The following is a 112576-nucleotide window of genomic DNA, read 5'->3' on the forward strand; positions in this document are numbered from 1 at the left end:
AACAAGGAGGTGGTTTTAATGTTATGGCTGATCTGTGTATGATTGTTAGCAATATTTGTGGCTAAAACACAAACTCGATTACAAAGGGTGTCCGTATACTTTTGGTTCAGCTATAAAAAGTTCTCAAGCCTATTTCCGATCATACAGAAGTAGAACAACATGGAAGGCAGCACCATTATAACTGTGATAAGAGGATTTGTGCACAGGTCTGAAAATAAAGATAGTAAGGAACACTGTGAGCAAATCCTGACTGTAAAAGAAGAGACACACAACAATTATGAAAAAAAAACTATCTTTATTTAGAAAAAGGCATACACTTGATGACTTGAGGGCATTAAAAACTCCAAAAGTAGCTCTCAAAGTGACGAACACCTTCCAATTTATGTACTCGGCTTATTTATTTTAGGAAGAAATCCAGCCTGCTTCTTTAAAAACGTGATCAAACACACGAGCAATTTCTTTGAGTCCCGTCCGAAATAAAAGTTAACAGGAAATAATGAATTACAAGTAGCAGTTTTTATTTAATGTATACATAATATACAAATATCGTGTGTACGGCTCTAAACACCAACGCCTGAACATCGCATACGGATTAAAAAGAGCAGAAAAATAAATAACCTGTGAATGAAACTGAGGTCGACGCTTTTGTTTGGGGAAACAACAAAAAATACTGGGAGAAAAAATAAACATAAAAAAAACAGTTTAACAGGTTATAAAAATGCAAGCGAATTTGAGAGCTACATAATTCGGAGCCCGATTCTATCAGTGACGTACAGCAGCACATTGTGCTAAAATTGTTACAGAAACCAACTTTCAGTCGCAGCACTGAAATCATTAGGATAAAAAATGGCAGGTTAAAATACAAGCTACGACGTTTCTAGCAAAGTTTCTCTACGCAGGCCAGACATGACATGAGTGCACACGGACGCTTCGCTCGGACAGTGGTGGGAGGGGAAAGTTTGGAGATCCTGACGCGGCTGACGGAGGTCCTCGGACTCGTCACAGCTCACAGCAGGAACATCTGGAAAAATAAAAAACTAGACGTCAAACGTTTTCACACCGCAAACCTGCACATGCTATCGGCTGCTGCTCCGACTACGCAAAACGTCACAGATCACGTGTTTCTACAGGTTGGTGGTGTGGCTTGTTGAACATCTAATTTCAAAAATATTGCCACTCTAACAGCCTCCACTCTTTTAGAAGGTCTTTCCACAGGATTTGGGAGTGAGTTCATGCCAATTCAGCCTTTGTGAGGTCATGAACTGAAACTGGACAAAAAGGTCAGGCTCCAGTGCACCAATTCAGAAAGATAGAAAGGCAGATAGATGGATACAGACAGACAGAGACAGATAGATAGACAGAAAGATAGAAAGACAGATATAGACAGACAGATAAAAGACATATAGACAGATAGACAGAAAGATAGACAGACAGACAGACAAAGACAGATATATCCACACAGATATAAACAGACATATAGATATAGACAGACAAATAAATGGATAGACAGACAGACAGACAGACACACAGACAGACAGATAGACACAGACAGATAGACGGGTAAACACAGACAGATAGACAGATATAAACAGACAGACAGAAAGATAGACAGATATAGAAAGACAGATATAGACAGACAGACAGAAGGACAAATATAAACAGACAGACAGATAGATGGATATAGACAGACAGAAAGACATACATATATAAACAGACAGACAGCCAGACAGACAGAGAAATGTAAATGGATATAGACAGAAAGATAGACACAGATATAGACAGACATTCAGATAGGTAGACGAAAATAGATAGACAGACAGACAGATATAGACAGACAGACAGATATAGACAAGACAGACAGATGGATATAGACAGACAGACAGATGGATATAGACAGACAGATGGATGGATGGATAAAGAACAGACAGATATAGACAGACAGACAAAAAGATAGAATAATATAGAAACGACCGACAGACAAAAACAAACATACAGACAAATTGATATACACAGACAGACAGACAGATAGATGGAAAAAGACAGACAGATAGACAGACAGATACAGACAGACACAGTGGGCCCAACAGTGGCAATCTTCAAACTGATGGTCCAAAGCCCTATATTACATCACCACTGTACTAACGGCTCAGTTTAAGAGATCAGACGTGATCATATCCAACACCCGTAGCTTTGTTGCTATTTTAAAGCCCTAAAGTTTGGCATAACGCTTCCACCGATCCCTGAATATCCTGCTCACCTTGGAAACTAAAGTTAAAAGCATTTTCCACCCTGAATCCCACACAGATCACTACACACAGCTTTAGGTTTCTCACTGATCACACAGCGAGCACGTCTTACCTCCACCGTGTCCGCGTACATTATCTGTGCTTCTCCGATGATTTATGGGTGAAACACATTAAGGAAAGAGGCTCGAGACAGAATCCACAATCTGTACACGTCAGCAGTACAGCAGCCCCCCCAAAAAAAACAACCGCTCATCAGAAGAGCACCGCATCATTTACAGTGACGGGCCGCGAACCCTTCCTAACTCGTTAAAAGGAAAAGCTTGTAATTCAATTACACAAACAGAACCAGAATCATACTAATGGCTGAGCGTGAAAGGATATTGTTTCTTCTCTTCTTTGGCGCCGGTGCTGTCTCGCTTCTTTTCCGACTTCTCTTTGTCGTGTCTGGATTCCTACAGTAAAAAGAAATCGGGCATCGTGAGGCGGCGGCTTTCAAACCAGCGCAGGTTCGCTAATTAGCGGATCGTAACAAAACTCGGTCCCTCGTGTCGCTGTACGGAACAAAGAGGGTTTGGATAATGAGCGCGGTTTATCAACAACGTCCTCGTATTTTAACGAGAAGTAAAAACTAAACTGAGCCTGATTTAAATTAGTGTGTTTAACAGCTATCAAAACAGCAAATATTTATATGAAAATATATAAAAAAAAGGGGTTCATTCTAATTGCAGAAACGCTGCAACAGGACAAACTTATGTGATGATACCAGAGAGAAAATGACTGGACCAGTCCGCCAAATCGGTGCCATTTCTGTCCCCAGGACAATATATGTATAAATGTATATGAGAATTAACTTTAAAATGCATAAAAACCCCCATAACACTAAAATAATAGTATTTTTTCATGCCCTTCCTCTAACACGACACTTTACTATGTTTTCCTGCATCGTTTGGTGACTCCAGATCCCGTCTATGTTTTTAATATTTATTTTCCACAACAGATTTATAATAATGTGGTTAAATCCATGTTTTAGTCACGTCCCCAGATTTTCTCTCAGTCCCGTTACCATCACATTCGTCCTTCTGATCTGAAAATGTGGATTATCTGCATCTACTGAAGACCACGAGAAGAGCATTAGTACGTTCTCCCAGGGTTCAAATCTCTCCGTGTGCCGTGTACAGCAGCATCCCTGCTCAATATTTTTCCGACTCTGTTCAACACCCGCTCGCCCTCGACGTCTCCCCTTCAGGCGTTCACTGTCATTATCTTAAGCACACATCCATTTCTCCATCAGCTCCGAGTGAAGTTTGTTAGATGAGCTACTGGAGACCGGAGGGATTAAGTCAACCACTGTATATTTTAGGAGCTGAACTCGCCCAGAAGGCATCTGAAGCAATCTGAAGCAATTTCATTTCGAGACCGCAAAACACGGCAGATTTGACGTGTTTACTAGAGCAAGTATAAGCAAATAAATATTTATCTAACGCTAACCCGAGTTTATATCCAACTATTTATTCATTCATTCCTATCACACACACACACACACACACATAACCATATATTCACACACATCTATACATACCCACACATATACACAAACACATGCTCTCTCTCTCACACACACACTCACAGAAACACACACACAAATATATATACACATACAAATAAACATATATTCACACACACATATTTACACATCTATACATACACACACAAACATTCACATATCTACAGATACACAAACACATTCACAAATACACATATTTAAATATCTATACATACATACATACACTTTTACAATCTATACATACACACACAAAAACACATTCACATATCTACAGATACACAAACACATTCGCACACACACACATCATACATACACATTAAAATATCTATCTATACATACAAACACTTTGACATATCTATACATACACACACATACAGTACACAAACACATTCTCTCTCTCTCCCACACACACACACATATACAGTGTATCACAAAAGTGAGTACACCCCTCACATTTCTGCAAATATTTCATTATATCTTTTCATGGGACAACACTATAGACATGAAACTTGGATATAACTTAGAGTAGTCAGTGTACAGCTTGTATAGCAGTGTAGATTTACTGTCTTCTGAAAATAACTCAACACACAGCCATTAATGTCTAAATAGCTGGCAACATAAGTGAGTACACCCCACAGTGAACATGTCCAAATTGTGCCCAAATGTGTCGTTGTCCCTCCCTGGTGTCATGTGTCAAGGTCCCAGGTGTAAATGGGGAGCAGGGCTGTTAAATTTGGTGTTTTGGGTACAATTCTCTCATACTGGCCACTGGATATTCAACATGGCACCTCATGGCAAAGAACTCCCTGAGGATGTGAGAAATAGAATTGTTGCTCTCCACAAAGATGGCCTGGGCTATAAGAAGATTGCTAACACCCTGAAACTGAGCTACAGCATGGTGGCCAAGGTCATACAGCGGTTTTCCAGGACAGGTTCCACTCGGAACAGGCTTCGCCAGGGTCGACCAAAGAAGTTGAGTCCACGTGTTCGGTGTCATATCCAGAGGTTGGCTTTAAAAAATAGACACATGAGTGCTGCCAGCATTGCTGCAGAGGTTGAAGATGTGGGAGGTCAGCCTGTCAGTGCTCAGACCATACGCCGCACACTGCATCAACTCGGTCTGCATGGTCGTCATCCCAGAAGGAAGCTGACGCACAAGAAAGCCCGCAAACAGTTTGCTGAAGACAAGCAGTCCAAGAACATGGATTACTGGAATGCCCTGTGGTCTGACGAGACCAAGATAAACTTGTTTGGCTCAGATGGTGTCCAGCATGTGTGGCGGCGCCCTGGTGAGAAGTACCAAGACAACTGTATCTTGCCTACAGTCAAGCATGGTGGTGGTAGCATCATGGTCTTGGGCTGCATGAGTGTTGCTGGCACTGGGGAGCTGCAGTTCATTGAGGGAAACATGAATTCCAACATGTACTGTGACATTCTGAAACAGAGCATGATCCCCTCCCTTCGAAAACTGGGCCTCATGGCAGTTTTCCAACAGGATAACGACCCCAAACACAACCTCCAAGATGACAACTGCCTTGCTGAGGAAGCTGAAGGTAAAGGTGATGGACTAAACCCAATTGAGCACCTGTGGCGCATCCTCAAGTGGAAGGTGGAGGAGTTCAAGGTGTCTAACATCCACCAGCTCCGTGATGTCATCATGGAGGAGTGGAAGAGGATTCCAGTAGCAACCTGTGCAGCTCTGGTGAATTCCATGCCCAGGAGGGTTAAGGCAGTGCTGGATAATAATGGTGGTCACACAAAATATTGACACTTTGGGCACAATTTGGACATGTTCACTGTGGGGTGTACTCACTTATGTTGCAGCTATTTAGACATTAATGGCTGTGTGTTGAGTTATTTTCAGAAGACAGTAAATCTACACTGCTATACAAGCTGTACACTGACTACTCTAAGTTATATCCAAGTTTTATTTCTATAGTGTTGTCCCATGAAAAGATATAATGAAATATTTGCAGAAATGTGAGGGGTGTACTCACTTTTGTGATACACTGTATATATCTATACATACACAAACATTCACACACACACACACATTTACATATCTACAGATACACACATTCTCACACACAAATACACATTTTACATATCTATACACACACATACACAAACACACATCTACGTTCCCACACATACACAAACACATTCTCTCACACACACATTTACAAACACTCACAGAATCATACACATATACAAATAAACATATATTCACACACACACACACACACTTACATATCTATACATACCCACACAAAAACACAAACACACGTGTGTGTGTATTTACACACATTTACATATCGATACACATATACACAAGCACATTCACACACACACACTTGTATCTATACATACACAGACATTTGCATGTCTATACACACACTCACACAAATACATTCACACACAATTACATATCTATACATACACACACATACACACAAACACATTCTCTCTCTTACACACACACACACATATATATATAGCGAGAGAGATAGATAGATACATAGATTCTCTCTCTCACACACACACACACACACACACACACACACACACACACACACACACACACACACACACACACACACACACACACACACACAAAGGGATATATGGTTTAAGTGGGTTCTTCTAGGAGCCACAATGAAATGCATCGTGTCTGCAAATATTTTCCACATTAAAAATACGTCATTTATTATAAAACATTAAAGTTTTAATGTGACGTGTGTTTATGTTGTTTATGTTGTTCATGTTGTGATGTGAACAGATACAGTGGGTGGGAGGGGGTGGGGTGTAGGCCACACATTAAGGCTCATGGTTTCTAAATGATTTGGAACAGAATGTACTAAAAGCTCACGGTCGAGTGTCCAGATACTTTTGAACACACAGTGTCAGTCAGCATGGTTCTTGTAGTTCCGTCACTAAGCGAACAAACCTTTTTGCCTCCGGAGGTCTTGTCAGGTTTGGTCACTTCGCTCTTGTCTTTGCTGGTGGATTTGGAGCGCTTGCCGCTGTCCTTGTCGTTGGAGCGGGGAGAGTCTGATGGACTCACGCTCCGACTGTGCTTTGAGGAGCCTGTGAAGAACACGGGGGGTGATGTGGGGGTGAAAAAATAGAACACACACACGAGTGCAAAACAAAAATGTGTCTGCGACTCACTTGTACCATTCTCATCTTTGCGCCGCTTGGCTTCCTGGCTCATCTCTCGGTCGCTGTTGGAGAAGTCCTGGAAAAAAAATTACAGACAGAAAAATAAGTCAAAATTGCAAACAACTCTCACCCCCCTCGATGCCATTTTCCCCTCACAGTGGGAGCTAAATATCGGCTGTTTGCACAATGCACACGCCTCATTAGAAGCAGGCCGGTATGAAGCCCGGTATTACCCCAGCGCCACACCAACACACCGGTACTGTCGTCATTTAAAACAGAAAGGTCGCTCACTCGTTTGCGTTCCTTCCTGTCCTCCTTCTTGTCCCTTTCTTTGGAGCGGCCCCTGGACTTCTCGCCTTCTTTCTTGTCGGCGTCGCTCTTGGCTGGGACTGCGCTGTGGTTGGCGTGATGCTAGAGGATTATGGGATATGGATAAAAAGAGGGGTTGTTAGTATGGCCCACTGGAGCTTGGCTGGGTACCGTCTGTGTGAAATTACACCTGGGCACTGAGAGACTGATACAGGCTCAAACTGCCACTGCTAACGTAGATGAACACCACAATTCATTCTGCATTCGTAATATATACAATCGTATATTTTATAATTTATATATCATTTATAATTAATCAGGCATAACATTATGACCACCTTACTAATATTGTGTTGGTCCCCCTTTCGCAGCCCCATACACAACAAACTGTGATGCTCTGTGTATTCTGACACCTTTCTATCAGAACCAGCATGAACTTCATCAGCAGTTTGAGCTACAGGAGCTCGTCTGTCGCTCCCCACGTGCATCACTGAGCCTTGGCCGTCCAGGAGTCTGTCGCCGGTTTACCGCTGTTCCTTCCTAAGTCCTCTTTTGATACATACTGACCACTGCAGACCGGGAACACTCCACAAGAGGTGCAGTTTTGGAGATGCTCTGACCCAGTCGTCTAGCCGTCACAATTTGGCCCTCGTCAGACTCGCTCAGATCCTCACGCTCGCCCATTTTTCCTGCTTCTAACATCAACTTTAAGGATAAAATGTTCACTTGCTGCCTAATATATCCCCCCACTAACAGGTGCCATGATGAAGAGATAATCAGTGGTCATAATGTTATGCCTAGTCATATGTATGTAGTCTTTGTCTTATGGTACAGATAACCAAAAATATTCATATTTATTTATAATAACTTCTCCACAAAGGAAATGTATACAAAAGGTCGTATGGGCTCAGAGGCATAAACAAATGCATGGACCATCTATGTCAAGGTTGTTTAAACTGCCCAGGGCGACACGCTGCACAAAATGAGCTGCCGTCTCCAATGGCACAAACACAATGTGAATATGGCACATTATGATTCCTTAACCACCTCTTCACTCTTCTGCCATCAGGCAAACGCTTTAGAAGCATTAAGGCCAGAACAACAAGACTGACCAACAGTTTCTACCCACAGGCAGTCAGGCTTGTGCACAAACATGGACTATCACACACACTACCTACCTCATGAACATTAAAATGAAACTGTATATCCAATGACTGCTGCTATGCATATTTGCACCTTAAAACAACGTAAGCAACTTAAAAATAACTTAAAATAACTTAATGCTGCTATATTCTTAAACACTGCACAATTTTTTCTGCACCTTAAACAACTGCTACTATGTGCCTTTTTTTTTTACTACCTCAGTTTACTTTTATTTCTATTTTTACTCATTGTACGAAAAAGTTTTTATAGTTTAAGTTTATATTTAATAAGTTTTTATACTAAGTTTTTATTCTGTTAGTTTAATTTTGTTTTATGTATAATACTTATTGACGTTTGGAGGACGAACGAAGTAAGAATTTCATTGTACAGTGTAACTGCTGTTTTTTCTGTGCTCATGACAATAAAACTCTTGAATCTTGAATCTTTACAGTCAAACTGGCAGAACTGGCATGTTAAAGAGTTAACTTTTAGTACTCTTTATTAGTATCACTACAAATAATTCTCTCTTTAAAGGCCATGCGGACTTCTTTATGCATAGTTATAAATACAAAGAAAAGAAATGCACTTAAAAACGTACGTTATTTTCAATAATCAAAAGGAATAGGTAACTACATTAATCACGATGTTGTAGCTGGGGTTTGCTTTGCTCAATAAGAAATGCTTCCATGGGTCTGACGAGTCCAAAATAGCAAGTAGCTGGGAAAGGACTAGACTCTACAAAAAGAGTGAAAATCCAGAAAAAAGAAAGAAGTGCTTCAGACTGAATGGGCACACATTCCCACAGACATACTTCAAAGTCTTGTGAGCAGCCTTCTCAGAGGAGGGGCTGTTATAGCCAAAAAGATTTACATTTACGATATTTGGCAGCCACCCTTATCCAAAGCGACTTACATTACAGTTACAGTATAGACTAGACACAGCAGCAACCTGGTAGTGGTGGGGTTTGAACCAGCGACCTTCTGATTACTAGTCAAGTACCTTAACCACTAGGCTACGACTTGCCTTGATCACAAAAAGATCACATACAGGTCTGAAAAAAAAGACTAAGACTAAATTTATATTCTGTCCCCAAAAATGACTTGGTCTTGCTCACAAAGATCTCAAATTCACCAAGCTGTGCTGAGTCTGGACATAAAGCAGTTAGTTCATAATAGTTAAAGCACTAACTACAGCTACAAAGACTACTACAAACCTACCAAGCCTAAATCTAGATCATTAAAGGAAGCTCTGATATAATATATATATATATATATATATATATACAGTGTATCACAAAAGTGAGTACATCCCTCACATTTCTGCAAATATTTCATTATATCTTTTCATGGGACAACACTATAGACATGAAACTTGGATATAACTTAGAGTAGTCAGTGTACAGCTTGTATAGCAGTGTAGATTTACTGTCTTCTGAAAATAACTCAACACACAGCCATTAATGTCTAAATAGCTGGCAACATAAGTGAGTACACCCCACAGTGAACATGTCCAAATTGTGCCCAAATGTGTCGTTGTCCCTCCCTGGTGTCATGTGTCAAGGTCCCAGGTGTGAATGAGGAGCAGGGCTGTTAAATTTGGTGTTTTGGGTACAATTCTCTCATACTGGCCACTGGATATTCAACATGGCACCTCATGGCAAAGAACCCTCTGAGGATGTGAGAAATAGAATTGTTGCTCTCCACAAAGATGGCCTGGGCTATGAGAAGATTGCTAACACCCTGAAACTGAGCTACAGCATGGTGGCCAAGGTCATACAGCGGTTTTCCAGGACAGGTTCCACTCGGAACAGGCTTCGCCAGGGTCGACCAAAGCAGTTGAGTCCACGTGTTCGGCATCATATCCAGAGGTTGGCTTTAAAAAATAGACACATGAGTGCTGCCAGCATTGCTGCAGAGGTTGAAGACGTGGGAGGTCAGCCTGTCAGTGCTCAGACCATACGCCGCACACTGCATCAACTCGGTCTGCATGGTCGTCATCCCAGAAGGAAGCTGACGCACAAGAAAGCCCGCAAACAGTTTGCTGAAGACAAGCAGTCCAAGAACATGGATTACTGGAATGCCCTGTGGTCTGACGAGACCAAGATAAACTTGTTTGGCTCAGATGGTGTCCAGCATGTGTGGCGGCGCCCTGGTGAGAAGTACCAAGACAACTGTATCTTGCCTACAGTCAAGCATGGTGGTGGTAGCATCATGGTCTTGGGCTGCATGAGTGTTGCTGGCACTGGGGAGCTGCAGTTCATTGAGGGAAACATGAATTCCAACATGTACTGTGACATTCTGAAACAGAGCATGATCCCCTCCCTTCGAAAACTGGGCCTCATGGCAGTTTTCCAACACGATAACGACCCCAAACACAACCTCCAAGATGACAACTGCCTTGCTGAGGAAGCTGAAGGTAAAGGTGATGGACTAAACCCAATTGAGCACCTGTGGCGCATCCTCAAGTGGAAGGTGAAGGAGTTCAAGGTGTCTAACATCCACCAGCTCCGTGATGTCATCATGGAGGAGTGGAAGAGGATTCCAGTAGCAACCTGTGCCGCTCTGGTGAATTCCATGCCCAGGAGGGTTAAGGCAGTGCTGGATAATAATGGTGGTCACACAAAATATTGACACTTTGGGCACAATTTGGACATGTTCACTGTGGGGTGTACTCACTTATGTTGCCAGCCATTTAGACATTAATGGCTGTGTGTTGAGTTATTTTCAGAAGACAGTAAATCTACACTGCTATACAAGTTGTACACTGACTACTCTAAGTTATATCCAAGTTTTATTTCTATAGTGTTGTCCCATGAAAAGATATAATAAAATATTTGCAGAAATGTGAGGGGTGTACTCACTTTTGTGATACACTGTATATATATATATATATATAAAGAATTGCATAAAAGTGTGCAAAAGCAGCCAGAGGATCGTTAAAGATGTGGATTTCTGATGTGATATTTGGCAACCTGGTAATTTACCATCACCTGTCTGATCTGTTCGACTATCTAACACGGGAACAGAAAAGCCAGAGAAAGTGAGAAGTTAGAAAAGCTCGTTAGCACAGCGGGAGCTGAACTGTAATGCCAGGCGTACATGAGGTGGTATTTCTGGCACCTAATTAGGACCCGTTACACGTTCCTCTCACTGCCGGGGTGGCTCGGATCATTTAGCTTTTACAGTACGCAGGTCAGACCTTTCTAAAACATCCTAAAAAAAAAATCCCTTACTTACCCTGATAAAATACAATCAGAGCTTCCACCAGCAAAACCATTAATCCCAGTTTTCACTACTCGGTTCTGAACTCGGGTTTCTTCTCTTTTCCCAGTCGCTCAAATATAATTCTCATTTTGTTCATGAAAGCTTAAAATCAAACAGACTTTATTAAAAAACACAATATAAAATTAATTAGATATACACTACATGGACAAAAGTACTGGGACAACCCTTTGTAATTTTTGCTTCCAACTTTACTGCAACCGTCTAGGGAAGGACCTTTCCTGTTCCTGTTCACTGTGCGCAAAGCTCTATAAATTTACATTTACATTTTAAGCCTTTAGCAGACGCTTTAATGCGAAGTGACATACAGTATTGTGACAGTATATTGTCTAAGCAACTGATGGTTAAAAGCCTTGCTCAAGGGTCCAACTGTGACAACCTGGCAGTGGTGGGGCTTGAACCACAGACCTTTTAATTACTAGTCCATTATCTTAACCGCTAGGCTACAACTGCCCTATAAAGACATGAAGAATAGCTCGGTTTAAAGAAACTCCAGTGTCCTGCACAGAGCCGTGACCTCAGCCCCACTCAACAGCTCTGGGATGAACCGGAACATCGACTGAGGCTGTCCTGTCCAACATCGGTGTCCAGCCATACAAACTGAGCAAGTGATGGCTTAAGTCCTGCAAAGGACTGGCTCCCTGTCAAGGATATTTTTGCCCTGCGACCAGTGTTCCCCAGTGGTGATACATAGACCAGGATAAACTCCTCCAAAGTCTGAGAGCCGCTGTTGCTCTAGCTGAAAAAATCATATATAGATCACTACTTTTTGTTTTCGAAATAGTGTCCAACAAGGACACGGTCAGCTCATGGTCATGATGAAGTCTGGACATCTGATTCCAAAAACCATGGGCATTAATAAAGTGATGCTGTATCTGCTTCCAATGCTTTCAGGAACAAACTGTACTCCCACCCCCACACACAGCTTAATTTAGAAAAACCTGGAGGCATCAAGTGTATACAGAGCACAAGCAAACACTAGCTTTAACTGCTAGATGATGTCATTAAGAACGAGTCCAGCTAAAATTTCTGCCTTTTTCACATCATCAGACCCAAGATTTGTATGATTTGTGAGGTGGATGGAGCTCAGTGCTTGACATGGAGCTATTTTAGCTAAAAATGTGTTAACTGACACGACAGACGATGATTCGAGTGTTGGAAAGCTCTTCAATCGGCATTTTTTAAGACTGAGCTTAATGCTGCCAACCAGTGACTGGACCAGATACGACCTCTATACCTTAGTTCACACTACACGATTTTTGCCCTGATTTTCGCTCGGCGCTAGATTTGCCGGCTCGGGATCAACTCGGCGTTCGCTCGGCGATCGAAACTCGGCTCTCAATCGCTGTGTGTGAACTACTCAACAACTAGTTGATGGTTTATATCAGAATACAGTGTATCACAAAAGTGAGTACACCCCTCACATTTCTGCAGATATTTAAGTATATCTTTTCATGGTACAACACTGACAAAATGACACTTTGACACAATGAAAAGTAGTCTGTGTGCAGCTTATATAACAGTGTAAATTTATTCTTCCCTCAAAATAACTCAATATACAGCCATTAATGTCTAAACCACCGGCAACAAAAGTGAGTACACCCCTAAGAGACTACACCCCTAAATGTCCAAATTGAGCACTGCTTGTCATTTTCCCTCCAAAATGTCATGTGATTTGTTAGTGTTACTAGGTCTCAGGTGTGCATAGGGAGCAGGTGTGTTCAATTTAGTAGTACAGCTCTCACACTCTCTCATACTGGTCACTGAAAGTTCCAACATGGCACCTCATGGCAAAGAACTCTCTGAGGATCTTAAAAGACGAATTGTTGCGCTACATGAAGATGGCCAAGGCTACAAGAAGATTGCCAACACCCTGAAACTGAGCTGCAGCACAGTGGCCAAGATCATCCAGCGTTTTAAAAGAGCAGGGTCCACTCAGAACAGACCTCACGTTGGTCGTCCAAAGAAGCTGAGTGCACGTGCTCAGCGTCACATCCAACTGCTGTCTTTGAAAGCTAGGCGCAGGAGTGCTGTCAGCATTGCTGCAGAGATTGAAAAGGTGGGGGGTCAGCCTGTCAGTGCTCAGACCATACACCGCACACTACATCAAATTGGTCTGCATGGCTGTCACCCCAGAAGGAAGCCTCTTCTGAAGTCTCTACACAAGAAAGCCCGCAAACAGTTTGCTGAAGACATGTCAACAAAGGACATGGATTACTGGAACCATGTCCTATGGTCTGATGAGACCAAGATTAATTAGTTTGGTTCAGATGGTCTCAAGCATGTGTGGCGGCAATCAGGTGAGGAGTACAAAGATAAGTGTGTCATGCCTACAGTCAAGCATGGTGGTGGGAATGCCATGGTCTGGGGCTGCATGAGTGCAGCAGGTGTTCGGGAGTTACATTTCATTGAGGGACACATGAACTCCAATATGTACTGTGAAATACTGAAGCAGAGCATGATCCCCTCCCTCCGGAAACTGGGTCGCAGGGCAGTGTTCCAGCATGGTAATGACCCCAAACACACCTCTAAGACGACCACTGCTGTATTGAAGAGGCTGAGGGTAAAGGTGATGGACTGGCCAAGCATGTCTCCAGACCTAAACCCAATAGAACATCTTTGGGGCATCCTCAAGCGGAAGGTGGAGGAGCGCAAAGTCTCGAATATCCGCCAGCTCCGTGATGTCGTCATGGAGGAGTGGAAAAGCATTCCAGTGGCAACCTGTGAAGCTCTGGTAAACTCCATGCCCAGGAGAGTTAAGGCAGTTCTGGGAAATAATGGTGGCCACACAAAATATTGACACTTCAGGAACTTTCACTTAGGGGTGTACTCACTTTTGTTGCCGGTGGTTTAGACATTAATGGCTGTATATTGAGTTATTTTGAGGGAAAAATAAATTTACACTGTTATATAAGCTGCACACAGACTACTTTTCATTGTGTCAAAGTGTCATTTTGTCAGTGTTGTCCCATGAAAAGATATACTTAAATATCTGCAGAAATGTGAGGGGTGTACTCACTTTTGTGATACACTGTACATCAGCACACACACAAGTTTTACAGTATTTCTGACCTTATCGTTCTCTACAAAACACCCACGCTGCATTGCAAAAAATATTAATTAACCTCCAACTCACTATAGAACAATCCATGCCGTTCATGTAGCCAAATCCACTCAGATTCATTTATTTTCCAGTTTGATTTTACGCTGCACATCAGCGCACAAACTCTGATCTCTCGCTACTTGCTGACGTGCATTTTTGGACGTGGCATCATTAAACCCCTCGTCACTTCTCGCGTTTGTTTTCGTGACGGAACGTAGTTCGGGAGAGCAGTCGGTGATAGATGGTGTAGTGCGTGACCCCCTATCGCAGATCAGTCGTGTGGTGTGAAAGCCACACCGACTTGAAAGACTCCCGATTACAAGAGATCCAGTCGTGTAGTGTGAACCGTACAGCGACCATGACCACTTGGAAAGTCGTGTTAGTGTGACCTTGGCATCAGGTCATGCACGCAGCAAGTAGTGCTGAGGGAATCATATGAACGCTCATACGAATGGAGACGTAGAAATTAAACGGATCATTTATAAACATATTTTACTTCAAATATTGAATGCGTCGACGTCATCGACTAGCAAGGTAGGTTAGAACTGTTCTTGTTCACTGATGTTTATAAATCGTATAAAAAAAACACGCACAAAATTGACACGTGGCTTTAAAACTCGGCGTGATCTCGCTATCGAGCACGGCGCACCGACATCAGCATATTTTCAAATATCCTGCGGCTGCATTCAGTGACGGGCCCGACAGAAAGACTTATCTCTGCGCCGGAGGAAAAGAGCTGCTCGAACCAACGAGTACAGATTATTAGGACGAGCAGAGAGTCCGGTCGGATTCAAAAAAAAAAAGAAGCCAGTGCAGCTCGGGAGAGGACGGCCGTGCGGGGAGGATATTGTGGAGCAGAAACGAAGGTTTGTGCTAATAGATAAACACAGAAATGAGATACAAGCTCATTTCCTTTCGGAAGGACACATTTTGGGCTAATAAAGGACGTCTCTGGTTTACAGTGTGCAGCCTGGGCACAATCATGTTCGAGAAAGGTGCAGAAGCTCATCGTGATGTAGGATGTTGGTCTACCACCTTATAAAATATGGGCCTGCGTACCCCGTTTACACACTCATGGCCTGCTGGGTGATAAAATATGACGCCTAGGAAGCTCTCGTGTAGAAATACAACAACATATTAATATTCATGAGCGTGCGAAAGAAAAACAGCCTCACATCGTGATGACATTTCAACAAGTTTAACATTTAAGGTTGTCTGCGCTGTGCTAAATAATGTCAAGCGCTGCGCTACTGGGATTCTGGGGTGGCACGACGGCCTCTTTCAACGGCCCTCTTATAAGTATTTTAGACCACTGTGGGACGGGTTGCGTTCCAGTTTGTATAAAGCTAAATTTGAACTGTTTAGGGGATTCTCACCATAAATAAATGGTTCCAAACCAGGTTCATAAGTGTGACACGTTGTAGAAACGATGCTAAAATGATTGCAGAAATAAAATTAGATTCAGATTGCAATACAAGAAACACCTGATACTGAGGGTATATTTCACCTGAACATAAATCAAAACCAGATATCGGCTCTTTTCTGATCCTTAGGTTCCAACTAGCACTGTAACAGACACAGAAGTATATAAGGGAACTAATTATCGAGTTTATCCTTATTGCCACTACAGCAGTGACTCCTGTTACTGTGGAATATCAGGTCAGTCAGGTCACATGCAAGGCCAATAAGCATGATGTCCTGTTTTGTCTCCTTTAAGGTCCACCCTATATGAACATTTGACCTATACGGCACCTTTAAGTGCTGCGATGACCAGTGACGAGTGTCCACGGATAGGTATACATCTGATGGACACGTAAGTTAAACCAGTACGATTCTTAGATTAGGAAACTAGCTAGCAGCTCATGATTTGTAGGACATGACATGTCAAATGTTGACAAGATCCTGAATCCGCCTGACTTATATTCGTGCCAGAAGACATAAGACATACAGCGACTCTACACCGATCAGGCATAACATTATGACCACCCCATACGCAACGAACTGTGCTGCTCTGTGTATTCTGACACCTTTCTATCAGAACCAGCATGAACTTCTTCAGCAATCTGAGCTCCAGTAGCTCGTCTGTTGGCTCGTCATCGGTGCCCATGACCCCGTCGTTCCTCCCTTAGACCAATTTGATACATACTGACCCCTGCAGACCGGGAACACCCCACAAGAGCTGCAGTTTTGGAGATGCTCTGACCCAGTCGTCTAGCCACCACAACTTGACCCTCGTCAAGCTCGCTCAGATCCTCACACTTGATCATTTTTCCTGCTTCTAACATCAACTTTGAGGATAAAATGTTAAATCACACCCGCTAACAGGTGCCGTGATGAAGAGACAATCAGCTATCTTTGAGAATCCACCGCTGGCTGGAGTAAAGAAAAAAAGTGTGTCTTAGGGGGCAGGTCCTAGACTTTAACTCCTCCCTGCCAACATGAGGACATAATAAGGGAGGAACGGTGGAGATGTAGGCACCATGATAAAATGTGATAAGTCCTACAAGCCTTATGAACCAAAACCAAACAAGTACCTTTAAAACTGGCTAACTGTCTTCTAACACAAAACGTCAATGTAAAAGTTGCCCTTGCACACTAAATAGAAAGAAGAGATGCCAGGATGTTTAGAAAGTACCCACCTTGGAGGCTGAGTCCTTCAAATCATTGAGATTGTCCTGTAGGAATGAACGGAGATGACAGATGAGCTGAAGTAGTTGGCACACAGCAGGAGAAAGGGGTTGTGGGGGGGGGAGGCTGGCCGGCATTCAACACATCCCCACAGAGACCTTCAAAGACTAGAACTTTCACATGGTTAGTGGTGGAAGCAACTGAAGTAGCCTAAGCTGGAGTGATCTGAGCCAGCGTGTTCCTAAATTATGTGTGGTGATGGTACGTTACATGATATCAGTGAGCTAACGTTCTGAGGTGTGTGCGCTGGATAAAATTCTAGTGTACAAATATATAAAATAAGATCTTGATTGTAGTGGTGCGTGTAGAATTAAAGGTGCATATAGAATTACAACAAGCTCCCTGGTTGCAGATAAGCAGCTCCGTCGGGGAGGGTTTGCCCGCGCTTTCGCTTTCCTTTGGTGGCCTCTCGCTAGGCGCTCGCTGCTGGTGATGCATCGTAGGGATGGTTCGCTCCTGGAAGGCTGCACGGCGATCGGGCGGTCCGACGGAGCCGAGGACATAAAAATACTTCCCGCCGTCACAGAAAAACAAAAAAAAAATATGCAGGAATATGCAGGAGAGCTGAAAACGGGGGGAAATTACACCCTGAGAGAGGGACGGCTCTCTTCAGGATGAGCTAAAGAGGCAGGAGATCAGACATTCCATCCACTCTGGACGTCAGGGTGATTCTATATTCGAGAGATCTTCGTTTCTTCTTGTTTAGGGGAGAAAAAACTGAGCGGGGTCGTCTTGGTAGCTCACAAATATTCAAAAAATTCAAAAACAGCAGGGTAACTTACAAAAATATAACATCTATATTTACAAAAAGCAAAATTTGGGAATAAAAGGTGACCGGAGGCACTTCTTGGTGGTCATTTTCACCACATACAAAAACGTTAGCAAAAACTCCACATCACTTTCCAAGTCCACGATATTCTATAATAAAAATACGTATTAAAAATAAAATCTCCAAAATACAAAAAAATAGTCCATGTGATTGACGTGCAACTTCTCCCCCTACTGCTCTCCTGTGAAGGGTTCCAGAGGCCTCCCCTGGTTTCTGGCGTGTGGAGGGAGGGGACAAGAGGAAACGAGGACACGGCCCTCCTCAGGCCATACTAACCTTAACCGCGGAGGAGTGCGATGGCGAAGAGTGCGTGTCCAGCTTTCGTCTTTTTTGTTCTAGAGGACGAAAAGGGAAGAGAAAACGTTCAGTACGGTAGCGAGAGCTTAAAAGACGTACGGTATGATCGTATTAAAATACACAGTAAAATCGTACATAAACTGCATCTCCCACAATGCATTTCGATTTTGTGACCTGCATCCCACCACTAGATGGCAGTGTTTCCACATCAGCGTTTAACTGAGACGGTTTTCCAACAAGCGATGCTGAGAAATATTTACAAATGATCCCGAAATGTATAAGAAGAGAAAACTGGTAGCCGCTCAGGTGGCGCAGCGGTAAAGTACGCTAGTGCACCAGAGTTGGGTTTCTAGATGCATCGTATCGAAACCCAGCTCTACCTTTCCGACTGGGTTGGGCGGCAGTATGAACAACGTTTGGCTGTTGTTCATGGGCTTAGCGGGTAGAGTCGGAGCATAGGTCCTCATAACTGGTACGACTGCGGCCCCTGCTGGTTGGCTGATGGCGCCTGCACAGGGCTGAGGAATAACATCGAGGGGAGTGGGACCCTCCGTGCGCGGTGTCTCTCGGTGTATGAACTCGGCTCGTGCGGGTGTAAAATGCAAGTCTGTACCGATCGCGTGCCGGAGGGGGCGCAATTCGGTCGAGTGGCGTCCTCAGTCAGCGGCAAGGGTACCAGTATAGAGTACATAATCAGGGTAATTGGATATGACTAGAATGGGGATAAAAATTGGGGGGAAAAAGTGGGAAAAAATATAAATTAAAATAAAAAAAAAAAAAAAATTTAAAAAAAAAAAAAAAGAAGAGAAAACTGAAGCAGAAGGAGGAAATTTAATGAATAATGTGAAAGTGAAAACAAGTTTGTGCTTTAATAAGAGAAACCGGTACGTCTCATGTTATGAGGCGTGTCTGTGGTAAAGGAGGACAATATAAATGTAGATATATGTTATAAATATACAGGATAAATTTAGCCTCCAAGAAAAACAACAAATTGTTGTTTAATTAAAAGGCCGACTGCAATCACAGCAGGATACGTTACAATCGACCCTGAGGGCCACCATAATGCACATGTGGCCCTCGGTGACACCCCTGATTTAGTATGTGGTCTTTTCGGAGTGACAGCAATCAACTAGGTGTTGGTCATCATCTCTGGGTCATTAAGAGGTCAGCAGTAGGACGTACAAAGCCTTAAATTCTTATCTATAACATTATCTATGTCAGACATGCTTTGTGTTCAAACTAAAGTCAAAACCTCTACCGACAACATTTTCTAATAAAATAAAAAAATCAAAGAACGACTGATAGAAAGTAAAATATATTTAAATATTTTATCTATAATAGGCAGAGATTTATTTATTTATTAGGATTTTAACGTCATGTTTTACACACTTTGGTTACATTCATGACAGGACACGTAGTTACTCGTCACAAGATTCATCAGTTCACAAGTTTAATGTCAAACACAGTCATGGACCATTTTGTACCTCTAATTCACCTCACTTGCATGTTTTTGGACTGTGGGAGGAAACCGGAGCTCCCGGAGGAAACACACACGGACACGGGGAGAACATGCAAACTGGGGATCGAACCTGGGGATTCTTGCTGTGAGGCGACAGTGCTACCCACTTAGCCACCGTGCCACCCTTATAGGAAGATCATACAGTAGAGGCCAAAAGTCTAAAACCACTAGTTTTATTTAGGTTTTTTATTTGTTATTTTTTAAAGTAAATCTGATCCAAAGGTGAAATACGATCAGGTAACTGGATATGAATAGACTGGGAGAAAAATTTGTAAAAACTTGTTGTTTGTTTGGATTTTAAAGTCATGTTTAACACATCTGTGTCATTTTAGGGCAAGATCAGTATTTAGTCCGAGTCTGCATATTGTATTCTGTCTTTATATGGTGGGTCCACTTCATATTTATTTATTTATATGTATGTATGGCTGCTGGAATGTAACATATATGTAAAATGATCATCTATGATTCCACACTGGCATCATAGGGAGAGATAAAATCATCTAATAAATGGACGGTTTCATCACATCATACAGTGGAGGCCAAAAGTCTAAAACCACTATTATTATTATTTAGCTTTTGTTTTTTAAATGACAAGCTTACGAGGTTCGAATTTCGGCTTTTCTACGTAACGATTGGCTGACGACTGAGAAAAATGAGGGGAAAGGCATTAAAAAAAGAGGACCGAGGACTGAATGGGTACACTAGACTAAAATAAAGGTTAGTGTCTATTCTTAGCGACACATAGATCATACTGTCCTAACTGCCCGTATTAGCCACACCTTTGTGGTCTTAGTTTCTGGGTCAGAAGCTGAGGAATAAATAGTGAAAGTGAGAGATGTAATAAAGCAGTTTAAACCAGTGAAGTTCCTTTACCCCGTTCAGACTCTAATCCTTCAGATCTGGGAACCGGAGACTTTAGGGATCCAGCGGTTTTCTCGCCCTTGCTGCTTTCCTTTATCTTGCCCTCTTTGGTCACCTCTCGCTCCTTGGACGACTCTTTTTCAGCGGCCTTGGCCTCGCTCTTGGTCTTCTCGTCCTTCTTGTCGTCCTTTCTCTTGTCCTTCTCGGCCTTGGGTGTTTTTTCCTTGGCCTCGCCCGTCTTCTCGTCCTTCTGCTTCTCCTTCCCTCCTGCCTTGGCCTCTGGAGTGCTGGCAACTATCTTCTCCTTCTTTTCCTTTTTCTCCTTTCCACTCTTCTTCTCCTCCTCTTTCTCTTTACTTCCCTTAGTGCTGGGTGAGGAAAACAAATAAATAAATGGTGGAATTGATAGAGCGTGTTTAAAATACACACATATATTCAAAGGTTTGTAATCATATAGCAGCATGTTCTCCAGACTACTATATTTCATGTATTTACTAAGTCTAGGTTAAAAACTCAGTCCTGTTACTTATATACGACCATCTTCCCACTTAAAAACCATGTAAAAATGAAACAAAGATGCCCGAGATTTGACCAAAACACATTCTGAGTAGTGTTAGGTGTGTCATATTAGATTCAGAGTTGAACAAAGATAAAAAATGAAGTTTAATTTCATCCAGTTGCTACAGGAAAACGGCCCAGATGTTCCTCAAACGTAGATTCTGCGTTATTGCTGTGCTGCTCCTTTAGTCTCTGAGGAGTCTGTGGTTTGATGAAGACGTCCTGAACTCTGGATTACGACTCTCGGTGGTAGACCTTCCCAGTGTTGTAAATTAAAATCCCAGTGACTGCAGTGGATGATGATGATGGCACGATCTCTGACCCCCAGTAGAACACACCAGAGATCATAAGAACCGTTACGAACTCATTACGTTCCCACCGGTCCTGAATGGACCTTAATAGAGATCGTCCGTGCCACCTCGTAGCGAGAATTTTTTTTTTATCTTCTTTTTAAAACGATGTTTCGTACGACCAATTCGAGGAGCATTTCTCAATCGTCCGGACGTCGTAATGACCGTGACGCACAGAAACGTCTCTTCCGCGACGGGTTCTCCGAGCGATTTAATAGAACGCTAAGTGGATCCATGCCTCAAACAGTGCTCAAATTGGATTACGCAGTTCATAGAGAAGGTAGACTTTGAAAGAGGACTGATTTATTTGCAGAGCAGATTGAAATAATAAGCCGGCACTAAACTCCCTTGCCTGTGGGACCGACCTTTTAATAACATTATCCGTGTGATGAGAGCCGTACATCATCCTGCCGTGCCCGGGTTGTGCTCAGGGTGAGAGAGTGTGTGCACCGTGGTGTGTGTGTGTGTGTGTGTGTGTGTGTGTGTGTGTGTGTGTGTGTGTGTAAGCCTGAGGGCTACCTGTTGGGTGTGCTGCTGCCGTTGCTGCTGCTCACTTTGTTCGCCGTGGTCAGGTTCTTGCTGGATGCTTTGGAAGCCGCCAGAGACTTGTCCTTAGATTTATCTACAAAATATTAAACACGCAGTTCATGCAGCCAGACTCGACACGACAGGTTTCATGCAGTCTTCAAGAAATGAGAAAAGAAACACAAATAAACCTAAATAAATGAATGATTCCTTTGGGCTGAACCCGTTAGGGCAGTAGTGGGTCACGGAGTGGTCATTTATTACCGGGCCGCACAGAAAGAATAAATAATATATTTTTATTCTGTTTTATTGACGATCACATTCTGAAAGACGTTTTATTATTTTTTTAAAAACACCCGTCCGTTCCTCTTGACGCCTATTTCAGGCACCAAAAAATTAAGCCCACAAAGCTCAGGGTTCCTACTGATTGTCCATCAGTGGTGAGTAGTATTCTTATGCACTTTGTGTGTTTATTATACTTGTCGTATAATTTTATAATCTTATATGAAACTGATCCATAGTGCAAAAAAGGTCGGGGGCCACTGGGGATCATTTGTCCACATATTTAATTTTTTTTTTTTTTTTTTACACCAAACACCCCCTGCTTGACACTGAAACTCTCCTATTTATCTGTACTTGGGACCAGCACAAAGAGTGCACTGATGTTTCCCCTAATGGCTAGGTATACGTAACACCAAGCACCTTCTGTATTTATATGCCCAGCCCAGGATTCAAACCCCCAGAAATGTTCCCAGCATATACATAATATTTGCTCAAAGTTGATGTGTTAGAAGCAGGACGACCGGGTCAGAGCATCTCCAAAACTGCAGTGGTCAGTATCTATCAAAAGTGGTCCAAGGAAGGAACGGTGGTAAACCGGCGACAGGGTCATGGGCGGGGCCAAGACTCATTGATCCACGCGTGGAGCTACTGTAGCTCAAACTGCTAAAGAAGTGATGATTATTTCTGTATTATCCTGTATGAAAGTTTCTTTAAATGTATTTTTAATTTGTTTTATGGTGATTAGTATGCGACAGTCTTTGCAAAGTGTAGTTCTGTCATCGCTGACATAATAAAAAGCACTAAAATAAAAATAGTTATGCAATTTATCACGTAAATGCAGAGTTTTAGTCACCCCATAAAACATGGACATTTCCTACATGCCTCTTTTCTCAGTGTTTGATCTTATTGTCCATATTGGGACAGTGGCAGCCTAGTGGGTGGAGCTTTGGGCTATCGATCGAAAGGTTAAGAGTTCAAATCCCAGCTCTGCCATTGAGCAAGGCCCTTAACCCTGTCTGCTCCAGGGATGATGTATAATGGCTGACCCTGTGTTCTGACCCCAGCTTCCAATCTAGCTGGGATGTGAGGAAAAAGAATTTAATTGTGCTGTACACGTGTATCTGTAGATATGACACATAAGGGGGTTCTATACCATATCGCACTGTCAGTCTCGATATATGGTAAGTCATATTAACATCCAATCCCTATGCATATAACCCATATAAATAAGTGAGAGAGACCTTCCTAATTTTGACATTAAACGTACCCGAATCGTCCGCACCTCCCTCGTCGCTCTTCCCACCGCTAGCCGAAGCAGGGTTGGCAGCGCCCGTCTTGGCAGAGCTGCCTGGGCCGTTCTGCAAGGAACCGTGGTTGGCGCTGATCACCAGCTCCTTGTAGTGGAACTCGTTCTCGGGCACCATGTGCACTTTCCTGCTTTTCAATTGGCCTGAGTAACTGCAAGTCACATAAACGGTTAAATCACAGAACAGGTGAAATAAGAAAAAAAAAAAAAACTACATAGCACTATGTCCACCAGGAAAACGGCGAGATCAGCGCTTAGCTGAAACGTACGTCGCATAGTGTTGGGGAAATATTATGAGTCAGATTTGAACTTAAGTACTGATGTGTGGAGAATTCCTACTGGGTTTGCACATCTACCTGAGGACTACTGGTTCAACTAGTCAGATAAGACGCTACTAATAATAACTGCTGGTTCACTGTCTGAGCTCTGAACAAAGAGTCAGAGAACACATTAACATCTTTTTATTTATCTTTTTATGCATTTTATCCCCTTTTTCTCCCAATTTAGTGGAGCCAATACGCTACTGGGGACCCCAACGGCGCCCACGGAGGGGTGTATATATCGCCTGACACACACTCCCTCCCATAAGTGCGCAGTCCACCAATCCCTTCCTATTTACCCATACTGCAGTGGATGTGTGTGTGAGGTCGACTTCAGGTACAGAGAGCCACGCCCCGATCTCTGCGCTCATCCACTTTCTGATAACCCCACCCCTTAGTCCAGTCTTTTCCCACCAAACAGACTGGAAGCCAATTGTGTCTGCAAGAAGGCGCCCAGCCGACCGGTAGCAGAGCCGAGATTCGGAGCCTGGAGCTCAGAAGCTCCACGCTGGTGTGCTAGTGGATTATCCCACTGTGCCACCTGGGCACCCAACACACACGACTTACAATTGAGGCTGAATACATTGCAGGCTATTAAGAATTAAGGACCTCACTCAGGGGCCCAAGAATGGCAACTTAGTGAAGTGGCTTAAACCAGAAGCCTACTGATGACCAGTTCAGTTCAGACTATTGCTTAATTGGACCAGTGTTGATGGATCATCCACTGCTAACATCATCTCCACAATGTTCATTAAATCAGCCACAGTTTAAACGCCACTTATAGTCATAATGACATAATTTAAAGCTTTATGTGTACTGGTACGGCTTTATTGTACTTTCTTAAAATGATGAAGCTAGGGTAAAACACATAAGCCCACCAGTGCTGCGATCTCAAGCTCTCGAGTTCTAATCTCAGCACTGCTATCAGCCGGCCATGTGCTGACTCCGATACAGGTAGAGGATTGGCTGTGTGTCTGTATAGGGGCGGGACAATGGTTGAACAGGGCTTCCTTATAATTGCCGCAGTTATAAGACGAGGGATAATAGAGATCTGGGTGTGACTCTCTGTGCGCCATACAGATCTCCGTATAAACCCGCCTCACGCAGGTGAAAAGAAGCGGTCGGCTACTGCACATGTCGAAGGGGGACAGAATTGGATATCTGCAGCAGAACAGTAAGCAAAACACGATCGGGTAATTGGGTGCGGCTGGATTGGGAGAAATATTGAGGGGGAAAATGCATAAAACTAAAAAAATAAACGATCTGGAGAGATTTAAGGCCCCCGAGAACCAGTCAGGGCTCAAAATCATGAGCGTAATCTACAAGTATCTGAATAAATGAGAGGCAATTGAAGAGGATGAAGGGAAAATGATACAGCAGGGGTCTCACAAACGCATCAGGCATGACGTATACACATCATAAACGATACGAGATACGATTAGGTAATTTAACAGCCATCAATACACCCGAGTGCAAAGTGTTTTCCTTAAAGGACAGCGGATCTGATTGCTCTCACCTCCCGCTTAAATCCTCACCGCTGAAATATGCGTGTTTGCCAAACAGCCCGAGTAAACGCGAGCGTCATTTCTATTTCTATTTACACTGCACTTACTGCGCAGATCACCGAGCGGAGAAGATCACAAGCCGCTCCGGACTCTCTCTTCCATCTATAAAACGCTCGGGCGTACGCTGGAAGTAACGAGCTCACCAGACTCGCAGGGTAATGCGGCCGAGCCTCGGCGTGGGAACCTATAAACGGTGAACGTCTAGCCGAGACGATTGATCTGCTCATTTCATCGGCGTGGACGGATCGCTCGGCGTGAAATAAAGCAATATCGCATTACGCAGCACCTGCCCGGGTTTATCAGCCCTTTTATTTTACCTCCAGCACAACAAACCCTAAAAGAAACGTCACGTGAACTAAGCTCTGGTGCGCACTACATTTCCCTAAAACCTAACACACACCACCACCCCCAAAATAACGGTACAGGCCGTTCAGAATGTACGATACCCCATAGCTAATGCATAGAGATCGGGCCTCTTCTCCTTTTCCTCCTGGCAGATCTTGTGCACCCGGCACTCCAGGGCCTGGCCCAGGTTCAGCACTTTGGGGTAGAAGGGGATGATCTTGGTCAGCACGATCAGGATGTTGCGAATGTGGGTGTACTCGCCCGTCTCCAGGCAGTGCACCGAGGCCTAGAAAGGAACACAAGCATTATGGCAAGTAGTGTTGCTATATGGCCAAAAGTATGTGGACATTAAACAGCTGAGATCTTTACCCCAAAGAAGGAAACCTCTACAGCAGGTCAGTTTATTGGCCATCTGCTCTGCTCAGTTTGGTTACATTTAGTATTTTCTATGCATTTTATCCCAATCCACTGCTGGATGTATATTTCCCCGACACACACACGCCCTCAGACGTGTGCACAGTCCACCAATCCCTTCTTATTCACCCCTACTTCGGAGGATTTGTGCGAGAGGAGAGCCACGCCCAGATCTCTGCACTCCTCCCTGTGCAACCACAGCGTTGATAACCACACCCCTTATCACATCGGGTCTTACCCACCCTGCAGACTGGACGCCAATTTTAACTGCTGCAGGCATTAACCAACCGTGCCTCCTATCCTACAGGGCGCCCAGCCGACCGAGAGCAGAGCCGAGAACCGAGCTCAGAGTCACGGCGCTGGTGTGCTAGTGGATTATCCCAGCTGCGCCACCCGGGCGCCCACAGTTTTGTTACATTTAGGTGCAGATTAGCTCTTCATTTAGGCCATTTCAACATTAAAATATGATCAGATGTTTATGTCCAAGCAGGCACACACCAGTTTAGGATCAATGCTTAATGCTACACTTTGGACAAAGGGGCGTAAAGCAAACAAAAACAAGGAATGAAGTTACAAAATCGAACCCAGGACCCACCGTGGCACCCTGAAGTTTAATAAAGGCGTACAGTTTTTATAATAATGATGTTATTCGCTCTTTCCTTTATTATTTACATTGTAAGGTGCCCTTGGGTATGTGAAAGGCACTATATAAATTTATATATTATTATAAATCAGAGTTCCCACGTCCTTTTGGCCTTGTATCTTAACAGCATTGAATTTTAAATGGACATCAAACAATTGGGGTATCGTGCACAGTGACTTGTACATTAACCCACCGGGGACTGGAACAGGAACCGGGAACAATTCTAAACATGTTTATTGGGCTATACACCGACCAGGCATAACATTATGACCACTGACAGGTGAATGATGACACTGATTATCTCTTCATCAATTTTATCCTCAAAGTTGATGTTAGAAGCAGGAAAAAAGGGCGAGCGTGAGGATCTGAGCGAGCTTGACGAGGGCCAGATTGTGACGGCTAGACGACAGGGTCAGAGCATCTCCAAAACTGCAGCTCTTGTGGGGTGTGTCCCGGTCTGCAGTGGTCAGCATCTATCAGTGGTAAACCGGCGACAGGGTCATGGGCGGCCAAGGCTCACTGATGCACGTGTGGTCGGATCCAACAGAAATGTAACATCTTGGTGCCAGATACCAGAGCACACCTTCAGGGGTCTAGTGGAGTCCATGCCTTGACGGGTCATGGCTGATTTGGCAGCAAAAGTGGGACCAACACAATATCAGGAAGGTGGTCATAACGTTACGGCCTGATCGGTGTATCTTAACATGATTGCTTACTTTAGTCAGCTTGTAATGCCACTTATGAACGACGTGTCGGAAGTTCTCGTAGTCGAGTTGGTCGGCTTTATTGCCCCCGTCAAACCCGCTGGCTCTGAAGATGGTGAGGAACCCCGGGTAATTGCCGCACTCCTGCCGAGGGAAGCACAATCGGTACACGTTAATCGAAGCCGGCGGCGCCGCCGTAAAAATAGAAGTTTCGACCTCCCAGCTGGGTGTGAGGATGGAATATAAGGCCGTGTACCTTCTCATAGATGGCTTTATCGCTGTGCCATCTCGTTACGGTTTCCAACATACAGCAGAGGAAGCGACCGTAGCGCCGGGATTCGTTTTCTGTACAGCTCGCAACTGTGTAAATAATGTCTGAGAAAACCTGCGATATGAGAGAGAGAGGAAATAAGTGAGAGACTGACCATACGGTTTCCGTGACTATCCTGCGAGAGATATTATCTCCAGCACCACTATGAACAGGCTTTTCTACACGCCGCTGCTTTAATGCACATAATCAAACACTAGGCACAATCAGGCCCAGCAGGAGAGCCTCGTTTAGACAAACAAGCGAGCAACACAATGCAGTGCGAGCCTGCGAGTTCTGGCTCTCGTCTCGATAGACCCGACTAAAGCTGCTCGTTTTAACTCACGCGGTCGTAACAGAGCAGCGTGCAGAAGTTGGGAGTCTTCTGCTGATGCACCAGCTCCACGAAGCGGGCGCAGTAGACGGCGTCGATGGCGGAGAAGACGCAGCGCGGGAACAGGCAGAGCTGCAGGAACTTTGTGATGGTCTCGTTCTTGGTGGATTCTGTGAAAAATAAATAATAATAAATAAATAATAGACAAGAAGAATGAGCGGGCGAGCGCTGATAATAGGTTTTATGATGTACTGCGACAGTCAGCACAGACTGTATTGTTATCTGGGTTAGACAGAAGAATGAAGGCTGAGTAGGCAGCACTTTCGGGCTTGGAAATTTCCACTGCTTTATCCTGGTCAGGGTCGCGGCGGGTCCACTAAACACTAGGCGCAAAGCAGGAATACCCTGGACAGTGAGTCACAAAAACCCCACCAAAGGAACGCAGGCAAAGGGGGCAACCTATATTAACGCTTTTGGCTGTTTATTAGGGTTTTAACGTCATGTTTTATCAGTTCAAGTTTAATGTCAAACAGTCATGGATTATTTTGTATCTCCAGTTCACCTCACTTGCATGTATTTGGACTGTAGGAGGAAACCGGAGCTCCCGGAGGAAACCCACGGATGAGACTCGGAAGTGAACCCAGGACCTTCTTGCTGTGAGGCGACGGTGCTACCCACCGAGCCACCGTGCCGCCCGTGAGGTCAGGTGATAACGTAGCCGATCGTGTAGCTCGGCTGGCCGATAGCACCTCTTGAGATACGAACCCTGGATCCTCCGTCACCTCACAGCAAGAAGGGTCTGGGTTCGATTCCTTCTGTTCGAAGTTTGCATTTTATTACTCTGTCCTTGTCCAAGATCCAAGGGGAGAACATGCAAACCTCACACAGAAAGGACCCGGATCGATCCACCTAGGAATCGAACCCAGGTCCTTATTGCTGTGAGGAGACGGTGCTACCCACCGAGCCGCCCACTTTTGCCTATATAGTGTAGAGACTGGGTAAACACCATTCAAAGTTCAGTATTGTTTTTGGACCAGAGATCATCACTACTGGTGTGAAACGTAGAAAAACAAGCAATAATCCTCACTGGCGAGTAACCAGTTATCCTTCTCCAGTTTGAGACGGTTCAGCACCCTCTGCACGTGCTCCAGCTGCTTCTTCTCCTCCTCCAGCAGCTTATCCTGCAGCGCCGTACATCTTTCCTTCTCCTTCTTCTTTTTGTTCATGGGCTGTGGGAGCAGAAATAATCTCTCAGCACATAGGAGGAGAAGTTCGGGAACTTTTAAAGGCTTCATACTAATCCTGCTCTATTCAGTACATGGAAATACAAGATCCACTAACTTTCTAGTCTCATTCATTACTAAATTACTTACTGACTAAAATAAAAGTATGACTATTGAAGTAGATAAATAAATAAATCCTTTTAATATCAAATAAATCCTTTTAATTGGCCACAAATATAAACAATTAAAATCCTGGTTCAGGTTATATCCTGTAAAAATACATAATACAATTATGACTGAACACATTTTTTGAGCAATTGAGGGTTAAGGGCCTTGCACAGGGGCCCAACAGTGGCAACTTGGCGGTTGTGAGGCTTGAACCGGCAACCTTTTGATTACTAGTCTAGTACCTTAACCACTGAGCCATCACTGTCCCAACAAACTGTCTGCAAATCGAGGCTTAACCATCCTCAGACCACGTCAGCCAGGAAGAAGATGCTGTTACTATAACAACGGGTGCTGACTGATCGATGCTGCCTCCACAATGATACGCCGGATAATGGGGATCAGGGCGCGACTCTCCGTACACGATACGGATCCCCATATAAACCCGAAGGGGGCGTAGAATGGTTGGCTGAAATTGGATAAATGAATTGGGTAATTGGATATGTCTAAACCAGTAGAAAATTTAGGGGGAAAATATATAAATAAAATAGAAAAAAAACTTTTAAATATTAAATCTAAAAGATAAAGAGTTTATAAATAATATTATAATATTAAATCTAAAAGATAGTTTGTAACTATAAACTTGTAATATTTATTGTTAAAAATACAATTTCAAGTTTTAATAGCATTAACAAATTTAAAATTAAATCTGGTTTTAATAGCAGTATATTTTAATCAAATCATCAGTCTTATAAAATCTATTTTTGATAATATTACATTAAATAAATCACTTATTGTCGCGTCAGAGCACGCAGAAGTTCTCCTACCATCTCTGCGTTGTCGTCGATGGCTTTCATCTGCATCTTGAGCTTGTTGACCTCGCGCCCGTAGGCGGCGTGAGGCACGGCCAGGTCGTACATGGTGAGCGACCAGAAGGTGGCGTAGAACTGTGGCCGCAGGTCGTCCCAGACCCGGGGCAGATGCAGCGAGACGACGGCCTCGTGCACGGGCGCCATCACCTGCTCGCACGCGGAGATGTACTTCTGGACCTTCTGCTGCTGCCGGTTTCCCTTGTCGGCTTTTTTCAGCTCGTCGTACTTGGCCTGGGCGGGAAAGCGTAATGATTAGCCTATTCAGGGGCGAAACAAGAAACGGATGGAGCGACGGGCATGTCGGCGGGATGAAACGAGAGCGGGCACGGCTCCCGGACCGGGGCGAGAGACTGAGCTCCGCTTGGCACGGAGCTGGCATAAATCAGTGGCGCTAAGTAGCTCTGCGCTTCACAGCTGGAGTCGGGGAATTAAAACTGCGGCACTTTTGACTAAAAAAAAACCTGCAGGAGTGACGGTGAAATATGGAGTTAAAAATGTGCTGCAAAGTAGATACGGGAAACGCTGCAGGCGAATCTTATTAGAGACAGAGGGAACTTCTTTTCGGGGTGGGGGTTTATTGTAGCTGGGTAGTACCGAATTTGCATAAAAATGAAGATTTAATTCATCTGTATGTTTGTTGCCTGTTAATGATATAGAGAGTTTCCCTCTTTCAGCTGCTCCCGTATATTTATGTATATATTTATCAGCTCTTGAGGCCACAACAGGCTCGAAATACAGGGGGCTGGCAAAATTCAACCAATAAGAAGGCATGCTTGTGTGTTTCGGGTGTGGTTTTGGCAGGACCAAGACTCAGTAAAGGCAGTAAAGACCCAGTGCCACCGGGTATATATTTACATTACATCTACAATTACTGACTGTAGTCCTACATGCTTTGTTAGCCCACAGCACCACCACAGAGCAGGTATTATTTAGGTGGTGGATCATTCTCAGCACTGCAGTGACACTGACATGGTGGTGGTGTGTTAGTGTGTGTTGTGCTGGTATGAGTGGATCAGACACAGCAGCGCTGCTGGAGTTTTTAAACGCCTCACTGTCACTGCTGGACTGAGAATAGTCCACCAACCAAAAACATCCAGCCAACAGCGCCCCGTGGGCAGCGTCCTGTGACCGCTGATGAAGGTCTAGAAGATGAGCGACTCAAACAGCAGCAATAGATGAGCGATCGTCTCTGACTTTACATCTACAAGGTGGACCGACAAGGTAGGAGTGTCTAATAGAGTGGACAGTGAGTGGACACAGTGTTTAAAGCGCTGCTGTGTCCGGTCCACTCATACCAGCACAACACACACTAACACACCAGCACCATGTCAGTGTCACTGCAGTGCTAAGAATGATCCACCACCTAAATAATACCTGCTCTGTGGGGGTCCTGTGGGGGTCCTGACCATTGAAGAACAGCATGAAAGGGGGCTAACAAAGCATGTAGAGAAACAGATGGACTACAGTCAGTAATTGTAGAACTACAAAGTGCTTCTATATGGTAAGTGGAGCTGATAAAATGGACAGTGAGTGTAGAAACTGTATACTGTCTAAGCAATTGAAGGTTAAGAGCCTTGCTCAAGGGTCCAACCGTTGGATGCATCCTGTGTGTTTTAATTATTGATTTCTGAGACGTGTCCAGGTTTTAATTAGAGTCCGTCTGTTGCAATCTGAACGAATATGATGTAGTTTGGAAATTAGGTCCTGACAATGCGGTGTAAATTGTGGGTTAGGAACCAAACCGTGAAGTCCAATTGCAAGGCCAGGGCAAATTTGCTAAATATAAACCCTATTTCCAAAAAAAGTTGGGACATTTTGCAAAATTCAATAAAACAGAAAGCTTTATTTAGCCGAGTTTTAAATTTAGCACATATAAACACTTTTTCTTTCATTTAATGCCTGCAAAACACTCCAAAAAAGTTGGGACAGAAGCAAAACAAGTGAAAAGTTTATCAAATGTTTATAAAAAGTTTAAAACATTCCACAATAAGCAAGTAAACCAGTAACAAGCGAGCGACCCACATTATGTCCATATTTTTTAACGCGACCCAGGCAACACAAACGATGCTGGTCCCACTGTGGTTACAAGATGCAACTTAAAGCCTCCACAAGGGGGCGATCGCATACGTTTCTTTATTTATTTATTAGGATTAGGAAACCGGAGCATACAAACTCCACACAGAAACGACCAGGGCCGCTCCACCTGGGAATCGACCCCAGGACCTTCTTGCTGTGAGGCCACAGTGCTACCCACTGAGCCATCCCATAAACAATTAGTACCCCTCCCATAGAAAAATATACTGACAGCCCTCCTTTATGGCATTTTAGCCACACCCGTTCCTTACAGGTATACAAAATGTGTACGATAATATTTAAAACCTTTAACTTCATAAGAACGGTTTGGGGCAAGGCTCTGTACATTCTGGTCCCACTGTGGTTTACAAAATGTAACAAAGCCTCCACAAGGGGGCGATGGAATACAAGATATTTTCCTGTTTCTCTTTTTTTTTTTGGCTTGAGACCCAGCTATGGGTCATGACCCTGGGTTTGAAAACCCCTGATCTCAGCAGCCCTCCAAAAAAAAACGGATGCCACTATTGACCAAAAGGCATAAAACAGCCCCGCTCGGCGTGTGTGGAGTGTGCCACGCGTCATAAAAAGGGCTCTGGCAACATTATGGATGAGGAAGTGTACTAAAAATCTATTTAAAATCGAACCCACAGCATAATAAAGTCTCAATACTTGAATGAATCCACTGTACGGTGGCACGACTTACAACTTAACGACTTACCAGTATCTGATGGGCGTACATAGGGCGGGACAGGAAGAAGGCAGCATCGTGGGGAGTGTGAAACTGGTTACACAGGACGTCTATGGAAGGAACCCGCTTGATGTAATCCTCCGTGCTCAGATTGGACGCCAAAAAGCCACCGAACTGCACCAGCGTGTCGTGACACTAAAGGAATAAAGAAAAGAAAACGAAGCGTCCATCATTAACGCGGGCTCTCCTGACGCTTCCTGGCCCGAATGCAGATGCTCTTAATAAATCTTTGGGTTGCTTATTTATTTGGGTGGGGGGGGGCGACTGCACCTTGTTTTATTAAAGCCATTCATCACCGGGAGCCCACCCCCTCGGGAAATCGATGCAATGCCCAGTAAAGCAATTTAGAAAGAGAGAAAGCTGGGAAAGGCTTTTCAGGTGTCAGTGGCGGAGAGGAGAGTTGGAGAGCGGTGAAGCGAAGCCTCAGACCTGGCTCAGCCATTACTGAAAACTTGTACTGCGGCAGGAACACTTTCAGAATATCAATGTTACATTTGATCTCAGGCTGTTTTAATTTAGGCGCCCGTCCTAACAAGCACGGACGTTTAAAACCGACATTTACGTTTAGATTTGAGGATCTTAGCAGACATTGTTATTTACTAGGACTAAATACAACTGAGGGATAAGGGCCCTGCTCAGGGGACCAACAGTGGAAACTTTGTGGGGTTTAAACTAGGGCTGCAACTATCGATTATTTTTGTAATCGAGTATTCTATCGATTATTCCAGCGATTAATCGAGTAATCGGATAAGAAATACTTTTGCTTTAACAAAGAGCAAAAACAAATACATATTAGATTAAATAAGACGTGTTTCTTAAACCAAACTGTACATTTGTATTCCTTGCATACAGGACAGTTTTACATTTTTTAAATGCAAAAATAAATAAATCAAAAATAAATAAATTTACTTTTAAAATGTAAACAGGCAACCTGAAACATCAGGTCATCAAGTCATAAATAATAATAAACAAAAATACGTGAACATAAGCCTGTAATTTGTGCAACTTTCAAAACTCAAAGTTTCAGCTACAGCTCACGCAGAACATAAAGCTTTAATATTTTGTTGGGAGGTTTTGTGGTGTTTGTAGGGGGATAAAAATCTGTCAGGATTGTGTCTCTAGATGAGGTAGATCTGGTGTGTGTGTGTGTGTGTGTGTGTGTGTGTGTGTGTGTGTGTTTGCCTAAATCTTCATAAAAGCCTGTGGTGGTTGAAAGGAAGTAAAGTCAGTAAACATGAGTAAAGTAAACACGACGCTCTGATGGTGTGGATGTTCTACTGAGTTTTAGTTTTATCAGCTTAAAATGATCTCAAACTTTCTGTGGTTTTCTCTGTCCAGTCTCCTCCTGTTCGCTATTTTCTCTCTATATCTCGCAGTCCGCGCTATCAAATCTCGGCTGCGTCCTAAACCGATACGTTCAGTTCGCAGGAGCGGCGGACGTGTCCAGATACGTAGCGTTCATCAAACTGTCCGCAAAAAGAACTCGGATCAAGTCCTGTTAAGTCCTGTTCATGTTTAAGATATTTGGGACGCAGCCCTCAGATTCTTCACGTCACCTGCACACGGCGTTAAACACGCTGCGCAAAAGTGAAAGTCGTCCGTGTAAAACACCGTGAGCTGTATATGGTTGTGCGGATTAAACGATTCCTCGATGCAAAAAATTTGAATCGATGATTTTTAGTAATCGATTTACTCGAGTTACTCGAGGAATCGTTTCAGCCCTAGTTTAAACTTCTGATTACTGGTCAGGTAATTAGGGCTGCTGGGTGAAAGAATTTCCCCTTTGGGGATTTAGCGTGGCTCAACACCGTGGAATGCGGTATTACCGCCATTTTTTGTTTTGTTTTTGAAAATTACTTAATTTATCTGGAATTTAGAGCTATATAAACAAGCTTTATTGTTAGGCTATAATTCGGTATATTAGATGAGACAGCTTTAAGACAAATCAAATTAGTGCTGGGCGATTTTCACGATTAATTCGAGTGACCGTTTTCACCCGATGTTAGAAATGTGACAATCGCGATTGTTTACATACTTTATATTTTAATTGAAATACTAACATGTCACGAGGCAGAAACTGAGCAGACGCTCGCGGAATATAAATCAAGGAAAGTTTAACATCAAAAATGCAAAAACAGTGTACAAAATCAGCGAAAACTAATACAGTAAACGGAAGACAACACGTGTCATATACACGGTAACGGTTAGATTCAGTAATGAGGAGCGTAAACACGATCGGCAAAACGAGACACACGAACAGAAGAGTTGAATTAAGATTCCACCGAATCGAACACGGCTGAAATGAATCAAAACTCCGGAGCCGATGAGCGCGATCAGGATTGGCTGACCGGGGACATGTGATAGTCACGTGACAGTCCGTGGGAGCATGGGAATTGTAGTCTATATATTGTTAGAAGCAGATCTTAAGACCTCCATCCACCCCCAAGTCACAAGAGGACAAAATACAGACTCACTCAGTGGTGGAAACAGCACAGTACAGGCTCGTGTTCCTTTTAAGAAACCTGTAAAGAACTTATGTGGTTTTGCACTTTTCTTAATGTAAGGAGGTTCTGCTGCACATTATTTAAAGTGAGTTTTTTGTGAGTTATTCTTATAAAGGATATAGCTAATTATGATTTCTATTTTGTTTTAATTATTGTTATACAGTTATTGTTATAAAGTTTGAGTTCCTTGAAAGGATACTTATCGGTGGTGCTGTTACTATTTTTGTACTTCTGCAGTCTTTTAAATTAAAATGTAAAAAAAAAAAAGAAGTCTTTTTTTAATTGCATTATACAAGAACAAAAAAATCGGAATCGTAATCGAGAGTCGGTAATAATTAAAAAAATATCGAGATTTTTTAGTTTTTTGGCAAAATCGCCCAGCCCTAAATCAAATGCGTGTTTATTGTTAGATACAGAACAAAGAAGAGCAAGGATGCGCAATAAGAATGCACGGCTTTTCTCTATTAAAAAAAGGTTTAAATTTAGCTTCTAGCCTAGGCTAGATATACACTGTGAAACGAAAAAAAAAAAAAAAAGCAAACCGTCTAGGCTAAATATTTTAAATGCACATCTAATCAGAATATGGTAAAAAAAAAAATAATAATAATTAATTAAACGAAACCTTTCGTTTTCAATAAAGAATAAAGTCTATAAGACCTTAAACCTGCGTTATTATGTCCTTGCTGCGCGCTAGAAAAACCAACATGTGGTTCCAGAGAGGATCTGAGTGGGGTAGCGATGTTCCCGGCGGCACTAACAGTCTCTCTGATGGTGTACTCGCTGCACTAATACACGTGTACTGATCCTGCATGCGACTTTAGAGAGCAGAGGAAATCTAGCCTGGTTGTCGTGCCACTATTAACCATCTATTTAGTAGGTATAATTAACATAACAATATAAACTACATTTTAAGTTATTATTCGTTTCAATACATTTAAATCATTCCAGCAAGCCAGCAAGAGAATATTTGCAGGCTGCAATGCCATATTAACCGTCATTGCTAAGGCCGTTTGAATATAGTCTAAATTACAAGTATTTTATTGAGTGTGAACTCAATTTGATCATTAATAAACTTGCCTATAATTCCTGTTGCCATTGTTTCCATCTTAAAACACAAAGCCTGACTCTCAGCAGCAACGGATGCCAACAGTTGGCGGGAAAATGACGCTCTTAGCTCATTTTCATTATGAATTTATTTAACATGTATTACGCCCGAATGTAAGCGTAAAACAAGATGGGAAAAAAACGTGAACGTCGCGGTTGTGACGGCTGCTTGGTCTATACCGCGGTATTGACAGCCCTAGTGCACATTCAAATCCAGAACAAACCGTACCATGACTAATGTGCTACCAGTAAGAGCCGTTCACTTAAGCTGTGGCTGTGACTATTTCCCACCAGACGCTAAGAGACGACACGGCACAGTAACTAAAAACGGCAGTGTGGCGTTTTATTTTCTCTATATTTCTTTTGCAATTGGCTTTGAAATATGGCACTTCTATTGTCTAAATATATGAGAACTGCATGGACCAATCAGCAGTCTGCACCGTTTGTCACCGTGTCGCTCGGGTGACACAGCAGTGTAAAGTAATAGCACACCGTTGTGTGAGGGGGAAGGGAGGGTGTTTGGATCATATTGGGTTAGTGTGGCTCTCTGTACGCGAGGCAGCTCTTTGTGGGAATGCAGCAGTGCCATCTCTAGCGTCCACTCCTGTCTTTTTGACAGTGGCATCGCCTCCGAGCCGTACAAAATAGCCGACCTCACTATGGTCACTACAACCTACAGTAGATACGCTTACTGGAAGCACATTAATAAGCACAAAGTGAAGTAGCTAAACGTTTTGTTCCTCACACTGTGTACTATTTCATATGTTTTTGATTGTTTTGTTTATATATACAGTACCAGGCATAACAATATGACCACTGACAGGTGAATGATGGCACTGATTATCTCATCATCACGGCACCTGTTAGTGGGGGGGATATATTAGGCACCGAGTGAACATTTTATCCTCAGAGTTGATGTTAGAAGCAGGAAAAATGGGCGAGCGTGAGGATCTGAGCGAGTCTGACGAGGGCCAGATTGTGACGGCTAGACGACCGGGTCAGAGCATCTCCAAAACTGCAGCTCGTGTCTCTTGTATCTATCAAAAACCGGAGACGGGGTCATGGGCGGCCAAGGCTCACTGATGCACGTGGGGAGCGATCCAACAGACGAGCTAGTTAAGCAAGTTCATGCCGGTTCTGATAGGAAGGTGTCAGAATACACAGAGCATCACAGTTTGTTGTGTATGGGGCAGCAAAAGGGGGTCAACACGATATTAGGAAGGTGATCATTATGTTATGTCTGGTCAGTGTATACTATATATGTCTATCTGGAACGGCCTGTTCTACATCTAGCGTAGATAATCGTTTTCCATCATATATTTTGGCTTATTCCTGATGTTGGGGTTAATCTTGTGGAGTTTTTTGGGGGTTTGCTCTTCTTCTTGCCAAGGTATCCAGCAGACTCTAATATCAAACCTTTCGTCTGTGAGTTCTTTTATGGTGTGTATCGAGTATTGAGATGCAATAATTTTAAGTGAGGTGGTTACATGATCTCCACCCACCAAGAACAGCTAGATGTATATTTACAAAGCCATATGCTGCACTGATAAAATGAAGGATTCCATAAGACGTTAATTAGTTTACTGATTCATACATTAAAACATAAATATTTATACTTCAAACCGACGTGCACATCATCTCGATAGGCAGCTTCATTTGTTCAAGAGGAAAAGCTTCCGAAGAATCGAAGCGCAGCGCTCATCGAGATCACAACCTGCCGAGTCTCGTGATGAGGAGAAACTACTAATTTCCTATTTTTTTTCCGATAACAGCGAGAAGCGAGAGCGTGTTTTCTTTGTGCCGAAGGGGGCTTTATGCATAAATCATGCAATCACACCGAGGCACGTTCAATAGCCGAGATGAGCCGATCAATCTCGCGGGGGGCATCGCGGGGAAGCCTGACGCGTTTGGGCTGATTGTAATGAGGCGAGCAACTTCCTGCACAGGAGGAGAAAAACAAGTAGAAATTAATAATTAAACCGGTTCCCCGCCGAAGTCACGGAGAAAAAAGCGTGCAGCACATTCGCACCACGGGCGATTATTCTCGCGATCCTGCGTGGTGAGGACGCGTTCGCTAAAAGCTCTAATTTGTGACATTCAGCGAGGGGCGTGAAAACAAAAAAAACTAAAAAAAAAACCCGAAGACGAGCTCTGCCGACGGGATCGTTCCGTAATGGTCGCACAAAATGGGGCTGATGATGAGGTTTTTAGCACCATCTGCTCCAAATCGCGCCTTGTCTGGAAACCACGGAGGAAATGAACAGTGTGCTGGCTTACCCAGCAAGTAATTGAGTTCTGCAGCTGGGTAACAAAAAAGGCCAACTGTGGGTTCCACTCTCTGTGTGTGTGTGTGTGTGTGTGTGTGTCCTATCTTTCCTCTTTCCCATCGAAAACCCTCACGATAGAAAAAAAAACTTTTAATCCAGATCAAACCTGATACACTGATGGATAGTTACCTGATCGTAGAGTTTGCCCACTAATTTAAGATGCTTCTCGCCACCTTCGGAGAAAACCACGCCGTTCCTCTGCTGAGCCATCAACAGGCACAGGGGAAGAGCCAGCTCGTGGTCCAGCAGAGCGTCCTTCAGCCGCTGAGAGGACTTCTTTGTGTTCCTGATCTGGCCAAAATATCCTCCCTGGACACAGCAACAATAACATACAACCAGACAAATTACAATCGTCCTCCAGCATACTTCACAGGTGGCACCTATTGTCAGTGTGTCTGTGGGAATGTACAGGGTGTCCCAAAATTCACACAAGAAGTAATTTTGATACAGTACACAGGTTTTTAATTCATTAAGTATACAGTATAAGGTTATGTATGGAATAGCATATCGGGTACATGGCCTCCACGGCCTTGCTGGCACATTCCACATCGCTATTCTGACCATATTTTGTACGAAAATTGCGAACTGTAGCTGCCAAACATTCATTATTTTTAAAATATTGCTAAAATAAACGCGTTGTTCTTTCGTATAGCGCTCCATTTCTAATAACCCTGAACTGTGAGCCGTCACGCTGTCTCGTTTTCCACGTTGGCAACACTTTACCGCACAAATGACGCCAAATTCAAATCTTGCGTGAATCTTGGGACACCCTTTAATACTATCTCAAAGAGGTAGGGATGCAACGATACACTCTACCCACGATGCGATACGATTCACGATACTGGGTTCACGATACGATTTACCCCCCGATTTTTTTTAACCAAATGAAATTGAAGACAAATGATGACGTTTCCTTTTATTACTTCTTTTTAAAACAAAATACTGTATTTGTGCTTATATTTAATTCATCTAAATAATGAATATCCTTTTATTTATCAGATATGTGCAAACGATGCAAAGTAAATGCTACACATTGCCCTTATTCTGTAATAAAATACATAGCGCCAGCGTCCTCTGCTGTTTAAAGTGAATATCGATTCATCTTAAATGATTAACCGATTCAAATCGCGGCACATGCGCACCGATTTTTAACTGTCTTCCGGTGCACCGTTACATCCCTATTAAAGAGCATTTGTTAGCTCAGGCTTGAGTAAGCGAGGATAAGGTCAGGGCTTTCTGCAGACCACTGGAGTGTTTCTCCTAAACTCATGAAACCGCGTCTTCCTGGCAAGGTCGTAGCCATGAATTGAAAACGCTAGGGAGTGGAATATGTTTATTATTGTTACACCAGTGTATTAAGTGGGGTATTTTGATCTTATCCGAATACTGGGGGGGGGGGGGGGGGGGGGGGAAGGCTTGCCCACTCCATTATAGATTGTGATTACGACATTGCTTCATAGATCTCGCTATGAACTGGTGCCACAAGTTCAAGAGCCTGACAGTTACGTATGTGATTGTTTTATCATTCATCGGTTCTTACACAGCGTCTTGCACCAACATCTGTGACCTGATCAGTGTCAAATCATGTGACCTCAGTGGGCATTTTTTATATTCCTATTTATGTATAAGAAGCATTTTCATGCACAGACGTGCCGTTTTTGCTGCGGTTCTCTTGCTTTTGGTCGTAAATGGCAAAAAGGTGACTAAAAAAAAGTTACTATGACCCCCGCCCATCAGACACTTGCGTCACGAGTGGGCTGGATCCAGACCAGCAAGATTATGGGACCAGAACGGCACCAATTTTCCTGGCCGGCAATGTAAAACCACCTCCGGACATATTCTAGATCGCTTCGAACGATCGGTCAGACGTTTTATCTGGTAAAAGTACACAGTCCTACAAACCATATACAAACAGTGAAACTGTTTCTGGATGCAACAGAGGCGCTGCTGTACCTCTGCTTTAAGCTGCTCTCCTCCGGTCATGGCCTCCAGCTGCTCTACGGTCATCTCATCCGTGATCTCAATCCCGGCCATCTTCTGCACCACCTCTTTCAGAATTAGCAGGTCAAAGCTGAGGGAGGGAGGGAGGAAACGACATTTACAGAATCAGAACCAGCTTTATTCAACAGGTATGTCTGCACACATGAGGAATTTTTATGTATGTATGTGATAAATAATAAAAATGAAATGACAGTATAATACAGTATATGTAAAGTGCAGTGTGGCATGTAAACACCACTGAAACTTCTGCCCCTCGTGATTACACCGTGAACTACAGCAGCACATACCTCTTTCCAACCTTCAGCTGGTTGGTCACGTACTGCAGCAAGCCCCCCAACTCGATAGGGTACTTCCTGAAAACCGCCCCACAGAGACTGGCGAGACCTGCGAGAAGACGAGCGCGGGTCAGACAGGCGAACATACAGGATTTAGTGAAACACTTCAAACTACTCAGCTGGCCGTGGATCATTCTGACGTTTCTATTCTGTTACACTTAGCAGGGCGTATAAAAAGACAAGGATTATTATAATATCAAGCCAGCTCTTGTATGGTAGAAAGACGTGAGATTTCAGTAGCAAAGCCTTTAATTTCAGTTCCATTGTTATAATCTGAGCAGCTGATAACTGAGGTAAACAACAAAACTGTCAAACACAAGTATTAGGTTTAAGTGTTTCTGCTTCAGCTGTTGTGTACAAGTGTTTTCTAACTTTGTGTTCCTTAATATTACAAGCATGATGGAGAAAAAGAGGTCCATACAGAACTTCAGTGGTCTGCAGAGACCTGAGCAGAGACCCGCACAAAACCCTGAACAGAGACCTGCACAGAGACCTGAAGAGATCCCTGTACAGAGACCTGTACAGAGAAAGACCTGCACAGAGAGAGACATGCACAGAGAGAGACCTGCACAGAGACCTATACAAAGAGAGACCTGTACAGAAAGAGACCTGCACAGAGACCTATACAGAGAGAGACATGCACAAAGAGAGACCTGCACAGAGACCTGAACAGAAAGAGACCTGCACAGAGACCTGAACAGAAAGAGACCTGCACAGGGACCTGTACAGAGAGAGACCTGCACAGAGACCTATACAGAGAGAGACCTGCACAGAGACCTGAACAGAAAGAGACCTGCACAGGGACCTGTACAGAGAGAGACCTGAACAGAGACCTATACAGAGAGAGACCTGCACAGAGACCTATACAGAGAGAGACCTGCACAGAGACCTATACAGAGAGAGACCTGGACAGAGACCTATACAGAGAGAGACCTGGACAGAGACCTATACAGAGAGAGACCTGGACAGAGACCTATACAGAGAGAGACCTGGACAGAGACCTATACAGAGAGAGACCAGCACAGAGACCTATACAGAGAGAGACCTGCACAGAGACCTATACAGAGAGAGACCTGCACAGAGACCTATACAGAGGGAGACCTGCACAGAGACCTATACAGAGAGAGACCTGCACAGAGACCGATACAGAGAGAGACCTGCACAGAGACCTGTACAGAGAGAGACCTGTACAGAGAGAGGCCTGCACAGAGACCTGTACAGAGAGAGGCCTGCACAGAGAGAGACCTGCACAGAGACCGATACAGAGAGAGACCTGCACAAAGAGAGACTTGCACAGAGACCTGTACAGAGAGAGGCCTGCACAGAGACCGATACAGAGAGAGACATGCACAGAGACCTGTACAGAGAGAGGCCTGCACAGAGAGAGACCTGCACAGAGACCGATACAGAGAGAGACCTGCACAGAGACCTGTACAAAGAGAGACTTGCACAGAGAGAGATCTGCACAGAGACCTATACAGAGAGAGACCTGTACAGAGAGAGACCTGCACAGAGAGAGGCCTGCACAGAGACCTATACAGAGAGAGACCTGCACAGAGAGAGACCTGCACAGAGAGAGACCTGCACAGAGAAAGGCCTGCACAGAGAAAGGCCTGCACAGAGACCTATACAGAGAGAGACCTGCACAGAGACCTATACAGAGAGAGACATGTACAAAGAGAGACCTGCACAGAGACCTGTACAGAGAGAGACCTGCACAGAGACCTATACAGAGAAAGGCCTGCACAGAGACCTATACAGAGAGAGACCTGCACAGAGAGAGACCTGCACAGAGAAAGGCCTGCACAGAGAAAGGCCTGCACAGAGACCTATACAGAGAGAGACCTGCACAGAGACCTATACAGAGAGAGACATGTACAAAGAGAGACCTGCACAGAGACCTGCACAGAGACCTGTACAAAGAGAGACCTGCACAGAGACCTATACAGAGAGAGTTTTAACTTGTTTTAACAATGTTTTAACTTTAAGGCACAAATTTCCACATACACAACACAAAATTGTTTGTGGATGGGGTGGAAAGCACAGCTGTATTAATGCCTGTGATTTTTTTTGGATGAATTTTTCTACCCAGCACATGTTCAGCTGTCTACATACTTTTGGGCATACAGTGTTAATAATCTATACTGTATCTAAGTATACAATCAGATTTATTGTTCTGAACCATCATTCACTTCTGATTTCTGATGTTGGAGCAAAAATGTGAAACTCACTTTGAAGCCAGGATGAAATGGTCGTGTCGTCGTGCTTCATCTTCTCCTTCTCCGGGTTAGCTAAAGCTTCAATAATGCAATCTAGCGACAGAGTGAAGGACTGAAACACGCTCTGTATACGACACCAGTTTAAATCAGCCATTTCCCTCCCTCAACCCTCCGGAAATAAATCGTTTCATCCCAATCAAGCAATTTACATTTCTGCATTTAGCAGATACTTTTATCCAAAGCGACTTACAGTACTGTGCCAGTACACAATCTAAGCAATTGAGGGTGAAGGCCCTTGCTCATCAGTGGGGCTTGAACCAGCAACCTTCGGATTACTAGTCTAGTACCTTAACCACTAGGCTACGGCTTGTACGGCTTGATTGTGGTCAAGGTTGCGGGAGGTCTGGTTTCACCGGACGCAAAGAAGGAATACCCTGGACAGGGTGCCATACAACCTCAGACACAGTCAGTCCTGTCAGCGACACCCAGTCAGCCGATAACACAGCGTACGGGTCCAATGTGACCTAGCGAGACGCAGCCGGATATCCCGCTGGCACGCCAGCGCCGAGATTCTGACCTCGGCGTTGCCACCGGTCGGCATCTAGCGGGCATAATCGGCAGTGCCCGCGGCAGACACGGTTCTGCTAGGGCGGGATGACCGGACTATGTGGGTGGGGTCTTCAAACGCTGTGTTAGGACCCTGACTGGCAGATAGAGAGGCGCCTGTGCAGGGTGCATGGGTGAAAAAGGGTTCCGCTAAGGGCTGCACGAGGGTCGGAGGAGGCGTGAGCAGCAATATTCCCACCTCGACTGCAATCAGGGATCCACCAGCAGCGGATTAACCACAAGTTCCATTGTTAGCAAAAGAAACTTATTCTTAATTATTCAGGCTTTCCTTCCTTTGTTTCCTTCCTCAACAGAGCAGAAACATCAGCCTGACGTTCCAGTCAAGGTGAGCGATTGCACGTCGGTGCGAATGGAGACTAATAACAGGGTTGGAGTTTTGAGGGGAATCAGCAAGTTCCTGAGAGAACATTCATTAGTGTACGAGTGGTACGTGTGGGGGTGTGCTGAGCAGGATTATTATTCAGCGTCGAGGTGGGTGGGTGGTGAGCTGTAAAAAAAATATAAAAATAAATAAAATAAAATAGAATAAAGAGGAGAAGGAGGAGGAGGAAGAGGAGGAGGAGGAGGAGGAGGAGGGGGAAAAGGATACAAGCCAGGACATCGTAGCTGAGCGAGGTGAGGTATTTCAGAGAGTCCACCACCGGGGTGATGAGGTTGTCATACCACTGGATCTGTGAGAGAACCTGAACACACAAAACATGGACATTAAGGGTCAGTTTACTAGACCAAGGTTAATTATAATCTAAGACTAGACTATGATCTAAAATGGTAAATAGTGACCGATATTTTTAGTCTAGGTCAGGGGTGTCAAACTCCTTTTTACCAAGGGCCACATCTGCATTATGGTGGCCCTCAAAGCGCTGATTGTAACGTATCCTGATGTGATTGCAGTCGGCCTTTAAAGTCTTGGAGGCTAAATTCGGTTTGGTGTCAAAATGCCAAATTTATCCTGTATATTTACAACGTATATCTACATTTATATTGTCCTCCTTTACCACAGACACGCCTCATAACACAAGAGACGTACCGCTTTCTCTTCTCGAAGGACAAACTTGTTTTCACTTTTTCATCTTTCATTAAATTTCCACCTTCTGCTTCAATTTGGGATCGTTTGTAAATATTTCTCAACATCACTTGTTGGAAAACAAACACTGCCCCCTAGTGGGTCACAAAATCGGCATGCGTTGTAGGAGATGCACTTCATGTACGATTTTACAGTGTATTTTAAGACGATCATACCGTACACGTCTTTTAAGCTCTCGCGGGCCACAGAAAATGACGTGGCGGGCCGGGTTTGGCCCGTGGGCCTCGAGTTTGACACATGTGGTCTAGGTCAGGGTCTTAGCCTTGTCTGTGAATATAATATTTGGACCCAGCTCTACTACAATGTCTTATAAAGTATTTAGGATTATTTTGGATAAACAAATATTAAGTACTATGGACAAAAAAAAACTTAAGAATAGGCATGTAAGATATGCATGAGGCATTTAATACTCTGCCTTTCTATAATAAATAGAGTAACTATAAATCTTTGGAATTTTAATTCATTTCATTATGTAAATAAGGTCAGAATATATATCTTTTTTTTATGCATTTTCTCCCTTTTTCTCCCGATCTTTAGCGCGTCATGCTTCCTCTCTACTGGTGCTGACCCCCGGCCCGATTGAGGAGAGCGACCTGACACACGCGCTCTCACATAAACCAAATCTAAAACTCTCCCCGTCTTCTTCCCCCCCCGACTCAAAACATTAACATCACACCTACATTAACGTTCCCCAGTTTTTGGATAAATGCGGCGGCTCCGAACAAACAAAAACTAGATGCGAACGCAGAGGATTTCAGGTGCACTGAGTTCAGAGGGAAGTGGGTATGCTTAATTTAAAAAAGTATAATAATCTTCCTGTTGGGATTTTAAACTGGTGAGTGAAATCATGAGACTGTGGACGATAGATCATTAGTCCTTCAAATAAATAAAGGAAGTGGAATTGTTAGTAATCAGGAGCTCTGTTATAATTTTATTGGTTTTATTATGAGTGTCTGTATGTTTTACTCCATCTGGTCCACAACGAGAAGAGTTTGGACACCCCTGCTCCAGTTATTAATTTCCCACTAAACCAATTAAGTCAGTGTGTATAATTCCCTTTAAGTTCCCACAGAAATTATTTCCATCTGAAGCAATCAAGATTTTCATTTATACAACAGAAGTCCAACATCACTAACCAATTTCCCAACGCAGCCAGCTACGCCAACGGCTCCTGGGCCAACCGAGCGTAATTTAAAACGTTTAATCACGCTCTACGTTCGGAAAACTAAATTAAGATTAGCTTCTCTGCCTTCATTCTGACACCAAACGTGTTTTTAATCTGGAGCGCAACAGAAACCGCAGATAATAAAGGAGCCCCGTGAAAGCCCGTCTGGCCGGCCGTTACGGCCGTCACAAATGATAAAACACTCACATAATCAAAAAGAATGGTGGGGTTACTGTGGCTCAGCTTGCCAATATGCCTCCCTGAGGGCTTCACATTCTCCTTGGTTAGTCGCCTGGTGAAAGAGAGAGAAAGAAAAAAAAGAAACACCAAGTTAGAAAAACAAGCCTCACAGATTAAGCAGATTTAAATTATTTTTAATGCAGATTGACTGAAATGTAATCACTACAAAGCGATAATCACTCGTTGCTGTGACTTTGCTGCCCTTGTTAGTGAAATAGCCATCTAGCAATTCTATATGACAAAAGGCACCTCGTTGCAGTTAAACTTGCAGTTAATTGCACCGTGTTTAAGTAATCAGTGTCAAAAATAAAAGGCACGATTCATAAACACTTTTAAAATTAGTAATTAAAACGGTTCATTTTAGACACTTCGCTTATCCAAAGCGACTTACAACAAGGACTGAATACAATTCGAGCAGTTGAGGGTTAAGGGCCTTGCTCAGGTGCCCAACAGTGGCAGCTTGGTGGCGGTGGGGTTTAAAAGAGCGACCTTCTGATTACTAGTCCAGCACCACCTACCGCTACCACAGCCACTAAAACACCAATCCACCTTCTGGGTTGCGCAGAGATGCATTTACTAGAGATGGGACGATCGGGGTTTTTGGCACCGATTCCGATCTCCGATCTCCTTTCAGGGACATAGCCGATAGCCGATTGCGATCTTTAGCAGTAAATAAAATAAATAAACTTAAAAAGAGCCTCACAGTGAAGATAAACCGGAGCAGCGCGCGCGCGTTTGTGTGTGTGTGTGCGCCTTTAGAAGAGACGCTTTGTTCACTGTATCGCTATAAGTGATTCATTGATTCACGAGTCATTTTTCGCGAAGCGTAAGTTTCTCTTCTCAGTTATCTCTCCGTGTTTACTGTTATTAATTAAATGTCGTGGTTTTAAATAAACACCAGCTACTACAGAACATTCTGTGTGACTCTCTTACATTAAAAAGCTTCATTAAAAAGCTTAATTAAACCGCTATTACCACAAATCTGTAACCGACCGTCAGACTCGTTCCGTCTAAGGAGCTAAAAGTTCAGCAGATGATCCTGAACTAACGAATTTGGTAATGAATAAACTTTTGCCTCTGATTGGCTCTGTAACGTTTTCTGTTCTCATCTACATCACAAGTAAGAACCGCTCACGATTTACCAAAGTGAACCAGGAGTTTATATAACGTGCTGATAGAATCGACTCGGATGGGATCGGGTTGAATTATCTTTTTAAAGTAAATATTTCAATCAGCAAAATTACATCGTATGTATGATGCACATCGTTAATGATGTTATTTTAGGTCATGAAGAGCTTTCACTGTGGTTTCTGTACGATGGTTTCTGTACGATGGTTGATGAATGGTGATGTGATGGTTGGCGCTTCGTAGCTCAAAGTCCGGATCAATTCACTGAGCTGTTAACTTAACATGATCTTTATATATCACACGATCGGATCGGCTACTTTTAGGAAATATCGCCGATCGCCGATAGCATATTTTGATTAAAAATCGGCCGATACCGATTCATAGCCGATCGATCGTCCCATCTCTAGCATTTACATTTATATTTTTGGCATTTAGCAGACGCTTTGACAGTACTGTGACAGTTTACTGTCTAAGCAATTGAGGGTTAAAGGCCTTGCTCAGGGGTCCAACAGCGGCAACGTTGCAATGGTGGGGCTTGAACCAGCGACCTTTCGAATTACTAGTCCAGTACCTTAACCACTAGGCTACAACTGCCCTTACTGGTTCCATAATTTACCATACTCAATCCGTCTTCCGGTGCTGGTGGATCCCTGATTGCGGTCGAGGTGAGTATATTGCTGCTCACGCCTCCTCCGACCCACGTGCAGCCCTTAACGGAACCCTTTTTCACCCATGCATTCTGCACAGGCGCCTCTATCTGCTAATCAGGGTCCTAACACAGCGTGTAGAACCGTCTCTGCTGCAGGCACTGCCGATTATGCCCGCTAGGTGGCGCTCAGCCGACCGGTGGCAACGCAGCGGAGTTCAGAACCTCGGCGCTGGTGTGCTAGAGGAATATCCCGCTGTGCCACCTGGGCGCGCACATATTTCTATAAATATATTTCTAATTTTTGATTTATTTGAATTTCACATAGTCCCAACTTGTTTGCAGTTTAGGTGTTTAAGCAGTGGCAAATCTGTCCACTCCCAAATACAGGACCCCCCCATCCCCCTCAAACAGGGTTTATATTGAGATTTGTGTTTTAATAATGCGCAGTCCTAAAGCTTTTAATCCTTTAATGAAGTACCAGGATTTTCCCCTTAAAACACTAACTGATCTACCGCTGTGATAATGAACTGGATCTGAGTTATAATACTGTACTCCAGTCATCCTGGGATTCTACTACTAGACATTTCCAACAACCTAGATTCCAAAGCGCTGTTCCAGACGCTGTAGATTTGCTGTCGGTTTCCCTCTCGACGTGAAACTAAACGGCGACTGTTTCTAAGTCACTGGAATCGACAGTGAGCTCCAGGAGGCTGTCATTACTCCAGGGACCGAGCTGGCTCTAATGAACGTGAACCGAAAGCACAGACAGCTCCAGCCGTAACCGCTCTGGCGTGTCTGACGAAGGCCATCGCGGCACACGCCCACGCTGCCGGTTTGAGCCGGTGTCCTTTTAAGGGTCCAGAGAAAACACAGTTTCATGAAACTACAGAGAAGCAAACGATGCTCCCTCGTTATTCTGTCAGAATAGCACATCTAAGTAGGAGCATTTTGAGGATCCTTCTTGGGAAATCGTGTAGAATGACTGAAAATGCTTTGAGTAGAAAGCTCACTAGGTTTTGAGACAGGACCCAGGTGTTCTTTTTAGAGATGGAACGATCGATCGGCTATGTATCGAAATCGGCCGTTTTTTAATCAAAATATGCGATCGGTGGATATTTCCTAAATTCAGCAGATCCGATGGCGTGATATATAAAGATCACCTCCATGTTAAGCTTAACAGCTCAGTGGATTGATCCAGACTTTGAGCTACAAAGCGCCAACCGTCGCATCACCATTCGTCAACCATCGCATTTCACAATCTAAAATAACATCATTAACGTTGTGCATCCTACATACGATGTCATTTTGCTGATTGAAATATTTACTTTAAAAAGATAATACAACCCGATCCCATCCGAGTCGATTCTATCAGCACGTTATATAAACTCCTGGTTCACTTTGGTAAATCGTGAGCGGTTCTAGCTTTTGATGTAGATGAGAACAGAAGACGTTACAGAGCCAATCGGAGGCAAAAGTTTATTCATTACTAAATTCGTTAGTTCAGGATCATCTGCTCTGACTGACAGAAAACTTTTAGCTCCACAGGCAGAACGAGTCTGACTCGGTTACCGCTCTGTGGTAATAGCAGTTTAATTAAGCTTTTTAATGAAGCTTTTTAATGTAAGAGAGTCACACAGAATGTTCTGTAGTAGCTGGTGTTTATTTAAAACCACGACATTTAATTAATAACAGTAAACACGGAGAGATAACTGAGAAGAGAAACTTACGCTTCACATAAAATGAACCGACTCCTGAATCACTTATATCGATACTGTGAACAGAGCGTCTCTCTCTTAAAGACACACACACGCCGTTGCTTTTGTGACCGGTTTATCTTCACTGTTAGACCTATTTTTAAGTTTTTTTCAGACTGAACTGGATAACATTAAACCTGCGAGTGAGTGAGTGTGTGTGTGTGTGTGGTCAGTTAGACTAATGAAATATGTCTCCTGTGGGTGAAAAAATGTATTGCTTTAGTTTTAAAAGTAACATACCGCCCCCCGATCGGAATCGACTATCGGCCGATCGCCCGGAAAGGAGATCGGAGATCGAAATCGGTGCCGAAAACCCCGATCGGTACATCTCTAGTTCTTTTCATTAAGTGATGCTGCTCAGCATCTTTAAAAACCTAAAGCTGTATTACATCAGTACACAGAATGCAACCCTCCGTCTCTAAAGGTTAACTGTCGTAATGAGGTGACACTCCGGGTCTCATTCTGATAACTACTTCATACAGATCGAGCGTGCACGGCTGAACGATCCAGACTGAATAAGAACCTCAGATTGCAAGTGAACGAGCTAAAATCTCCTTTTTTCTCCCTTTTCAGCGCGTCCAGTTGCCCGATTGCGTCAAGCTTCCTCTCCACCGATGCCGATCCCCGCTCTGATCGAGGAGAACGAAGCTAACCCACGCCCCCTGTGACACGTGGGCAGCAGCCGTATGCATCGTCACCTACACTTAGACGAGTGCAGTGCGGCTCAGCACTGTGTACGGAGAGACGCACCCTGACAGCACTCTTTTCCCGTCTCTGTGCAGGCGCCATCGATCAGCCAGCAGATTGCATAATTGCATTAGTTATGATAGAGTCCCTATCCGGCTTAATCCCACCCCTATATGAACAACAGGCCAATCGTTGTGCACGTGGGTTGCTCAGCCCATCCGGCAGGCAGAGCTGAGACTGAATACGATGTATTCGAGATCCCAGCTCTGGTGTACCAGCGTGTGCTTTTAACGCTGCGCCACCTGAGTGACCCACCTTCAGAGGTTTTTATTGACATCCTGGTTTACGAGGACTAAAGATGTAGAAGATGGATAAACATTTAAGGCAGCCGTGGGCAAACTACAGCCCCAAGGGCACATACGGCCAGTTAGGCTGTTAAATCAGGCCCACTGAGTATTTACAAAATCGTCCTAAAGACGCAATCATTTCGCCTTTATCTGCAATACCCCGTGTTTCAGTTGATTCCACTAGATGGCGCACTCTAAACACTTTGACCTCAGCTAAAGTCGAGTCTATTCGCTCGACACACAGATATTGATTCTTTGAGTAATAATTTATATTAGTTTATCCCCCCCATCTGCTAGTGGTTCGGCCCGTTTGACAAATTTTAAACCCCAGTGTGGCGCTTGAGTCAAAATGTTTGCCCACCCCTGATTTAATGCATTTAGCTGGCGCTATTATCTGAAGTGTGCATAAAATCCAAGCAACTGAGGGTTAAAGTGCCTTTCTCAAAGGCTCAGCAGTGGGGCTTGAAATAATAACCTTCAGATTACAGGTTCAGTATCTTAACCACTGAGCTACATGCCGGACAATGCTACAGGCAGAGAGGAAACAGCTTTGAACACACACACAGGCAGAAACAGAAAACCAAAGCCTCACAAGCACACGCATGACGAACACACACACACACACACACACACACACACACACACACGGATGCACAGAAGGAGAAACGAACACACACACACACAGGAGACTTTTATGTGAGCGCAGCCTGCTGTGAACGCTGGCTGAACAAACCCAAGAACCTCAGGAAAAAAAGCACATTAGGATTCCGCGTCTATCCAGCGGATTCCATCATTAAAATCAGACGACCGCCGGGCTCGACTGTGTAGTTCTCACTTCTCTGTAATTCTAAAGAACCAACAGCTCTTCTTCATTTCCGCCTCGGGGCTCCAAACCATCCTGTGTGGCGCCGTCGGCCCCAAACACTTCATCTCTCTTATTTTTTTTTCTTGCACACAAACACTCAAGTGACTCTTTCTCATTTTCTATTTCTCTACACCATTACTCACACGTTACTGATATCATCTCCAGCTCTGTGAATGAACAAGCTCTGAATACTCATCGCAGGACGCCGAGAGGCGGCGGCGGCGGCGGCTGAAGGCTTCCGTTCTTAATGAGCCGAGACGGCATTTAAATCCTTAATCGAGGTGAAGGTGCTCCTTCTTTCCAGAACGTTCTCTGGTGGACACCTGATCTGCAAAAATCTCCCTTGAACAATGTGAAACGTGCGAGCTTTCCATTAGATTTTGGAACCTGACTGCAGGGAACACTTCTATTCGGGGAAATAAAGTCGTAAGCTGACACTTTGTGCACAAAATAGGCCTTCCCCAAACTATTGTAATAAAGCTGGCACCATTCTCTAAATGTCCTGGTATGCTGCAGCATTAACATTCCATTGTAGTAAAACTAGGGAGCTCAATCGTACACACCTCAATCAGAATAGAACACGTCCATGTTTACACCTCAATCAGAATAGAACACGTCCATGTTTACACCTCAATCAGAATAGAACACGTCCATGTTTACACCTCAATCAGAATAGAACACGTCCATGTTTACACCTCAATCAGAATAGAACACGTCCATGTTTACATCTCAATCAGAATAGAACACGTCCATGTTTACACCTCAATCAGAATAGAACACGTCCATGTTAACACGCCTATTGAGAACACGTCCCTCAATCAGAATAGGTGTAAACATGGACGTGTTCTATTCTGATTGAGGTGTAAACATGGACGTGTTCTATTCTGATTGAGGTGTAAACATGGACGTGTTCTATTCTGATTGAGATGTAAACATGGACGTGTTCTATTCTGATTGAGGTGTAAACATGGACGTGTTCTATTCTGATTGAGATGTAAACATGGACGTGTTCTATTCTGATTGAGATGTAAACATGGACGTGTTCTATTCTGATTGAGGTGTAAACATGGACGTGTTCTATTCTGATTGAGGTGTAAACATGGACGTGTTCTATTCTGATTGAGGGACGTGTTCTATTCTGATTGAGGTGTAAACATGGACGTGTTCTATTCTGATTGAGGTGTAAACATGGACGTGTTCTATTCTGATTGAGGTGTAAACATGGACGTGTTCTATTCTGATTGAGGGACGTGTTCTATTCTGATTGAGGTGTAAACATGGACGTGTTCTATTCTGATTGAGGGATGTGTTCTATTCTGACTGAGGTGTAAACATGGACGTGTTCTATTCTGATTGAGGGACGTGTTCTATTCTGATTGAGGTGTAAACATGGACGTGTTCTATTCTGATTGAGGGACGTGTTCTATTCTGATTGAGATGTAAACATGGACGTGTTCTATTCTGATTGAGGTGTAAACATGGACGTGTTCTATTCTGATTGAGGTGTAAACATGGACGTGTTCTATTCTGATTGAGGTGTAAACATGGACGTGTTCTATTCTGATTGAGGTGTAAACATGGACGTGTTCTATTCTGACTGAGGTGTAAACATGGACGTGTTCTATTCTGATTGAGGTGTAAACATGGACGTGTTCTATTCTGACTGAGGTGTAAACATGGACGTGTTCTATTCTGATTGAGGTGTAAACATGGACGTGTTCTATTCTGACAGGTGTAAACATGGACGTGTTCTATTCTGATTGAGGTGTAAACATGGACGTGTTCTATTCTGACTGAGGGACGTGTTCTATTCTGATTGAGGTGTAAACATGGACGTGTTCTATTCTGACTGAGGGACGTGTTCTATTCTGATTGAGGTGTAAACATGGACGTGTTCTATTCTGACTGAGGGACGTGTTCTATTCTGATTGAGGTGTAAACATGGACGTGTTCTATTCTGACTGAGGGACGTGTTCTATTCTGACTGAGGTGTAAACATGGACGTGTTCTATTCTGATCGAGGTGTACCTCTGTATACCTCTGAAAGCTATACTGACAACGATTGGCTCATAGAAGATGGCGCGTGATTATGTGCGCGATACGGATCTCCATATGAACCCGTATCGTGCAGGTCAGGTCGGATAATTGGATACGGCTATATCGGGAGGAGAATTGTGGGGAAAATGCATTAAAAAAAATGTCATGCGCAGCACTATACGGCCGCTTGTAAAGAGTGCAGAGCTAGCAAACCGCACAGAGCTCACATAACATCAAGAGGCCAAGTCCATTTCTATTATTTAACCGTCCCATCGAGAACCATCTTGTAGAGAACTGAAAGCTACAATAAAGCCTAAAGCCTCCTGCACACTGAACTCGGCAGTGCGTTTAATATTTTATTGCTTCACTATGAGCTTTTTGATTAACGTTTGATAGCAGACTAATAACAAGACCGTCCTTTGCTCTGTTATTTGATCATCTTTCGTTCCGACAGCAATATTTTCTCCCTTAAGTAAAATTGAGAAAAGGAGAGGACACATGAAAAGAGAACGGACAACGGCAGGCCACAGCGGAGCGGAGCAATCTCTGTTAGCCGGCGTTTCTCCAGCCAGCACGGACCCGTCAGGATAAGTGATGGGACTTTACTTTCATGCTGTTTAGGCCAGGGAGGAACCTTCGGGCACAGAGAGGTCCATCCTTAAAGAAGACGACAGAAGCGAGACTCGGTCCGTACTTTTTATTAAGGTTTATTTACAAAGTGCTCTGGATGAACATCGTTCAGTGTGTAGAGTCCATCACATCCATCCATTCTTCCCTGTCATCACTTCCTAGCCCGGGGCCAGCGGCCTTCCGAGAGGCACCGCAGCACCTCGGTGGGAATTAGAAAGCTTTGCTTTGCTCATTTTTGGTGTCATTTAATCCGACAGCTGCACATTCTGCTGATCTGACAAGTTATTTGAAAGCGAGGTGCTAGCGGTGGAGTTTCTCTGGTACTGGCATGGTAAAACGAATTCTAACGTTGCTTACAAATCAGCCGACAGATTTACAGTAATCCAGCACAGTTAAATAAAAAGTAAGTGTTTAAACAGGACAGATTAAATTCAATTGTTACTGGTCCAGCATTTTGTCCAGTATTGGATTGATTTACAGCTAACACACACAAAGAAAGCCGTTATTGTGCCAATTTCTGACCACCTAAGCAAGCAGGCACTAGTTCAGTACAGTAGGTTCTTATTTCTTTATTTTATACATTTTTTAAGCATTTTCTCCCTTTTAGTGCGTCCAGTTGCCCGATCGCGTCATGCTTCCTCTCCACCAATGCCGATCCCCGCTCTGATTGAGGAGAACGAAGCTAACCCACGCCCCCTCCGACACGTGGGCAGCAGCCGTATACATCTTATCACCTACACTTTGACGAGTGCAGTGCAGCTCAGCGTTGTGTATGGAGAGACACACCCTGACAGCACTCTTTACCCGTCTCTGAGACCCTATCCGGCTTAGTCCCACCCATATCTGAACAACAGGCCAATCGTTGTTCACGTGGCCGCTCAGCCTAGCAGAGCTGAGATTCGATACGATGTATTCGAGATCCCAGCTCTGGTTTCAGCGTGTGTATTTACCGCCGCGCCCTCTGAGCGGCCTTTATTATTTATTTGTTTATTAGGATTTCACACACTTTGGTTGCATTCATGACAGGAACGGTAGTTACTCACTACACAAAGCTCATAAGTTCACAAGGTTACATCAAACACAGTCATGGACAATTTTGTATCTCCAGTTCACCTCACTTGCACGTCTTTGGACTGTGGGAGAAAACCGGAGCTCCCGGAGGAAACCCACACCGACACGAGGAGAACATGCAAATTCCAGACAGAAAGGACCCGGACCGCCCCACCTGGGAATCGATTTCAGGACCTCCTTGCTCTGAGGCGACAGTGCTACCCACCTAGCCCTCGCAACCCCCCAGGACGCCCCTTAAACAAACAAGTCTTGCAACTCCCCTCTTTCTTAATTTAATGATTACTGACAGCATATTGTCATAGCTAACCTCCCTCAAGGATTAACCACACTGAATGAAACAATTAAGGCTTTATTTTTATAAAATAAATGGCTATGCAAAAAAATAAACAAGTCAAAGCAACAAATCAGTGCAGAGCTTGTAGGGGAAAAGGAGAGGCAGAAAACTTGCATGCTGACACACTTTTTGTTACCACAACACAGGTATTACGCCAAATTCTGCCACCCTCTTATCCAATGCATGAGTAGACTTCAATCACAAATCAAATAATGGAAATAATTCAACTAATTCATGAGCAGGGAACGATTAGGAATCTGCATAACTATAAATCTGCACCCACTATAAGGTGCCTACTATAACATAAGAAGGAATGCTAAGAATAGTATCCGAGTGCTGGACCATCATGCATCGTTAAAATACCCGACAGAACAACAACATCAAGATTATTTGCTGACTAGCACAAAAAACTCATTAAAGCCTTAAAAAACACACAAGGTCACAAAGGTTCCTCAAGCGCTGATCACTTTCAGCTCGTTCCGACAGACTCGCTTAACCCTGACTTTGCACTTTCGTCAGGCTCTGCCCAAGTCCGATTTGCTCCGACACCAAAATCCATTCTCATTTACCTCCACCGTGTTTACTAGCTCGCCGCCTTCAATTATTTGATCTAATAACATCGCGTATTCAAGCCACACGGTGCCGGACAGAGGAAACCGGTGCGGCAATTCTACTACTACTACTACTACCATGGATGGATCATTCATCCGCGTATGGGACAGTGGTAGCCTAGTGGGTAGAGCGTTGGACTATCAACCGGAAGATTGGCGGGTCAGAGCAAGGCCCTTAACCCTGTCTGCTCCAGGGGCGCCGTATGTATAAATGACAAATAAAGCATATCGATCTTAATTTGCTTTGGCACAGTTTTTAAAGCCGTAGGCTCCTACTAATGCAACCGTCCTATTTATCCGGGTTTGGGTCCGGTACTAAGGGTGCACTGATATGTGCCATCCTCACAACTATTGCTAGGTTCACATAACACCTACTCTGCCTGGGATTCCAAACACCATAAGCCAGGAGGGCGTTTTACCTTTAGTCCACACACTCACCTATTAAAACAAGCATAGAAAAATGGAAATAACAACATGCTCTGCCACACAGAGTACAAAAAAAACACTTCTTAACCAACTGCTGCATTTAACAGTAGTTTTTAACTGCTGTAAACTGCTTTTTTAATGCATTTTACCCCCCTTCTCTTGTGTGCAGTTTCTACCAATCCCTTCTTACTCACTCATACTTCTCGTACGGAGAGCCACGCCCCGACCTCTGCGATCCTCCACATTCTGTACAGGCTCCCTGGACAACACTGCAGTATTTAGCCCCAAAACATTAGTCCGGTCGTTCCCATCCAGCAGAATGGAAGCCAGTTATGCCTGCTAGAGGTCGCCCAGTTAACTGGTAGCAGAGCCGAGATTTGAACTTGGAAGCTCAGAATTTTTTTAGTCTGTCTAATTGAGCAGTGTGTGTGTGTGTGTGTGTACACGAGTGTGATTATGCACTATGCATGTTAAGCTTACTTCATAATGTACTTGGCTCTGTCCACCGTCTGGGCTTTCACCTTCACCAGGAGCGGGTGGCTGCTGTACGTCTGGCTTTTCCACTGGCCATAAAGACGATACCTAAAAAAAACAGCATATGTATAATCATCATAGGGGCCAGAACCGTACATGCCAAATATCATAATGCTTCTGCTTAAAAATGATGCACTTTGACCCATTTTTGTGGTTTTATACCACACACACCTCCACCGATCAGCCATAACATTAAAACCACCTCCTTGTTTCTACACTCACTGTCCATTTTATCAGCTCCATTTACCATATAGAAGCCGTTTGTAGTTCTACAATTACTGACTGTAGTCCATCTGTTTCTCTACATACTTTTTTAGCCTCTGCTTTCACTCTGTTCTTCAATGGTCAGGACCCCCCACAGAGCAGGTATTATTTAGGTGGTGGATCATTCTCAGCACTGCAGTGACACTGACATGGTGGTGGTGTGTTAGTGTGTGTTGTGCTGGTATGAGTGGATCAGACACAGCAGTGCTGCTAGAGTGTTTAAATACCGTGTCCACTCACTGTCCACTCTATTAGACGCTCCTACCTAGTCGGTCCACCTTGTAGATGTAAAGTCAGAGACGATCACTCATCTATTGCTGCTGTTTGAGTCGCTCATCTTCTAGACCATCATCAGTGGTCACAGGACGCTGCCCACGGGGAGCTGTCGGCTGGGTGTTTTTGGTTGGACTATTCTCAGTCCAGCAGTGACAGTGAGGTGTTTAAAAACTCCAGCAGCGCTGCTGTGTCTGATTCACTCATACCAGCACAACACACACTAACACACCACCACCATGTCAGTCTCACTGCAGTGCTGAGAATGATCGACCACCTAAATAATACCTGCTCTGTGGTGGTCCTGTGGGGGTCCTGACCATTGAAGAACAGCATGAAAGGGGGCTAACAAAGCATGCAGAGAAACAGATAGACTACAGTCAGTAATTGTAGAACTACAAAGTGCTTCTATATGATAAGTGGAGCTGATAAAATGGACAGTGAGTGTAGAAACAATGTTATGGCCGATCGGTGTATTTTTCTCTAGTATCTTATTCGCATTCGGCTTTCTTACTAAGCTAGCCTCCAGCATTATCCAACCATTATTAAAACACAGTACCTGTGCTGGTAGGGTAAGAGCTTAAAGAAGCCCCAGAGCTCCTCAGACATGCAGGCATTACATTCCATGAGCGTGAGCGAGGGCAGCAGAACCTGATCACAAATGCTGAGGAAACAGCTAAGCAGTGTGTCCTGAAAAAAGAAATGCAGGAGAATAAATAATAAAAGATTAAGAGGGGTTATGAAACCCCCGAGTGTGCTGTATTTGAGATAGTAGAGAGTTAAACAGAGCGCCGTAGCTCTGAGCACATTTCACGAATCAAACAAAGCAAGGCTTTCATATAGAACGTGCTTTATGGGAGGAATTTTAAACACTAGGACCACAGTTAGGTAGAACAGCCATTAACAAGCCTTAAGGAAAGACGTTCAAACTGCTTCGTGTTAATTTAACCCTAAATACGTAAATGCTCAAATAAATCGATTACTGAACGTTGTTTTGTAATTCTTTAACGCACCGCAAAACAAATACTGTAGCATAATGTCACAATTATTAATTTAGTCTGAAGTTTATAGCTTCCTAGCTGTCTGAATACTAGAATTCAAAGACTAGCTGGGACAAATCAGAGCTTTTGAAGATGGTTGGAGGATACGGGATCATTTCCAAACCGCAAACACGTACAAACTGATGGATCTGGGATTCAAAAGTCAGTGTTGGTCTGGTCAGGCGTCTACACAGATATGATTGGCTATGACTGAAAGGAGGGCCTTTGGGACGGGATGGGAGCCCTTGGGAGCCTAGCCTTTAAGACCGGTGCTCTCAGTGCCAGTCCCAAGCCCAGATACAATAAGAAGGGTTGCATCAGGACGGGCATCCGACGTACTAACTGTGCCAATTCAGGTCCGCGTATCAGAATGATCTGCTGTGGCGACGCGTAAATGCGTAAGCGGCAGTAAAAACGTCGTGCCCAGGTGTCGCTAAGAAGATAAGAAGAAGATGAAGAAGATATACTTTATTTGTCATATATACATATACAGGTGTACAGTACAATGAAATTCTTTCTTCGTGTATCCCAGCTTGTCTGGAAGCCGGGGGTCAGAGCGCAGGGTCAGTCATCGTACGGCGCCCCTGGAGCAGACAGGGTTAAGGGCCTTGCTCAAGGACCCAACAGTGGCTGCATAGCAGAGCCTGGATTTGAACCTCCAATCTTCCGGTTGATAGTCCAACGCTCTACCCACTAGGCTACCACTGTCCCTAGCACTTCAGCGCTGATATTCTGAACACCCCGGTTCGAATCTAGGCTCTGCTACCGGTCGGCTGGGCGCCGTCCAGCGCACACAACTGGCACTGCCTGCAGCGGACAAAATTGGCCATCGAGTCTGCTGGGTGGGAAAACCCCTGACTAGGTGGGCGGGGTCTTCAAACACTGTGCATAGACCCTGGTTAGATCGAGGCATCCGTGCAGAAGTGGATGAGCGAAAAAAGAAGAGGGATCAAGGGACTGCACACGTGTCAAAGGTGGAGTGGGGCAGGCAAATATAGCCTACTCGAACGCAACTGGGATTCCCAGCAGCCGAAGACTAATTGGCTATGCGTAATAAGAAGAAAAAGGGCAGAAAACGCCGAAATATATAGAAAAAATATAAAAATGCATCGTATTGTTAACAAGTGAAGATTCAAAGATGATTTGAGGATGTTTAAACATTTTATTACGACTCAAAAATTGTATTCAAAGTGTATTCAAGGTTTGCGTGTACTGTATCTTCCTTTTAAAAACTGATTAGTGAGAGCTCTTCATTATCATTCTCTGGTAGAACCTACAGTGTATGCTAATTGAATTAATTATAACAGTACCAGTGTTTCATGCTGAATCATCTGTGATGCACATCTACTTTTAATTCTTTTAATCTGCCTATTATTGTTTTTTTTTACCTAATTAACCAGGCTGAACTCCGCGAGCATGGACGTACGCTACAGAATCAGTATCCTTTCTCTATTTTTCATGTTTCTACCCATTATGATGTCCTTTAATCCTCCGTGACTCACCATTTTCTCCTTGGCATCTTGCTTGCTTTCACTTTGGTACTGTGAGGCGCAGAGAGGTAGCGAGAGAGAGAGAGACAGAGAGAGAGAGAGAGATCGTTAAAATGCGGATCAATCAAAGCTTACAGCACTACATCCTACTGATTGTACAGATTCATACAAGAGCACACATTGTGCTAGACTGAAATGAGTCTAATTACACACGGAGCACAGCTCATTCTTACACCGCGATGCCGATGCTGCTGTAGACACCAGACAATGCCGGAGACTTTTTTTTTTTATAGACCGGCGACGTTCTCGTTTCACAGGCTGAGCACAAGGATTATCGGAAATCGACGCAACTTTGGTCTCGCGGTCAAAATGCCGCGTGTTTAAACAGTCGAAATCCTCCGCGCCTCGCCCCCGTCTGTCCGGGTAATAAAAAATATGCTAAACAGCTACGTACGCATGGGACAGCGTGACCAATTAATGAGGCCATTAGTGCGCCGGAGCTTAGCGATTAGTAACAGGGCACGATGACAATGCGGGCAAGACGCAGGAAAACAAACGCGCCCGTCATGACTCCTGCTCTGGTAATAAATAAAGGGAGCTGCTGAATGACGAAACAGAATTCACCCCCCGTTAGACACGTTAAAGGATTTCAGAAAGCCTGACGAGCAAATATCACAGTTGTATGTTAGAAATGACTCCCAAAAAGGTTTAATTTAATAGAATTTAAAGGGGAAACCTGGTGATCTCTCTACATAGACGCATTTCACGCCATCCTACACTCCCGAGAAGAGGGCGTGTCTAAATTCTGAGATTCCTTAAAATGCTGACGCCTCCTCAGCGCTGAAGGCGACATGCTGGACGAATGCGGAGCAACCTTTTAAAAAGTAAATAAACTCTCATTGATTTTGAATTTGTATGAAGGTGTAAGGTGTAAAACCTTGCAAATTCGGGCATTTTCGGTACCCGGAGGGAGACTTTAGCCGGCGTTCTAGCGGGTTGTGCTGCCTCAGCCAGTCGGTTTGAATGGCTTAGTAATCGCTGTATAAGTAGTGCGTCTAAATAACCTGCCTCACGAGTCCGACGTCTTATTAGAATCCTCTCTACTGAGGCAGCGAGGCGGCTCACTAGAGCTGCGTCCGAAATCGCATACTTCCATACTCGATGGTACGCGGAAGCAGTACGCGAGAGCGGTCAGTATGTCCGAATACGTAGTATACATAAACAGGTACGCGAGAAGTACCCGGATGACCTACTTCTTGGGCAGCCATGTTCGAGTACGCAAACGATGCACACTTTCGGTCCGCTTATGTATCCCATAATTCAACTGGAGCCGCGTAGGCGTTCGAAGCGAAAGAAGAAACGAGAAGGATGGCGGAAAATGGAGAGTCCTCTGTTTACAAGTGTAAAATGGTATTATTGCGTACGACCCTAAATAATAACGATAAATATTACAAATTTGGCCGAGTGGGGCTTGTAATGACGTCATCTCGTCATCACGTGACGTTGGTAAGATGGCGGACGTAGTATGCAGGGGTGTAGCGTGCACACTGCACACTTCTGTACTGAAAGCGCCGCGTACTTCTTTACCGACCGAGCGGTGCGTACTTCCTCAAATCTAGTACGTACTCTGTAAGGATGCGATTTCGGACGCAGCTCTTGTTTTCAGACAGACCCACAATGTGTGTTTAAGAAATCAGGATATTATAAACCTTTGATCTTTGGACACGGAGCATCTTTATCCATCTATACCCGACTCACCTCTTTCATAAAGCTCTTGCCCAGACGTATGACCTTAGCAAACAGGATGGGGTCGTGAGAGAGGTGCGGGCCCAGGTAACCCAGCATGCTGAACGCATCTTTAGAGAGATCTTCGAACGACTCGGCGGGAGGCGGCGCCTGTTGGCTCGACAGGGGCTTGAGCACGGAGCCTTTAGCACCTCTGGGAAGCGCGGCCCTGCAAAACAACACAGATTAGTGCTCGCTGTGCGTTTTCATAATCGATCGTCTGGCTTCTCATTAGGCTTGGAATGGGTAGAATCTGGCAGTGGACGAAGGCTGATTCAAGGTCAGCTCTAGTGTACAGCGGTCATCTGCATATTAGACAGTAAGATTTTGGTTAAGTTTTTTTTGTTGTGCTAGGCCTGTTTTTAATGCCTACTGACAGATTTAGACCAATTTGTAGCCTAGCACATCACAATAAGCTGATTATGTGACCGGGCTACTAGTTTAACAGTCACTGCCTTGTATAACATGTGAAATCAGAAGATTGTGCTAAAAAAAAAAGCTATTTTTGCTCCTCTCAGCAATCAGGGAGGCTCTGCTATTTCTTGCTACTAAAATTACCCTCATTTGATATCAGCAGCATGAACCTACTGCTATACACTGATGAGCCAAAACATTAGAACCACCCTCCTACCCCCAATATATATACACTACAGTATATTGCCAAAAGTATTCGCTCGTCTGCCTTCACACACATGAGCTTGAGTGACTCCCATTCTTAATCCATAGGGTTTATTATGATGTCGACCCACCCTTTGCAGCTAGAACAGCTTCAACTCGTCTGGGACGGCTTTCCACAAAGTTTAGGAGTGTGTGTATGGGAATTTTTGACCATTCCTCCAGAAGCGCATTTGTGAGGCCAGACACCGATGTTGGACGAGAAGCCCTGGCTCGCAGTCTCCGCTCTAATTCATCCCAAAGGTGTTCTATCTATCGGGTTGAGGTCAGGACTCTGTGCAGGCCAGTCAAGTTCTTCCTACCACTTTGCTTCCACTTTGTTATAATAGCACCAACAGTCGACTGTGGAATATTAAGTAGTGAGAACATTTCATGACTGGATTTGTTGCACAGGTGGCATCCTATCACGGTACCACGCTGGATTTGACTGAGCTCCTGAGAGCGGCCCGTTCTTTCAGAACTTTCAGAACGTGTGTAGAAGCAAGTCTGCATGCCTAGGTGCTTGGTTTTAGACACCTGTGGCCATGGAGGTGATTGGAACACCTGAATTCAATGATTGGGATGGGTGAGTGAATACTTTTGGCAATATAGTGTAGGTGCATGGTGCCACCTATATAGAATTGATAATATAGTTGAGATTTTTTCACTTCACGGCTTCGCTCTACAGCACCTCAGTGACACGGTTTTTTAAGTATGTCCACTCAAGAGCCCTTAGATCAGCCCGCAGGAACATGCTGGTCATACCGGTCACTCAGCATAAAAATGCAAAGGGCCCGGCCCTCATCTTTGAAATTCCTTTTCCGATGACCTGAGCACTTGACGATCTTGTTATATTTAAGACGTGGTTAAGACCCACTTATTTAGATCAGCTTTTTATTTATGTTTTATTGCTTCCTTTTAATTTTTTCCTCCCGATTTAGCTCAGTCAGTTTGTCTTCCGCTGCTGAGGGATACCCGATTACATCGGAGGAGAGAACGTCGCTGTACGTGCTCTTCCGACACGTGCACAGCCCTCCTCTTTTCGCCCCTGCATTCTGCTCTTGGTACCAGATATAACAGAGTCTGTCTCGGCAATTTAGAGCTGCTTTGACAGCATTTTAAGTGGTTTGTCCTGATGTTTCAGCTTAGTTTGTGCTATAATACATCTATAATTGCATTTATGACCTTAGTGATAAAACGGGTGTGCTCTGCATCTTATTCCGTAAATAAATTCTACTTATTAATAAAAGCATTCATGGCTACATTTTAGCTGAAAAATATCAACGCCGGCAGAATAACTTTAAACCAGATGCTATTGAATCAATTCAGGTAATCAATCATGACTAAATTGTCCGAGTAGTTAAATTCATATTTCATTTAGTATAGCAGGATGCACCTGGACAATCAGTGGTCAGAGTTGACCGTTACCTAGTTGACCAACACACTCCATACTATTAATCTAATATTAAACTATTTACCAGGTCTTCAAAATACCACTTTTGCATCTGCATGTCCATATGAGCAACGCATTATGGTTAATAGTATCAAACAGTCCGTATTTATCAGTGTGGAGGTGCTTACTTTCTGTACAGAGGCGCCATAGTGAGGTGCAGTAGTTGGCACAGCGCTACAGCAATGGCCTTGTGCGAGGTGGCGTAGAAGGGTGGCATCTGCTCCATGATGCTTTGAGCGTGCTGCCAGTCCCCGATCCTCAGCAGAGCCTCCAGCAGGCCCAGTTTCTGGTTATCGGGAGGCTGGAAAAGTGTAGAAAGAAAAGGTGAGTTTAAATAGAACTGGCAAGAGCTACTGGCATGGGAAACAAGGGCTGAAAAGTGCTGAACGTTTGAAATCCCTGAGACCTCAGAGCCTCTTTAACAGCTCATAAAACATCCTGAACCTTTTTCAATCCGTTTGATACTTCATGACTGTTCCTAATTATATAGAAACTGCAAATAAGCAATATTTTCCCGTAATATTGTGTTATTTATACACACATACCTAATTTATACACATCTGTTTGGGTTCTCAGAGACCCCATTTATGATTAAAGTGAATAGATTCTCTCTCTGGTCAATTTGGTTCATTAATTTGCCTAATTTTGGCAAAGTCAACAGAGTGCAACGGTTAAATAAGGGTTAAAAAGTCAGAGACGGGACAATTATTGTTTATTTGATGAAGTTAACATGTTAAAATTAAATAAAACATGGAACGTGGCATGTGCAAATGAAAGATTAATATATTAAATTCAGCAAATAAATACAAAATACCGTGTTGTAAATTGTGCATAATATTTAAGACCGTCAACACAGCTAACTAACCTACCGGGGCCCAAGGGACACGAACGCGATCGAAGGCGTTATTCGCCAAAGGCTACGAAGCGATCAATTTTAAAGACGCTATATAAGGGCGCTGGGACTGCAGAACAATTAGCTTTAGCTACAAGCCAGCTAAATAACACCTCAGGCATCGATTAGTCGAGCCCATTCCGTAATGCTTAAACTCCACGCTCACACTTCGGCACCGCAGGAAGAGTTCTGGGACCGGTAGTGTCTCAATGGGTTTGAATGACATGCTGATCCAGGACACAGTGTGTGTGTGTGTGTGAGATGAAGCACTGTTCTACACTGTCCCAGAATGCAATGTGGCTTCTGCAACTGATAAAGAGCACAAGGAACAAGGCAAGTCGCATAACCAATATAGTATATAGAACCAATCCTTAACTGTTCTCCACTTTGATTCACTTTGATTGTACAGGACTGTGAATGGTTTATGATTATTAAGATATCATAAGATAAGATTCCTTTATTGATCCCCACGGGGGAAATTGGAATGAGTTAATACAGTTAGAGTAAATAAAGTAGAATGAAATAAAAGTACTGACTATGTAATGCAATTACTATTATAAAAAACAAACAATGTACAACTATATAGGTGACGCTGTATATTTGTGTGTGTAGTATGTAATGTAAAGTAAATTTTGCGGCTCTTTTATAGGATAGCACTAGTATAGAAATACAGAATTATAGAATTAAGTTGTATCTGCGTAATGAGAAGCCTGTCGGGGCACTCGGGTGGCGCAGCTGTCTAATACACTAGTCCACCACCGCTGAGATCCGAGTTCGAATCTTAGATGCCCACATACGGACACGTTTGATTGTGCCTGTGTGGGAGGAGGAAAGTTAGAAAATTCATTGCTGCGGTACAATCGCTGCCTCTGCTGTCTGGTCAAGGCATCTTCACTAGTAATGGCAGACCTGGAAGGCTTAGCGTGCCTCTCCGAACATGGCACAGCTCCCTCTATTCCCTTCATTCTAATGAACAGTTAACAGTTTCCTGCTGTGTCTAATTACGCTTACAGCATAATGAAGATGGCATCGTGATCACAAATAAAGCAGATCATGTTAACCTACGTTTAGAAATGATAAAAAGCGGCCTTGTGTGCATGTAAACAGCCTTTAATCTGATACACAAAACCAGTTTAAATGGGATAAAACGGTGATATTTAGGTTGTTTGTTTGCTTGTTTGTGTCATGTCGGCTGCTATGGCTGTTTCCATCTTTATAAAGTCAAAGTGGGGGTCGATATGTTTCTTTATAGGAATTCATGAGAAGACTTTATATGGATCAGGGTGTTTGAGTAACTGTAGAGTTGGCATGGGTAAATAATAAGGATTTTGCTCTGCTTTTTATGCAAATACCTTTTCATTCTTTTCCTCCTCCTTCTCTTTTTCCTTGTCCTTGTCGTCGCTCTTCTCTGAGGGCAGAACCACCATGGTGAGCTTGCGCGCCACTTGCTTGGCCTCCAAGATCTCCCTTTTGTGTTCTTCTACAATGCTGGAGTCCAGAGGGAGCAGCTACAAAAAGCAAAACAAGAGGACTGAGTTTAGCATCTATACACTTTATACTTTTTAGAAATCTGATTTGCAGCAATATATATTTATATACTGTACATATATAAATTATGTAAGTGCTGATCTGTATAAAATCTTAATTAAAAAACACAGTATATGTATAGATAGGATACAAGATAATGTTGATATTTATCCAGAGAGGAAAACAAATATGGACACATGCTATAATAAAATAAGAAAGAAAGAAAGATTTCTTCTATTTATTTATTTACTTATTTATTTGGGTTTTAATGCCAATGGCAAAAATAGGTACAGTGGTACCTTGAAACTCAACGTTAATTGGTTCTGAGAGTGGTGTTGAGTTTAAAAGGCGTTCTCAAGGTTTCAAGGTATTTTTTCCCCCATAAGGATGTTTGGGGAACCTGTTATTGCGTTCCCATGGTCCCGTGGAACTGCATATATTTTAGGCTCATGTAAAATAATGGGGTTGTTTTTGACTCTTATACACTGAAAATAACACAAATATAATATAAACACACTGAAATAAAAAGCTGATTCTTACAATTCCTCAGACGCTCGAGCTGTAACACAAGTTTAAAAGTGAAACAGGGAGGAAAATCCAGATAAACACAGATACACGTGGAGCTGTAACACTGGATTATTCCACACAAATGCAGTTTCGGCTCATATTCGCACTTTAATGACATTTTACCACACGGCTCAAACCGAGCGCTGAACAAAGCGACAGTTCATTGTTAATTTAAATAAATAAATACTTTTTTTTAAAAACAAACTAAACACGTTGAGCTGGGGGTACAAATTTCGGGGACGTTGACTTACAAGGTACCACTGTATTATGTTTAGGTCTGTTTATTACATCTTGTCTTTATATTTTGGTCCATTTTAACTTTGTTTTAACACAGTTTCAGCAGATTTGTATCCTTGGACTGTCGTCTATTTAAACTAGAGTAGGAAATGTTTACTGTGGAAGCACGTCTGAAGCAGGACTAAAACAACAAAATGATTATTATTATTAATAGATTTTCAAGTAGATTTAATGTAACACGAAGTTCTAAGACGATCAGTCAGAACGCAGTAACATACATGTACGTAGAGATCCTCCAGAGCGATGAGGTTGTGTTGGAGGAGAGCGGCGGCAACGTGGTACAACGACAGCGGCGTTTCACCGTTAGGTTCCTGAGAAGAAAATTTACAAAAAGTGCCATTGAACCACTTTTACTTCACCACAATGATATAATACTTTTAAACCACTATTATTCCACACTGGAAATTGCTCAGTCATTTGAGACGCAGCCTTAAATTATGGCTTTAATCAAGGAAAAAAATCAATATGTAGATCAATTACTTAGATCAATCAATGCACAAGTCAAGTAAATACACTGAACGTCTTCCATCCTGGTACAGTCACACTGGCACATTATATTTCACTATTCTGTTCAATCACCGGACCATTTGGTGCTAAGAATGATGGTGAGAAACGAACACAAAGCAAAAGAACCGCGTTCTCATGTCTGTACTGTTTTGGCTCAATGTCACTTCACTTCATCTACAGTATTATTAGGATTTTAACGTCATGTTTTACACTTCGGTTACATCCATGACAGAAACGGTAGTTACTGGTTACACAAGATCCATCAATTCAAGTTTAATGTCAAACAGTCATGGACAACTTTGTTTCTCCAGTTCACCTCACTTGCAAGTCTGTGTACTGTGGGATAGGGCAGTCTTAAAAAATACCATCTGCGGCAGTCAGAGGCCGATTGTAGAGTTTTCAAAGAAAAGCCCCAAGACCCAAATCACAGCTGGCATAAAACAAAACGGCGGTTTGTACACTGTGCAAAGCTTTGATGGTGCCACAGCAGCACTAGCGCCATGTTGCATGTTTATATTGTTTCATTACGCTTCTTAATCGCGAAGATCTTGAAATATTGTGTTTCTTAGCGAGTTCAGTTACACCGCCGCACACTTTGCTGCGTCGGGCTCGCGATTTTTGCGGTAGCCGCGGCACTCAAAGCACAAAAAGCTTCTCATGTAAAACACTTACCACTTTGGAGTGAATGTGGAGGTTAGAATCGGGGCTCATTCTGTCGTTACTCTACGCTGGACTTAATGAGACGTGGCTACATCTAACTACTGTTTCTGCTATAAGTTTAAGCACTTTGCTTTGTGTACAGAATGCCGTAAACATACAGTGTATCACAAAAGTGAGTACACCCCTCACATTTCTGCAGATATTTAAGTATATCTTTTCATGGGACAACACTGACAAAATGACACTTTGACACAATGAAAAGTAGTCTGTGTGCAGCTTATATAACAGTGTAAATTTATTCTTCCCTCAAAATAACTCAATATACAGCCATTAATGTCTAAACCACTGGCAACAAAAGTGAGTACACCCCTAAGAGACTACACCCCTAAATGTCTAAATTGAGCACTGCTTGTCATTTTCCCTCCAAAATGTCATGTGATTTGTTAGTGTTACTAGGTCTCAGGTGTGCATAGGGAGCAGGTGTGTTCAATTTAGTAGTACAGCTCTCACACTCTCTCATACTGGTCACTGAAAGTTCCAACATGGCACCTCATGGCAAAGAACTCTCTGAGGATCTTAAAAGACGAATTGTTGCGCTACATGAAGATGGCCAAGGCTACAAGAAGATTGCCAACACCCTGAAACTGAGCTGCAGCACAGTGGCCAAGATCATCCGGCGTATTAAAAGAGCAGGGTCCACTCAGAACAGACCTCGCGTTGGTCGTCCAAAGAAGCTGAGTGCACGTGTTCAGCGTAACATCCAACTGCTGTCTTTGAAAGATAGGCACAGGAGTGCTGTCAGCATTGCTGCAGAGATTGAAAAGGTGGGGGGTCAGCCTGTCAGTGCTCAGACCATACGCCGCACACTACATCAAATTGGTCTGCATGGCTGTCACCCCAGAAGGAAGCCTCTTCTGAAGTTTCTACACAAGAAAGCCCACAAACAGTTTGCTGAAGACATGTCAACAAAGGACATGGATTACTGGAACCATGTCCTATGGTCTGATGAGACCAAGATTAATTTGTTTGGTTCAGATGGTCTCAAGCATGTGTGGCGGCAATCAGGTGAGGAGTACAAAGATAAGTGTGTCATGCCTACAGTCAAGCATGGTGGTGGGAATGCCATGGTCTGGGGCTGCATGAGTGCAGCAGGTGTTGGGGAGTTACATTTCATTGAGGGACACATGAACTCCAATATGTACTGTGAAATACTGAAGCAGAGCATGATCCCCTCCCTCCGGAAACTGGGTCGCAGGGCAGTGTTCCAGCATGATAATGACCCCAAACACACCTCTAAGACGACCACTGCTTTATTGAAGAGGCTGAGGGTAAAGGTGATGGACTGGCCAAGCATGTCTCCAGACCTAAACCCAATAGAACATCTTTGGGGCATCCTCAAACGGAAGGTGGAGGAGCGCAAAGTCTCGAATATCCGCCAGCCGCCTGATGTCGTCATGGAGGAGTGGAAAAGCATTCCAGTGGCAACCTGTGAAGCTCTGGTAAACTCCATGCCCAGGAGAGTTAAGGCAGTTCTGGGAAATAATGGTGGCCACACAAAATATTGACACTTCAGGAACTTTCACTAAGGGGTGTACTCACTTTTGTTGCCGGTGGTTTAGACATTAATGGCTGTATATTGAGTTATTTTGAGGGAAGAATAAATTTACACTGTTATATAAGCTGCACACAGACTACTTTTCATTGTGTCAAAGTGTCATTTTGTCAGTGTTGTCCCATGAAAAGATATACTTAAATATCTGCAGAAATGTGAGGGGTGTACTCACTTTTGTGATACACTGTATGTAGCATTTTATTTAATATAGAGTACTTAATAATATGAACATAAACCCTGTTTACATTTAGTTCTGTGCCATATTAATATGCCGGACAGATTGTTGTTAAAAAAAAAAGAAGCTTAAATGAGATTCTGATTTAAATTTTTTGAAGGAAAATTAATCATTTAGATTAATCGACTAATCAGTAAAATAGTCAATAGATAGAAAAATAGTCGTGGGAGGAAACAGGAGCTCCCGGAGGAAACCCACACGAACAGAGAGGTACATGCAAACTCCACACAGAAAGGACCCGGACCGCTCCACCTGGGAATCGAAGGCAGGACCTTCTTGCTGCCTATAACACGGTCTAGAAAGTGCAGCTCCTTACCGGTAGACACTTATCTAACATAACAGAGTCTACACTATGATAATGTCCTACCCTACCATCCTAAAACTTCTGAATTAAAATTAAACAAGCATTGTAAATTATCTCCTGAACACGACTTGATACCGCTTTCGTCTCAGCACCTGATAATTTTTCTTGTCCTATCACAGAATCACAGTGATGAATGCACTCGACACTGCTCCTGACTAAAATAGGCTCTGATTTATATCACACAACGAGATATTAATCATGCCGTTGTAGAAGTCGGCTAAACGATGGGATGCGCAATTGTGTCCGTCTTTAACTGCAACTTCAGCTTAAAGGGAAACGATCCTGCAGTCGAGCAGATATCTGATCTATGGACCGCTTTACTATACCAATGCTTTGTTTAGATTCTGGACTGTGTTATTATGGACAGTACTTTATATCCTAAGCTATGTTTTGTACACGGCCCTTTCTTCCCCTTTAAAAATGAACAACAATGTATAGAAATTGTATGTATACTGTATGTATACTGTTAGTTTCTCTGAACCACCATGCAAAGCACTCTAGTGGTTTTTGTAGAAACAGGTGGGAAGCACCAGGCCCCCTCTTTCCCCCCCTCTTTCGGCTGCTCCGCTTAATGGGGTCGCTGTAGAGGATCACTCTGGCCAGGATACCTGAATTGGCGCAGTTTTTACATCATGCAGCCGTTCTGATGCAACCCTCCAGACGGCTAGGCTGTTCAACCATCCAATCACCTCTTCCCCTATCCCTCAGACACATCCAATCATGTCTGTGTGGACTACCCGACTGGTCAATAGCACCCGAGAGATTTGAACCCCAGATCTCAGCAGTAGACGTGATTTAAAGCTGCGCTTTCAAAGTGCATGTTGTTTAAGGTATAATAAAAATGTATCTTTAATTTAAGTACAAATTAAGTAAACGTTATTTATAAATATAATCACAAACAACATTTTAAGCAGGATTTAAATTGGATTTAAACTACTAATTCCTAAAAAATAACAATTCTAACTGGAGGAATCCTCTCAAACAGTTCTTTTATAATCTCGACGCTGTAAAAATTGTCTCTGATGGTGGAAACTATAGCGCATTCTAATAAAATGTGTTTAATTGTTAGGGGTTTAGACACTTTATGCCAAGGCCATAGCCATGAATCGACGTAAGGGGGGACCAAATCTACCGGTTTGGGGGAAGGGGAGGGTTTCTGCCATTCTAAAACATTCCTGCAATATCAGACAACTAGTAGGAACACTGACAGATCCTAACATTACACGAAGCTAGTTATTAGAATAAGCGTATTTATAATTGTTACATCAGTATATTGGGATGGACGTTTTCTAGCATGTCTGATTCAATATATATATAGTGATTACAATTTTGACAGTAGGGTGGTGCACTTCACACCTTGGACACAAAGCATTTCATTGCCGAATACACTTGGAGCAAGAAAAAAATTCTAACTGATTAATTACTATGTAATAGCCAGTGTGCTTATAATAGGCTATTATGAGATGGGATTACAGTCTAACATTAAACTCACCTGATGGAATTTAAACTTAAAGCCAAGGATGTGGCAGAGGGTCTGATGCTCGCACATGTAGGACTTTATCAAAGGAACGAAGAACTCGTCCTGGTCCGATCGGCATTCGTAAACTTCCAGAATGATGTCCAGCACTCTGTTCGGATCCAAGTTGAAACATCCTGCACATAAAACGACTGTTTAAGGAACCGCACAGAACGACTCCTGGTGTGTCTGAATTTATTAACACTGATAGCTGATTGTACACAGAGTGGGACTCTGGGTGGGATAAACATTGATAAACATTGTCTGAGCCCTTTGATCACATTTGATCAATTATTTGGGGATTACAAGGACCTGGAAATATGCAGGTTTTTCACCACAGATGAAGCTGCCAACCTGTTATATCACATAAATATCTGGTTTTATTTTAACATGCTTGGCTATGCCTAAATAACATAAATCAAGATTTCAATAACTTTTCTTTCCATTTCATTATCATGTTTTATCACCACTCTATCCTGGTCAGGGTTGCAATGGGTCTGAATTTCCCAGAATCTGGGCACTGGGCACAATGCAGTAACACACCCTGTAAATCTCCGTGCACCTCTGTACACCACAGGTTTGTTTGTTTATTAGGATTTTAACGTCATGTTTTACACTTTTGGTCATGACAGGAACGGTAGTTACTCATTATATAAGGTTCATCAGTTCACAAGGTCATATCGAACACAGTCTTCCTCACTTGCACATCTGTGGGAGGAAACCGGAGCTCCCAGGGAAAAACCCACGGGGAGAACATGCAAACTCCACACAGAAAGGACCCCGACGGGCCCACCTGGGGATCGAACCCAGGACCTTCTTGCTGTGAGGCGGCAGTGCTACCCACTTAGTCACCCACTTGGCCACCGTGCCACCCCTGTTATACATTTGCTACACATGAAAATGTATGATTGTAAGACTACAGTTAATCATAATCATGTAAAATAATAATAATTAGATGAAACAATTACGAGTATATATGCAAATTGTAGCAACATTTATAAAACTGTGCTTTTTTGGTGTAGTAACATATGGGCTAACTAAAATGCCATGACTTGGAAATAGTAATGAAGCTTTTTTTGTTTGTTTTGTTGTTGTTTTATAGCCAGTTCACTAACTTTAGCTGTCTCCTGGCTTAAAAAAAAAAAAACCTACGTTAGTGAACTTAAATATTCTTTTTTTATGCATTTTCTTCCCATTTTCCTCATGATTTAGCGCACTAAATTTGTCTCCCGCTGCTGAGGGATACCCGATTGTGATACCCGTCGCTGCCCACGCCTCTTCCGTCTCTTCCGCCAATCAGGGTCCTTACACGGCGTATGTAGAACCCACCCACACACACCGTCCGGCCCCCACCCTGCAGATACGGTGGCCAATTAGTATCTGCTGCAGGCACTGCCAATTATGCCCGCCAGATGGTGCCCAACCGAGGAGTTTAGAATCTCGGTGCTGGTGTGCCAGCGGAATATCCAGCTGCACCATCTGGGCGCCGTGAACTTAAATATTCTTAAAGGTTTGAAGTGATGTTTAGGGATAATAAAATCTATATATTTAAGAAGCTGGTATTAAAGTAAAAGTTTATCAGTTCATTGCATTATTTATCTTTAAGATTACCAGTATAAAACTGGACCAATGTCTTTACTGTGTGTATCATGCAACTCTTACAGTGTGGTGGTATAACCTGACGTGCATGATTCATCAGTGAGGCAGTGAGGGAAGAGAGATCTAGTTTTCGTAAGGTTTGTTTTCTTAGTGATAGGTTGATAGTTAAGGTTAAATCATCACTTCAATTCTTCAATCAGAAGCTTTTAAAGCCTTTTAGAGCACTTAAAGAATTTTCTCCTCTGGCAGAGGCACCTATTACAGCGGCTATAATCTGACGTTCAGTCGAAATCATTTTATTCTCATGTTTCACCATCGACGAGCGCTTGCAGTAGCATTTGTTGCTCATCGGGTCAGATTACTTCTGCTTACGATTTTGTAATTACCGCAGGTCATGACCCCCATTACATCCGACAGAGGAACTTTATTAATAATCATTGTAACCGAAGATGCACGAGGCTCCCGGAGACATCACGTGTTGATGAAAAGCAACCGGAGCGGACGGGTCGAACGGGCTTTTAATGAAAAGCCGTGTACCTATTAGAGACTTGATGTTCTCCAGAACGAGGCGGCTGGTGACGTTCCTCGACAGGTCCTGGCCCAGCTCTGTCACCAGCTTGGCGTATCCTTCGTTCTCCTCTCGCAGCAAGTTGAACTTCTGCTGTTTATAACTACGAGAAAGAGGCAGAGGGGTTAGGAGTGCTGGAGCGGTCATGGATTCACCAAAAGGGTTCTAGACTATCAAACCTAGGACTGCACAAGTGTTAGTTAAGGTACTGGACTAGTAAGCATTAGGTCGCTGGTTCAAATCCACTGCCAGGTTACCACTGTTGGGCCCTTGAGCAAGGCCCTTAACCCTTAATTGCTCAGACTGTATAGTGCAAGTCGCGTTGGATAAATGCCGAAAATGTAAATAAAAGTTATAGAAAGCCAATAAAGCCCCGTTCGAATCTCGACTCTGCTATCTGTCGGCTGGGTGCCATCTAGGGGGCACAACCGGCACTGCCTACAGCGGACAAAATTGCCCATCAAGTCTGCTGGGTGGGAAAAAGGCCAAACTAATAAAAGTGGCTGGGGTATTCAAACGCTGTGCAAGGACCCTGGTTAGCAGAAGTGGATGAGCCTCATGTGCGAATCCACCACAGCACAGGTGGAAAAGAGGGGGTCAAGGGACTGCACATGCATCAGAGGGGGTGTGGGGCAGGCGTATATACCCCTTCTCGGATGTAATCGGGATCCCCAGGAGCGGAAGCTTGATTGGACCAGATAAAACGGGAGCAAAAGGGTGAAAATGCATAAATGGCCAATATCTATCTATATATACAGTACCAGTCAAAAGTTCAGACACACTTTCTCATTCCTGTGGTTTTTCTTGATTTTTTTATTTAATTCAACATTGTAGATTAATAATGAGGACATTCAAACTATGAAGGAACACGTATGGAATTATGTAGTAAACAGAAAAGCGTTAAACAAACCAGAATATGTTATATATTTTATATTCTTTAAAGTAGCCATCTTTTGCTCTGATGACAGCTTTGCACACTTTTTGGCATTTTCTCAATCAGCTTCATGAGGTGCCACCTGGAACGGTTTTCAATTAACGTTTGTGCCTCGTCTAGAGTTAATTTCTGGAATTTCTTGCTTTTTTTTAATGTGTTTGAGACCATCAGTTGTGCTGTGCAGAGATAGAATTTGTAAAATATAAAACATATTCTGGTTTGTTTAACATTTTTTTGTTCACTACATAATTCCATACGTGTTCCTTCATAGTTTGGACGTCTTCAGTATTAATCTACGATGTAGAAAATTAAAATAATCAAGAAAAACCAATGAAGAGAAGGTGTGTCCAAACTTTTGACTGGTACTGTACATGCAAATACAATACAACCAGTGTAACTACACAATACACGGCCGTGCATGTGGAGGGAAGGTTGACGGGCCTCGATGGCACTGTACAGTCAACCTCAGCTTTCTGGTTATTAAACTAATAAAGGGAAATCCAGCTAATGAAATGATGTATTTGGAAATATGTAGGTTTGTTATGCAAATTTGGGTTTAAATGGCTAAACTGGCAAAAAGGCAAAGAAAGAAACTGGCAAAGAAACACTGCACTCCTGGAAGAACAATACATTCATCAGAAATAACCCAGATCTCTTCTTTATTAAGCAACAGTAATAGTCCATTACCATGCAGCCCTGCCAGAAATGTTCCAGAGTCTCTAGGTAGCGAAAGCAAAGCGCTTATATGAGAATGTCAGAGCTGATTTGTGAACAGTGAGGGTAGAAATGAACTCCCCACAGACTTCTGCAGATGTACCAGTTAAAAGCAGAGACCCCGCGGAGAGGTAAGAACTGAACTCCTGCTGTCGCTTGCTTTGACGGAGCTTTTGTGTTTCAGGAGTTACGGCACTGCTAACAATGAGTGCCGGCTAATGAAGTGATCAGAACTAACAGTAAAAACTGAAACACAGAGGATTTAAGACTAACAGATTTCCTGCTAATTTCTGCACGTTTAACTACGAGTGTACTCTTTCCAGTCACATGGGCTCTCTAAACTGGATAACAGGGATGCTTATCGTTAACGGACAACCGTTAGTTGTTCGACTGGCACTGTGGATGATTTTTAGAACTTGACTATAACTGAGAGCAAGTCTACAGACCTCTACAGAGTAAGAGTGCTGATTTGAGACGCGCCCTCACCAACCTACAGTGCACAGCGCCAGCTCAGTACACAACTGCATTACAGTATTGTTCCTCTTAGATCCCTAGATAGCGTTTGTTTGTTTTTGTTTGTTTATTAGGGTTTTATTGGCATGTTTTACACTTATACATTCATGACAGGAACGGTAGCTCCTCATTACACAAGACTCATCAGTTCACAAGGTTATATCAAACACAGTCATGGACAATTTTGTATCTCCAATTCACCTCACTTGCACGTCTTTAGACTGAGGGAGGAAACCGGAGCACCCAAAAGAAACCGACACCGGGAGAACATGCAAACTCCACACAGAAAGGACCCGGACCGCCCCACCTGGGGATCGAACCCAGGACCTTGTTGCTGTGAGACGACAGTGCTACCCACCGAGCCGCCCCCCAGCTAGCGTCTGGGCGAGGGCGATCTCTCAGCCAGTGCGCTGCCGATACGATACGATGCGTGGACTTGAGTGTAAGACAACATATTCTGATATAAACTATATTACGCTCCTGTCCCACGTTTTACACTCCTCCCATGCGTTTCCCCTCACCCCGTATCTTCGTTCTCATTGGCTGTTCGACATAGCACTCATTGCCAGTCGGGCAACTCAGATCCAGATATCTGACATGCTAGAAATCTCGCTTTGGCAAGCTGCTCGGATCGAGTTGTTGAGTAGTTCACACGTAGCGATTGCCGAGTTGCTCCTGAGCCGGCAGATCTGGCGCCGACCAGTCGAGCGAAAATCAGGGCAAAGACTTAAGAAGCTCAAGATTAATCACCATCACATGAGTCAAACTGTGTAAAATGCAGTAAAAGAAATGCTAAAAGACCTCGTCGTGAGCTTTATTTTATATAAGTAGCTAAAATTATTGTTTATAGTTTTGCACAAACCTAAAAAATTACTTAAACATGAGTGTTAAGCAGGTAGATCGCTTAAAAATTCAAGATTCGATTTCATGATTCGACAGTGAAGATACGTACAACAGTTTGGTCTTGATTTTGACGCTTTTCTGGTTAAACTGCTGCGCCTGTTTGATCAGCCCGAGAGACTCCAGCGTGTCGGGATCGAGCCTCTCTTTCAGCATGGCATCGGGAACACAAATCTGGTAAAGGAAAAAGACATTTTCACACGCTGAACGCATCACGGATAAAGCCTGTGGGTGCTGCCGGCCTGTTCGGAGGCACCGCGAGTCTCACATCAGTCATCAATTCAGCCGTCACAATACGCAGTCGCTAAATCGCTAATAAACATTTGACTTGTGCAGCAATAATATCACAGACATTCCATCAGACTGCACATCGAGCTTGCACTGACTGGCAGCCGCTTTTAGAGCGAGTGACGGATTCATGAGTCATTCACTGCGGTGCAGAAATTACCCAGCGCTATGAAAAATTACTTCAAGCTCGAGGCCTGGCTCGAGAGCCTCCTCTGAACGCCGCGGCTTCCCTCGGCTCGACTGTTTCACATCAAATTAAAATGCGATCGAGCCGGCTCCCTGAAAAGGCCGAGATATCCCGGCTATCGTCAGGCCAGTTCGGTTCTCCACTGCAGGACAGAATTTAGGTCAGTCTAAACCCTTAAAGCAGCTAATCAGAGCTCTTTCTGCACCACAGAGAACATTGTTTATCAGAAGGGGACAGCTGCAGGCTGCTGCGTGTTAGTGCTGGCAAAGTCGAAAGGAATTGAAAAGGCCTGGCGTGCATTTCTAAAAGAGCAATACTGCCACATAGTGGTCGTGCATGGAAGAGCGCCAGAGTAAACAGTGCTTACCAAACATGCTCCCACCAGCTGGATGAAATGGTCACGCTTGTGCTTCTCCTCCAAACATGCTGTCTCAATATCTGCACATGTGAAGAGAACATCCATAAGAACCTAAATCTTACCACAAAGCCGATAGTATGTTTATTTATTTATTATGATTACCCATTACCCTGGAGCAGACAGGGTTAAGGGCCTTGCTCAAGGACCCAACAGTGGCTGCATAGCAGAGCCTGGATCTGACCCGCCAATCTTCCGGTTAATAGCCCAAAGCTCTACCCACTAGGCCACCACTGTCCAATGTTTTACACCGTTTAGTCACATTCATGACAGGACAGATTATTACTGGTCACACAAGATTCATCAGTTCAAGTTTCACATCAAGGAAACCGGAGCTCTCGGAGGAAACCCACACAGACACGGGGAGAACATGCAAACTCTGCACAGAAAGGACCCGGACCGCCGCGCCTGGGGATCGAACCCAGAACACAGTCCTACCCACCGAGCCACCGTGCCGCCCTCACAAATTCATTCAAGCAAATAATAATGCATTTTCTCAATATCTTGCCATGACACTGATATTATCTATTAACAAAACAAACAAGTAAATTGTAACTAATCACCATCAATTATAAAGATCAATATTATTTAACAGTCGGAGGAGCAAGTTGCTTTTATATACCAAGTTGGAAGCATATAATTTACTTCCTATAATATATCTGATAGCAAATTAGAAAGGGTGTCTCTATATTTTTGTCCATATAGTGTATGTTTTACGTACCGGCTACAATCGATTTATTTATTTGTATGGATTTTAATGTCATGTTTAACAGGTATGTGTCATTATATGGCAAGATACGTATTATTTGGGCTGTTTCATATTTTCATTTTCATGGCTGCAAGGTAGGTTAAGACTGTTCCTGTGTTGTCTTGTGTGGGTGAATTTTAAGGTGAACGTAGTTATTAAACTGAACATTCATATTCAATATGTCTACGAAGAATCTAAAGACATGTACGTGCATATTGAGTAAAAAATATTGACACAAGAACATCAGTAATAGTTTGGTAGTGAGACGTACCTAGTACACAGAAAACATCAGCTAAGACGGACGGCATTTCTTCCCTTAGTTCCTAAAAGAGAAGCATAATCAGTCAGATTAGTCCAGTGATTTTATTTAGGGGGGGAAGGATGATAAACAATGTTAAACATAAACACAGGCATCAGTCAGGCTTTAAAGTGCTGGTTTTAGAGCAGGTTCCTCAAAGTCATGCTTCTGTAAAGCTTTCTAATTCATGTTGGATCTTAGATTTGATCCTGGATTAAAAAAAGTCCACTAGGGATGTAACGACGCACCACAGGCAGTTAATAACCGATTCAAATCGATTTGACATGTAAAATGAATCGATATTCACTTTAAAAAGCAGAGGGTACTGGTGCTATACACCTTGCCTGGTTGACATCACTGGCGCTATACACCTGGTTGCCAGATTCGGGGTTTTTCAGCCAAATTGGCCTTAATTAAAAACTGTTTTGCGTAGTTTGTACCGACCTCAGAAATAAAAGGGCGTTCATTATTTAGATAAATAAAAGATAAGCACAAACACAGTATTTTTAAGAGAAATAATAAAAGGAAACTTTGTCATAATTTGTCTTCAATTTCAGTTTATAAAAATTGGAAAAAAAATCGAATCGTGAACCCAGTATCGTGAATCGCATCGCATCATGGGTAGAGTGTATCGTTACATCCCTAAAGCCCACTGTCCCATGAATACACAAAGAATTGTTTTAAAGATGAGTGTGTGACCTAAAGATGTTTAAAAAAAAAAGATCCAATGACAATTTCTGACTTGTAAAAATCTATGACTTGCTGAAGAGCTCCCCTACACTACACTACACTACACACTACACTACACACTACACTACACTACACTACACTACACTACACACTACACTACACACTACACTACACACTACACTACACACTCCACAACACTACACTACACACTACACTAAACTACACTACACTCCACTACACTACACTCCACACTACACTAAACAACACACTACACACTACACTACACACTACTACACTACACACTACACACTCCACTACACACTACACTACACCACACTACACTACACTAAACTACACACTACACACTACTACACTACACTACACTACACTACACACTACACTACACTAAACTACACTACACACTACACACTACACACTACTACACTACACTACACACTACACTACACACTACACTACACACTACTACACACTACACTACACTACACACTACACACTACACACTACACTACACACTACTACACACTACACTACACACTACACTACACACTACTACACACTACACTACACACTACTACACACTACACTACACTACACTACACACTACACTACACTACACTACACACTACACACTAAACTACACACTACACTACACTACTACACACTACACTACACACTACACTACACACTACACTACACACTACACTACACACTACACTAAACTACACTACACACTACACTACACACTACACTACACTAAACTACACTACACACTACACTACACTACACTACACTACACTACACTACACTACACACTACGGCGCTCGGGTGGAGCGGCGGTACAGTAAGCTAGCACAAAGTTTTCCAAACCCTGGGTCACGACACCTGGGTGGGTCGTGAGCCACAAAAAAAGGGTCGCAGAAAAACAAATAAACTAATTTTAACAGGCGCATAAACATGAAAATAACTTGTACACGAACTTGTACACCTTGTAAACCACAGTGGGACCAGACTGCCACCATCTGATGCATTATTTGTGTTGCCTGGGTCACGGTAAAAATCATGGACGAAATGAGGGTCGCTAGAAAAAAGTTCCTCCGCTGAGATCTGGGAATCCAGGGTTCGAGTCTAAGTGGTGCTATCGGCAGGTCGGGCGTGTTCTCAGTGCGCGCCCAATGCCGGTCCTGATTAGGTGTAAAAACTGTACAAAGTCTGGTATGCAGACAGGATACACTGTTACGACCACTAACTTCACTTCAATGTCACATGTGCAGCACACTAAACACTATGAGACGATGGTACACAAAGACATTCTAATAGTAATCTCTAATCGTAGGTTAAAAAGAGAGTCAATGATACAAAATGCTGCACAATAGAGAAAAGCTCGACTCATAAAGAAGGTGATGACTGTATTTAGGTAAACATGATCGTCTCTCATGAGAATTTAACAGACTGCCTCCTTAAAGGCACGCTCTTCCCAAGAGAGATGCACACTTTCATATCTCAGTAAAAATCAGGATCTCTAAGTGACTGTGAAATCCCAACAGATCTGTAAAACGTTGACTCTCACCAAAACATCAGCCAGAAGGCTGGCGGCCACGTCAACCTTGAGAGCCCCGTGGACGACGTGCCAACAGAGCTCGTACAAAGCCATCTGGAGATCTAGAGAATAAAAAAGACAGACAGTGAATACGCCAGGCTTAGTTACAGAAGCAAGTAGACAGTATTTAGAACTGCCTGGAATTAGAGCTATGAATCTTATGAATATTTCCTAATATAAGTTAAAAACATTTTTATTCAATAGACCATTACTAATAAAAAAAGTACTACTGCATGGCCAATAAAATCTTCCAAACTGTATGTTTTATCCAAACTTTTAATTACGGTAACATTGCAATGCAAATGTAAACAAGTTTGAATAAAGAGCACTAAAGTCACTAAAACTAATTCCTTACTTAAACCTTCTGTTTACATTTTGCACCATGTGAAGACGAAACAAAATGGCATAATAATAAACTGCACATAACTGTTATAACAGTCATTCACTCACCTTTAGGCAACACTTCTTCATTGGCCTTGGCTGCCAGATCCTGACAGAGTTGCAGGCTACAAATGGAAAGAAGAATGGTTTAAAAAAGAGACATGGTCAAACAATTTTCAATTAACAGTTTCATTTCATTTCCATCAACTGCTTTATCCCGGTCAATTACCGATGGGTCTTGTTCCACTGGGAAACAATGGGCGAAAGACAAGAACATCAGACAGGAGCTACACCTCATCCAACTGATCAGTCATTTGGTCAGGTGTAGCTCGCAGTTGGTCAGAATGAAAATCTGCTTTATAGCCCTTTACTCTATGTTTTCCATTGTAAATGTCCAACTTTTTGGGACAGTGGGAGCCTAGTGGGTAGAGCTTTGGACTATCAACTGAAAGGTTGAGAGTTTGAATCCCGGCTCTGCCATGCAGCCCCTGTTTGGCACCTGAGCAAGACCCTAACCCTCTCTGATCCAGGGGCGCTATGTGATGGCTGACCCTGCGCTCTGACCCCAGCTTCCGATATACAGCTTGTATATGTATATATGACAGATAAAGGCATTCTTTTCTATTCTATTCTATTGTATTCTGAAAAACTTTGAGCCATCCTTGCTTGTAAATGGCTGCATCAATCAAAACAGCATCATGTTTTTGATGTTGTAAATGTTTTTTATTTTAATTCTGCCCTTTTTGGACGTGTTGCAGACATTATTAATGAGTAATTATTTGCAAAAATGTATAAAAGTTCACAAGGCAGAATAATACAGTATTTTTGTTCTGCCATCCTCAATAACATATGATTTGGTTAATATTTTGTTATTAAGTTTACAGTCTTGTGCAGTTCTTCTTTGTATGTTTCATTGACAAGAAGTAAGTTGGCATGGGCAGTTTAAAGGTTGTTTGGCTCAGATGCTTAAATTAAATTAATTTCACTAGAGAAAAGACGAGGCAGTGACAGTACGTTCATTACTGTAAACATTGTGTTTATAATAAAAGCATGTTTTAATAACATAACAAGACAACTGATACAGGACTAGGGTATGGCTTTCGTATGAGTTGTTTATTTTACTGATTTTTTTTTTTTACATTTTCTTAAAATGTAAGCAAGCCTCAGATGCTCCAGTTAAATTCACTAGAGAAAGCAAGATGCAGTGACAGTATGTTCATTACTGTAAACACTGTGTTTATATTAAAAACAGGTCTCAGTACGATAACTGGACTCAGGTTTGGCTCTCATATTAGTTAATTTACTTAAAATGTAAGCATGCACCCAATACATTAAAGTAAGTGTTATAGAGAACAGATTAATATCTAGACTTTGGTTCATGCTCATATTAAATTTACTAGAGAAAGCATGATGTAGTGACAGTATGTTCATTACTGTAAACTGTGTGTTTATAATTAAAACAGGTCTTAGTAATATAACAGAAACAGTTGTTACAGGACTCAGGTTTGCCTCTCGTATTAGGTGTTTATTGTATAGAATTTACTTAAAGTTTAATGTGTTATGTGTTTGTTTAATAACATATTACAGATTAAGTACAGATTATTATCTACATGTCTAATATGATTACTGATGCCCTTTGTTCTTTTACAATCATTTTAATGAATATTTAATGAATAGGGGACATTTAAGCAAAGAACTAATCTTTTAAATATAAATGACTATAATGGATCAACTGGAATCTTAGCTAGTCTGTATTAGTGGGTAGAGCTTTGGGCTATCAGCTGAAAGGTTGAGAGTTCGAATCACAGCTCTGCCATGCAGCCACTGTTGGGCCCTTGAGCAAGGCCCTAACCCTCTCTGGTCCAGGGGCGCTGACCCTGCACTCTGACCCCACACATATACACCTGTACTGTACACCTGTATATGTATATATGACAGATAAATGCATTCTATTCTATACTGGGGATGTTGGAGCCAGTCCATGCTGGAGGTCACGTTCGACTAAATACAGCCATATAAATGATCAAATGGGATGTTAATATGTATTTATGTTAATAACTTTCCAGCAAATGTTTAATAACTATGTGGCAACATAAATATATTTAATAGTGAGAGTTTAAGTAGAATCTGTATGTGATAAACAGTCACGTTTGTTCTGTTGAACCAAATTGACATCCACACTGACACTTCTACACATGCACCAGTTCTGTTCATCACTATCATAAAGTGTTTGATTTTTTTAAACATTAAACTACGCAGCAATTTAGAACCGCCAAAATGTGCAACATTGGTCTCTAGCACGAGCATTAGCCACTGGTGCTAACTAACACCACCACTATTACTCTTCTAAATACTTTATAAAAATGTCTAGTTATGCACAGACTGATGTGTGTATTAAAGAGTTCTTTATCAGCTGCCAGTTTTAACAAGTGCAAACATTAGGGGAACGCTATTTCGCTAACATGTTAGCTTCTTGGCTGGCTGGCTAAACTAACTGTTTTAACCGCGTTGCTTTCCTTTATCTATGCTAAGCTAGCCTATGCTAAGCTAACCAACCAGACTGAGCTGGATGGACCGACAATGAAGAAACAATCTACAGCTTCAGTTTTTAACCGTCAAAGGATTAAAATCGCATCACCGGGGAAATAAACATCGTTTTAATCTCGTTATACGTTGCGATTCTAAAATGTACTTACAACTCATTTTTTCCGGATTTTTCCCAGTTTTTGATCCAGTCAATAGGGAGGATCAGCGCCGCCATCTTCCCCACCACACAGCCGCACAGTGCCCGGATGTTTTGTAGTAATGTGTCGTTTGCAAACAAGTCGACTCTTTCGGATGAATGCTGGGAACCGACTTACAAATGAATTATTATTACTACTAATATTATAATAACTTTTTTGCACTTAGTTGTGAGTAAAAGTGAAAGTGTGTGTGTTGAATAAACCCTTAACGTGCTCTCAATGCTTCCGATTAGCGCTAGACCCACCGCAACCCTGATCATAGTACTGTATAGTACTTAGTGAAGCTAAAAGAGTCGACTCACTGATGCCTGTCACATACTCCGGGTAAAGGCTGATGTTATTTCCACCCGTATTCCGACACCTTTAGCAGGCCACAATCAGCGCAGTTTATCCGGGTACTTTATAATTCACACCCGTTTTAGTACACAACGTATTCTAGATACAGTATTTTATATTATTTAATAACTATTCTCATTTAATTACTTCATATTACTTGATTTGTAGTTTAATGTTAATTCATTTTATAGAATTTAATTTCATTTTAAATCAGAATCCACAAATATCTGGAACGTTTAGACCACTTAGATGTGTTAGAGTTTTATTTAAACATTTTCATCTATTTTATGAATATATCTTTGTATACAAGAATTAAATGAATTTCTCTCTTTTCCCTGTTTTGCAGCACTAATCAGTATCAAATTAATGGTAATACAGATCTCAAAAGTGAATTTTCTTAGTTCTTGCTTTTTGTACACAATGATTCCTTGTTAGACCCATTAAAGGACAGTTAGATTTTGGCCAGTTTTTTGCCCAGAAATGCATATAACTCACTTTAATTCTAGTGCCATCATCTTAGACATAACTACAACTTATTTAAACAACTGCCACATATAAAATAAAGACACAGGTGGGAAAAGAGAAAAGAAATGGATGTTCTCAAGAGCACAAATAATTTTTTTTTTAAATACTGGTTGTTCTGTATCTTGTTACATTCTGGTAAGTCCTAACTTTACTTTTCGTTGGTGCTTTCTTTCTTTCTCTCTTTCTTTCTTTCTGTCTGTCTTTCTTTCTTTACAAATGTAAGCTGTCACCTTATGCTAAATACCCTTACCTCAGCAATAACTTTAAGGATGCAGTGCAAAAAAGAAGCCCTTGATCCAAAATCAGCACCTTAAAGTTGGGATCGTCTTTGGTAGTTTACCACATGGACTAAGAAAAATCCAGGAGCAGGGGCTTCTTTCACACACAACAGTCTCTAAATCTATAATTAATAGCTTGTTTGATCGTTGGCAGTGACACCTGGTTGCAGCATTAAATTTATGGCAGGGGGCGACACGGTGGCTTGGTGAGTAGCACTGTCACCTCACAGCATCAAGGTCCTGTGTTTGATTCCCAGGTGGAGCGGTCCGGGTCCTTTCTGTGTGAAGTTTACATGTTTATGGCAGACCTGTTTTTTGTTATTCTTGAAATTCATCTTACCATCAAAATGAAATTTCCTTCAATCATACAGTGACACATGTACTGTATGTTTCAATGGGTGCAGTAAAACTAGTCCAGTTTGTCTTTTGACCAACATCAGTGCCCAGCCATGCAAATGCACTTTTGACCGAATGGGCACAAATTCCCACAGGCATACTTTAAAGTCTTGTTAGAAGCCTCTACAAGCTGTATAGTGTATCAAAAACAGGGTGACACGGTGAGGCAGTGGGTAGCCCTGTCACCTCACAGCAAGAAGGGTCTGGGTTTGATTCCCCAGCTGGAAGGACAGGGTCTTTTCAGTGTGGTAGATAGATAGACAGACAGACAGACAGACTGATAGATAGATAGATAGATAGATAGATAGATAGATAGATAGATAGATAGACGATAGATAGATAGATAGATAGATAGATAGATAGATAGATAGATAGATAGATAGATAGATAGATAGATAGATAGATAGATAGACGATAGATAGATAGATAGATAGATAGATAGATAGATAGATAGATAGATAGATAGATAGATAGATAGATAGATAGATAGATAGATAGATAGATAGACGATAGATAGATAGATAGATAGATAGACAGACAGACAGACAGACAGACAGACAGACTGACAGACAGACAGACAGACAGACAGACAGACACAGTTAGATAGATAGATAGATAGATAGATAGATAGATAGATAGATAGATAGACGATAGATAGATAGATAGATAGATAGATAGATAGATAGATAGACAGACAGACAGACAGACAGACAGACAGACAGACAGACAGACAGACTGACTGACAGACAGACAGACAGACAGACACAGTTAGATAGATAGATAGATAGATAGATAGACGATAGATAGATAGATAGATAGATAGATAGATAGATAGATAGATAGATAGATAGATAGACGATAGATAGATAGATAGATAGATAGATAGATAGATAGATAGATAGATAGATAGATAGATAGATAGATAGACAGACAGACAGACAGACAGACAGACAGACAGACAGACAGACACAGTTAGATAGATAGATAGATAGATAGATAGATAGATAGATAGATAGATAGATAGATAGATAGATAGATAGACGATAGATAGATAGATAGATAGATAGATAGATAGATAGATAGATAGACAGACAGACAGACAGACAGACAGACAGACAGACAGACAGACAGACAGACAGACAGACAGACTGACAGACAGACAGACAGACACAGTTAGATAGATAGATAGATAGATAGATAGATAGATAGATAGATAGATAGATAGATAGATAGATAGATAGATAGACGATAGATAGATAGATAGATAGATAGATAGATAGATAGACAGACAGACAGACAGACAGACAGACAGACAGACAGACAGACAGACTGACTGACTGACTGACTGACTGACTGACAGACAGACAGACACAGTTAGATAGATAGATAGATAGATAGATAGATAGATAGATAGATAGATAGATAGATAGATAGATAGATAGACGATAGATAGATAGATAGATAGATAGATAGATAGATAGATAGATAGATAGATAGATAGATAGATAGATAGATAGATACTTTATTGGTATTATTAGGAATTATTATTGGTGTTTACATGTTTGCCCAATGTATCGAACCCACCGCGACCCACCAGAATAAAGAGATGGTAAAACAGACAGTAAATGACAGTAAAACGTCAAACGTGACGGTTCCTAATTTAAAAAATGACTTTTATCGACTTTTATTTTGAATGTTGTGCAGGTTTTGCATGTGAACACTCCGTCCAATAGAAAAGTTACAGGAGGCGATAGAGGCTCACCGAGGCGCTTCAGAAATGTTTCCTAAACTTTTTATAATATTTACCTTTTTCCTCTTTCTTTATGGAGTTCCGACAAATGGGCAAAAGAAGAAAGAGGTGTGTACTCTTTGTTTTTGTTTTAGGAATGATATCTGCATGGAAAATAAGTGGTTTAATCTTGCAGTTAATCCAATTAGTGTAGTCTGGTCCATGCGAGAACGTTAGCAGGTAGCTAATCTGAGGTAAAATTAATCTTCAAAAGCTACATTTATCCCAAATTATAATTCAGAATTTAAAGAATAATAAAAAATTTAATAGAAATCATATAATGTCATAAATATAATCAAATAAAAGCGATTTTATTCGATTTAAGACTGAAAGGGTGTAGATTGGATGTATTCCAAATGCATTCCAAACTCCCTACATTCGAGCCCTACATTGCCTAAATAGTCATGACTTGTACGTTCTACCTAGTGCACTTTAATTCAAATACCGAGGTATTTGAGATACAGCCCAGTCTTCAGCGATGTGCAAATGGGTTTAGCAAGCAGACACAGATCAGGAAGTCAGGCTGTGCAAATCAGCTCAGCACTCCATAATATTCATTACATAGAATTTAACTGATTATTATTATTATTATTATTAATAGAATAATTTCTCTTTAAAAAAAACTTCATATTTCCATTATGTGTGCACTACATAGGGTGCGAATATTTTAGATATGATGCTGTGCAATGAATAAAGGCAAGGAAACCAGGAAGGAAAGCTAAACAAATTACATGCAGTTCAGTTTACATTTATTCGTTTTTTATTAAAATCATGGTCAGTGTCGCGGTGCACCTTGAACATGTTCTTACTCTCGGCCAATCTGTGCAAAATATGCACAAATTATTGGCTGTCAAATTAATGGTTCGTTGATTGTATAAGTAAAAAGGTTAACACATCACCTAAGGAACAAACCTACATTTGTACATTGGGCAGTGGTAACTCAGCAAATAAGGACGGAATAGTAATAGAAAGGTTGTTGGTTCAAGTCCCACCGCTGCCTGGTTGCCACTGCTGGGTCCTTGAGCAAGACTCTTAATCCTCTTAATCATTTCTTGCATTGTATGTGGTCTGCCAAATGGCGTAAACATAATGAGCACTGGGGGTAGCACAGTTACCTCACAGCAAAAAAGGAGTTTGCATGTTCTCCCTGTGTATTAGTGGGTTTCCTCCGGGAGCTCCGGTTTCCTCCAACAATCCAAAGACGTGCAAGTGAGGTGAACTGGAGATACAAAATTGTCCATGACTGCGTTTGACGTTAAAACTTGTGGACTGATGAATCTTGTGTAATGAGTAACTATCGTTTCTGTCATGAATGTAACCAAAGTGTAAAACATGACGTTAAAATCCTAATAAACAAACAAAAGTTTATATTCTGCTTCCCTCCTCTCATATCGTGTTAAATTTAACACATTAACCCTAAAGAGGGCGGCACGTTGGCTCGGTGGGTAGCACTGTAACCTCACAGCAAAAAGTCCCTGGGTTCGATCTCTAGGTGGAGCGGTCCGGGTCCCTTGTGTGAGGAGTTTGCATGTTCTCCCTGTGTATCGGTGGGTTTCCTCCGGGAGCTCCGGTTTCCTCCCACAGTCCTAAGACGTGAAAGTGAACCGATGAATTTTGTGAAACTGATGAATGAAACCAAAGTGTGTAAAACATGACGTTAAAATCCTAATACGTAAATAAATAAATAACCCTAAGGAGAGCGTCCAAACTTCTTTTCTCAGCATCAGGGAAAGGTGTTACAGCCGGTATTCTGTGTCATTGTATATGTGGCTTTATGTCTGTATTTGTTCTGATTCCTCCCCAGACTCTGCTCTCTGAAAAAGTTGGACAGATGATGGACTGGGCCGGAAAGAGAGCCGTCATCAGGCTGAACGGAGACAAGTTTAGGCGGTTTGTGCGGGCTCCTCCACGCAATTACTCGGTCATCATCATGTTCACGGCTCTGCAGCCTCAGAGGCAGTGTGCAGTGTGCAAGTAAGAAGAATGCATCACGTCCAGTCATTTAAATATAGTTTATACCCTAAAAATGCCTTCGCTTCTCTTTATTATCCTTCTGTATTTGTGTATTTAGGCAAGCGGATGAGGAATACCAAATCCTTGCAAATTCTTGGCGGTACTCTAACGCGTTTACCAACAGGGTTTTCTTCGCCACGGTGGATTTTGATGAGGGATCCGATGTTTTTCAAATGGTTTGTATTCATATACTCTAACACAGGCTATTTATTGAAGTAAATGCAATTTTCTGCAAACTGAAATGCATACTATCTGCATGTGAGTTTCACACGGTAGCTTGTTATTGTATTGCATTTTAGTCAAAGACTAATACATGTCTCATAAGAGCTTAATGTTAGCTAGTCTGCTATAACACATTTGTAATTATACAATTTCTTGGCTCGGTGGGTAGCGCTGTCACCTCATGTCTTTCAGTATGTGTTGGGGCATTTGGGAACTGGACATGTCACAAAAGGGCGGGATTAAAGTGCACACACAGTACATGTATATGTACAGTACCAGTCAAAAGTTCGGACACACCTTCTCTTCAGTGGTTTTTCTTGATTATTTTAATTTTCTACATCGTAGATTAATACTGAAGACGTCCAAACTATGAAGGAACACGTATGGAATTATGTAGTGAACAAAAAAAAATGTTAAACAAACCAGAATATGTTTTATATTTTACCAACTCTACCTCTGCACAGCACAACTGATGCTCTCAAACTCCAGAAATTAACTCTAGACGAGGCACAAACGTTAAATGAAAACCGTTCCAGGTGGCTACATCATGAAGCTGATTGAGAAAATGCCAAAAAGTGTGCAAAGCTTTCATCAGAGCAAAAGATGGCTACTTTAAAGAATATAAAATATAAAACATATTCTGGTTTGTTTAACGCTTTTTTGTGTACTACATAATTCCATACGTGTTCCTTCATAGTTTGGACGTCTTCAGTATTAATCTACAATGTAGAAAATTAAAAAAAAATCAAGAAAAACCACAGGAATGAGAAAGTGTGTCCAAACTTTTGACTGGTGCTGTATTTGAATCTTCCTCTGTAGCTCAACATGAACTCAGCGCCCACCTTCATCAACTTCCCATCCAAAGGGAAGCCCAAGCGTGCCGACACGTACGAGCTTCAGGTTCGGGGGTTCGGCGCTGAGCAGCTCGCCCGATGGGTGGCAGACAGAACCGACGTTCACGTAAGTACGAACTCGGAGGTAACCTGTTCCTAAAAATGTGAATGAATGTGAATGAATGCAGCTTTGGGGTGAAGGTGGACACCCTTATAAGTAGGTTATACACACTGTATTGCAGAGACAAAATACTCTTTACTGAGACTGAAAGACAAAGATGCCACTTCTTACCCTGGATTCACACCAGAAATTGACAGAAGTCCATTAATTTCCTTTGAAAACAATAACCAACAAATACATTTAGCGTTTTCCTTTTTGTTCATAAAAAGGTTTGGCATGGTAAAGGGACAAACTGAATTCAATGACTTTAGTAGTCTCTTAGAGCTGTTGTCTAATCTTATGGCTTTTATTTGCTTTATTATAAATATCAAAACATTTTAAGTTAGAATACAGTCATTTGTATGAATTATCATTGTTGCTGGGTGTTCAGGTGGCAGGCCGGTAAATAACAATGGCGCACTACGGCTTGGATCCAGGCTCTGAATCCCCAACGGAGCTGTTGACCAGTCGGGGCATTTACATACAGACATAATTAGCTATGTCTGAGCTGGGGGTGGCCAGTGATGGATTGGCGTCCTGTCCAGCGTGTGTTATGCATTACCCCCAGCGTGAGAATATAAGTGGAGAAAGTGGTTAGCACCAGCCCTCTTTATTTTGGTTCCTTTTCTCAGCTGTTCCTCAATGTGCCTCATTAGTGACCAGGCTTACAAGCTGCATACATGCATTATTGTTCATAACAAGGATCACTGACCGCAGACTACGAACCCCTGCTTTATGAGCTTAAACACATTTCAAACCAATCACTGGATTTTTGTGTAGGAAGGTTAATGAGCTAATTTCACCATGTGACACTAATCATAATAATAATAATAATGATTTTACAGTATTCTTAAATGTAAAAGTTAAAATGAGATAATGTGATTTATTGAAATCATGCTTAATATCTTTATAAGTGTTAATTTTGTATTGTTTTGTTATTTCAAATAGATCCGGGTGATCAGGCCTCCGAACTACGCCGGGCCTCTGATGCTGGGCTTACTCCTGGCCCTCCTTGGGAGTTTGGCCTACCTGCGGCGCAACAACCTCGAGTTCCTGTACAACAAAAACGTCTGGGCTTTCTCTGCACTGGTCAGTGTTCCTTTATAAGCAGTTCCACATTAACACGGCAATGGAGAGTTCTTGTTAGACCTGCTAGACTTGAAATATGGGACACTGTGTACATGGATCCTGCATCACGGCTTCATGGATGTCCCAATTCTACCCATTTCAATCGATACTTTAGTCCTTCATGATGCTTTAGTACATTTCATTGTATTTGAAGAAAAGCTCTGAAGATATTTTTGTTAACGCAGGGCTGTTTAATTGTCCAGTCAGTGATTATCCGCTTTCTGATTCGATCTAAATGTGGTCAGATCATAAAGACAAACATTATCATACCATGTACAGTCATGTGAAAATGTTAGGACACCCAATGAGAACCTGAATATGAGCATTTGAGCTTCATTTGAACAGCACTGAGAGATGGAGCCCATATGACTAAACAAAAAAATGTGAAAAATTACTTTTAAACTCAAGTTGTAAAATGTAAAGAACACAAATGGAAATTTATTGAGGAAAAAGTTAAGACACTAGAAAGTTTTTCCCCACTCCTCCATGCAGAATTTCTTCAGCCGTGTGAGGTTTGAGGGGTTTCTTGCATGCACAGCCCGTTTCAAATCACCCCACGGCATCTCAATAGGATTAAGATCCGGGCTTTGACTTGGCCATGGGGTGTCCTAACTTTTTCACATGACCGTATATTACATACTTATGTATATTTACGGTGCCCCCTGATTGCTTTTAACTAATCGCCCCCCTCCCCACAACCAGAAACACTTGGTACATCGTACAGAAATTGTAACTATTATATCGTTAGACACCCGATATTAAAGTACTCAGACTGGACCTGGGGGCAAAATCGCTGAATCTGGACGTCCTACCTTTCATGTGAAACAAATTAAGCGATGGAATCATGAGGGACAGGACATGTCGCATTGGGCACAGCAGACTTACACATTCCTACTTGGTAAAGGGGGAGGATGCCCCACAATGCGAATCCTGCCAATTACCCATCACGATTAAACACATACGTACTGAGTGCCCTAAATACCAAAGGGAAAGACATTTTTAACCCTGGAAAAACAGAAAAACCTTTGAGCTTCATTACAATCACTAAATTAGGAACACACATATAATATCAGAGACTACGTAACGGATACAAAGCACGCACATGAACCTTTCCTGCCGTGAATGTAACTCACAAGAGTAAACGTTGTTAACGGCGTTGAAAGATAGACAGACAGACAGGATAAGAGTGACACACTTCACTGCAGGAAGCAAATGGATTTGCATGGTGAGGCTGTGATGGCACACATTTAAATAAAAGAAAGATATGATTCATTTAATATCTTGATCATCCTCTCTGATAGACGGATGTCCATTAATAGCCAGTCGGTCATTAATAGCACTGCTGAGAATTCAAGGCAAACTGTGTTTAATGAATATTAAACTTAATAATAGTAGAAATAATGCATAGCTTTAAAAAAAAAAAAACAGTGTGTCTGTAATGCACTCAGACAAAACTATTTACATTTATGGCATTCAGCAGACGCTTTTATCCAATATGATATACAACAGGAGCAATTAAGGGTTAAAGGCTTTGCTCAAGGGTCCAGCTGTGGCAATTTGGTGGTGATGGGGCTTTAACCAGAGACCATGTGATCATAAGTCTTATAAGACTAAGTCACAAGTATTATAAGACAATAATAATGATGACAAATAACGACAAACTAGGGCTTTCTTGTTAATTCATGCTTCTTCGTTTCTTCTCAGTGCTTTGTGCTGATCATGACATCGGGCCAGATGTGGAACCACATCCGAGGGCCTCCGTACGCCCACAAGAATCCCAGCACTGGCCAAGTGGTGAGAAACACAGAATATCAAACTAGAAGTAATAGCACCCCGATATGAAGCCGTGTCTTAAATGTACTTTTAGATGTTTTAGGCCTTGTAGGTACATCATGAATAACACGTTCTGCTTGTTTTGTTTTAGAGCTACATCCACGGCAGCAGCCAGGCTCAGTTTGTGGCGGAGACTCACATTGTCCTTCTTTTCAGTATCCTTCAAGTCACACGATCCTAACACTAACCAATAAATGTTTTTAAGAATGTCATCATAGTATAAAAATATTTGTTTACTTTCAATTGATTGTGTTTAGGTGTTTTAGCCACACCCAATCCTATCAAAAGTAGAAAAGCCCTTATATAAAATATAATATAATGTCCTTCCAGCGTTGGCAACAGTTTGTGAAAGGGTCTCTTCCCGTTCCAGCACGACGGTGCCTCTTGGAACAAAGCGAGGTCTCCAAAGGCATAGTTTGGTACTCAGAGTGGCCTACACAGAGCCCTGACCTCAACCCTATTTAACAACTCTGGGTTTATATGAAACAATGATTGTGATCCAGGCCTTCTCATCCAATCAGTGCCTGACCTCATGGATTTTCTTTTGTCTAAATGGGCAGGAACACAGACAAACTGTTGGCTGTTGTAGATGTGAAGGGATAGGGGCAACTCTACCAATGCCACCAGTACCAATTAATACCAATGGTTGTGCATCTGAAAGGGCATTAAGCTCATTTTAAGGTGCTCGGTGTGAGTGGTATTTCATTGTAGGCTTTTTAAAATACCTATAAAATTAATTCCAGTCATGCATTTGATTACTGCAACGTCCTTAAATGCAGAGGCTTTCAAATATTTCAAAACAACATAAAATAAATGTGGCACTGCGGTCTGTTACACTAGGCCACCACCACTGCAGTCGGCCAGCTAGGCATCTACACATACTGGCAAGACTGGCGATGTCTTAAAGGGGTGGATAAGTTGGCGCCCTGTCCAGGGTATTCCTGCCTTGTGCCCAGTGTTTCCTGAGACCAGACCTGCTGCAACACTAACAAGGAAAAAGCCATTGATGGAAATTAAATGATAAAATAAATATGATCGAGTGATTGAATTACTACAGATAAAACGTTAGTCAGCTGTTCATGCAGTAAAACATTTTTTAGAACATGACTCTATTATTTCATGCATGTTTAGGGTTTATTTTACAGCCAGTCGCTCCTCGTGTATGCCTTAACGCTGTGATTCAGATGCGGCAGTAACTTTAGGAATGGTGCTTCTTCATGAGGCAGCCACCTCTAACATGGACATCGGGAAGAGGAAAAGTGTGTTACTGTTACTCACTAGATCAGAACACGTTTATTAATAGTATAGTCAAAGGCTAATGTGAAAGGACTTTGTGATCAACCTTTATAAAATATTACTATAAATAGAAATACACTGTTAAGTCACATAATTATGAACACTTCATACGTTTGACGGCTGCAGCATGTAGCTCATGAAGGAATTCACGTTTCGTGAGCTGGCTTGGTGGGTGTATAAGGTGTGGAGGGCGCACTCAACCGATTTGGGTATGAATCCATCCTTGCAGATCACGTACACCCCAGTGGCGATTTCTCTAAGACTGCAAGGGAAGCTCAGCTGGTCAAATATGTACAGTCGTGTTAACATGTCATTGACTACAAATGCGTTGGAACACGTTCGTCTCGAAGACGAGTTCGTTCAGAATCAGCTACTTATCGCAAATCCACTGACCCGATTTTGTTAAATTAACTCTTACATTCCCGGAGCGTCAGTGCATTTGCCCGTAGAAGCTGAGCGTCTCTTCACTTCACCGGGGCTGCATGGAAGGGTTTTTTTCATTGCTTCGAAACTCGCCGGTCATTGGATAAATGCCACGATTTTGAGCTGAGCGTCTCTGGGGGTGAATGGAGCTGTGGGCGGGTCTGGACGCTGAGCTTCTGCAAGATGATTGGAGGATCAGTCGAAAGGCTGAATCCCGTTTTGATTGACAGCTATTTTGAGATCTACACCGTCACTACTCAAACTCAAACTCAAAGAAGCTTTATTGGCACGACAAATAGGGGCATTCGTATTGCCAAAGCAGTACACTTAATCATTAGTTACTTAATCACTGGGAGCTTCAGTCGCGAGTCAAGTCGAAAGACAAACTGCTGCAACCCATTTCAGGCCATTTTCTTGAAAAGGAACAGAGAGAACGGCAGAATTTATTTATAAATAAATTGACACATTTTATGATGTAAGCCGACAATGAGCTTCCCCTCTTTGAAAGACCAGCAGCCGCCGCTGGTACACCCATACATGCTGGTTATCCTCTCTGGGGTCTTCCAGCAAGAAATGAAATGAATGATATTGGTTGGAAGAGCATGACCAAGACTTCTGAGTACATGGCTCCACATGACGACCTACCAGTCTCTCCCAGCCCGTCTAGCTGCTGTCCGTGCTGCATACGCCGGTTTTCTCTGGATATTAGCTGGTGCTCATGATAATTTGACTTGACCGTGTATAAACAATATGTTTTTGTTATCATGTTAGCAGATCTATCCCAATTCATTAGTTGTTCTCTCATTCTAGTCATGTGTGTTGCTGGAATTGGACTTGTGATGCTGTTCTTCAGCTGGCTGTTGTCCATCTTTAAGGCCAAATATCATGGATATCCTTACAGGTAGGTATATTATACACACACTGTGTTTCTATTCACATTTTAATGTCGTATGAATATTTTAATAGTACGTTTCTTTTAGGTTTTTATTGTTTTTGCTGTATATTGTTATAAGTAAGAGTCAATGAAGCCCTGTCCATAGGCGTTTCCCAAATACCTATTTACAGGCATTATTCAGGCGATTTCTTTAATAAAATGTCTAATCTGCTACAGGTGGCTACTGCACAAATCAGCTCAAACCCAGAATCTTGCATTGAAGATATAAACTGGATCCACTGAGACCCTGATCGGCACAAAGCGAATGATTCAAATGAAAACATGAAGAGAACATGAATAACTGAAAAATACTTTGATGCTCTGCTGAGGACAGTTGTAGCTTTGTGGTTAAGGTACTGGACTAGTAATCGAAAGGTCGCTGGTTCAAGCCCCACTGCCGCCAGGTTGCCACTGTTGGGCCCTTGAGCAAGGCCCTTAACCCCCAATTGCTCAGACAATATAAAAGTGTCAGATAAAAGCGTCTGCTAAATGCCGAACATGTAAACGCCGCCTCCGTGAACAGGGTCCAAATGAGCTTTTAGAGTCTCAACTGTGCTATCGGCCGGCCGGGCGTCTGCACAGACACGATCGGCTACGTCTGGAAGGGTGGTGGCTGAGAACCTGCTGTGGATTAGCGCACAATCCTGGGTTTTTCTGCCTTGCGCTCAGTGTTGACCATCGGTCGCTGATTATTTTGCAACGTTCATAAGAAAAATACTAATAATAATGTCACGCCTTGTCATGGTCACAAAACACTGTGCTCAGGTAGGGAATACACCCCGATCAGAGGGTACCAAGCACTCATACATTTACACATTTACCAAAACCGACGTACATTCCGGGGAGAAAACGTGTAGCAATTGAAGAAATCCCACACAGAAAAGGGAGAACATGTAAAATCCCTCACAGACGGGGATTCACCAAGATTCTAGAGAAAAATTAACTCACTCTGTGTGACCTAATGTACATAAATGAGTGATTTATTTAACAGATACCATTTATTTTCCTCTTTTGCAGTTTCCTGCTGAGTTAATCACTGAAGATGGACTCAGTCTGAAGTAAAACCTTCTCCAGTTCAACGTGCCTTACTGGTTCACAGTAATGAGTGATTTCGGAACCTTTTCATGTCCTGTATATTTTTCCTTTTGCTTTTTTTTTTCTGAATTGAAATATATATGGAGAATAATTTCCAAGCGAGATTAATTTACAATTTACATTTTTTTAATGAAAGTAAGAACTTGCCGTGTGTTGTCGGTCGATCATAAGCGACAGTGTGTGTATTGCGTTGCTTGCTGGTGAATGTACGATTTGTGTGTGAAGGATCTGCAGGCTGATATTTATCTGTTCTAACGTTAAAGGAAAGAACATGCGTGAGGGCGAGCACAACGTTTCCATTCTACCTCCGGATCGGTGTACGTACTGAGTGTTCCAAAGTCAAAGCAGTCGACCTGAATGTGAGACGGGGTGTATAAAAGCACTGGGTTTCCCAAAAGCACTCTGGTGGGTTACCCTGCATTCGCACTGGCAGCAAGTGCAGCGATCTAGTCGTATCCAGTTACCTGATTCCATTACGCTTCCTCTATACTGACGTTGACCTCTACACCTGACTGAGGAGAGCCGTGACTGACACACGCCCCCTCCGACACGTGTGCAGTAGCCACCTGCATGAAGTGGGTTCGTATGGGGCTCTGTCTGGCGTGCACGCGCCATCGGTCAGCCAGCAGAGGTCGTAGTCGTAATTGCATCAGTTCTGAGGACTCCCCTCCGGCACCCAACCCAATCATTATCCGTGTAGGCGCCCAGCCTGCCTGTAGCAGAGCTGAGATTCGAACTGGCAAGTCCGAGATGTCAGCTCTGGTGTGCTAGTGTGTTTTACCGCTGTGCCACCTGAGTTCTGACATAAGTTTGCTTGCATGCTTTCCTGTTTGTGGTCTTTATTTCTGATCAGTATGTCCCCGGTCGGGCGGCACGGTGGCTCAGTGGGTAGCACTGTCGCCTCACAGCGAGGAGGTCCTGGGTTCCATTCCCAGGTGGATCGGCCCGGGTCCTTTCTGTGCGGAGTTTGCATGTTCTCCCCGTGTCCGCGTGGGTTTCCTCCGGGTGCTCCGGTTTCCTCCCACAGTCCAAAAACCGACCCCGCAACCGAACGGGACAAAAGAAGTATGTCCCCGGTCGCTGTATCATCAAAATAATTAATATATGAGGCAGATTCTAGCATTTTATAACTAAAAAGTCAATTAGCACAATATTATTTACTGTAATTATTCAGGTGATTACTGTAATTTAGATGTATAATCTGCTACAGGTGGCTACTGCACCTCAAAAAAATCAACTCAAACTCAGGATTCCAATCATTACTGAAATATTACAATAAGCACAATGCTTAGTTTAAATCTGATATATTTGAATTTTGTGGGCTTCCCTGTCCAGAGTATTCCTGCCCTGTGACCCATGTTTCTCAGTAGAACTGGATCTGCTGTGACCCTGACCGGCATAAAGCGATTGATTCAAATAAAATAAAAAGAGAGAGAGAGAACATGAATAATTGAAGATACGTTGATGCACTGCGTTGCTGCTACTGTGAACAGGGTTTAAATGAGCTTTTAGTGGCTGATGCTTTTGGTAAACTCACTCCGGCTCTGTGTTCCATTACTGTTATTGATATGCCTTCGTTTACTTTTCCTAGTATGATGGAAGTTTGTACGGGCTACAGCTTACTTTATTTGCCAAGTGTACACACTTCAACAAAAGACAAACCTGTATTAAAGTTAGTTGTGATACTAAATGAATAAAGACATCAAGGAAGGACCAGTCACAGTTTCAATTAAACATAATTCAATTAAAAAAGTCACAGTTAACGTTTATTAAAGTGTGTATACAGTTTTGCCCCCCTCTGTGTGTATTCGGTAGCTACACAATGTAATTTCATACTCCAGCCACCACATAGCTTGAATTCTATACAATATTTGATTTATTTTTCATATAATAGCTTTTCCTGTTTTGAAATGCAAACCATCAACTGGGTAATTTTACTCCCTCGTATCCAAAAAAAAAAGAAACAGTTATTATTGCTATTTATTAAGGAAAGGTGGATACGGGTGTATGAAGAACCGTACTGGAACTCGGTCTTGGTCGGTGTGATGTGTGAGGACGTGTTGACTGTGCTGAAACTCTAGGTGCTGCTCTGTGTTCTGCCTCAGGTGATGCGTTTTGTCATTAAAAGTGCCTTAATTTCCTGATCGTGTTTTGTGTGATTTATTTTATTCTGTTCAGTTTAATTGTAAACTCACTCACTCACTCACTTTCTTAACCGCTTATCCGATTAAGTTCGCGGGGAGTGTGCTGGAGCTTATACCAGCTTTTCAATGGGCGCAAGGCACACAGTAACACCCTGGACGGGGCACCAGTTCATCGCAGGGCAGACACACATACACACACCCATTCACCTATAGGGCAATTCAGTGTCTCCAGTTAACCTGAGTGCATGTTTTTGGACTGTGGGAACATGCAAATTCTGCACAGAAAGGACCCGGACCGCCCCGCCTGCGGATCGAATCCAGGACCTTCTTGCTGTGAGGCGACAGTGCTACCCACCGTTCCACCCTAATTGTAAACTGTAAAAGTTTAACGTGAAAGAGGAGGACCTGGTTTCTCTCAAGTTTTCCTTTTGTAATTTTAAGGGAGGTTTTTTTTTCTAGCCATTTTTGCCCTAGGCTTGCACATCGGGTGTTTTGGTTATGGGAATATGTATGTAAGTTACTTAAAACATTGTCTATTGTAAAAAGTGCTATACAAATAAAATGTAATAGATAAAGGATTGTTTACATTATATAGTGTATATTTTTAAATAGATATATTTATTTGCAAGATAAAAACGAATGAAAATGATCAAATAAGTTAAGTTTTGTTATTTTTTTATTTATTTTTTTTATTATTATTTAATGTTGTTATTCATAAAGTTGCTCCTCTTAATTAGTGCTGTAAGGTTATTCGCCCCATCAAATCCAAACCTCTAGTACCAGGCCGCCAGTAAGCCAATCCCAGCAGCGGCAGCTCTTGCTACCATAAAAGGCAGCAGGGTAAATCAGTGGCAGCGGTGAGCATGTGTTTCCTCCGCAGAAAGTCTGCATTGTTCCTCACTCGGCCAAAAGGAACACAGATGCCAACCACATGCCTAAATATAGAGCCTCATTTCAGAATAAAATATGGTAGCCTCATCAAAAGTGAGCGTACGGCTCCGTGCTAATGGCTCAGGGTGGGACGGCAGGAGCCTGCTGTTGTTTTTATATTTGTAGGTCATGTTTTTAAATTATTCTATAAAATGATTTTATAAAGAAAACATACGCAAACATTACAAAGACTTCAGTTCAAAAATTCAGATGACCTACATAAGCCAAGTTCTTAAATCTGATACTGATACCTGTCAGGTTTTCTTGTTAGATGCACCTACCACAGGATGGCAGGGCTGTCTGGACTGTGCAGATTCGTATCTGAGCTCTTTTTATGGTCCTATTCTCAGCCAGCTACTTTCCTGCATGACATAATCTCACTCTGCTTTTGGTACCTACTGATTAGCGTTTGTTTTCATGCATGCCAGTCATTTTTCCAAGGAAGGAAAACATGAGACGGGGCCCTAGGGCCAGACAACTTGCTCATAGTCATACGCTAAGGGGAAAAAAAATCCATCTAGAAGCTTGCAGAAACGTCAGGTTCAGTAAAAAAGGTTAGACTTATTTTGACTTATTTGAATGTTCGGCCACTAAAGGCTTAGCAAGTGGTGGAACCTGAACTCTTAACCTTTCGAATAATAAATCAATTACTTTAAGCACTGAGCTACAAAACCACATGGTTTAAGTTAAAAAACAGTGAGGGATTTGGGCCCACTCGAATCTCAGCTCTGGCAGGCACTTACTTTGGCTTTGTGTCTGTAAGGGTGGTACAATGACTGAATCAGGGTTTCCTCATAACTGCTGCAATTATGACCCCTCCTGGCTGATCGACGGAGATCGGTGCGTGACTCTCCATCCAAGGAACATTTACATTTTTAGCATTTAGCAGACGCCTTTATCCAAAGCGACTTACAAAACTTAACTTCCCTTGTCTGTCCGAACGTCTGAGTCTCTTGCTGTCTTTAAAAAACGATTAAAAACCTTCATCACCTCTTTACTGAGCACTTCAGCTGACTTGTGCTTACTTAATAATGCTCTTATTTCTTGTCCAAAAAAAAACCCCTACTAACTTTGGTTCTAACAGAATTTTAGCAGATTTGAGTTCTTGGACTGTTGTACTTAAACTAGAGTAAGGTCATGTTTACTATGGAAGCACTTCTGTAAGTCTCTCTGGATAAGAGCGTCTTGTAAATGCCACAAATGTAAATGTACAAATAACTGTATACATTGTAAGCAATTAAGGGTTAAGGGCCTTGCTCAAGGGCCCAACAGTGGCAAACTGGCAGATGTAAGGCTTGAACCAGCAACCTTTCGATTACTAGCCCTGTACCCTAATCGCTGAGCTACCCCTGCCCGAATCCACTGATGAACACTCCTCGTGCAGTTAAAAAGATGCGATTGGTACTGCTCACATGTCGGAGAGGTGCACACCAGTAGAGGCAAATTACGATCGGGTGATTGGATACGATTAAATTGGGAGGAAAATTGGGAGGGGGTGTAAACAATAAAAATCAAAACAATAAAATTTAAAAACAGTCATTCTCATCCTTTTACTGGCAGCTGCAAAAAGTATAGATCACATCTCTAGTGGAACCACAGGTTGCGAGTTAAAAAAGCTTCAGGAGAACCCATATTGTTCACTTTTGATAAAAGCCTTTGATGTAGGGCTGCTGATGAACCTACAGATAGTGGTGGGAGCTTGCTGCTGGTATTCATTACATATGCTGGTTGCTCAGTGGTCGTGCTATAATACTTACTGAAAGGTTGTGAGTTTAAATCTTAGGAATTCCATGGAACCTACCACTGGACCCCAATCTGCTGGTGTTGTAGAGTTGCTCCTAAAATCATGCAGTGAGCGTGTCTGTGCACCCACCATCCTGCCCCATTAAACAACACTGCCTATTATTTGACGCCTGACGCCCTACCTAGGCCCGGCCCCAGCCCACCATTCTGCATTCGGTGAGTACACAGCAAAAGCAAGTGTGTATTATGTTGTCTAAAAGACAGCTCTTGCTACAAGCAATCAAACACCACCCCAATGTTTCCAATGAGCCACAGCTAAATAGATGGTAGACGTAATTAACTGGTTGTTATTTAATTAAAACCACAAACCGCAAATTACACACTGGCCTATTCAGAACTAGTGAGGCAATAGTTTTCAGCAATCAGGTTAACAGAGGTACTCGAGTGGTGCAGCAGTCAGTGCCACCCACCACCAAGAGTCTCAGAGGGGTGGCACGGTGCTAGTCTGTGAGTCACTTCTGTTTATAAGCTTGATTAAACATAGAGAACTTTTACATTTAAGGAACGTTTTTGCATGTTCTCTCTGTGACTGGTTTCCTCCAACCTTCAAAAAACCTGCCTGTAGGTGAATCGGCTTTTCTGAATTCTCCTTTAGTTGTGAACAAGAGAACAGGTAAGTGTTCAATGAGTGTTTGCTTTGTCTTAAAATTAATTATTTTGGCCGCTCAGGTGGCGCAGCTGTAAAACACACTAGCACACCAGAGCTGGGATTTCGAATACATCGTATTGAATCTCAGCTCTGCCATCTGGCCGGGCTGGGCAGCTATATGAACAACGTTTGGCTGTTGTTCATACAGGGTTAGGGAGACGGACGCAATTATGCAATTATGACCTCTGCTGGCTGATTGATGGTAGAGGAATGAGGCTGGCTGATCAGGGTGTGGCTCTCCGTGCACAAGGCTGATTCGCGTGTGAACTCAGCTGGTGCAGGTGAAAAGATGCAGTCGGATACTGCTCACGTATCGGAGGGGACGTGTCAATTCGCTCTCCTCAATCAGGGGCAGGGGTCAGTACCAGTAGAGAGGAAGCATAATGCAATTGGGTAAACATTGGATGCGCTAAAAATCGGGAGAAAATGCAAAAAATCTTTTTTATTATTTCATTATTACAGCCAAAATTATTATAATTATTAATGCATATTGCCGTATTTAGGAAATTTTCCATTTACATTTTACATTTAGAGCATTTATCAGATGCTCCTATCCTAGTAGTGTAGTGGTCGCTCAGTGATTGAGGCACTGGACTAGTGATCAGAAGCCCCACCACCATCAAGGTGCCACTCTTTGGGCCCCTGCACAATGTCCTCAGCCTTTAATGGCTTGCATTGTGTTCAGTAACAAGTGTAGGTCACTTTGTTTAAAAGCATCTGCTAAATGCTGTGAATACAAACGTAGTACAAACTTCACTAAAAAGTTAGAAGTTAGGTGAAGTAAAAATAAGTAGAAGTAAAAAATGTGGGCCTTCAGTTGTCATTTAAAGATATCTCTTTAAGAAACAATATTATATGGTTCACTTTTTTAATGTCCTGTTTTATTTTTACTAGAGCAATATTCTGAGCTGAATGGTTGGGCGTTGGTGACAGGAGAATTTTACCTCAGGTGTAATATAGATCAGAGCTGTCATTACTCCTACAACTTCTTAACTATGTGGTTAGATCGAAATCGACCGGCCCATTTTCTGAAAACTATTCATTCATGACTGAACAGAGTTCTCTTCTTATACAGTAAACATTCTGATAGCGCACGTTTTTGCCATCTGAGATCACAAGGAGCCTTTTGTGTAGTTTTCATCACAGCGGAGTGACATAACTCCTCCCGACCTGACACACCCACATGTGCTACTCGGGCCTCCTCCCAAAAAACTGTCTCGCTCTCCGTCACCATTAATAGCAGGGTGGAGACAAGTCAGGGCCTGGATATAAAATTGGGTGGATAAAAATAAAACAAGCCCCATTTACTATGAATTAAAGAAAGCTTCACACCCCTGATTCAACTCCTGTGGGGTTTATTTGATTTCAAAATGTACTCAAGATGATTTCATTCAAATCCACACCTTTTAAGGATGAAACCAAACCAGATGAACATAGACGCAATGCCTAGTGACTCAATTATAAAATGACACCTTCACGCTCGTCCTCTTTAAAGAGACGTGGAGCTTTTGATGCTGTCGAGAGCGCCACTCCCAAGAAGAATGTGAGCGTGAGTTGTTTCTCAAGTTTGCTTTGCTATGTTAAGAGTTTAACACTGCACTCCATCTTCACACCTAATTGCCTTTACAGGCGTGTGGCGGAAAATAATTTGCTGAAAAGATTTGTTGACTTGTTCTGGATGCATAAACATGTAAGCACTTTTTAGCTCTTATTTTGGAGCTGCTGTTTTGTCTAACTGGTAAACATGAATAAATAAATTTGCATAATGAGTCCAGGCTCCAGAATGTACTGTACAATGTAATTATACAATGAGATAGATAGATAGATAGATAGATAGATAGATAGATAGATAGATAGATAGATAGATAGATAGATAGACAGACAGACAGACAGACAGACAGACAGACAGACAGACAGATGATAGATAGATAGACAGACAGACAAACAGATATTAGACAGACAGACAGACAGACAGATAGATAGATAGACAGATGATAGACAGACAGACAGACAGACAGACAGACAGACAGACAGACAGATAGATAACCAAGAGGATTGTAAAGGCCAGAATGCTTGCTCCCTACAAGAAAGAGGTCTAGTGGCACTTTTTGCTGTCGTGTTTTGGGTATACTTGGTCTCTTTGATGGAATGATCGCAGAGTTATTTTGACTAATTACCTAATCACTGGTAGAGAATTTCAGTTTCGCTGGGTGTGGTCTCCTTCAGCAAGGCACTTATCTACAATGTATGAGAGGTCACTGAATGGTTTAATAGGTATGAAAATTATGTAAATTATATGTTATGGCCTTCACAGTCACAAGAGCATAACTTCATCTAGCACAGCTTAAATATTTTTGGAGTGATGTGTTTTACCAACATTACATGTTCTCCAGAACAGTTCTAGATACTTAGAATAGTTAGAATCAATGCCATGGAGTTTTGAAGCTGTTCTTTGTGATCTTCTGTAATTTGTTACCTCTTTTTATATACGACTGTATAAATGTTTTAATTGTTATTACCATCCAGGTATGTATTCTGGTGTAAATACTGTCCTTCTTCTTTCTCTTTCAGCTGCTCCCATTAGGGAGATCAATCGCCACAGCAGATCAATCATCTACATCTGATTTGGCACAGTTTTTATGTCAGATGTCCTTCCTGATGCAACCCTCCTCTTTATCCAGTCCTGGGACCAGCACTAAAGGTGCACTGAAGCCATCAGGGCTTTCAATAATAATATGTAATATGTAATATGTCTCTCATAATTACACTTCATGTCTATGGTGCAATACAAAAAGTGCAATATGTAATATATTACAGTAAGTGCAATATGTAATATATTCTTCATATTTTTAATGTATATATTATATTTTTTACGATAATATATGTATATCACTGTTCTTAAAGGGAATATTTTTAGAGTAAATAACTACACACTATGTGTGCAATATTTTTCACTTAGTTGTATTTTTTTCTGTTTTTTTCCTGCTTTCATTTCTGCTGTAACAAGTTAATTTGCCCAAGGGGATCAATAAAGTCTTATCTTATCTCATCTCATCTCATCTCATCTCATGGGTCCCCCAAAATGGCTAGGTTTACATAATGCCACCTTCAGAATTCATGAGCCCAGCCTGGGATTCAAACCCCCAGAACTCAGGCAGCGTGGCTCTTATGATTACACCACACAAGCTCACTTATTACTGTCCTTCTGCATTGTTTAAATGTTTCCTTCTTTGTAAAACAAGTTTATTATATTATATTATATTAAGTTATTATTATAGCAAACAAAGCGGCACTCACATGCCCCATACTGTATCTGAGTCACTGAAAGTTTATCTACATTGTTGAACTTGTAACCTTGAGTTTGAGGAAAAGTGAAGTGCTGAACCGTCAGCTGTTATCAGCTGTTCGGTCATAAGGTTGGATTGTGTTGTTCCTTGTTGGAGACTGGAACGCTTGAACTCTGTCCTGCAGAACAACAGTAAAAGTAGCAGAGTAAAAAAAAAAAGTCCATCGCAGGACAGACACACACATGCACACATTCACCTACAGGGCCATTCAGTGTCTCCAATTAACCTGACTGCATGTTTTTGGACTGTGGGAGGGAACCGGAGCTCCCGGAGGAAACCCACGCAGACACAAAGAGTTTAAAATAATAATATATAAATAAATAATTGTGTCTACCGTAAGTATAGGCGGTGTAGTATTTGTATAGTATAAGTATGGTAGGGCAGGTAGCTTAGTGGGGCGGCACGGTGGCTCGGTGGGTAGCACTGTCGCTTCACAGCAAGAAGGTCCTGGGTTCGATCCCCAGGTGGGGCGGTCTGGGTCCTTTCTGTGTGGAGTTTGCATGTTCTCCCCGTGTCCGTGTGGGTTTCCTCCCACAGTCGAAAGACATGCAAGTGAGGTGAATTGGAGACACTAAATCGTTCATGACTGTGTTCGATATAACCTTGTGAACTGATGAATCTTGTGTTCCTGTCATGAATGTAACCAAAGTGTAAAACATGATGTTAAAATCCTAATAAACAAACAAACAAGTAGCTTAGTGGTTAAGGTACTGGACTAGCGATCAGGTTCAAGGCCCACAACTCAAAGTATCCACTGTTGGGCACTTGAGCCCCTAACCCTGAACCCTGTATTGTATTCACTCGTCTGCTAAATGCTGTAAATGTAAGCATGTGTTCCAATCATTCGCTCACAGGAAAAGTCTCAATCCTGTGATGACATATACGTCCCTCGCAAGTGTAAGTAAAGGACTCACTTTAAAGTACGTCTATAATTAGTTTTTACAAAAAATGACCCTTTACCTTGAGGACATCTGTTTTATGAGACAGCAAAGTGAAATACTTGAATACCATGTGTTTGTTGTAAAAGCTTAGATATCCACCATTTTATTGATTTACTGGCTTCTGTTCATTCGTGACTGCACTCTATCCAAGTATTCTCATGCCTGTCTTTTTACATTATCAGAAATTATTTAACCATCGTGATTTATTCATGCTGTCATAATTTAAAACATGCACCATGTCCACAGAGTATGGTGTGTCGAGTACTACAGTAAACCATTCTAATGGGCATAAAAAAGAGCACAAAAATACGTTCCTTTAGCTGATAAAAATCTAGCATGCCCAGGCAAGGAGCAAAGTGATTAGTGAATGATTTACTGCAGTAAAATCCACCACTGGTCTCTGTGTGCGCTGTGGAAAATGAAAGCATGACAGATTTTTTTTTATCTTATCTTCATATGACCGATCGAGTGTAGTATCAAACATCGATACGAGTGCTGAATCAGCTTTTTAATTTTATTCCCTTTTCATTATCTGCTTTACAGTGGTCAGGGTTGCAGTGGGTCTGCTTCTGTTCAGAATCATTTGGGTGCAAGACATGAACACTTGCAAATCCATCACAGGACTTTGATCATCCACTACTCAGACATGACAGGGGTGGCACGGTGGGTAGCACTGTCGCCTCACAGCAAGAAGGTTCTAACCCCAGGTGGGGCGGTCCGGGTCCTTTCTGTGTGGAGTTTGCATGTTCTCCCCGTGTCCGCTTGGGTTTCTTCTCACAATCCAAAGACGTGCAAGTGAGGTGAATTGGAGACACTAAATTGTCAAAGACTGTGTTCGATATAACCCGATGAATCTTGTGTAATGAGTAACTACCGTTCCTGTCATGAATGTAACCAAAGTGCAAAACATGACGTTAAAATCCTAATAAAAAACAAACAAACAAACTAAGACATGATGCTAAGACTCGATCCCGGATCTTAGTGGTGGTGGGCTAGCGTAATGGGTCGCTGTGCCACCCATATTAAATCTACCAATACTGTTAGTAAATATTGTAGTTAACAGGTGCAGACAAAACTTAAGGATCATAAAGAAGATACTACTAACATGCTTAAATGTTAATATTATATACATTTATACAACAGTGCTGCAGCAACAGCCCCCTAGATCAATCTCAAATCCCACATGATACTGAGAGAAGTAATAACAGTTGCTCAGATGGAACACATGTCGTGTCTCCACAAACAAAACTTGACTTTTCTCTTTACTCTTGCCAGGCCTAACAGGTGTCTCATGTGAATGTCTCGATCAGCAGCTGACACTTTTCGTCACCTACAGAGTACAAAGTGCCAGCAGCTGACAAAACACAGTTTCAGCAAGAAGACTACACAAAGGAAAGACTGATTGTACCTGGAACCGCGTGGGCAATTTTCTATTTACTATTAGCAATTATGTACAGTATATTGGAGAGGTGGTGTATTAATATACACTTATCAGCCATAACATTAAAACCACCTCCTTGTTTCTACACTCACTGTCCATTTTATCAGCTCCACTTACCATATAGAAGCACTTTGTAGTCCTACAATTACTGACTGTAGTCCATCTGTTTCTCTACATACTTATTTAACCTGCTTTCACCCTGTTCTTCAATGGTCAGGACCCCCACAGGACCACCACAGAGCAGGTATTATTTAGGTGGTGGATCATTCTCAGCACTGCAGTGACACTGACATGGTGGTGGTGTGTTAGTGTGTGTTGTGCTGGTCTACTCACTGTCCACTCTATAGACATTCCTACCTAGTCGGTCCACCTTGTGGATGTAAAGTCAGAGACAATCGCTCATCTGTTGCTGCTGTTTGAGTCGGTCAAAGTCGGACCTTCATCAGTGGTCACAGGACGCTGCCCACGGGGCGCTGTTGGCTGGATATTTCTTGGTTGGTGGACTATTCTCAGTCCAGCAGTGACAGTGAGGTGTTTAAAAACTCCAGCAGCGCTGCTGAGTGTGATCCACTCATACCAGCACAACACACACTAACACACCACCACCATGTCAGTGTCACTGCAGTGCTGAGAATGATCCACCACCTAAATAATACCTGCTCTGTGGGGGTCCTGACCATGGAAGTACAGCATGAGAACGGGGCTAACAAAGCATGCAGAGAAGCAGATGGACTACAGTCAGTAATTGTAGAACTACAAAGTGCTTCTATATGGTAAGTGGAGCTGATAAAATGGACAGTGAGTGTAGAAACAAGGAGGTGGTTTTAATGTTATGGCTGATCGGTGTAATAGAGCCAAACAAGTTTGGTTTGTGAAGAGATGTTTAAGCATTCCAGTTCTATGCAGAATAAAGAAGGTGTTAATTAGAAAGAACAATGAAGAAATATTTATAGGGGCATTATCCTCCTGGAACAAGTAAACATTATCAAGAAGGAGTGTTTGCACTACATGACACACACCCGGCTCCATAAAATTGCTCCATATTTGCGAAACAATTATTGGCCCTAATGATTTTCAGCAAATGTTATTTGCACCATTATACTGTAGCTCTTTGCAGGTTGAAAATATTCTTTGGATTTTATTATAGCACATGTTGGAAGGGTGGGATCAGGAAATGAGGCAGAGGAGAGGAGAATACACGCAACCAGAGAATACTTGCTGCATGTGTTCAGCTTGTTGGCAAAAAAAAACATATTTTTCCATAGACTTACATGCAAGTTTGCTTCTTTTCATTTCTAATTTGACGGTAACGTGTTTACATGAAGTAGTCACTTAAAAATGTCATCATGGACCATAAGCCAATATTACGAAAAAGACAGGAAACCTGCGACTCAGATATTGGCTCAAATGGTATTTATCCGAGGTTAAGCTCCCATGGATTAAAAGATGGCAGCGATTAGAGCCACGGATAATAAACAACATATTTCCAAGATAGACTTGCCAAATCAGAAAAACATGTATTTTTTTTATTCTCATATGTGTTGTACATCTCTTTTCTAGCAAAATAAGGCTGTATTGTTTTTTTTTTTTTATTGTTTTTTTAGCATCACATGTTTGTTTTTAAAGCACCATGCCATCATTTAAAAGCTCGGCTCACCGAGCACAACGTAAACTAAAAACAAAATGCCAGAGAATACAAAGTATACAATTGTTTTCGATTGGTAAAATCTGCAGAGGGCAGGAAATGCAGTTAATGACTAAACAGCTAACTGGAACTGTGTTTCATTATATGTAGCCCTTCACAACACTATTTAATATCTTGTATATTATCTAAAAGAATGGTATCCCGCCCCTATGTACTGTACATGCATATATCATATGACAGTAAAGCTGACTGAGGTTGAATTATAAT

The 112576-nt window shown here is 42.5% G+C and overlaps 2 protein-coding genes across 3 annotated transcripts; one reads left to right on the forward strand and one right to left on the reverse strand.

Annotated features, from left to right (window-relative positions):
* Positions 1–275: 275 nt before the first annotated feature.
* On the reverse strand, positions 276–86171 carry thoc2 (THO complex 2). 2 transcript variants are annotated; one of them, XM_063000362.1, is made up of 39 exons: positions 86101–86171; positions 83474–83529; positions 82994–83085; positions 80689–80740; positions 79622–79692; positions 78832–78953; positions 75688–75821; positions 73528–73688; positions 68876–68968; positions 67619–67774; positions 65503–65675; positions 63241–63436; positions 61495–61533; positions 59512–59642; positions 58362–58463; positions 47310–47394; positions 45443–45536; positions 44239–44319; positions 41960–42056; positions 41625–41742; positions 39801–39980; positions 33707–33871; positions 30871–31146; positions 29743–29884; positions 28668–28825; positions 28271–28399; positions 28027–28158; positions 26355–26539; positions 23985–24175; positions 22430–22532; positions 21015–21370; positions 18602–18660; positions 17448–17483; positions 7264–7383; positions 6988–7048; positions 6758–6897; positions 2628–2698; positions 2359–2406; positions 276–1021 (listed from the first exon to the last, which is right to left on the reverse strand). In XM_063000362.1, the coding sequence occupies exons 1-38, from the start codon at positions 86163–86165 to the stop codon at positions 2379–2381; spliced, it is 4650 nt and encodes a 1549-aa protein (XP_062856432.1). In that variant the 5' UTR covers positions 86166–86171; the 3' UTR covers positions 276–1021; positions 2359–2378. The 2 variants fall into 2 exon arrangements, with proteins under 2 accessions (XP_062856432.1, XP_062856431.1); XM_063000361.1 differs by having other exon boundaries at positions 6982–7048.
* Positions 86172–89460: 3289 nt separating this feature from the next.
* On the forward strand, positions 89461–101550 carry magt1 (magnesium transporter 1). Its single transcript, XM_062999694.1, has 10 exons — positions 89461–89541; positions 91277–91446; positions 91544–91661; positions 92527–92667; positions 93649–93789; positions 95533–95622; positions 95753–95816; positions 96846–96920; positions 98191–98281; positions 99332–101550. The coding sequence occupies exons 1-10, from the start codon at positions 89461–89463 to the stop codon at positions 99345–99347; spliced, it is 987 nt and encodes a 328-aa protein (XP_062855764.1). The 3' UTR covers positions 99348–101550.
* Positions 101551–112576: the final 11026 nt, after the last annotated feature.

Source organism: Trichomycterus rosablanca, chromosome 8 (assembly GCF_030014385.1).
Source record: "Trichomycterus rosablanca isolate fTriRos1 chromosome 8, fTriRos1.hap1, whole genome shotgun sequence".
Classification (NCBI taxonomy): domain Eukaryota; kingdom Metazoa; phylum Chordata; class Actinopteri; order Siluriformes; family Trichomycteridae; genus Trichomycterus; species Trichomycterus rosablanca.

Coding starts and splice junctions, on each gene's coding strand:
- magt1 (XM_062999694.1), top strand. CDS start 89,461: ATGTTTCCTAAACTTTTTATAATATTTACCTTTTTCCTCTTTCTTTAT. Junction 89,542..91,276: donor ATGGGCAAAAGAAGAAAGAG/GTGTGTACTCTT, acceptor ATTCCTCCCCAG/ACTCTGCTCTCTGAAAAAGT. Junction 93,790..95,532: donor TCTGGGCTTTCTCTGCACTG/GTCAGTGTTCCT, acceptor GTTTCTTCTCAG/TGCTTTGTGCTGATCATGAC.
- thoc2 (XM_063000361.1), bottom strand. CDS start 86,165: ATGGCGGCGCTGATCCTCCCTATTGACTGGATCAAAAACTGGGAAAAA. Junction 75,822..78,831: donor AAAATCAAGACCAAACTGTT/GTACGTATCTTC, acceptor TCTTTCTCGTAG/TTATAAACAGCAGAAGTTCA. Junction 28,400..28,667: donor CGCTGCTCTGTTACGACCGC/GTGAGTTAAAAC, acceptor CTCATATCGCAG/GTTTTCTCAGACATTATTTA.